The sequence below is a fragment of the Aulonocara sp. 'chitande type north' Nkhata Bay genome, linkage group LG23, assembly GCF_057382095.1.
Source record: "Aulonocara sp. 'chitande type north' Nkhata Bay isolate Kocher_YH1m ecotype deep benthic linkage group LG23, A_spYH_male_GT1.1, whole genome shotgun sequence".
Classification (NCBI taxonomy): domain Eukaryota; kingdom Metazoa; phylum Chordata; class Actinopteri; order Cichliformes; family Cichlidae; genus Aulonocara; species Aulonocara sp. 'chitande type north' Nkhata Bay.
This window is the reverse complement of record NC_141365.1, coordinates 33,848,918-33,990,898: the sequence shown is the minus strand read 5'-3', so window position 1 is coordinate 33,990,898 and position 141,981 is coordinate 33,848,918. Positions and strand designations below refer to the sequence as shown.

Genomic DNA, 141,981 nt, shown 5'->3' with positions numbered 1-141,981 from the left:
TTCAGGTGCTCGAGGCAAGGGCAACGAGCGATGAGTGTACAACAGCCATGAGGCTTGAGAAGCTGTGATTCATGTTTCCCCCTGGGTGTTGTCGAAGTACACTGTGGTTAGAGAGGCAGTCTTCCTTACAGCTAATGCCTATCGATTCACTTCCTCACAAACACGCACACGGCATGCTTGGCTTGACTTAGAGAGCGAGCAGACAAGAATCAGATGCTCTGTACTCGGCTCAGCATGGGTCAGCGGGTCAGTGGTTGTAGGTTTTCTCATTCAGACACTGGAACATTTCAAAATTAAAGCTGCCCTCACTTATCTTCTGTGCTGCTGTACATCTGTCTTAATCTGAGCAGCAGCAGTTTAACATTGGCTGTAATAGTAGACTAAGCAGGGGAAGTTCATATAGCACATTTTTCCATACTTTAGGGGAAAAACTGATGACGTGTGATGTAAAGCCCCTGTCCAGGTACACCGGTTGTCAGTCTCTGCTGATATCTGCCAGTGCAAAGACAAAATAATGACTTTAGCTAACTTTAGATCTCAGCTGCGGATAATTGCTTCATGTGAATTAAAGACCTGTTGCATAAGTCTCCACGGAGAAGCTGAGGGCTCTCCAGTCTGTCTCTTTCATTATTAATGAAGTGGCTGCAACTGTTCCACAAACAATCTGCACTCCTGTTGAGTGGACTAAAGCCTGTTTTATTAACGGTTGTGCATTTGCTTTGTGCTTTGCTATAGTCTGTTAATCTCCTTTAACTCTTAGGTTTAATCAGCTAAATCGATGTACAGAGTTCATCTGTGTCTGCTATAGTAAACAGTCGTTCCAGTAGTAGTATTCTGCAGTTTCTGGGGAATAACTGAAATTCAGTGGAGAAAAAGGACTTTTTCCACTTTGTTAGATATAAAAATACATCCACTGTCAGGCTACACATGTTCGTAAGTCTTACATTTAGTTGCTTATCATATTCAGTTCAATTTATTTATACTGCGCCAAATCACAACAACAGTCGCCTCAAGATACTTTATATTGTAAGGTAGACCCTACAATAATACATACAGAGAAAAACCCAACAATCGTGTAACCCCCTATGAGTGAGCACTTTGGTGACAGTGGGAAGGAAAAACTCCCTTTTAACAGGAAGAAACCTCCAGCAGAACCAGGCTCAGGGAGGGGCGGGGCCATCTGCTGCAACCGGTTGGGGTGAGAGAAGGAAGACATGATAAAAGACATGCTGTGGAAGAGAGACAGAGATTAATAACAAGTATGATTCAGTGCAGAGAGGTCTGTTAACACATAGTGAGTGAGAAAGGTGACTGAAGAAGAAATACTCAATGCATCATGGGAATGCATCATATGAGTCCGTTTTTATGACTGTAGCGGGTCAAACGTCAGACCATCTTGAGACTGCTTTCAGTGTTGAACCTCTTCAGAGAGAGACCAGTAAAAACAGGTGCCTGGGTGGTCCCCTGTGAGTGTTGGCGCTACTAAAAATATACCTCATGCATCATTTTTAAAGCTTTGTTGATGCTGTGGGGTTGTTTTTCAGGAGTTGGGCTTGCCCCTTTAATTCCAATGAAAGGACCTCTTAATGCATCAGCATACCAAGACATTTTGGACAATTTCATGCTTTCATGCTCCCAACTCTGTTCCAACATGCACAAAACAAGGTCCATTAAGATGTGGATTAGGAATGGGATGTCGCTCATGTTACTATGCGTGTGAAGGCAAATGTGCAAATACCTTTTGCTAGAATAAAAATCAGGCTTGTTTGGTGATATTAAGGTAGTTCTAGACCAGCCTGATCCTATGATAAGGCTGCCCTTGTTGTTTAAAGCGCTATATAAGAACCAGTCCATTTTCCCATTCATCTGAAAGGTCCTGATAAAACCTTTTTACCTTTTTCTCTCATCATCTTGGCTTGTATGTGGGTGCAGACGTGGTCTTGTAGTGGAATTCTCTTATTAAAACTTGAGTATGCAGATTAACTGCAAAGTTTTCACCCTGAGGCCAGTGGGATACTTTCTGTTCCCGTGCAGCATCATCATCCTTTCAACCTCCTCAGTGGAATTGTTCATAATGTGTCTCTCCCATCTCTACAAGTCTCAGGCACATGTTATGGATATGAACCCTAAATATGCATTATAATCCACATTAGGTGCAGCATTTCTGGCCGATTGGTGGGTAAATCTGTTACTGAATTTACTTATAGCTGATGGCAGTTCATCATCTACCCTTTTTTTGCTTTTAGAGGCGGAACTCAGCGGCTCGCATGGTCATGTTAGAGGCCTGTTATGACTACAGCGTAAAGAGTTCTTATCTTTGTTATTCTAGCAGCTCTGCTCTGACACCGCTAACCATCATTATCTGCGGATGCAGTCCAGCCCAGACGTCAGCGTGTAGCCCAGTTGGCAGCTTGTGCTGTTAGCTTTTTCCACTTCCCATTTTTAGTCCCTTCTTTCTCACGTGCTTGGAAAGAGTCTCTCTTTCCTTTCAGCTGATGCTTCAGTCAAAGGTGAAAAACCACTTTAGAATGCAGTAACAGGTGATATCCATCTACAAGTGTATGTTAAGCTAAAGAGAAGTGGCTCAAACAGAGGGGAAAACCATCCATCTGTCAATCCATCCTTTTTTTCCTTGACTAAATGATGTGAATAGGGATGGCTTCAGAAGGCAAGTACCATCCAATGTTTACTAGAAATGGAATGCATCTTATTGACCGCTCACTGCAAGACACCCTTTAACCATTTTCCAACATCCACGGCCAGCTTACAATCAGTCTTTGGACTGTGGGAAGAATCTGGAGGGCAAGGTTGTGTTTTTTTAATGACCTTTGACCTTTGTATTTTCACAGGATGACAACTGGGGTGAGACCACCACAGCCATCACGGGCACCTCGGAGCACAGCCTCTCTCAGGAGGACATCGTTCGCATCACAAAGGATCTGGAGGACAGTGTGGGGCTCGACTGCCGCCGTTACTTCACCCGGACCCTGGCAATAATCTTAGGCCTGCTGGTGTTTCTCACGCCACTGGCCTTTCTGGTGCTACCCCATATCCTCTGGCCAGACAAGCTGCAGAGCTGTGGGACGGCCTGCGAGGGCCTCTTCATCTCTGTGGCCTTCAAACTGCTCATACTGCTGCTGGCTGTCTGGGCGCTCTTCTTCAGGCCAGCGCGGGCAGGACTCCCAAGGGTCTATGTATTCCGGGCACTACTTGCTGTACTGGTTCTGCTCTTTGTGATCTCCTATTGGCTCTTCTATGGAGTCAGGATACTCGACTCACAGGTGAGCTAAGAGAGGGGAAAACTGTACGTATGAATGAAAATTCATTGAGTACTACACACACATACGCACAGAAACAAAGGTTTCAGTAGCACGAGTACTGCAGTCACATTCATTTTTAATGCCATCAGAAGCTCAACAAAGCCACAAACAGCTAAAACACAGATATTTGATTTCCCAGTGCTGTGTGTTTACTCTGTGAGCCATAATTTAAAATCCTTGTAAGTCCCTGATTGAGAATCCCTGTAGGAATACACACTTTCAAAGGACGGTGTTTCAGCCGTCCTTTGAAACGCTGCTAAATATTTATATGCTCTACATCTAGTCTCACATGTGTTTATGCCTGGAAGACTATTTTAGGCATAATCTGTGCTTGGAACTGTGTTGGGACATATTTACTATGCAGTTATTTTATTAGATTTGTGTTTACTTTACATATAAAGTAAATCGGTCACAAACGATTCCCAAAAATCCTAACTGTTGATAGGACGAGAACTACCAGGGTATCGTGCAGTACGCCGTGTCGCTTGTGGACGCTCTCCTCTTCATCCACTACCTGGCCATCGTCCTGCTGGAACTGCGGCAGCTTCAGCCGTGCTACTCCGTGTGCGTCACACGCTCCACAGATGGCGAGACAAGGCACTACAACCTGGGACAGCTCAGGTAAGGAGCACAGAGTGACTCAATTAAATGTAGACATTCTCTTCTTTTAGCATCGTCTTTGAATAAATTTGTGTTTTTCATGACGTTAGTTCGAGGGTAAAGCATTAACAGTGTGAGCAAGAGGGAGTGTTTGAGGTAGGTTTTTGAGGGAGTTCTTTCCAATAAAATGCACACATTGACATATTTGGCAGCCAGGCTTGCCTCTAGTGGCCATCAGGGGAACTGCAGTTTTGCAGTTCCATTTGCCTTTTGGTTTCATTTTTCTGGCCTACTTGTTCTCAGAGGGTTAAAATGAGATGTGACACTCTTTGCTATCGTAGCTTCCATGTCAATCGGACTGGAAAGAAAAGCATATTTACATCCAAATGTGGCTCAGCGAGCTTTCAAATGCTTTGCTGTTGCTGATGAGAACTAAAAAGTCAACAACTTTATAAGACTTAGTGACACTGTGTTAGCAACCAGGAGAGAGAGGAAGAGATCAAGGGGAGATGAATTTAGGGAAAACAAAAGACGTCCATGTGGGCGAGATGAAGGCAGAGGAAAGGACAGAAACTGGGGCACCTCAAGTTAGAGAGGTGGGAAAATAAGAGGCTAATAGCTGCTTACTAGCACAGAGATGGGAGTAAGAAATTCATGTAGGAAAGTCAAGAAAGAGAAGAAGATGAATATTAAGGAGTCATTAACACATAGATAGTAGAAATGATTATTATAAGGTAGAGCTGAAGAAAATGTAGAATGTATGAAAAAGGCACAAAGACAAAGTGCCTGATGTGGAGAGAAAACCATGCCAGAAGGAAAGAAAGGAGAGGGTGGGGAAGACTTCAGAGAGGAAACTCCTCAGAAAAGAGCTGCAGACACAGGGCGGAGTACATAGGAAAGCCCGGGAGACTGGAACAAGGAAAAATCTAAAGGAGGGACCAAAAAGGAGAATAGAGAACAAGGAACTAATAGTTAATGGAAAGGTTGTGCTGACGAATTGTAAAATGTTGTAAAGAAAGAAAGAAGGTGTGTGTGTGTGTGTGTGTGTGTGTGTGTGTGTGTGTGTGTGTGTGGGTGTGTGTGTGTGTGTGTGTAGGAAGGAACCGTCAAGACCAACCTTTTTATGACTTTATCGTCTCTGAGTAAAAACAGGAAGAGACCATTTTCAGCCAGACCCAGCAGCTCCCCCGTTGCTCTCTGCTATCAATACACAGCCCTTAGTCTGACATACCTTTTGCTTTTGGGTATCTAATAAAACCTGACGGATTTATGGATGGAGCTTTTTTTATGACCGGATAGGTGAAACACTATCTGTATACCGTATCTGCACTTATATTTTAAGGTTTATGTCTTCCTGCATTTTTGCCCATGGACTTCTATTTGCATATCCAGCCTCAAAATATTTAAAGATGTTTTTATTCATCAGCCAAAATGCACACTGAGACAGAAATAACAAGCAAGTCCATACATGAACGTGCAGTCAGTCTTGCATTAGCATTTTCAATTATGTTTATCTGGCTAACTCGCCGATTGCCACTAAATAACATCTGATCATATTCATGCAGGCGTCCAGTGCACCCGTTATAATTGTTACTCTGCTGTTTTATTTTACCTATTTACGCCTCTTGTCAACTCCACCACCAAAACTACTTCATGTCTTTTATTTTGGAATTACTGGTTTTGCTCAGATTTAATATTATTATATAGGGCTGTTCGATATAACGATATATACAGTGGGGCAAAAAAGTATTTAGTCAGCCACCGATTGTGCAAGTTCCCCCACTTAAAATGATGACAGAGGTCAGTAATTTGCACCAGAGGTACACTTCAACTGTGAGAGACAGAATGTGAAAAAAAAAATCCATGAATCCACATGGTAGGATTTGTAAAGAATTTATTCATAAATTAGGGTGGGAAATAAGTATTTGGTCACCTCAAACAAGGAAAATCTCTGGCTCTCACAGACCTGTAACGTCTTCTGTAAGAAGCTTTTCTGTCCCCCACTCGTTACCTGTATGAATGGCACCTGTTTGAACTCATCATCTGTATAAAAGACACCTGTCCACAGCCTCAAACAGTCAGACTCCAAACTCCGCCATGGCCAAGACCAAAGAGCTTTCGAAGGACACCAGGAAAAGTATTGTAGACCTGCACCAGACTGGGAAGAGTGAATCTACAATAGGCAAGCAGCTTGGTGTGAAAAAATCAACTGTGGGAGCAATCATCAGAAAATGGAAGACATACAAGACCACTGATAATCTCCCTCGATCTGGGGCTCCACGCAAGATCTCATCCCGTGGGGTCAAAATGATCATGAGAACGGTGAGCAAAGATCCCAGAACCACACGGGGGGACCTGGTGAATGACCTGCAGAGAGCTGGGACCAAAGTAACAAAGGTCACCATCAGTAACACACTACAACGGCAGGGAATCAAATCCCGCAGTGCCAGACGTGTTCCGCTGCTGAAGCCAGTGCATGTCCAGGCCCGTCTGAAGTTTGCCAGAGAGCACATGGATGATACAGCAGAGGATTGGGAGAATGTCATGTGGTCAGATGAAACCAAAGTAGAACTTTTTGGTATAAACTCAACTCGTCGTGTTTGGAGGAAGAAGAATACTGAGTTGCATCCCAAGAGCACCATACCTACTGTGAAGCATGGGGGTGGAAACATCATGCTATGGGGCTGTTTTTCTGCCAAGGGGACAGGACGACTGATCCGTGTTAAGGACAGAATGAATGGGGCCATGTATCGTGAGATTTTGAGCCAAAACCTCCTTCCATCAGTGAGAACTTTGAAGATGAAACGAGGCTGGGTCTTCCAACATGACAATGATCCAAAACACACCGCCCGGGCAACAAAGGAGTGGCTCCGTAAGAAGCATTTGAAAGTCCTGGAGTGGCCTAGCCAGTCTCCAGACCTCAACCCCATAGAAAATCTGTGGCGGGAGTTGAAAGTCCGTGTTGCTCGGCAACAGCCCCAAAACATCACTGCTCTCGAGAAGATCTGCATGGAGGAATGGGCCAAAATACCAGCTACTGTGTGTGCAAACCTGGTAAAGACCTATAGTAAACGTTTGACCTCTGTTATTGCCAACAAAGGTTATGTTACAAAGTATTGAGTTGTATTTTTGTTATTGACCAAATACTTATTTTCCACCCTAATTTACGAATAAATTCTTTACAAATCCTACCATGTGGATTCATGGATTTTTTTTTCACATTCTGTCTCTCACAGTTGAAGTGTACCTCTGGTGCAAATTACTGACCTCTGTCATCATTTTAGGTGGGGGAACTTGCACAATCGGTGGCTGACTAAATACTTTTTTGCCCCACTGTATCGGATGACGATATAAAAATGTCTATCGTTTGTTTCATGATGTCGCAAAATAAACTGTTTACGGCAATATTTTTTCATCGTTTTGATGGTCACTGTAGTGGCTATATAAATTTCTTAATGTTCTCTCTTTCTCTTATATTTTATATAACCACACGACTGATGGACAAGCGCCTGTTTTTATGCGTTGTGGTTGGCAACAACGACGGTAACAGCATCGCGTGTCCGCTTGTTTATGTTCCACATAAACCTTTCACAATAAAGCTCAAGATCCTGTTGAGACTTTTCAAAATAAACTGAATCACGTGAAAGAGCAGATTATTTACGGATGAGAATTAAAAAAGAGCCACTAGGTGCTAAAAAAATAAACCTTAGACTCAAACGTTAGAACAGGCTTTTCACCGCAGCACGCTGTGTAATAAATGCTCACAAAGAAAACGGCGGCCGTTACAACTTATGTCTAAAAATGTATAGTTTCATACATCGGTTAAAACACTCGACTCCAGCTACATGACGCGCAGCTGGAAACACTTCCCGCAAGTCGAGCTGCCGGAGATTCACAGAATTTACAGAACGTGTTACATTTTTGTGATTTATATCGTTATCGGGACGATACAATTCTTATATCGGGATATGAGATTTTGGTCATATCGCACAGCCCTATTGCTCTAAGTGTTTAAGGGGTTATTTGTCCCAGGCGTTCATTGGCACCATTTTGGAGCATTGGTGCCATTGTTGACTAACAAATTGAAGAACTTTGCACTGAAACACTCCATCCACACATCTTCTACCATTTATCCAGATGTGGGTCGTAGGCACAGCAGTCTAAGTAGAAATGCCTAGGACCCCTTTCCCCAACCACCTCTTCCAGCCCTTCTGGGGGGACACCAAGGCATTTCCAGGCCAGCCGAAAGACACAATCTCCAGCATGCCCTGAGTCTGCCCTGAGGCCTCCATCCAGTTGGACATATCCAAATCGCCTCACTCAGGAGGCATCCTAATCAGATGCCCACACTACCTTAACTGGCTCATGTTGATGTGGAGGAGTAGCAGCTCTACTCTGAGCTGCACCCAAGTGACCTATCTCCTCACCCTATTTCTAAGGGAGCGCCGCCGCCACCACCTTTCAGAGGAAGCTCATTTCTGTCACTCATATCCACGATCTCATTCACTACCCACAGCTCGTGGACATACAGTAGATGAGGCTACACTAAAACTGAAAACTTTGGTACGGCATCCACATCACTGTCTGTCAAACATGGAGTAGCAAAGGGTGGCTACTTTCAGGAATCTACAATATAAGACATATTTAGAGTTATTTATTAATTTTGCTACATAATTCCATATATCTTGCTTCATATATTTGATGTCTTCAGTATGTATCTACATTGTAGAAAGTAGTAAAAAATAAAGAAAAACCATTAAATGAGAAGCTGTGTCCAAACTTTTGACTGGTAGTGTATGTTCCTCCACACTACGTTTCTAACGTTAACCGTGTACCGTGTACATTAACCTCATGTTTTACCTGAATTGAGAAAGGATGTATAATGTAAATAGAATTGGTCCTAGCACAAAACCATTTTTTTGTTTGGAAAAGCAGGATGGAAATGTTTTAACTGTTTTTTGAACATTTCTGGCTCTTTTCAGACTTTTTAAAAAAAGTAATCAGTAAGCTAAAATGTGGGGAAAAAAGAAATAAAATTGCTAAGCATCAGCAGGAACAGGTCAGACAAGTTAAAGCGTTTATTGGTCTGAGCGGTGTGTTCGCCGGTTGCCTTGGGGGTGTCGTCCTTTTGTAAGCCTTGCCATTCATCCCTGCACGGCCGGCAGCAGGCCCAGCCTCGCTCTGTTGTCCGTCTGTGACTGTAAACACACAGCTAATTAGTGCTCCCTACAGACTGCAGCGCGGCATCTGGTCAGCCTGACGCGCACAGCCATACACAAACGGAGGCACGCCTGTGTGTGTGTGCATGGATAATTGCACCATATACATGCAAATGACAGATTTGTGCACACATTGCCTCAAACACGAGCAGCGTATCATACAGAGAATCCCAGACACACTAGTGGGTGTTATGTTTTCCCAGCCAACCTCTCGTGTATGTTCTCTATTAACAGGCGGTGGCTGGTGCTGCTCACATTCCTGCTTTTCTGGCATCCATCCTCAGCCTTATCATAATGAGGACCCTATCCTGGGCCCTCAGGCCCCGGTGGCTTGTTTCTGTCTGCCTTTGATGCCAATCTGAGGGCCAGAGGAGGTTTTTCTTTTTTTTTTTGCTTCGTTGTTTGACCAGATGAGTCGAATACAGAGTGCATTCCTTACCAAGTTGTTAAGAGAGGAGTGGTTTAAACACATTCACAGTTGGGGGGACTTCCCTCTTACCGAGCATTCCTGTGCATCAGAACAGTGATCAATCACCTCGCTCTCAGAGGATCTGGTTTATGATTGAACTGCAAAGTTTTAAGAGAAGGTTCTTTATTTCCTTCTCTGAGTTTGCATTCTCCTTGCTCTGTGGGCCCAGTTGAGCTCCTCGGTTTGAATTGCTTTGTGTCATGTTTGCTCTGCTTAATAATTGAATGAACTTGGGAAGAAGCAGGGACTGACTCACTATTTACGTAAGTTACAGCTAAACAATGGTGCTGCCTAGTGTGAGTGCTTAATGCAGCACAGGGCTGTCTGGGTGTTATCACACTTTCTGCTGCCTCTTTGGCGAAAATGAGCGCCGACTCCACTCGTGCTAAAATAATCAATACCCTGTGATTTATTTGTTTTTCTGCAGCTGGAGATCCCATTAGAGATTATCTCCTAAAATCTTCAGAGTTTCTCTAAATGCGTATGTACACTTTCTTTTTGAAATATCAGTAAACAGTGTGTGAGCCTAACACCTGATTGTATAACTAGATAAAGAATTTTGTGTTAATTTGCTGTGTTTCTGGTCTTGAGGGCTTTTAGGCAACTCTCTGCTTCTTAGGGTCAGAAACATTCAAACAGAAATCAAGAACAAAGTGCTGTCTCACTTCCAAGTTATTGAAGTGGATGCAACAGGGTGCTAATCTCTGAGAATGATCACAGAGTCAATATTGATGCCATTATTTCTCGGTGATCTGGCAAATAAGTCCACCCATCTCATTCCCTAACTACCCTGCTGCGATCCGACAGTGCCGATCACTGCAACGCCGTGCCGCCGGGCAAAGAAATCATCAGACTGAAACTGCATGAATCCTATGCTAAATTTAGAGAATTAAGCTTGTTTGATTAGGAAATTGGCAAGACCACGCTTGTTTATTTTAAAGATCCTCCTGTTCAAGCATGTTGTACAACCTTTAGCTGTCATCTTAGCTCACTTAAACTTGTTTTGTTTTTCAAAGTCTCAATGAGATTAATGGCAATGAAGGCAGCCCAAATAAAAAAGTCCAGCAAAAACACTGTCTCGAGATCTGTATCTTCACCGTGTTAGAGGACATAGTGCGAATGTGGTGTTTAGAGTCTTCTTCACTTTTCTCCAGTGTGTAACAAATCCTATGGATCGACATGAGGAGACATCCTCTGTCATTGAGAAGTATTTCTTAGAACTCTGCTTGCCTCTGGTGATGTTAGTGTGAGCTCACATACATGTGACTGTCATCAGATGGCAGAGCGGTAACAACGAATGACTTTTTAATGCTGCCTGGGTGATTTCCAGCTCTCTGTAATACGTCACATGACGCATTATTTAATGTAAGGTTTGCTTTAGAAGCAGGAATGTTAAAGGTCAGAAAAAGGATATAAGAGCTTTCATCAGTGAGTCTGTATTCATTTTGCCTCCTTTGGGATAATAGGAAGCGCATGCTGCAGACTAGCACGTGTTGTTGTTTGGGTTTATTAAGTTAGAAGAATGACACAGGACGGCTCACACAATGAATGAAAAGAGTCCAGTGTTGAGCTGTAAAGTCTTGTTATGTGCTAGTTAACAGCAGCATCTGCTGTCCTCCTTTCAGCCAAATGCAGGGTGTGAAACTGAGCCCATGATGTTGCTACAGAGTTGGTACAGTTGTTGAGACTAACTGTGAGTTAAAAGATATCATACGTAACATTTAGACTAATTAACATCTATGACAGAGTTATACTCATGATCATTCACACTCTTGTTGATACCTACACCAAAATCACTCGTTAACCTAGTGAGCATGTCTTTGGACCGAAAAGCCCCACAGGTACAGAGAGACATGCTAACTGTAAAACTATTGATGTGAAGCTATAATGTTTTGATATAAAACTGCAAACCTTTTCCAATCAGCGATCACATTTTTGAACCGTGACACGAGAGTCGGTATTTATAGTCAGCTGATATTAGCATGACTGCTGTAAAGTATTGGTAAACGCAAGTAAGGCTGTAGTGTCGCTGCTTGAGTAAGTGTGTCGTTTTGGCGTGATTTACCTTTTTATTTGAAAGAGGAACCACAGAGGAACTATATTATTATCAAGCCAGTGATTTATGACCTTTATCGTGTGAAAGTACTTTACCTGTGTGCAGGACCTGGCATGCTTAGTGATCCATGGTATAAAGTATCAGGGTCTGGGTTATACACTTCGAGCTCACTTTGAGTCTCTGGCTTCTCTTTCATGCTCGTGACTCCTTCTGTCATCTTTGCGCCTCTTGTAACCTCAAACCTCACTTCCTTTTCTTGGTTGGCTCTTAAACACCTGTAAGGCAACCTTCACCCTGCAGCTCGTAGTGGCCCCCCGTCTGATGTTTGTGAACATGCAGTTATCACCTGCTGCTGCTCACCATGTACATGAACAATTATATAAAGGTATAAATGTGAATAGCACTCCACGTCTCTTCTAGCTCTAGCTCTCCTTTTTTCCACCTCATGATTTGTCTTTTCCTCCAGGCTATAAATCACCCTGCCTTTTCAAATCTTACGTTTGCCAGGACGAGCAGTGAAAATAAATTGCATTAATGAGACATCGAGGAGAAGCAGAAATCCGATTTTCTGTCGCAGTCTTCAGCTCTGACTAATGCATTAATGTAGTTCCAGAGGATTGCGGGTCATCCGGTGATGAAGATCTGTAAATGTTTTTGTCACTGGTTCTGTTCTCTGTGTTTATATCTTCACTTAAATCTCGTCAAGCACAGCAGATCCACCTCTACACTGTGCATTATTTTCTAGACGTGCTGATATTCTGTTCTCCAAGGTGGTTTTTTTGTGTGTCTTTAAGAATCATTTCCACTTAGTCATTAAGTATTACTGTCAGATCTTTTCATTTCAGTTGCTGCACTGTTCCACCTTTGTTCCATATCACTTCCGTCCCCTCGCTCTGTCTCTCTCTCCCTGTTTTATGTTGATGGTACTGTTAGTCTGAAGAAATGCTAGAAGGGTTTTTCTTCACTCGCAGAAAGTTTTCAAAGAAAGCCAGAAATGTCTGTTGGCTAGTGCTTCCTCCTGCTTTTTGCCTTCTGCCTTTTCGCTGTGCGTTTGTATTCAGCAGGAAGGCTTGTAGAATTACTACGGCTATTTTCTAGTCTTTGGTGTTAAACATCCCGTGGCTAATGTTCCTCACGTCCTGCTCTCAGACCTGAAGCTCTCATGCTGGCCCAAAGCTACCTGAATTCCAAACTCAAACATTTCCTGTGGCTTAAACTTCCCTTTGATTTTCCCATTTCTTCCTCTGCAGTATTCAGCGGGCAGCTCTGGCCATCATAGAGCACTACTACTGTGACTTTCCGGTTCATAACCCAGCGCTGCTTTCCGCCTCCAAGTCCCGCGCTGCCAAGCATCTGGCTGGCCTCAAGGTGTACAATGTGGATGGTGAGTTCCCAGCAGCCCCTGCTGAGGGTGAGTGGGATGCTTCATGTCTTCAGTGATTTTGGTTGTTCTTTGTGCTCTGGGGTGGTGGAGTCTCAGAGGTCTGCTTTTCCTTCCTTATACTGATCTGTTTGGGCAAACTGTGTGTTTTACTTATTACAACTATCTGTTCAACAAACTGATTATTGTTCAGTCTTTAAAATGCTCACAGACACTGAATATTTCCCTGTTTTCAGACTGACCCACAGCTCAGATCTTTTATCCTGTCTTCCTTCTCTCACCCCAACTAGTCGCAACAGATGGCCCCGCCCCTCCCTGAGCCTGGTTCTGCTGGAGATTTCTTCCTGTTAAAAGGGAGTTTTTCCTTCCCACTGTCGCCAAAGTGCTTGCTCATAGGGGGTCATATGATTGTTGGGTTTTTCTCTGTATGTATTATTGTAGGGTCTACCTTACAATATAAAGCGCCTTGAGGCAACTGATGTTGTGATTTGGCGCTGTATAAATAAAACTGACTATAAAAATTGAATTGAATTGAAATCTATAGATTTAAATAGGATTTTGACATTTAAGAATCAGTGACATTCGGTAAATGAGTGATTAGACACCAAAACTGTTTCTCAATTCTTGTTAGTTTAAATGATGTGGATTAGTTATCTCATATTCAGATTTGTAGTTTGACCACTGACCCTTTTTAAACAACATGTATTTGATATTTGAATTGCCATAATGCCTTTAAACTCCAAGGATTCATATTCGCGCGTTGCCTATTTTTGGGTCCAACATTTAAACGTAACATTTTTAGCTAAAAAAGACCCAAAAAAAGTCTCCAAATCTTCTCATTTGAAAACTTTAACAGCAAGTTTGTCTAATGTTTTGCTTAAAAAGAATCAGCCTCAACTGTGATCCAGTCTTCAGGGTCATGTTGATTGTCTGGTCACAATTTCCCACACTACATAATGAGATATGACTTGTTTTGTTTAATGACAGAGCAGCAAGAGTCAGACTGAGAAAACCAGCAAATGTCCAACGATTGGCAACATTGTTCCAGTTAATTAGGCTTATTCGCTTAAATGGTTCTGGTCTGTTTATGACAATTAAACTAAATATGGCTGTCTCTAATTATATTTAATATAATATCTGCCAATATTTTGCCCTCATTTCAATGTAATGTGACCACTTAACTGGCAGAATAAATACATCTTTAACACCATTAAACAGAGACCACATTGTTTTTGAGTTAACTGTTAGAAACTGCGTTTTTGTGTAGCAGTCGTTCGCTCCAAATGACATTTCAAGTCTCTGCAGGTCGAATCTCCTTAGCTGTGCTGGAATGTGCTAAAACATATAACTGCCTGGAAGGAAGAAAATTGATCTGCAGTCTTTGCATAATTAGAAAATTGACCAGTGTAGTATAAAGCACAGGTGATTTGTAGCTGATGTGTTACAACATGCAAAAAAAGTGTGGCTATCTATATCGCCCCGGGCGCACCTTCTGGAGCAGGTGGAGTGTTTTAAACTTGCTCTTCTCTCTGTGTTTTTCCTCACACTGACACTAACCCGTTAAGACATCTTTAAAGCTAAACTGAAAGCCTACCTGTTGGACAGTAAGTAAATGCAACACTGCCACCAATAAAAGTACCCTCACAGCCTGCTGGTGCTCGCTTTAAACAAAGATATTCCTTCAATGTACTTGAAATGAAAAGCCCCCACCTCCCCCACCCCACTTCCACCCACTCCTATTCTCTCTTTGCATGCCACAGGTTGATGAAAAAGTTCAGCGTTGTCCTTACAACAGCTGGCAGAATGCAACACAAACCCTCGATTAAATTATTGCAGTCCCTTAAGTGTACTCAAGCTTCACTTAAGTGCACTAACTCGACTCCCACCTCTCGGTTTGGTGTTTTATTTTCCTGCCATTTATTTCCCTCCTTTCTTCCTCCTCCTCTCAAATGTTCGTGGGAGGCGTTGACGGAGATGGCTGATAAATCAATAGCTATTACAACACCAGTATTCTCATTTCTCTCTCGAGCCTCATCCTCCTTCATTTTCCTCCCGCAGCAGCTGCTCGGGGACCCCTCCGTCGCTCTCATCGCTCTCTTGTCTTGAGCTTTTACTTCCTACTTCTTGCTTTCTGCGGCCACACTGCTACTGTAATAAATAATTCTGACTCAGGGACAGACGATAATCATTTCTTAATGAAAAACCGGTGAAGCTCTGAGCACAAAACAGCCGTAATACTCGATTAGACTGCGTCCAAATGGCTTCGGGTGAGCTTTGTGATTCCTGGAACAACATTTTAACTGTGTTGTTTAGTCAGCTCAAGTTTCTGTGACTGAACTACCAAATCAAAGAAGCGGAGTGAAATACAGTCACCGCTGTTACAGGTATTTCCTGTTGCAGTCATGAGTAATGGTGCCACTCTTTCAGGCAGCATTAAAAGTCTGATCTGCGTTTTGGATCGTCGTCCCACTTTCTTGTCTGATTGTATGACACATTCCTGAATCTGTGGAATATTCTCATTTCTGTACATGCAATGCTTCCTAATATCCATCGCCCCAGCGCTGGATATTATCTCCCCATTTCTTAACAGTTGGCGACAGTTCTGCTTCATCTACATGCAGCCTAACATTGCTCAGACTTTAAAGAAAAGCTCTTTTTAAGCACGGCTGTTAACAAGATTAGTATCATTTTCACTTGAAAAGTCCACACAGCATTTCATGTGTCCACAGGTACCTAAGCAGTTACACACAATGACACTGTGTGAATAGTACAGGTGGGACTCACCACACATGAGATTCATGATTTTCAACATTTTGTGATACGTACATCTGTTAATATTATTTCACTGATGTAGCTTTAAACTGTGAACTGGTTGTAAACAGGATGTACGATCATGTGGTGTGGCCTTATGACTTCACAGTGTCGGAGAATTCCCAAGTTTATTTGTAAATTTGTGGCTTTAATCTCACAAATCCTTCTCCTAAACTATGAACCCCACTGCTCGGCTCGGTTTGTATTTGTTTTTGTTTTTTTCCAGTATCAGTGCCCCTGAGAAACCATCATACTCCAGATTATTATTGTTCACACCAATGAATTTTCACATTTGAGAGATACAGTCTTGAACTATTGAAGACCCTCTAGACTACTTTTACTTCCACTCGACTTCTAACCGACACGTGTTTCTGTTGTAAGTGTGTCTCGTAGAGTTATTTGAAATCTTCCGTACAGAAAGCGCCACATGGCAAATTCCAAGTGCACCTTCCTTCCCCTGACATTTAGTGTAACGTTTCCCGCCCGTAAACCTCATGTCAGTGCAGTGATGCCAGGAGCAGAGTTGGGAGGGGGGGTCCATGAATTATTCTGTTCATGCTCGATCCCTGCCCCGCATTAATAATTCGCCAGCGCTGCCATCTTTTAACCTGCATTAACATCAGGCGGGGTTCATCAGCCGCCTCCAATTTCTAATTCTAAAAATGTAAACTTTTGAAGTTGCCCGAGACCCTCATTTAATTGCACTCCCCGTACCTCCTGAAGGCAGAGTAATGGAAGTGTTTGCATATCAATGGCCCGTACATGGGGGAAGGAATGTGTTTTGGATTTTCCACTGATGACATCGCTCGGAACAATAAAAAATTCAGACTTTGTGCGGCTCTTCTTGTCAGCTTCTGGGGTTTTAAGTGTTGCAGGTGATAAAAGGAAATGGACTGAGGTTTATGTGCATTAATAATCTCCCCCCTTCACTCTAACAGCAGCTTGTTCTCTCACATTGCACTCTGTGTCATCACCAAAGATTTCTTTCTTCCTTCACCGGCTGCTACCACCTGTGAACACTCTCATACATGCGTTTAACCCTTCCCGTCAATCTGATTTTGCCGCGGCAGGTCCCGGAAACAACGCAGCAGCGGGAATCGCCCATTCTCAGTCCAGAGCGATGATCGCAGCTGCCGCCCGCCGCAGAGACACCAGCCACAACGAGCTGTACTACGAAGAGGCCGAGCACGAGAGGCGCGTCCGCAAACGCAGAGCACGGTGAGTCGGTCAGATCAAAACGCGTTTCAAGCAGTAAAACACAAAAGCCTGCTGTTATTGAAACTGCTGTTGTTTGCTGTTTCCCCTCCCAGGCTGGTGGTGGCAGTAGAGGAAGCGTTTACACACATTAAGCGCATGCAGGAGGAAGAGCAGAAAAAAGCACCTGGGGATGTTATGGACCCTCGAGAAGCAGCACAAGCCATCTTCCCATCCATGGCTCGGGCTCTGCAGAAGTACCTGAGGACCACCAAGCAACAGCACTGCCACAGCATGGAGAGCATCCAGCAACACCTGGCCTTCTGCATCACCAACAACATGACGCCCAAGGTCAGTCCTGTGACCTCTACACACGGCATTCGGCCTTTCTTTGGGGGTCATTTCAGTGAATTATATTTATATAGTGTCAAATAAGGTAACGAACCTACAAGGAAAACAGAGAGAAAAACCCCAACAATCATATGACACACTATGACCAAGCAAAAGTGGGAAGGAAAAGCTCAATTTTAACAGGAAGAAACCTCCAGCAAAACCAAGCTCAGGGAGGGGCCATCTGATAAAGACAGGACATAACATGCTGTGGAAGAAGGCCAGAGATTAATAATAACTAATATTTAAATGCATTTTTATAATATAATGGTTTCATACTTCCTTCTTTTCCAGGCGTTCCTTGAGAGCTACCTGACTCCAGGTCCAACCGTTCAGTACAGCCGGGACTTCTGGCGAGCCCGTCAGTGGACGCTGATCAGCGAGGCGTCAGTCACCAGCGGCCTGAAAGACGGCACCATCTTCCTGCTCAAATGTGTGGACTTTAGCCTGGTGGTGACATCCAAGAAGATCCCCTACATCCAGATGTCCGAGGAGTACATCGATCCCAAATCACACAAGTTTGTCCTGCGGCTACAGTCGGAAACATCTGTGTAGGACGCCAGATGTTTTATTTTTATTTCACACCCTGTTGCTCTCCAATATTTTCATTTTGGGTTTTGCAGTTTTCAATTTTTACTTTTTTAAAAATATATTATATATGAATCTAGCTATTGCACACGTTTAAATATATTGATCTTTTATTGTTGATAAAATCGAAAAAAGAAGAGTTGCAGCAGGATTTTTGCTCACTGGATTCTGGACGCGGTTGAGTGCACATGCTCTGTGTGTGTGTGTGTGTGTGTGTGTGTGTGTGTGTGTGTGTGTGTGTGTGTGTGTGTGTGATGTAATTTTGTGTCAAAACAATCACCCCTTCAAACAAGATGGGAACAAGTAGCATTTAAAGGTTGACATCTCCACAGAGAGCAGTTTTTGTGTTGGATTTCCATGAGACGGACAGAGTAACAGGAGGAAAGTGTGTTGTTTTGTTGTTTTGTGTACACTTGGAAGTATTTGAATATTTTTGGACACCAAAAAAAATAAATGGACTTATATATACAAGAATGAAACAACTTCAGTTTCAGCATTAAATGCACATTCACATGACAGTGGGAATGATCTCAGTCTGCACATAAAGGAAGAGGGACGCCTCCTCAACACTTTTTCCTGACAGCTGAGACGTCACACTCCACCGTGTCCATCCTGTGGCGTGCGGCCCACGCCCTTGAGCGCTAATTTTAGCAGCCAAAGTTGGGACTCTTTGAGTTGTTTTCAGTTCCTCTCCAGGTGCAACGGAGCACAAATCTGAAACATTTCCACTCCAGTCAGGAGCGACGCAAGCGTGCCGTGTTTGAACACCAGGGTGAACTTGGCATGAACCGGATAATAGGAGACGCACTGAGATGGACACGTGCCCAAAAACATTTGCCCTGCCTCAGCGGTTCGGTAACCTTCTCAGGGCTTTCATGTCGCCCACATCTGCCTGACGTGATGGAAGGGGAAGGCAGCGGGAAAGAGAGACCCAGCCATCATGTTGGAATTAAAAAGTACTACTGATTTCTCCAGACTTTGGGTTACAAAGCAGATGTATTCATTGTGTGTACATTCTCCTTTAGACCTCAGTCTTCAAATAATGGTTGAAGTTACAGGTAACACCTCTCCCACCTGGCGTGAGGTGGGCGTTAAGTTACCATTGTGTCCATTTTCACAGCACTGACCCTCCTTTTTCTAAACTACTGTCTGCAAACACTCCACATATGTATGCACACGTGGTGCAAGTATGCACCTTTTACCTTTAACTTACCCCTGCTGCAATGCTTTTAATTTGAAAATTCAAGAGAAAATGTTAAATTTTCTTCCTCTGTAGTGAAGTGAAAACAGACATTAATGCTTAATTTGCAAGATGAGCAACTAAACAACTGGCTTAAACAAACAGCAACATGTAAAGTCTGATTCCATCTTTCAGGGCTCACAGGGTTTCATTATGTATGATGATAAATCACCAGAGTCTTTATCAGCAGTGAGAGCTGCGGCAGCAGGGCGGAACCTCCTTCCCAACTGGACTGTCTGGTTTTCCTTTACTGCCTCGTCTCACCCCTGTTGTCTGACAATTCCCTCGAGGTCAGTCCTTTCATGGAAGGCTCAGAAGGGATTCTCTCGCCTGCTGAATGGGTTTACACCGGCAGGCCAGAAAAATACAGTTAAATGAAGTTAAAATGACACGTGTCTGTTCCTCTGTTACTGTCGAAACTGATAATACTGATCTGGTAAAATCACCAAAGAGAGGGGGAGAAAAAGAAGAGTCGCACTGAGCACGCTCAAGAAGACATGCAAGCAGTATAGCTTTGCCTGAGAGCAAGGTTGTCCCCTACTGCCCCCTGGTGATGCAACACAGCATTGTCACTGCATCTTTTCAGACAAAAAGAAAAAAACTACTGGTAATTTTATACTATAATTATTTCACTGTAAACAAAATGTTAAAACACCTGCAAAAAAGTCAGATACGTGCTGTTTTCTGTGTGACACGTCCACAGCAAATCTTTTTTCTTTTCTTTTTTTAAATTTTAAACACGTGTCATTGGTCAGATTTTGTACCAACTAACTAAACTTTGTATGATCCTGATGTGATGGTGCCTCCTGTTTTTAAACTGTATCTATTTATGTAAGCGTGTGTGTGTTTGTGTGTGTGCCATTCCAGTTCACACAACCAGCCCCAACCCGACCCCCTCCTCCACCATCTGTCACACTGCTGCCAAGTTACAGTCCTCTGTCATGGATTGGTTTCTGATGGGCGGTTTTCTGATAATGAGCGTGACGTTGCAATGTAAGATGTGTTTCGATCTCACAGCGTTAGCGCTTGTAGAAAAAAATAAATCATTTTTATGAACATTTGTAAAGCTGCTGAGTACTGGGCTGCTCTTTTTACTTCCAGGATTACCTTAAGTGTTTGTGACGTGTCGAGGTAACCCAGGATTACGCCATCACAGTTCACACTCACTCTAACTTTTTTTTTTGTTAGATTTTTCCAGCAAACACATCACAGCCTGCTGTCCAACTCTACACCATGGCGATCCATTTTTAAATGTTCCCAGTTGTAGTCTTTTTTCCTTTCTTATCTCCATTTCTCACAAACTAACAAGTCTTCTGTTCACATCATCGCTATCTCCATATGCACTCGTTCGATGCCCTGGCTGTATGCTCGCTAACACTCTATTCTGTCGTTGCAAATTAAGCGGCCGGTCGTGCTTAGTGACACGCCTGAGCAAAATATCATCTTTTTTGGCCATATTTTGGTGGCTTTTTGTTGTTATGGAGCTCAGCGGTAATTGGCTTGCCGTCAGCCTGTCAGAGCGGCGCAGCCGGCCCTTGTGGGTAAATGAATGTCAATGTCGCTGTCCAGTGCTGAAAACGAACAACCTCATCCCTCCGTGAGCCCCGGGTGCAAGGCCGCCTGTCGGAACTCATCTGTCCTTGGCTTAATCCCCCTCCCGTACCCACCTGCTCCATTGCAGAACCTGGGTGAGAAGGAAGAGACATTGGTAGAGAGGAAAATGAGGAGCATTTGCATCTAAATGGAATGTTTTCTTCCCTTCATTTCTCTCGCTCTCACTTTTGTGTAATGGCTTGGTTATGTGTAGATGGAGACATGAGAGTAAATCCCCTCTTACGTCTTGTAGCTTTGATTTTGAACAGAAATCTGCACCTTAATTCATCTTACTCCTGTCTTTTCTTTGTTCTTTGCTGTTTTTATTGAACCTTAGTCAGTGTGATTTTGTAATTCCTCCTCTCCTGGGAAAAAGGAGAGAAATCCATCTTGTCCTTCATTTGGTCAGTCTTCACGTAAAACCCCATCACATCTGATATTCACAGCGACTTTGTCACCATAAAGCACTCGCACAGCATCCAACACTTACACCAGTACCATGACTAGCTGTTTCTCATCACGAGAGAGTATGACATGTCTAGTTGCCCCAGGGTCATGTTTTAAATGCGCACACACTTGAATGTTTCTCATCACCTGGCATAGATTAACTGCAAATCCCCCATCATGATACAAACATCCTGTTGACACACTACATCACATCCTCCTCCAGGGGAATAACGAGTCTTGCACGGCCTTGTATTATTAATTCATGCCTAGACTTACAGTTTCATCAGGACTCTGTCCAATCCTCATGCAGCTCGTCGGACCCCAGAGTGCCGCGTTTGAGCCTGTCTCACCCTGATTCTTTCACCTCCGACCTCCCCCAGTTTCCAGCGTCCAGGTCCCTACTCACATTAGGAGGCATAACAATACTTAATTATTTACCAGTGTTTGAATAATTCAAGGTGAAACACCCATTTACTGGCTGAGAAAATGTGCCAATCTGATCTGTCCTGGGAATAAGTAAGGACTTCCTTAATGAGGGTGAGAAGGGAATGAAGATACTCACAGGGTTCACTTTTTTTTTTTTGATGCACAGTGTATATCACTATATGTCATGTGTGTGTGTGTATGTGTATATGTATGTATGTATGTATGTATATATATATATATATATATATATATATATGCATATGCCTTCAGAGAGTAAGTGAAGTCAGCTGAATGGGAAGAACAAGATCCAGGCAATTAACACTTATGCCCTGCTGGGATAATAACTAGCCCAAAGGAGGAAATAGAAGCCACTGACATCAGGACAGGACACGCATGAAGGGTTTCATCCCAAGTCCAACATTCTAAGACTGTAGGCTAAGCAGAAGGAAGAAGTGTCAGAACCACACAAAGATCCATGAGTACATCAGGAAGATGGTCACAGCTGGTCATGGGCTTAGTGAATACATCAGGCAACAGAAAGCCAAAAAAGAAGAGAAGCAAGGAGAAGAAGCGTCATGGAAGGATGGGCCCTTGCAGGACATAAACCACCAGCAGAGAGAAGAAATGGCTGATATCAAAAAGTGTACCAATGTCTGGACAAAGTGGGACTGAAAAACAGCACAGAGGCAATAATCATGTCAGCACAGGAACAAGTTCTAAGCACAAGATCGATAGAGGCTGGGGTTTACTACACCAAGACCCAGGTGCACACTGTGTGAAGATCCAGCTCAGACAGGATACAGAAGGGTGGAAGATGCTAACAGGCAACCAAGTGGTTAGCATAGTATACAGAAACATCTGTAAAAATGGGAGACGCCCCCTAGAGTGGTTAAGAATGACTGCGTCCTGTGAGACTTCCAGATACAGACAAACTAATGATGGCTAACCAGCTGGACCAAACCAGGACCCTCAAGCTCCCAGGCCTCTGGTAGAGGACACAACTTTGAAGGATATGCATGTGTTTGCATGTTTGAGGCAAATCTTATATTTATAAAATAATATTAACACATTGAGTCACAAGAAACAGTTTGAGCTTTAATGGTTGACATTTATTTTCACAGACATGCATACACTCAGAAGTTGCCATTGCTATCTTGGTCACGTAAACCTTAAAGTTGCTAAAAATAATTTTTTGTTGTTGTTGTATTTTAAAAATGCGGGTCAAATCACTACGTGTCATGAGTCAGAAACACACAAAAATGTACTGAATAATTCCTGTCAGCTTCATGGGATGTCTTAGCATCTCTTAATTTGTTACTTTGGTTTTACAACCATAGTCAAAAACATCTAACATCTACACCATCTATGTTTTAGAATTTGTTTAATTTAGCATTTTTAAAGTCATTAGGAAAAAAGAGAGACATCTGAATTCGTCTACAATCTCATATTCTGATGTTCCAAGCTAGTTCAGGTCTGATCTGCACGGATATAAAGCTTTGAGGGTCAGTTGTAGTTATCGTCATTATCTCCTTCATCTAGGTCATGAATTTCATCGCTGTCTTCCGTGATGTAGCTGTCAGGGTTTTCGGGCTCATCAGCAGACTCATCGTCGTCCTCCGTGTTCACCCTCCCTGACAGGACATCCTCTATCCAGTCCTCCAGCTCCTCTGCAGTGGGCAGGTCCTCATCATTGGACATGTCCAGCCAGACACTATCTGCCTGGAAAACAGAGAACCACAACATTTAATGTCTTTAAAGTCTTTATTTTGGTGTTTTCTTAGAGTTTGATATTTTACTTACATCTGTCACATTGACCACACCAATCTGAGGTCTAAACAGGTCCAACTTAAAGGTTTTTTCCCAATAAGTGGTCAACTGTCAGGACAAGATAAACCAAGCTAACTTCAGACATTTTCTGCATTTAAACAATGGTAGAATTTTCCTGTGTAGAAATTGTTTATAAGGGATCATTTTAAAAACTATTTGGTTAAACAGGAAGACTGAACCAGAGGGAAGTCATCAGGGTCGATCCAGACAATACTCAGCTCTGGGTTGTTGGTATTGTCTCTGGCCACATCTTTCAGGATTTCTAGGAACTCATAGCCATCTAAGGAAGAGACAACAAAGTTATCTGAACTCAACTCCAGTTTCTAATCAAGAAAAATAAGTGTAATGTTAAACAATAAAAAGCTCTGAATTACAGCTGCACACCTGGATCTTCTTCCTCAGCAAAGGCAACAATATGTATTCCATCCATATCATCTTCCTACAGATGGGAAGAATTTAAAGATTTAGAGTAATTAGTAGCTTGAATTCAACGTTGGCTTCAATACATTTAAAGAAAGTGCTTGTATACTATGTAATTTCTGCTTTCATCTGCTCTAATAAGACCAAACAATCACCCATGTCTCAAACATATTCTCAGCCCGGAGCTTCCTCAAAGTAGCTCTGTAAGAAGCACATTTGTATTAAATCTCACACAAAGAAATGCTTGAAATTTTAAGTTTTTTTAATAAAACTTGAAAAAAAAATAACATTAACCTTCTGTGCTGGGTTACATATTCAACAATGTCTATCTCGGATAGAGGTCTTCCAGGCACGATGGCCGGCTCCTCCATGAATGGCTCATAGAAATTAACTTCATTCATCTTTAGGGAAAGATGTTTGGCTACCTTAAAAAAAAAGTTAAATGCCAAGATGTCACTTCAATGTTTTAGGGGTGGTTTTCATGTTTTTTTTTTAATGTTTGAAGTGAAGCTCATTAATCAAGAGTTTCAACTAAATTAGCTATCTCCAGTCTTTTTCGGAAACGTATATTTGAGGAGCGATGTGAAGATAAAGATTGGAAACAGCTAGCCTAAGAGATCAGATTTAACAAAAAACAAACACTAACATTAATTTACATACTTTAAACAACAGGTGACATGCTATGTAGCGCGCTAAATAGTGAATTTCAGAGCTGCTAGCAGCTAGACTTTGATGCATTTGAATATAGCCATGCTAGCTTTTTGCAAAAGTAAGCTAACAAGCTACTTGTTATTTACACACAGAAATTAAGTTGCATTTAATTAAGTCAATATTCTAATTTATTATGGTTAGTGTGTTTTAAGTAATTATGGTGCATGTTACTGTAAAACAAAGTACAGTGTAGTATATTTTCTGTTAAGACTTACAGATTTATCAAATGTAGCAAAAAACTTGATGTAAGGCTGAAACCGCTCTGAGGCTTCCTGGAAAGCCTTGAAATCTAAAAAACAAAAACAAAAATGAGAGCTGGAAATAAATTTGAGAGAGATTGACAAGAACAAAAGCTGAAGTTCAGCAGTGACATTCTATAGTGATGGTGTGATGAGAAAGGCAAGAAGTGAAAGGCTTCTTCATTCAATTTCTCATCAGATTCTGGTATCTTCATCCCAGTAACCAACTTTCCCTTAATACAGTTTTATAAACTTGTAACACGATCCTAGTTCTCTTCCCAACAAGGTCACCGCCAGGGACCGACCTATATCTGGACAGAAATAGGCTTCATAATGAAAATTTGTGCCACCGTCGTATTGGCCAGATAGTATCTTCCCTGCCTCACTTTTTCTCCTTTTTTTGTGAGAAGAATTATAATTGCAGTTTGACCTATTAGACGAGGAGCCAGAAGCTATTTAAAGGCTGTCATGAGACTGAGTGAGACTAGCAAAGTCTAGAATCAGGTTTTCATTTAGCAGCCAGTAAGGCTATACGAAATATATCTCCATCAACCTCTATAGTCCATTAACATGTCTGAAGCACAATAAAACAACTTTATGGTACACTGAAAGAGAGAGTGAATGAATAGTAGAATTGTAAAGCGCTTCCAGGGTCTCGAAAAGTGCTATATAAATACAATCCATTATTATTATTGTTGTTATTATTATATTGACATATGAGTTTGATGCTAAACTAACATGAATCTTCTCCTTTGAAATAACCAATGAGGCGGATGTCTTCCTCCATCCTCTCAAAGGCTCGCACCTCCATGGCATTATTGATCATCTCTACTGGGTCCTCCAACACCTAAGGAGCAGTATAACACAGAAGGAAAACATGTTAGTCATTACTTAGGTAACTTAATCAGTTTGGTATAGTTGGATCAGTTCCAGTCTCATGCACTTTTGTTTAATGTGGACTCATAATTACATGCCGCTTTGATTAGCTTAGCATTAGCACTGAAGATAGCAAACAGCTAGCTTGGCTCATGCCATGGTAATATAATCCACCTAACAGAGTTGAAATACAGGGTACTGTTACCTAAAAGTAACTGTTGCGCTAAACCTACCTTGGAAGGTATATACATGTCAGTCAATAATCAATGCAAAGCAATAATGCTGAACTTGTGCATGATGCAGTCCTAAAAACTTTAAAGTGTGTAGTTTAGATAAAAATGAAGTAAATGTATCAGGAAGCAGGGGCCCAATTAAGGCCCTATTCACTGTTCTTTTAAAATACATATCTTGTGCAATATGCCGTGTAAACCGAAATGCTCAAATTAATTAAAAATAGTTTTCATATTTTTAAATTGGAGTTCTTGTTTTTTAACAAATTGCACTATTTTGAGGTAGTAATCACCTCTTAAAGGTAACATTTCTCTGTCGTCAGTTGCATTGTTTAAATGTGAATGTGTGCATGTGCTGATAGTCAATAGGACTGAATTAATGTAGAGAATATTGCACATGCAGTAATAAAGAGAGTAAAAAAAAACCTGCAGGAAGAGCAGTAAAAGCAAAAACCAAAGGAAATCTATTAGTCAGCTCTAGCTCGCACTTGTCTTTTAATAATACAGCTTACTGAGTGGATGCTATGATATTAGAAGAAAAAGCTCTAGGATTCCAGAGCTTATAGATTTGACTAAGATGCTATTATTTGGCAAAATTATTAGTGCGTCGACCTAATTGTGCGTAATAGATATTTGATCCATATTAGATAGATAGAAGCTGTGATGCCATGAGTGAAGGGGCTTGTTAAGCTATTGCTTAGCCTGAGTAGATGGCACAGGCTTCTTAGTGAGTTCTGCAAACTTTAATCTGTCTCCACTAAACTTTTGCACAACAAAAGTAAGGCAGAACCTTCTTATATTTACAAAAAGAACTCCAACAATGTTGAGTAAAAGGGAGTTTTATATTAACTCATTACTTTTAATATTATGGTAATTTATCTTAGCCTGTGGGAAATGTGAATGAAAAATCAGTTAGATCATCAAAAGTATATGAGATTTAACTCTAATCAAAAGGGACCTGTAGCAGTTGTGTCGCTGCCTTAACTTTTCTGATAACTTAGTTTACAGTGCATTTTTTTATATGAGGTACAGATGACGGTTACTAAAATGTGTGTGTTGTTGAAGAGCTTATTGATGTTGCAGTTGTGATATGTTAGGGATTCAACTAATTAACGAGGCTAAGATTGATTGTTTTTGTGGGTAATGTAACTGCCGTCTGAAAAGCATCAGATTTTACTACTCACATCCAACAGGAACTCCACCAGAGTGTCTGCTGAGAGCTCCCCGTCAAACTCAATCACACGGTCGTCCTTGAACACGTACAAGCTGCCCACCTCCTCCAGTCCTATTTAGACAACAGATCCAACACTTTCAAAACAATACATTACTAGTAAAATGGTATAAGAAACCCATAGGAGTGGATAAGCCAAGAGCAACACAGATGCAGTACATACCCAGTTTCTTGGCCACTTTGACATCCTTCTGGGAGTCCACCATTCCAAAACCGATGTCTTTGTTCTCCAGGACTTGAGCTGTAAGCTGTGTTCAAGAACAACAACTCATTCAGTATTGTGACTCTATTAAAATACTCTATAAAACACACTTTAAAAAAAACCTAGATCAGGAACATCACCTAATCAGGATGATTTTCTGAATGGCATCTAGGATGAAACGTTAAAAATGAGATTTAATGTTCACTCTTTGTGTCGGGCCTTGTTGCAACAAGTTGGCAGTCATACAGGATGGACCATTGTTTTGAAGCTGATTGTCTCATCCTCATCTTCAAACTCACCTGCCACATTCTGACTTGAGAGTGCTGCTATAGCTCACCTGGTTGAGCAGCTCGTCAAACCCCGGCCTACTCGTCTGTCCCAGACGGTTTCCTGTATGTCATCCCCCTCACTTTCTCTCCAGCTTCCTGTCTACTTTCTGCACTGTCCTATCCAGTAATGGCAAAATACCTCATGTTCTGAAATCTCTTCATCGTGTTCTAAATCTTGTCTCTTTTCTAAAATCACAGAGGTCACCATCGTGATTGGTAAGGAGTTATGCATATACAAACAAACACATGTGACACCCTCAGCCATACTAACAGCAGCAGATTGAGATTTAAACCTTGTTATTTAGGTTAGGAAAAGATTATGGTTTAGGTCAATATTAAGTACAAATCTGGGTCAAGTTTCATAGTGACCTTCAGGATATTGTTGTAGCCAGAGAGTACTTCCTCTCGGCTCTTGGTGGGAGGCTTTTGGCCAGTTTAGGGGCTTCGACACTGAAATAGGTGCAGTAAAACACCAGTGTTGGCAACTGGGAGCAAGACGCAAGAGCATAGCTGGTAAATTAAATAATAGTTGGTGACTTTTTATTTGACTTTTAAATAAAACTGTACAGTGTGGACATGTGTGGACTAAAACCACCTGGTAAGTAAACCTTGAGATAAGAAACACTGGTGTGAACACCCTCATTGCTTTGATTTAGCTCTGACTTCTATGCTGTGTACTTGAGCCGACATCCACAGCTGCAGCCGTCTTCGTCAATACATCTTTTCATTACCAAGATGTCTGTGTACTGAGAGCCCCCTGTGGAGTTTTCTTGTTAGGAGGAAGCTGTGAGTCAGGACTGCTTGCCTTTCAGCTTGCAGTTGTTGAGGAAGGATAACAGATTTAGAAAACCACTGAGGAGGGGGTTTACTTTGTGTATTTCTGCTTTCCAAGAGTGCACGAAACATGACAGAAATGTGAAACTGAAAATGTTGCCAAAGGTGAATACTAACAAATAAAAAATGCCTCCAAGATGAGAAGGAAAGGAGTGTGAGAGCAATTCTTCTGATTTCTAGTTCAAAGGAAGGTAGTAAAGAGAATTGGGAACAAGCTATAATTAACAAAATGACCTAGAAACAATCCCTGGATATATGTAAACCACAGCGGAGAGCACAAAATGGGATTAAAAGGACTGCTTGCCAGTTAAGAGTGTGCACAGGTAAAACATAGATCCAGTCTAAGGAGAGAGTCTATACTTCAAGAAGACAGAGGAAACATGGGGCAGTCGCTGTCTGATTTCTCCTAGAACGGAAAGTATCAGTGATTACTTTGCATGGCAGAATGTAATCTGCAGGGATTTGAGCTATAGCTCAGCATCCGGTATGCCACAACAGATCCATCTCTCATTTCCTCATGTCTTCTTTGATCAGTGGTGATACATTTCCCATAGCTTCCAGGTATTTGCAAACCTGAAAAACTCAGGAGCAATGAATTTTGCAAAGAGTTTTCAAAACCAGTTCATTGTTTATGAAGCTTCATGATAGTAACATCCAGCAGATCGCTAGTGACCCCCTTAGAGTCAGGAATAGGGTTAACAGGGATTAACATTCACCTTGGGATATATTTTTTTGCCTATCCAATGTGGTCTAAAGCTACAGAGCTAATGTGTGAGGCTCTATATTGGTCTTTGGCCTAAATACGAATACCATCATCCTCATAGGCAATATGTTTAGTATGTTAGAATGCTAAGTACTGCTAAGGCTTCTGGAAATGTGATTTTTTACCACAAAGCAACTGTTGATCAACTGGTCAATAAACACAAAACGAATCAGCAATCCTAATAACTGCTTCTCCCAAATCTAATTTTTCAAGCAGAGAAGGCACTTTATGTTATAATTCATCATCAGAAAGAATTCTTTATGGAGCATTAACGCCTGAACCACATGAGTTAGCCTTTCTGTTTAATGCTTATCAAAATGTGAAAAAAAAACTCTATAAAAAAGTAGATTACATCATTATACTTCCACATTTCTCACTTTCCTTTCACAGTTAACTCCATTTTATAACACACAATGAATATCATCACCGAGCCACTTGCCCTGCAGTCTGTGACACATACCCAACCTCAACCAGTTTCTCACCTCCAGCACCAGCTCTGTCATCTGGAACCTCTTCTGAAGACCCTTGTTGGCCGGCAGAGGTTCGTGGTAGAACAGGCACAGCAGGTCATATCTCTTCAGAGCCTTTTTGTAGTTGCGCTCATTGATGTCCATCACCCTGTCTTTCCCGTCAAAATTGGGGAACTCTAGACCTTCCTCGGCACTGCAAAGGAAAACCAGGTTAAGGCAGAGGCCAGATAGAAGAGAGAGCCACATGTGTTGCATTTTTGTTCAGGTGTGGATGTGTTTGCAAAAAAATAAAAAATAAAAATCCAAGATCCTCTCAAGACCAAACTTGAAGAAATTGGCTATGAATGAGATCTGCAATTCATCCACAGATTTGATCTCTATTATATCTCCAGCAAATCTGAAATACTCTGTCTAATATTTCACTGGACCCCCTGCTTCTTTTTATTGCCCTCTTTTGATAGCTCTCCCTCTCCACCTGTCTTCTGTCTCTTCCTCTCTCTGTCACTTACTGCCCAAATCTCAGGAGGGTCTCTTTCCTCCTCCTTTTCTCTCTGTGATGGAGAAACTCATTATATTGAGCACATTTGACGGATAATAATTCATGAGGATGCTGTTCATGCCCTTGAAATAAACTCGTGATTTTATCAACCACTAAATCAGTAACGTCATTACCTATGTGGCAGTGTTTGTACGTTTGAAAATCATGCCTTATGTTGTAAATAACTTTCTAATATCTATCTATCTATCTATCTATCTATCTATCTATCTATCTATCTATCTATCTATCTATCTATCTATCTATTAAACTGAAGATTTGAGACCAACAATCCCTCAGTGTTTTAAGCTTTACGGTAACGAACAAATGAATTTCACTGCGAGCATTACCGTAATGACTGTAACCCAGCCAGAAGTAGCGGACCGCAGATAACAACGGCGCAGATTCTCCTCGTCAGACAAAGCTGGAGGATAGAGGGGAAATGGAGTGGTTTTGGTTGTGGAGGATTTTAATAGTAGTGCAAGTTTTTCACGCGTGTTTGGCCGGTGCTTCAGGTAATCTATTTTTAAACACCTACGCCTTTTGAATTTGTTATAAAAAAAGAACTAGTGAGCTTTTATTTGTCCGTCGCTCTTTAAGATGACTTCTGGTGCTATAGGCAACCATCAATTCACCGGTGTTAGCTAACTAGCCCAGCAGCTAACTTTTAGGTTGGTATGAATGATGGGTAAGAGTTTGCTCTTTCTCTCACACTCACATTCAGTACGATAATTTATAGTCGAGCCATTACATGACAGAGTGTTTTCGTGCAGGAGTTACTTGAAGTGCTGTTAACCTGTATGGTCTGCTTGCTCTAAAAAACCTAACCTACACAAATACATTGATTCTATGTAAATTAGAGACTTGCAAACTGCGAAACAGCCGCGCGTGTAGGTTTTCCCTTGTTCTTTAGACTCCATCGACGTGTGTTGACTCTTAACGGATTGCGCAAATGCTCTGGCTTAAGCAAAGGGAAGCTCAAAAGTAAGCTCTCAGCCCCTTATAAAGCCCTTGTAAAGCCCTTATAAAGCCTAAGATTGTAATATGCTACAAACTTTAACAGCACAATCGAGGTGTCCACTCATATTTCAAAGTTTCTTCAAATTTAATATCACACACATCTGTGTTGTAGATTTTTTTAAAATTAATAATGAACATCTGAACTGTTATTAGTAAAAGGGACTGAAAACAAAAAGGGCATACAGGCAGCTGCGAATCTGGTTAGATACAATACATTAAAAATAACACGTCTGTTCTTCCCTAAATATTTCCTTTGTTGGCAGACTGGCAAACAACACTTCCTGCTTCCTGGTGTGTACTGGATCATTGTCCTGCTGCATAGGTGTGCTTCAGCCAGACATTGTCACTCAGGATCTTTTGGTAGAGAGCAGAATTTATGGTTCCATCAATTACAGCAATGAGCCATTTCTGCCCACTCGCTTTCTTCCCGTTGAATCAAGAACACTGACTTTAACTGAGTCAAGTGAGGCCTGCAGTTCTTTTTAGATGCTGGGCTCTTTTGTGACCTACTGAATGATTTTGACTCTATTAAATGTGATACAAAATAGCAAAATCTCCATTTATATGTGATGTTTCAGGCAACCAGTGGAAGAAAGTTAAAGAAAGGATATCGGATACTGTTAAAGGGTACACTCCATGTGAACCTGTCAACTGTAGCTGCCACCTAAGGTTGGTGCACTTTATCTTTCTTGCATATGAACTGAATCCAGGCAAAAGATCATTCTGTTAGAAACCTCTTTATTATGAAATAAGTGTCAGATCTACGTATAGTATCTGACATACTGATCACATGCATGTTTACTGCTTCATTCCCATTGTGTAAGTTAAAGCATAATATGAACTTTGCCGTCTGTCTCAGTGTCCTACAGCATGACTTGCAGACCTTTAAAGGGGGGATTTCACAGGATGTCATGGCTGCTACGGTTCAGAGAGGAGTGGGAACCCACTACCAGATCATTGGACACAAGCTGTACAGGGAGCAAAACTGCATGTTCCCTGCTAGGTAAAGCAGGACCTGGTGTGATTTTTAGAAATTGATCAGATACAAGTCATTGTTACTTGTCTGAACATCAGGTAGTTGTATCGATGACATGATGTGGGCCACTTCCCTGTTTTCAGGTGCAGTGGGGTGGAGCACTTCATACTGGAGGTGATTGACAAGCTGCCTGACTTAGAGATGGTTGTAAATGTGAGAGACTACCCTCAAGTCCCCCACTGGGTGCAGCCAACCCTGCCAGTCTTCTCTTTCAGTAAGGTCAGAATGTGGGCAGTGTTTTTGAGGTACACATGGATGTGTTATTACTATTATTAAGTGCAGTAAGTGTTCTTGAAATGTGGATGTTTGTTTTTTAAGTAGACCTCAGACTACAACGACATCATGTACCCAGCATGGACATTTTGGGAAGGCGGACCTGCTGTGTGGCCCATTTACCCCACCGGACTGGGAAGATGGGATCTGATGAGGGATGACCTTAAAAAGTAAGGTTTGCACTTTAGTGAGGGGAGGAGCTGACTAGTGAACATACAGTTTGGACCATTGTCCAATTATGTGCACTGAAGAAATTAGAAATGTAATTTAGAAATTGCGGTCACTTTTATACACAGTCCTGCATTTTTTGAAGCTCAAAGTGAATTGGACAAACTACCATAATCTTAAATATAATAATATTCCAGCATTTGGAGGAATCCTGCTGCTTCTGTCAGCAGTCCCATCAATGAACACTGGTGTTCCACTGGTAGCCATACTGATGACATCACAATGTTCCCACCGTGTTTGACAATGATGTGGTATGGCTCGGATCATGAGCTGTTCCTGTTGTTCTCCATACTTTGAATTCATTTAGGTGGTCCCTTTTCATATCCTTATTAAAAGAATATCTTCACTCTTTTCTATATTAAATAAAAAATGTTGATTTTAACGTACAACATTTCTAATAGTACTACTGCTAATAATGTGTTGTGTTTTAGCTCTGCAGCACAGTGGCCATGGAAGAAGAAAGAGTCTAAAGGATTTTTCAGAGGTTCCAGGTCAGTGTTGTGAAGATGTTCACTTTGTGTAACTCTCTATGGAAATTCTTTTTATTCTTTTTCTTTTCATATACATTTACATCATATGTGTAGCTAGCTGTAGGACCCTAAATCATGTCTTCTGGACTGTGCTCTTTCTTTGGTAGAACCAGCCCTGAGCGCGACCCTCTCATCCTTCTGTCCAGAGAAGCTCCAGAGCTGGTAGATGCAGAATATACAAAGAACCAAGCCTGGAAGTCTGAGAAGGTCAATCACACTGACACCACACCACACTGAGCTCACAGACTTTTGCAATAATCTGAAATCAGTAAGATTCTTTTTAAATTGATCCTGCTTATATACGATCATTTCATTGTTATAGGACATATTAGTCACTTTTACAGTGGAATCCATCAGACTGACTTTAAATGACTTTTTTTGTATTTGCTGCGTTTTAGGATACTCTTGGGAGACCCCCTGCCAAGGAAATTCCCCTGGTAGATCACTGCAAATACAAGTGAGCTCATTCTCTTGACTTTGCCTGTATTTCATTCATATTTAAAGAGGAACCATTATACTCTTTCCCAGCTCTGTGTGATCTACAAATCAGAATGATCCTCCTGAAATCCTGGGCCTTAGAGGATAAAATGAAAGGCAGACCTGTCTGAAACAAGGCTTTTTAGCTCCAATTCTTTAAACCACCTTCCTTCTGATTGGCTGCTTATTGCAAACAGAAGGATTGAGCTGCAGGTGCTGTGGCGACACCCTCGTGGCATGAGAACAGCCAAAAGTAGCATTTATAAAGACATGTCTTATAGCTGAGTTTACAGCAGCTTTGTTGTGCCATGCAGTCTAACGGATGACTTCTTTCCAATCTCCTGCAGGTATTTGTTCAACTTCCGTGGTGTAGCAGCAAGTTTTCGCTTCAAACATCTCTTCCTGTGCGGCTCCTTGGTGTTTCACGTGGGAGACGAATGGCAGGAATTCTTTTACCCTCAGCTCAAGCCCTGGGTCCACTACATCCCAGTCAGGCAGGATCTGTCGGATCTCAGGTAGGTCAGCTTGTGTCCTCAGTAGAGATGGACTGATCCGATATTACTATCGGTATCGGTCTGATACTGACCTAAATTACTGGATCGGATATCGGAGAGAAATAAAAAATGTAATCCGATCCATTAAATATCACGAAAGCACCTCACAAAACTTGCAACACGGCGTAACTCAGCTCATAACCTTAGCACGTCGAGCAGTATGCGTCACGTGATAGAGCGGCTGTGGCTGTGGTATAGCTTTAGTGTTTTTTTGTTTTTTTTTAAACTTCAGTATGAACTTATACAAAATGCAGCAAGATATTAAAAAAACAGTTTTATTGATTAAAAATACACTATATCGGATTCATATCGGCAGATATCCAAATTTATGATATCGGTATCGGACATAAAAAAGTGGTATCGTGACATCTCTAGTCCTCAGACGTGTGGATGAAGTCTGTGTGTGCATCGTTAGTTTTGTTGTTTAAATGTATTTGTTAAGACGTCCCTTTGGTTTAGAAAAGAAGATGGCAGCTTGTGTTCGTGGATGGAGGAAAAAAAGAGTCTTTATACAGTGTGTGTGTAGCCTTCTGTCTGTTGTCCAATTTAAAAATGTGAGGCCTTTTATATTCCTTTTATAGAACAAAGGAACGTATTTACAACCAGCTTTGACAATTTAAACCTGATGACACACAATAATAATTTGTTATATAGGTAAATGTGCAAATTTACACATTTTAATTGCATCCGTGAACATATAGCGATACGCTGACTGTATATTTCAAGCCAAAGCGTTTGGATAAATGCCAACAAGCTGGTGAAACAATTAATAGCTTGTAGCAAACCAGAGAGCTTGACAAGAAGGCTGGATGGGGATTTTAAAGTGAGCTCTCAAACTCTATTTGTTATTTTATTTCATGTTTTATTTTGAAATATCTCTATTCTATGCACGCCCAGGAGTACTATTTGCCAAGTAAGGAAGAATTTGCAAATATAAATGTGTCTGCACTCTGTGTCCTCAGGGAGCTGCTCCAGTTTGTTAAAGAGAACGATGCCATCGCGCAGGAAATGGCTACAAGGTGAGAGATCAGAACTTCATGATTGAGCAGGAGTAGCTGCGATAACCTTCTCCCAGCATCACGTGACTTTTCTGCTTCCCAACCTCTCTACAGGGGGAAGGAATTCATCCTCAACCACCTGCAAATGGAAGATGTTTCCTGCTACTGGGAAAGACTTCTGACCATGTTCAGCCAGCTTCTCACCTACAAACCCCAAAGAAAGAACAGCTACAACCAGATAGTCCACCGAGCCAGCAAAACAGAGCTGTAAGACAGACTGTGTGGGACCAGACTGTGAAGATTCTGACTGTAACTGAACCAGGGCGTACGGTTTCTTTTCAAGCAGCACTGTGTCATGTTGTTAGTATTCTGGTTTTATTTACTGATCTGAAGTCTGACGCTTTAACGCTGTCTTCATATATTTGTGTTTATTACAGTGTTTGAGACCAGTGTGGACCACACAATGACCCACATGTCCACCAGTTAGTGGGCTTAGATTACACAGCTGTACAAGCAGCTGACTGTAGATGCTGCCAGTAATTAATCTGTGCCCACAAGATTCTATTAGTATCTTTTGAAAGAGGGGGAAAGTGTGCACACTGTTTCTCTGTGGTGTATATTCCTCCATCAGATCACGTGACTGACACGTCTCTCTAAAAGAGCCAGCATTTGCAAGATTACACTAAGGATCCCTCAATCAATGCATTCTTGTGAAAGAATCTTTCACAAGAATGCAATGCAAGAATCTTCAGGTGCCACTAGGGGGCTTATGTGCCAAAGTCCTTACTGATCACTCTGGTTTGATGAGTTCAGTACTTCCAGATGTGACGACTGTTTTTGCGCCTGTTATCCATCTAACCAGCACAAGTGCGTAACTATAACGCATGTTTTAAGCCACTAAAGAGGCAATCCATTATTTTATACATCAGTTTATTTTTATTTGTCAAAAAGTTAGAGCTGTGATTGTTATTTTGATTATATTATAGTGACATTATCAAGGTTAGTGGAAATCATAATGTAAAGGGTATATGTAAAGGAAAATCCAAGGGATTGTTGGTGGATATCAGTTTGGGAGTAACTTTTATAACTAGATTACATGTGAATATTTAGACTCTGTAGGCGAGAGGCAAGAATTTTGGTACTAGAAGCTTTCTGGTTTGTGTTTTGTTGTCCAGTTGTAGATCTGGGTTTTTGAGCAAACTTTGGTTGCATGCAGGTAACTTGTCCATGTAGAGAGCAAAAGAGCAATTACTCCTACTGATGGGCTCCTAGATTGGTCTGACAGTTGTTTTTATTGAAACTAAAACTTTAATTCTCCAGGAAAGGATCATAATGGAAATATAATGCATTCCTGTCTTTAAGTCATTGAAAGCTGTAATGGAAATGGACGACAGGTGTTCAGATATTTACAAAAGATGTGTAATTATCAAGTGGTAGTTAAGGATACCAGGTTTACCATGTTGGAACAATTTAATGAACAACAAATAGTTTGATATTAAATGAATCTATGTTTAGTACAGTTTAGTACAGAAAATAATGTGTAGTCCACCTACCAGACATTAAAGTAGTGGCTAAAACTGGTAAGATGAACGTCTGAGGATCATGTGGTAGTAGAGTTTCTTCTTTACCACCAGTGAAGTTGATTGCAAAGCTTTGCTAAAGATAAGTTTTGTTACACTGCCCTCTACTGGGCAACTGGAAAAACTCTAGACTTTTACTAAGTTTCATGATAATGCAAATCATTAGCTATATCAGTCTACATTTCACCGCCATCGATTTTAGAACATAGATAGAAGGACACTTTCTTTTACACAAAGTGCCAGCAGTGAGCAATAATATTCAGAGTAACCACTTTGTTTACCATTTCTGATAAAGCTGCCTTGAAATCAAGACATTATAGATGATGTAACTGATACATGATCATGTTGAATATGTTGTAGTATTCGGTTATTTGAGGAAAAAAAGAAGCTGAGATGATGTGTCTGGTCATAGTGTTTGTTTTTATCTCAATAAACTGGTTAAAACTTTTTAACACTGTCTTTGTCACGCTTTTGTCTTTGTTTTTGTCTCTTGCTGTACATGTATGTATGTATATATAATATTCACGTGTGCCCGCTGTATTTAGTTAAGGTTTTACCCCTTAACTAAATAACTATATAATAATAACCCATCATAAACTTAAACCACCCGGTTGTGTCAGCAACGGTAACAGCAACTGTGTTAGTCCTCCAGCGATAGGCGGCGCTATTTTCAAGTCTTTCAGCTGTAAGTCTTGGCCGGGGTGAAAGGTTTGGACGCCGGTGGACTATGTGGGAACTATAGTAAAGCGCTCTTCTGAAGGGCATTATGAAAAACAAATATCTGTATTTTCGTACATTAATCGGAACGGCACGTCTTTGTAAAAACAAGCGGTTCATTTCAGAGGGATTCAAGTAAGTTGTTTTGCACCTGCTGTGATGTGTCAGAGGCTAACAGCATGCTAACCATACGAGGGGTTGTTGCACACCAGTGTTTGAACAAACGAGGAGCATAAAACCGACCGCAATGAAAACCGGTGTCGCGTTTTGGGAGCTGTTACGTAAAACTGTGCTGTTTGTCATAAATAACGTGCTGCTGCGGTGTTAGCTTGAGCAACAGCACATGCACAGTTTGACCTGACAGGAGCACTGTATGAAGAGACAGCGTTATGTGGCATCACTTATCCACCAGCACACTGGCTTTAAAAAAAATATATTAATTGTTATTAATAAAATCTCGCCAGAAATAATCCAAATAGTCCTCAGTATAAGGTTCTGCATAAACAAACACCCATTTCAGATGAACACAGCCTAAATGCTATTAAAAATATTCTGCCTTGTTGGGTTAAAACAACACAATCAAATCAATCACCAAAGCCATTTTTCTCCCTACTGAGGGGATACAACAGCTAGAACTGTGTTGGACCCACTTTGCCTTTAAAACTACCTCAATTCTTTGTGACATTGACTCACAAAGGTGCTGGAAACAACTTTGGTCCATATTGACACAACAGAGGAATCTACCTTTCTAATCCCAGTAGATCAGCAGTTTCTAAAACACTCACACCACCCTTTCCTCCCCATTATGATGCTGAGTTCGAACTTCAGCAGGTCAGGATCCACATGCCTGAATGCACTGAGTTGCTGCCATCAGAGTTTGTGTCATTGAGTGGCCACTCCATAGTCTTACAGCAGGAGTGAAAATACAGGGTTAGGTTCATTCAAATTGTTTAGATAAACAAAATTGTAAAATAGTATTGTTTCCTCTCAAATACAGCTTGATTGTTTCGCGCCTTGGTGCAAACAGACTCAGACTCATAATCTTATTTCTTCTACTGTGGATGGTTCAATAAATGTGAATATTTCCTTATATATTTACTGTTTGTGCTCTGGTTAAAAAAATCTCAGGCAGAATAAGGTCACTGTGACCTTTTATTTTTACCTTTGACCCCGGAGCAGTTGACACATCCTGATTAGCAGATCTGAGGTTTTGTGCTCTGAGAGATCAATAGTGTGTTTTACAGTTGGGGGAGGAAAAAAGTCCTATTTTCCCAGTTTCTGTTGATAGGACTGTAGAATTCAACAGCTGCTTAGTAAAACAGCCTGTGCAGCACTGCCAGGCCTTCATTCGCCTCGAGGCTCTTGGTTTTGAGGATGGAGCTTGAGCTGAGGCGGCGAGTGTGGCGTCTCAGCCCGTGACCATGTGTTTCTCCCTGTTGCAGCACATCAGCAGCTGAAGCGTGATGCATCCAGAGCCACGCAGGACAAGCGTTGCCCTGCAGAGACGACTGGCAGATTCAGCCCCTCAGGGCACGCTGAGCACCGGCCAACTGCAGGGCTTCATCCAGCGTGCCAGGCCTCCTTTCTTCTGCTTTCTGCTCCCCAGGGTTCACGCAGCTGATGTGGCTGCTGCCCAGCCTGCACAGATGCCCTCTTCCTCCTCCTCATCATCCTCTTCCTTCACCAGTACTGCTCCTGTAGCTATCCCTTCGTCCAGCAGCCTCCCGAAAAACATCGGGAAGCCAGAATTCCCGAGCACGGGATGGGAGCGCATCAAAGATCTCTTTGACAGAGAGTTAGTTTTATTGTTACATTGTTTCACTTGTTTGTGTCTTGGTGTTTTTGAAAAGGTCTTTGTGTATATGTAGACACTGTGGTGTCGAATTCATCGTGAATCATGTAGTTGATGAGTTAAGATTATTTAACTAAACTTGCAGCATCCTTTAGTTTTCAATGGCTTTTTGCTCTAATGGCTTCTAATGTAACAAGTTCACTCATTACTGGCTTTAAACTTACAAGGAAAATTCTCGTCCCTGTTTAGTGTGACTCAGAAATACCCAGAGGAGATCACCAATGTTGTAAACAGCAGTGCTCTCGGTGCACTTGCAGGCTTTGTCTATGGGGGCTTGCCAGCAGCTCGCCACGCCAGGGAGAGATATATCCAAGTCAGCCAGGCAGAATTATACACTAATCGTGTGGACGCAGTGGTAAGTGAAATCTGTGCCTTTAAAACCATATCTGCTGTGGTTTTGGGTGCAAATGTTCCATGAATGATGTCTGTGTTCAGCTTTAATATTGTGATGTCATAGTTTCTTATTTAATTGAATTATTATTTATGGGGTCTGAAGTGGAGCATTGAGAATAATGCTGCAAATAAAAGTAAAAGTCTGTCTGTGCCTGTTCTGTCTGTCAGCGCTCAGCACACAATGCAGCTATCCGGGGGTTTATAAGATATGGATGGAGATGGAGCTGGAGAGTGGCTGTGATAGTTACCTTGTTCAGGTAAACAAAAACAAAAAACAGGTGGAGCATGTGAGGAAAGTGTGTGTAGTGTTACTTTTACAAGGGGTCAAATCAGCTTGTGGATCTGGAGTATTAATAACAGGAGAATGCACAGAATGCTGAATGTCACATAAACAATGTGCAGATGTTTATTGGATGCGAGTGCTTTAACATTGCTAGCATACCTCGGTCAGTTTGTTTTGGCCTCACTGACTCAACATCGTGTGTGTTTCCTCTCCCTGTGTAGTTCTGTGAGCACGGGACTCTCCGTGTACCAAGACAAAGACGCAGTCAGCCAGTATGTTGCAGCTGGAGGTGAGTCACGTGATCTGATCAGGGCGCCTGCAGGTTGTAGTTCCAACTGTGATTGTTTTCAGTTATTTCTATAATAAATGCCCACTAAAATAGGACCGTATGTGATGATATTAAAATGTGACACGTCTGTTCAGTTACACCCAGAATCTATGTTTAATTATTGCTTGACAATAAAAGTGTTCTTTCAACATGTCCAGTACAAATTCCTGCACATTGAAATGATGAAACTCTGTATGTGAGCAGCTGTGACTGTAGGCCTTTTCAGACTGAACCTGGGCCTGAGAGGGCTGGTAGCGGGCTCGGTGATCGGAGCAGTGCTGGGGTAAGGCTGGCTTCTGCTTCTACAAGAATTCTTTGACTTCCAGTCCCAACAGTGCATGTTAAACTTTTTTTCCATCTGATGTAATAGAACATGCTCAGTCCTCAGTACTGAGCTGACTTCTATTATCAGATGCTGTGTATTTACTTTTTGACATGCATGCATGCCTTCTCGTGTATGTGTGTGTGTATTTACATTCATGCCTGTGTGCTCGAAGTCAGTGAGCACTCTGGCAGCCAGCTGCGCCCCTCCCAGCAACCCTCTGTCACCCAGCTGAACCTCCCCCCTCCTCCTCCCCACTCCCTTCCAAATCTGCTCGTGGTGCCAGAGGGACTCGTGTACCACAGAGGACAGTGTTTTGGGTACTGAACCAAGGAGACGGGCCAAGGCAGCAGCTGCCCTTCTCCTTTTATACCATCGGTGTTATTCCAGCCTCTTGTGTCCTTCTACCGTGGTCTGATGTAGACTTGGAGGTGCTTCATCCTCTGTCTCATCTTCACAGCCTGGCCCACTTTAGCCTCGCTCGTCCTTTCAGCTGAGCGCACACAGCTAAATGCAGATTGTATAACTGCAAATTGAGTGTGTTGCCTTTGATGGTGTAACAGAGGAGGGTCTAGTTTGGATCATCCCTGTGGTCAACTCCATAATGGCTTAGCCATACTTCCAGTTGGCCCTCCACTAGCACTGCTCCCTCCTCCTCTTCCTCTCACTGTCTGCTTCAGTGGCCAGCCACCTGGAGCATTTGATGTGGGCAAATGGCTCCAGCCACGGCTACGCCAGGTGTAGCTGGGGCAGAAGGGGCGGCATGAAAGCAGGCAGCTAATTGCAAAGCACATCACGCTCCAGATCTTTAACCATTATGGTTTCCTTATTCATGTCGTAGAGGTGTGAGTGGGAAGTGCGGAGGGTTTGGAGAAGCTGGGCCGCAGCAGCTGTAGAAACTGTTTAAGGAAGTTATTACAGGGTCGATGCTTCCATTGAACTGGCATCTGATATGTTTTATGTTATACAACATAGACTATCTGATGAACTGATCTGTGTAAAAGTGTAAAGGTGTGCATCACAGTTAGTTATACACACTGACTTCTACACAGGATTCCGGTTGGTGCTCTGGTCATTGCCTTGCAGTCCCTGACTGGAGAGACGATCCGAGAGAGGCGCAGGAGAGAGCGCAGGGAACTGTATGAGCACAAGCTTGCAGAATGGTAAGATCTATCACAAATAAATACAAAGTGTCATTTTATCCTGATGCTTCTTGGTTAATCAGAGCTGGTGTTTTCAATAAAAGGACAGCCCGTTTGCAGTTGACGGATGAGCTGATTTCCAACTTGAATGTGAGCTCTCAGGTGGAGGAAACCAATAAGGACATGCAGAGGATCCAGGAACTGCTCAGTCTACCACAGAATGAGGATGTAGTCAAAGACTCAAGTGGACAGTGAGCATGGCTGCCTTCACTGTCTGCTATCTGTTGGAATCTGGAAAATACAAACGTTCTCTTACTGAATGGAAACCGATTCAGATGAATTCATGATGCTGTTGTACAAGAAAAGTAGGTCCAACGAAGAGCTCACCTAAATGTGACATGGGATACAGGAAAAGGATTTTAAGACTTTCAAATATTCAGTATCTGATTTGTGCCACTTAGTCCACATTGGTGTTGTAAAGGTTAAGGTGGACTTGATGTGATGCTTCTGTGTACTTTTAATACTGAAGTTGACTGACACAGTATGTCCCGTGGTTGAAATCACAAAGTCAGCATTGTTGGTCGTACAACTTATTAAAACCACATGAAAGAAAGAAAGAAACGGACTCCTCTCCAAACCAATAAATATCAATTCATGCTACAAAACACTTCATTCTCTCTGTGTGTAATCTGTAGTTTGCTTTTGACCATGCCTTATGGGCTTTTCAGCAACTAGGTCAACCAAAGCCTCGGCCCCTGGTGTAAAAAAGATGTGACACAGCAACAGCTGGGGCTCAGGATGCAGCAGTGACTGCTGACGTGCACATGGACAGCCAATAGAAGCAGTCTGTGATGTGGAGAGCTCAGAGAGCTTCAGGTAAACGCTTCAAACGAGAAACTAGTTAATAGATTTCTCTTCTTTTTTTTTTTAACCATTTAGGTTGGAGTAACAATGCAAGTCTGACTTTTCCAGACTTAATTTACTGCTGGAATGAAAGTGTTAGCATCATATTTGTTCAAATTAAAAACCTTATTGGATTCAAATATAAAATTATCCCAAATAACCACAATGAAGCTGCAGCTCCTTTACATTTATACTGCATCTGAGGGATGGATCGACAAGTGAATACATGCTGTATTCACCCACTTCCTCCCATGGATCCTCCCATCAGCTTCTTAATTCTTCTGAGAGAGTAACATGACTTCTGAAAATGAAAATATGAATGATTGCTGAGTAATTTGTTGATAGAATGACAGCAAGTGAAGTATGTTTCATAAATGGGCTCTGAGCGCCCTCTGCTGATGGCTTTGCATGAGTGAGTACAGAATACAACAGAGATGTGTCTTCAGTAACTGCGGTATTTCAAAGTTAAAAAACTGCTCCACAGCTGAAACATTGCAACAAACGCATGCATACTGCAACGCAGGGGACTTTCTTCTGGCCTGTGAAATGCTCGGACACCAAAGCGTTGTCAGTATTTGTTAATGGGTTGTGTCCACCGTGTGTCCACATGGAAAAGAACTGAGCTGAACTATCTAAGATGTGCAGGAATGACACTAAAGACTGTTTCTTAGTTAGCACAAGGGCCAAAAGTGGATTTGCAAATTTCTGTGAGAGTTGGTGACACGATCACTCATGTTGTGTGCGATGGGAATCCAAAAAACAAAATAAATAAAACATGAAAAGACACTTGATGAATATTTGGAGAATATTAGATGTGGGGGTAGGAGTTTATCTTATGAGGCTGCATGAAGGAGGTGTCTTTGGTAGGTGGCACCATGAATGCCTCAACGTATACCAGAAGCTAACGAGATGACCGAGTCGCCAGAATCCTCCAGAAAAGAGATGACAAAGCAAAACATGTTGGCAAAACTCACGAGTGTTTCTAATACAGGCAAAAGAAAAACTATCACCTGGAGAGGTGTGTTGCCTGACTTGAAACAAGTGAAACACCTTTGGGGCATCTTTTAGAGACAAAAGTAAAGAAGGCAAAGCATCCCTTTGGAAACCAAGAAGGACCAGGCCATTAAAAACAACAGCAGACAAAGGAAGCTTTTAAAAAATACAAATGTATATTTCGTCTTCTGTACCTCTGCAGCTGTTAGATATGATATGAATCAGTTTAAAGAACATTATCTGACACTGCAGTGTAAACCTGATGATCTTTGCATAGAGAGAAAGTGTTTTGAATGCCTACAAGCCCAAAACAAGCTTTTTAAATGTGCACAGTGATTTGTGTGTAACCTTTGAGGGCTCACAGTTGCATGTATCTTGACCACACGTAGAACCATTTATCAAATCCGTGCATCCAAACCTGAAGAAATACTGCTCGTTTCTGCACAACGCCTTAAGTTCGGCTTCACAAATCGGATCATTTTCTCTTTGAAGAAGCTTCCTGTGCACACGCATGTCTAAACCGACGTGTAACCGCCCCCTCGCTCTCTTACAAACCATAAATGCGCACGAATGGCCTGGCACGCACAAATCACGTCGCATGCCGACGTGGGGTTTTGGCACAACTTTGACCCAGCCAGCCTCACACAAAACCACAAAACTAAGCTGCATTCAAGTCACAGTAAAAAAAGGAACATCTGGCTTCCGCTGTTTCGTCTCCAGGGTTTATCTAACCGGGCAGAGCAGAAACGAACTGAGCATTGACTGACTTTTCCCAGCAGATGAACATCCAGCATGTAGCGGCAGCTTATTTAAAGAATAAAATAATATCTGTGTTTTCTAGTGGAGAGATGAACCCATCTGTTTATTAGAAAAAAATACAATAGAAATCCAGATGTCTCCGTTTTCCACTGGGCCTTGAACGTAGCTTAGATTTTTGGATTTGTGAGAAGCAGCCGTCGTCTCAGAACCTCTCCCGGGCATGTGGCGCAATCTGTAGGTATCAACGATTCTTGTGCATACGTTTAAGGTTTTGTAAGCGACCAGCAGGGACGTTACGTGCGCTCACAGGAACCTTTGTCAAAGAGAAAATGATGAACTTAAAAAGTTGTGCGCAAATGATCGCAATGTGTTCAGGTGCATGTCTGTGTGTGGACTGGAGCGCTCATTTGTTAACCCTCAAAAGTTACACACAAATCACGGTGTACACTTAGTTCAGGTTTGTGGATCATATCACATACATTTGTAACACTTTTGGCAAAGTTGTCTCCGTGTCTTTGAGCTAAAATTGGATATTGTTATAAGGTATTTAATTCTTGGCTCTGATTTAAAGAGAAACTAAATCCTGACTCTCATTTTTACTAAATGAGATCTGACAGTGCTGTGTCATCACAACAGAGGTTATGGCTTCAGTTTAGCTGTCTAAGTGAGAGATGGGTCTTTACTTGGTTAGAGCAGCTGTCTCTGTGCATTGCTGGTGTCTCATCAAGATGCAAAACTTAAGTAACATAGTGCTTTGGTATAGGGACAGAATCTCTGTAGTCTGCTAAACTCAGCAGCCCTGATGTGACGTCCTATTGTATAATGCCACTATGCATCCCGGTGAGACTCTCTGCACTATTTGCATGGACATTTTGGCATAAAATGGACAGATGGAGTGAAAACAGTGAAGTTTGATGTCATTTGGACGAAGTTGTCTTTTGAACTTTGAAGACGGCCCAGACTCCAGGTGCTCGCGCTGTCCTCACACACCAGCTACTGCACGTGGGGATCAGGAAACACACGTGAAAACCGGGGCCCTCGATATTGCACTTTCATAACTGTATCTGACTATAGGCGTTGCTTAAATGGTGCGTTAAAGTGCAACTCGTTCAGATTTGTTTTGTAACGTGAAATTGTCACTGAAAATGCCGACTTAAACACTTGTCCGTGACATTAAATGACAGTTATTTTATTTCAAACATGTACGCGGTTATTTCCATAGATTTTTTTTTTTTCCATTGGAGGTTCAGAAAGCTCACTAGGCTCATTTCTACTTTATAGTTAAACACTCCGCCTCTTGTTGTGCATTTACACCTGGGAACAGGTGGAGACAGTTTAGTGAAACACAGAACAGCTTCAGCAGTCTTGGCTTTACATGATGCAAGCCAACTATACATTTAGTGATTGAAGTCGTCCCTGAGTGAACACGGTGTACAGATGGGTACAGACAGCAGCCTCAGAGCACCCATCTAATATGGAGACTACAAAGGCAGACAGCAGGCGCAATCCTTTGGCCACTGCCAGCTTTTTTTCAAGGGTCTTTTTGTGGTAAGTGCATTAATGAAGATATTGGATTCCTCAGCATGTTGTTAGTATATCAGTCAAAAGAAAGAAGAAAGTTTCTGCAAATTATTCCGCACTGAGTGACAGCACTTAAAGCGTTCCGTCTGAAATGGGAATAAAGTATATCATAGAGATGAATCGGAGCGAAGAGGGAATTTTTATTTTTATTTTTGTGTACTCAGTAACGACTAGAAGACTCGGGTAACAAGTAACTGAGAAATCAAATAGGTTAGAACTTAAAGGGCTTGCGGATCTTTTGATCTTTTTAAAGTGGGCTTTTAAAAAAGGCCCGTTATATCTACAGGGAGAGTGTAAGTCAATCGTTCTATAAATGTCAAATGTAAACTGTCCATATTCCATAGGTGACTGAATATAGGCTTCCCCTTCGCATAGGGGCTTGTACATATTGTACATAACAAATATGTGTCAGTTACTTAAAGAACATCACGTGATATATCCCCTACGGGCATTCCGATGTACGTCTTGGTCCAGTCCCAATGTGCAAACTGATGCTCTCACAAAGTCTGAGGCTCTCAAGTATTTTTGAAAAGCTTTCATGCAAATAGAAGTTAAAACACGTTCTTTATTGCACATCTAGTTTAATCAGCCGTTTCTTTTTATTGGAGAAAACTGATGAGACTATTGCAATGAGCTCACTAAGTGACTTCAGTGAACTCTGTAAGGCTTTACAGAGAAACAAACCAGGGCCCTCTCTCGTTTCACAGACGACATTTAACATGTTTAGCAGTCACAGCAAGTATTCCTATTTGCTCGGAAGATGAAGGCGAGGCCAGAGCAGCTGTTTGCTATCTGCAACTTCACCACTAGCTGCCCTAAGTCGTACACACTGCTTTTTTAAAGGTTTATATATAGACTATATAGAAGTGGGTGTAGTCATTCGTTTCTCTGGACTGCAGTGTGAAGTCAGCGTATGCAGATTGATTCATTCCCACAGCCAGCCTCAAAGAGCTGTCTTTTTCTTTCAGCACCAGTTGCTTTCCTGTGCTTATTAGTTATTCATACACTGATCATCATCACTTGCTTGTTAATTCAAGAAGCTGGATACCTGTGAATTTACATTGTAATTTTAAATGTTCTTCCGGGACTGTGGCCGATATTTGATGTGTGAACAGCATTAGCTTTAAGAGATCCTCCAAGTCCATCACTAGAAACACTGTTTCTCCAAATAACTCATTAAGCACAAATAGTTCAGACATTCACAGTCAGCTTAGATATGTCTTTTCTAAACCACAGTGATTTGTATTTTTCTCTGCCAGATGGAAATGGTTTGTTTTTTTCTGTTTCAGTTGGTTAAACCCCCTGTTACAGCTTGGCCAAAAACACAGGCTCGAGAAAGGTGACATGTACAGTGTCCTTCCGGAGGATCGGTCTGAAACCCTGGGAGAGGAGCTGCAGAGGTACTTCAGCAAAAGGCTAATGTGACAAAACCAGAAGTGGTGCTGGTTAAGAAACATGTCTGTTTGTTTCAAGTTAATGTTTTATTTTTTTATAGTGTGGATTGCCATTCTGTCAACCTGCCACTGCTTGTAATATCAAGTGCTTTCGAGGGTCTGATAATTGTGTTACTGACCTGCTGCTAATTAACCTAATTAGCCTCAAAGTCCTCCAGTTGTTTCTTTTTAGTGCCACTTACCTTTGCAGCCTTCTCTTGCCCTGTCCCAACTTTGTGAGATATGTTGCTGCCATCAAATTTCAATGCAAATAATTTTCATAAAATAGTAAAGCACCTCTGTTGGAAATGTGTTTATAAATCCTGGGCTCAACTAATAAATTCATTTGATTTGCAGATGTTGGAACGAGGAAGTAAAAAAGGCTTCAAAGGAACTATGGAAGCCGCAGCTCTCCAGGGTTCTTATAAAGTGCTATGGAAAGTCCTATGCATTAGCCGGCCTATTTGAATTTTTTCTGGTATGTTGTGAATATTTACAATTGGCACCAGTGTTAAAACAATCATTCATGCACAGGTCGTATTTGAGATTTTGTGCGGTTTTCTGGCCATATTATTTCAGATGAGCTCAAATAAAAAGGAATACTGTAGTTTTACTGTATTATTGTATTACTAGCAGATATTTGAACCAATTTACCACATCCAGTACTAGTAATGGATAGAGTGAAGCTTGTTTGCATATTCCATTATGTATTTATTGTCTTTGTCGTAAAGGAGGCAATCAAAGTGATCCAGCCACTTCTTCTGGGAAAAATAATCCTTTTCTTTGAGAATTATCACCCAGATGATCAGAGGAGTCTTTGCATGGCGTATGTTTACGCTGCTGCGATGTCCATCTCCACGTTTGGACTGACTATCCTCCAACATCTCTACTACTATCATGTCCAAAGAACAGGCATGAGGATTAGAGTGGCTATGTGTCACATGATCTACAGGAAGGTCAGTGAAGATTCAGAAAATTTGCACAAGAGATGCAAATTTTTGAGCTCACAACTCTCAGAATAATTTTGTAAATTTTTCAAGCTGTTAAGTAAAAATGTTCTCATCAGGCTCTTGGTCTCAGCACTGAATCCATCGGACGAACAACCACCGGTCAAATAGTGAACCTACTTTCAAATGATGTTAATCATTTTGATGAGGTAAGGCAACAGATGACCTAAATTTGTAAGGGTCAAGAACCAACTCGAAACTACATTTGGAGAATTGTAACCGAGACAACAGAAGGACAGAGGGTTAACCTGGATGTACCCTTTGAAACCTTTTTTCATTAGGTATTTGAGTAGATGGGTATTTGTGGTAAATACAGGGTTTTTTTTAGATATTATTTAAAAGTTACTACACTAACTTGCCACAGGAGAATGATAAAGATGAAAAATCTGAACTCTTGACCCTCTGCTTGATGTTATACACTCAACAAAAATATAAACGCAACACCTTTGTTACTGCTCCCATTCCCCATGGGATGGACGTAGAGACCTAAAATTCATTCCAGATACACAATATACACAATGTGTACACAATACACAAAGTTGTCCAGAGAGATCACATTTATTGTATGACGAAACATTTCTGTCCACTTCCAGGATTACAGCACACCATCTATAGAGCATAAGGTCTGGCGAGTCCCTGTTCAGACGGTGGCATCACAAGATGACTGATTTTGAGCTAATACAAGACCTCACAATAACTTCTAATCAATGAGATTGACTGAGAGCAAACCTTCAACTGATAGCTAGCTATGTCATAAGGATGTATATAGGCAATTTTTGTATGGGTAGGACAATTAAGTTTACTTTTGTCTAATTCACAGGAAGTTGTTTTCAAAAATATTAGGCAGGCATCTGAATAAAACATCTGTACTTCCACAAATGAAACATGCTCATCCACCCTGGTTAACTGCAGTCAGGCATTAAAAGCAAGTCTCTGCGGCTATTTTATTAATGCCACAAAGGAATCATTTTTGGGATAGCTTAAAGCCTGACACGACTGATTAACATGTGAGGGTGATTGCAGTCACACGAGAATCACAAGCATCTTAAAGCTGTTCTATCGGCATGTAGTTACCCAACACTTTATTGAGTATTCCTAAAATTTGTTGACCATTAGCACATTTCTCCAAATCTTGGGCATCTATGTTTGCTTACATTACAGGCTCCTTATGGTGACTGACAGTTTTATCCAAGTTGTGACCGCCACTTCCAAATGTCACACACTTTTCAAAATGTCATTTATAATGACCTCTACAGATTACACTCAGACTGCACTACTTGTGGGCGGGACCTCTGCAAGCAATGGTGATCATCGTTTTCCTTTGGTATGAGATCGGCCCCTCGTGCCTGGCAGGTGTGGCAACAATTGCAGTTATGATGCCGATACAGACCTGGTTTGGAAAACTCTTCGGCATCTTCAGGTAAAGGATAACTGGAGAAGTACATGGATCTTTCAATCTATAGACCTCTCAACGTCCAGCAAGAAACAAGACCCGACTGCAGGACTCATAGGCAAATTGGGCAAATGTAAAACACACCTTTTTATTAAAGTAGAAGCCCGATGTTCACAAGCTCCAAAATATCCACACACAAAAAAGACTAATCCAGGAAATTCCAAAACCCGAACTGAGACATACAAAGGTGGTTAAACAGGCAGACTGCCAGACTTCTTCTTGGATTTTAGACACAAAGGTGCATTGCTGCCCTCCTCTGGTACTTCGTAAACCAAGGAGGTCAAACTCATTTTACCTTGAGGGCCACATACAACTTACTTTGATCTTAAGCAGGCTGGACGAGTGGCGCTGTGATTTTTCTTTTCTAAAGAAATGTTGCTGTAGTAAATGAAAGACATGTTCGCACAAATTCAATTGTAAGAAATGTTTGAAATTACACAAAATGTTCTGGTAGCTCATTGCCCAGACTCTCCTGTAATTATAAAGCAGGAAGTGTTTGTTAATACACAGAAAACCTTCTGTTTCTCTTGTTTTCTTACTGTGGGCACATTATTTTACCGAACTTCTGCAGAGTTCTTCCCAACTCGGTTTCAATTATAGAAAGATTGGCACAGTCAAAAAAAGTCCTCCACTGACATCTCAACTCTCAACAAATTTCCCAAAATACTCTCTGTGTAACTTTTTTTTTTTTTTTTTTGGCTTTTAGCCTTTTGTGCTGTATCCATTTTGAGTTTTTAACCTCAGCATGCTAAGTGCACAGCTGATCATCACACCACTGTGACAAAAACTACTTTTTTTTGAGTTGTTGCATTTCATGAAGAATGTAGATTTATATGATCTCTCTAAAGAGTATGAGCTCTATTACCTGATCGAAGTGTGTTTAAGGTTCTGTATAATCAGTCTGTATCAGTAATGACCTTCATCGTAGCCTTAAGGATTGTCCTATGTTAATTTTTTTCTTTGGGTCAGATGAGTAAGTGATGGATGGAGGGAATTTTACTGCAGTCATAGAAATCCTAAACCTTGTTGCTTTGGCATTAGACACATTTGATGCATACAAACCCACACATAAACTCCTCTGTAGGACTCCCATTTTTAACTTTAGTGTATTTTATGTCCACCTAGATAACTAGGGAATGTTAAAGCTGATACTGAAGCCATGCAAATATTTTGCAAGACCGGAGCTAATGTAGAAATCAGACAGGAAACACCAGGGAAACAAGACACAGCTGAAACTAATCAGATGATTACAAAAGAAAGTAAAACTAAATACAAGACCCAAGAAACAAATGACAACCAAAATAAAACAGGGAATGAATAACCGAAACACTCAATATGACAAACTAAAAACAAGGAGAGGAAATAAGGGAACAAGAGCCAACAAGAATGAATCAAAGAAAATCAAACGATGAAGAACAACCCAACCAACAGAAATAGAAACTTGAACTAAAAAGATTCGAACTAAGAACTAAATGTTCCCTATGAATCTAAAAACATTTTAAAACAAGTTCCAAACTCTGAAACCCGAGTCCAAACCCAGGACCATGACAGGGCCTGTTTAACAATGTTCAATGACTGTGTCTATTTTCTCATGCACTAATATGTTATTTATAATGTATCATTAGGAAAACTAGCGGCCTCAATGACATGTTGTGGAGTTTTTTGTTGTTGTTTTTTGGCAGGAGCAAAACAGCAGTCCTTACTGACAGCAGAATCCGTATCATGAATGAAGTGGTGTCTGGCATAAGGATAATCAAGATGTATGTCTGGGAGAAACGGTTCTCAGCCCTGGTGACTGAAGTTAGAAAGTAAGGATGAGAATCACAGACAAACTGGTAATGTTTTGACACGAATCATTTTCTGAACCAGCAGAATACTACTGCATATATTATCCTTTTTTGGTACCCCTCTCCATCATCAACTGATTTAGCCCTCAGCTCTGACAGGCTCACGGGGTATTGTCGTCAAAACACAGGGAGGACGACAATACCAAGTTTGTGAATGAACTCCAGAATGAGGCGACATAGGATTTTCAAATTCAGACCAATGATGCACCTACTAGAAATCTCAGATAAGTTCAAATCCCGCTGACCTTAACCCCAAGGTCAGAGGTTAACTTTTCTGAAAATCACTTAGGATTTCCACGTTTTTCACATAGGTGCAAATGCTACAACTCTTACATAAATCCTCCTTTTGCAACATGTTTACATTTTATGTTTGCTTGTCTTTTCTTCAATTTGTGAAAAAGTTTATATTACTACTTTTTTTTCTGGGGTGTTCTTAATTGGTACTGTTGTCCTCCTGCTGAAACTCATATCAAGAGTGATCCCTAAACTCAGTGGGAGGTTTGGATCCTGCTGTATTGGATAACCAAGAGTACTTAGACAGAACTTATGCAGGCACAGGGAGAACATGGGAATTCACAAAAAGCTACACTCTGACTTTTCTTTCCTTTTTCCTTCATAACTTAAAAATTAAATATATAATTACTGTCATAGACATATCAAAGTGAAACCGATGTTGCTCAACATCCTGCCAAATTTAAACTTAAAACTTTGCTTCAACTATGTAATCCATCTACATATGTTCTCTTATGTTTGTAGGAAAGAAATCAGTCGGATATTAAAGAGCTCCTACCTACGAGGACTCAACATGGCTTCCTTCTTTGCCAGCAGCAAGCTCATAATCTTTGTTACCTTCACGGTCTACACTCTTTTGGGGAACACCATGACTGCCAGCCAGGTGTTTGTCACCATGTCCCTGTATGGTACAATTAAGGTCACCCTGACCCTGTTCTTTCCTCTGGCCATTGAGAAGTTGTCAGAGACTGTAGTGAGCATTCGCAGGATTAAGGTAATTAATTTCTGTCATAAACTGTAGGAAAAGTTGGCAATCCAGTAGTCATGTCCAAGATAGTCAAACAATTTCCAAAGCTGGTGTAAAACCATGTTTATCATTTTCCCAGAATTTTCTCCTACTGGAAGAGATTGAGAGAAAAAACATTATGTTGCCTTTGGCGGAAAAGGGGGGAAACTCTATTGAGATCGAGAAACTGACCTGCTACTGGGATAAGGTAAATAGTGTAATATATTTCGTAGCGGTGTAACATATTGTTGTAGAACAATGACTGTTCCTGCAAACTTTATAGTTTGATGTAGTACTTACTGCCATTTTTGTCTTTGTTTAGAGTTTGGATGCACCATCTCTTCAGAATGTTTCCATCACAGCAAAGTCACATCAACTTCTGACTGTAATCGGACCAGTGGGGGCCGGAAAGGTCAGTAAACTTGTGTAATCTATTTTAGCATCCACCCTAAGATTATAGGAGTCTTTAACCTAACGGTTTATTACCGGATTCTTATACGCTGCTCAAAAAATAACCACTTTAATAACATATCAGATCTCAATGGGGAAAAAAATCATCATTACTGATGTGCACTGAGTAATATGTTAGGTGGTGCAACCTGGCAACATTGGATGAACTGAAACATAATGTCCCACAGGTGTTCTATTGATTTAGGTCAGGTGAGTGTGGGGGCCAGTCAGTGGTATTAGTTCCTTCATCCTTCAAGAACTGCCTGCATACTCTCACCACATGAGGTTGGACATTGCTGTGCACCAGGAAGAATCCAGGACCCACAAGCATATGGTCTGATAAAGTTCAAGGACTTTATTACAATATCTATTGAAAGTCAGGGTGCCGTTGCCTAGCCTGTAGAGGTTTGTGCATCCCTCTATCAATATGCCAGTGACTCACCACCAACCCAGTCATGCTGAATGATGTTACACAACATACGTTTTTCCACGACTTCTCCAGACCCTTTCAGTTCTGTCACATGTGCATGGGTTAAGCTTGCTTTCATCTTTGAAAAGCACAGGGCGCAAGTGGAGGACCTACCAATTCTGGTATTCTATGGCAAAGGTTAGTTGGGTTCCATGGTGCTGGGTGGTGAGCACAGGGCTTACCAGAGGGCACTGGGCTCTCTGGCGCCATTATTGTCATTTTTATAGGGTTTTGGCAGTGATCATCCAGTTTCCTTTTGTAAAACGGAGCAGATCCCAGTCCTGATGATGGGTTAAGGGCCTTCAACAGCCTTGTCCAGGTCTCCTAGAACATTTTCTTGTCTCCTGGAATTTCATTTACCGTTTTACCATGTGGGAGATGGACTACCTGTGCAATCTCTGTAGGGTCCAGGTATCGACTAACAACCCCCTCTGCTATTTGACTGATCACATCAATATCCCAAAAGTTTAACTGACTAGTTGACAGACTAGTTACACAATATGGGATCAACAAGAAACGAATTTTGGAATATCAACAAATTAAATCCATAGTAAAAAAGAAATTTAATCCCAGTGAAGCTGAATTACAAACACCACCAACTGTGGTACAATTTTTTAGTCTAAAACCCCCCAAATCATTGTCTAAAATATACAGAACACTTTCTAAAATAGATGAATCAATATCCCTTCCTACTGCAAAATGGGAACCAGATTTATCAATCAACTTAGACCCAAACCTTTGGTCTCAGATATCCTTAAAAACCTTTCAATGGATCAGAAATCCCAGTTTGCAATTAATACAATACAAAATATTACACAGAGTGCACTATACTGGTCATAGGATGTTCAAGATGGGCTATACGCCTTCCAACAACTGCTCACACTGCACAGCAAATACAACGGACAATTACATCCACGCTCTTTGGTTCTGTCCACCAGTTCAGAAATTTTGGCGTGAGATATGTGTAGACTTATCAAAGTGTCTGAAATGTAACATTCCAGCCTCCCCTTTAATATGCTTGCTGGGCAACTTGGATGAGGTCACTGCAGAAATAAACACAGCCCACGTTGTTTTTACGGCCCTATGCATTGCCAAGAAAATGGTCCTCATTAACTGGAAAAATAAAAATAATCTTAATTCTAACCAATATAAAAACCATCTAATAGATCACATTAGTCTTGATACAACCTCTGCCATCACGTTTGATCAATCCCTTTGGGCTCCTTTGATCGGCTTCATCACCTAGTGGGGGTGGGGGGTCATGGTTTGGTCCTGCCTTCGCTATTGATATGGGGGTAGGGACGGCCTTAGGGTGTCTGGGGAGTCCCTAGGGATGTTTCCCTGGAGGGCCTAACCTGGGGGATGTGACCATGACCTGGTTAGGAGCTCTGGGGCTCTTGGATGGTGTTTTCCTTGTGGCTGCGTACAGCGGAGATGGGAGAGGGTCTGTGCTGGCGGACGTTGGTTACTGGCCTGGTAGCCTGGCTGCCCCTGGGAGGGTCCGGGACGGGCGTGGAGGCTTGGGGGTCTGGGGGTGCTCCGCCCCCCGGTCTGGGGTGCTGGCCGGGCCTTGGGGGCTTGGGTCCTGGCTGTTGTGTCGCCGGAGCAGTGGGCGGGTGGGTGCAGGGGGGCTCGGCCCCAGTGCAGGGGACCTCTGGTGCATCGGCCCAACTAGGGGGCTCTTTAACTGGTGGGGAGGTTGTTATATCTTTGCAGGTGGTCTCCTCACTACAGGAGCTCACTCTGCAGGTGGGGGGGGGGGGAGAGATTTAGGAGAGGTGGAGAATGAACTCAACCTGGGTATCTATTGTCTTGTGTAGTTTGGGAGATGATTGGATGATGGGGTGGGTGCAGTTTTCTCTGGGGTGGAGTCAGGAGGGCTGCCCCAGACTCTGTGGGGCTGGGCGGTGCTGCTGCTGCGGGCCCCGGTCCGGATGGGCCTGGGCCCCCTTGCCCTGGTGGGTTCCAGAGTGTGGGGGTGCCTACTGGGGTCAGCGGGGGAGCTGGCCCCAGGGAGGGGCCACTTGCCCCTCCCTTTCTTCCCTCCCCATCCTCAGCTGCCTCCCTATTCCCGCTCTACCACACCCACCCACACACGCAGGGCTTGGGGTGCAGGTATGTCACCAGGGTGCAGGGGAGGCACTCCCTCTCTGTCCCCTTCTGGCCGCCTGTGCCTCAATTTTATTCTGCAACCTAGACATCCACATTACTCACACTCTCACATAACACATACATATAGGGCCTTGGGGGTGGGCACGTTTTACAGCATCCAGAGGATGGTTGGTGTATTCCAACCCACCTCGGGCGCTGATGCCCTACCCTCAATTTTAAATGTATTTAGACACTAAGGGTTTTCGGGAGGAGCCGTGCTGCTCTCTGAGAGGAAGCTAGTACCATGCTCTCCTGAGTTTTAAATGCACTTTAGAACAGCACACAGCAACACTACATATGAGCGGGCGTAGGGAGGTTTGAGGTCTTCACTCACCCCGGTTCTGTTGGCCGTCAGGGCTGGGGGGCTGGGGGGCTGGGAGGAGGTGCTGGCCGTCAGACTTGGGTCTGGGATGCGGGGCCTCCCTGCTACTGCAGATAAGGAGGTGGTCCGCTTGCCTCCACCCCAGAGAGAAGGGTTACATCTCTTGGGTCTAGGTGCGGCTTGCCCCTCTGAGGGCGGGGGTACCTGGACCTGGGATATGGAGTATGTTTGGGGAGTGCGACTGTCTGTGTAGTGTCTATTTGTGTCTGTCTGCACGTTAGGTAAGTGCCGAGTATTTGGTTGTGCATATGGGGTGGGAATGCACGTTTGTGTCCGCGTGCGCCTGTTCGTCTGTGTCTATATGTCAGGTTGGGTCTTAGACTCAACCTCTCTGGGTAGATCTCAGGCCCTCTAAAGTACGGAGGCCTATCTCCCCTCACCACACTCCCTGCCGGTGGCTGATGCCCTCAGACCTTGGTGTGTTGGTGGTCCTTGTCGTCTGGGGCTGGGCACTCATGTATGTACCGGCTCACTCCTGGTGGCCGATTGGTGGGACCTGGCGCCTGTGGCCCGGCTGGGCCCCTTCCGGGGGGTGGGATGCCCTCAGGCCTCTGGGCCTGAAGCTCGGTCCTCTCTGGCACAGCTGGCTGCCGGCAGAGCCCGCGGGCATGCCACTGCAACCCCCTCTGGCCTCTGCTCCGTAGCTGCTGGATGACCTCTCGTTTGGGGCTCTACTCAGCTCTTCCCAGGAGGGTGGCACGGTTCCCCCCCTTTTGGTGGTTCTCCTCGGGTCCTTGTACTCTGGGGCCTCTGGATATCTGGGGCCTGGATCTCCTCCATACCTGCTTCATACCCTGGTGGACGGGGCTATGGCTCCCCACACTCCCTAGCAGATCGTTACATGGAGAAACCTTTGGAATACAAGCATGCTGATCCACACAGGTATGCACACAGGTGTACACACGGGTATTCACAGACACGGACTACACCTTTCTTGGCTGCTGCCTCAAAGCACATTGTGTGCTGTCTGTCGTGCGTGCTGCACAATATCATTTAATATTTAGTATCTACTGTTATCTACAGCTAGCTAGTTTATTGTGATGGTGCTGTTTTTATTATGTTGCACTTTTTTTGTTTCCTTTCTCTTCTGTTTTTTTTTTTCTTCATACAGGTGATCCAGGTGTTTTGTTTGTTTTTCTTTCTTTCTTCCCCCCTTTCTCACCGTCTCTTCTCCCCTTTGGTTTTCTTTCTCTCCCTCTCTTTCTTTCATTCTTTCTCCCTGTCCTATCCCCCAGTCATGTCTGTCCCGTTTATAGCAACCGAAAATAAAATAAATTCATATTTATAATAAAGGTCAATCAAATGGACCAATATGGCAAGGCCATGATGATCCACTTGGTAAAATAAATCCGCTTGGCATCTTTCTTGGCCTTAAAACAACAATTCTGATGGCTAAAGATCCAAACGGGACACGAAAAAAAAAAGTTTAACTGACTCGACTTTATTTAAAAAACATCCTTTAATTCTTTCTTTTAACAGTGTGCTTGATTTCATTTGTAAAAGAGTGGAGGTTTTTTCCTTTTTTTTCTGTTTTGTTTTTTTCTGTTACTGCATAGAGTCCTATGAAATATGTGGCCCATGATTCAGTACCTTGTACATTCACATTTAGCAAAAGTAGCTAAAGATCAGCTAAATCTGATCTGTATGACTTTATCAGTCATTATTCAGTTTATTCAGGTTTAGAGGCATATGTTTATACACAGCTCTTTTATGGTTCTGCCAAGGTGTTTGAGTTGTGTTGAGGTCCAGAATTTGTCTGGGCCATTGCACCATAGCAACTTGGAAACAAAGTGCTAAACCATTGCAGTATTTGTCACTGACAAAAAAAAAAAAAAAATGCAATTTACCCAGCTTACATGCATGACATCCATGTTTTCCTCAGTCATCCCTGCTAAGTGCAATCCTGGGAGAGCTTCCTCGTGATACAGGCACACTGAAGGTCAAAGGTCAGCTAACCTACGCATCCCAGCAACCGTGGGTGTTCCCTGGAACCATTCGCAGCAACATCCTTTTTGGGAGAGAACTTAACCCAAAGAAATATGAGCAGGTCCTTAGAGCCTGTGCTCTGAAGAAGGTGAGCTAATGTGTTCTATCAAAACGGAATATTGTGTTCATGACAATGTAGAAATACTACTTGAAAAACTATGACTGAAAAGCTTCTAAAGCCTGAACTACTACTGTGGATTTCATGGACCCGGACTTTACAGAGAAGCAGATGCATGTCCACAACTCAGGCTTCTTCTAGTCATGATTCTGGGTTTTGTACCCAGCGTTTTTCAGCTTTGGAATCTCAGTCTTCAGTTTGATATTTTCTGTATGACCTTGTTGTAACCTATGTTGTAATTTTCTGTTGAATATTATGTTTGCTTGGGTTGTGTTTTCATTCTGATTTTATGTTTTGTATTCATAGTTTCTTTGTTAGTTATTCTCAGGTTTTTCCTTTCCTCTTATGTTTTTAATGCCTAGTCTGCGTTTCGATCATTAATACTTGTCCTGGAATCTCTATCTGTGCTTATAGTACAGGATAGCCTATTTTGCTAATATTCTGAAGAACAAAACCAAACTGCCAATATTTATCAAATGACTAAAATGTTCCCCTATTTTTGGCATTCACATTTATTTTTGTTACACGTACATTTTGTGCAGGACCTGGAGATGTTTCCAGATGGAGACCTAACACTGATTGGAGACAGAGGAGCCACACTCAGTGGTGGACAGAAAGCTCGTGTAAACCTGGCGAGGTACGACAACAGTCACAGCAGTTATGTCATTGTTATGCACAGGAGAGAAATCCATTTTTAGTATAATCCTCAACAGATTTGAATTCCTTCTCTGAGTTATTAGGCAGCCTAAAATAGAGGCAGCAATAACCTATATGTTCGGGCAATTTTTTTAAACCTCCAGGTATGCACACTACTGTTGCTATAGTTGTTCTACTTCACATGCCATAATCAAAGCCCTTTTTTTTTACAGGGCTGTGTATGAGGATGCAGACATCTACCTCCTGGATGACCCTTTAAGTGCTGTGGATGCAGAAGTTGGAAAACATCTTTTCGACAAGTAATGACTGCTCACAATTATCTGTGTCCCAAAGAGATACCCATATGTATTCATACACATGAAGTATAGTATATTCTACATGCTACATATCTCTGTTTTATAGAAACGAAGGGAATTATTAATTGTAAGGTTAGATTTGAGTTTTCAATTCAACACCGGTCATTTCATGGCACTTTATACTGTAAAGTAAAGACCTAACAATACTATCACTGATAAACTTAGAAGTGGGATTATTATGCTCACATCGAGCCATGATTTTTATTTTAGTTGCACTGCATGATTGGCAGTTCCAAATAAGCATTATTTAACCGTTACCAGTCCTTTTAAAGCCTCTCAGTTGACACAGAGATAAGGAGAAAAAGCCATAAAGATTTCTTTAAGTACATACTGCTGAGGTAATGCACACAGATCCTTTTCTGCTCTATCACAGCCACAGACTTTTTGCTTTTTTCCCCCTGTAGAAATATATTTTCTGCCACACATCCTGTTTGACCTTTTAAATGTTCTCTTACTCAAATTTTACACAAGTCAGCTATAAATGTGTCATAGTTCCAATATTGTAATCACTTTAAACAAACGCAAACAATGAATCTGGATCTTGAGGACTGAGCTCGCATTACACAGCTGCGTTGTGTCGTGCAGTATGGACCTATATGAGATTTTTAAAAGGAGAAAAGTTCCACTTCTTATTTATGAAATGTGTACACCTGTCTGTGCTTATGATCAGGTGTATCTGTGGCTTGCTGAAGAACAAGTGTCGTATCCTGGTCACACATCAGCTGCGACATCTGAGGGAAGTTGACCAGATCCTGGTCCTGAAGGAGGTTTGTACTCCTGCAAAAGAAAATTGCTTGAAGGAAGCCTGCCTCCTGCTTCTTAACCATGCCATTGCAATAAATAAAGCATTCCCACAGCAGAATCCTGCCTAGTCGGTCAGACTTGGCCTGACATGGTGACAATAACCTGATCAGCTGCGACATTAAAACCACAAAAAAGGTTCTCACCCATTCAGTAATGAACCTGGGCTGTTTATGTCACAGTATGGCTGCCGACGGACAGCCGACTGTGAGGAGTGAGGACGTGGAAGTGCAGACATGCAAAGAGACAAAACTTGAGCATAACAAAAATGAGCTGTTTATTAAGGCTGGCAAAATGGTACAAAACAAAAGGCAAAGACGAAAGTAAACAATAACCTAAACTGGGTGAACTAAGATTAAAACATGACCTCACAAACCTTGAACATTTAGACCTGGCATGGATTCCTAGAAAAACCTGGAAACATGACATGAACATAGCAGACGACCACCCACTGGAGGTGATCAGGGGAAGTGGAAACACATAGGGACACAGCTGACACAAATTAATCAGAATCAGAATCAGAATACTTTATTGATCCCTGGGGGAAATTATTTTTTGTTACAGTGCTCCATTTTAAACCAACATTAAGACAAGACAGACAATACGCTAACTAAGAATAGTACAATATATACATATATATACATACATACATACATAAGTCACTTATAAATAAATAGTTGGAAAAGAAACATGTGTAGCTGTAGCAGCAAACAGTGTGTTAAGTGGATGCGTTGTACAGGGAGATGGCCACAGGCAGGAAAGATTTCCTGTGTCGTTCAGTGGTGCTTTTCGGTAATCTCAGTCTCTCACTGAACGAGCTCCTGTGACTGACCAACATGTCATGGAGTGGGTGGGAGGTGTTATCCAACATTGTCTTTATCTTGGACAGCATCCGCCTCTCCGACACCACCTTGAGGGAGTCCAGCTCCATCCCCACAACATTACTGGCCTTACGGATCAGTTTATTAAGTCTGTTGGCATCTGCGACCCTCAGCCTGCTCCCCCAGCATGCAACAGCATAGAGGATCGCACTGGCCACAACAGACTCATAGAAAATCCTCAGCATTTTCTGGCAGATGTTGAAGGACCTCAGTCGCCTCAAAAAATGGAGACGACTCTGGCCCTTCCTGTAAAGTGCTGTGGTGTTTTTAGTCCAGTCCAGTTTATTGTCAATGTGTACTCCAAGGTATTTATAGTCCTCCACAATGTCAACACTGACCCCCTGGATTGAAACAGGGGTCAAGTGTTTCCTGGTCTTCCTGAAGTCCACGATCAGTTCCTTGGTCTTTGCCACGTTGAGCTGCAGATGATTCTGCTCACACCACGTGACAAAGGAGTCGACCACAGCCCGGTACTCTGTCTCATCATCCCTGCTGATGCATCCAACCACCGCAGAGTCATCAGAAAACTTCTGAAGATGGCAGGTCTCTGTGCAGTGGCTGAAGTCTGTGGTGTAGAGGGTGAAGAGGAAGGGGGAGAGGACAGTCCCCTGTGGTGCCCCTGTGTTGCTAATCACCTTGTCAGACACACACTGTGGGAGACGTACATATTGTGGTCTTCCTGTCAGGTAATCAACAATCCAGGACACCAGAGAAGCATCCACCTGCATCGCTGCTAACTTATCACCCAGGAGGGTCGGCCTGATGGTGTTGAAAGCACTGGAGCCCATTGATGTCCTCGGCGTGAGGCTCACAGGGGACAACATGTCACAGGGGAAGAGCAAAACTAAACACGACGAACATGGGACACCAGACCTCTTCAAAATAAAATGGGAAACATAACGAGACACAGACGTGACAACACAAGCTTGACAACATAAGAAACGCAGATATGAAACACATGAGGGGTGAGGGAGACTTAAAAACAGGGGTGAAGACGCAAGGGGAATCTAATAAACAGTGAACTGTAACGGCAACCTATGCACAATAGAATTGAACTTAGAGAACCTAATAAACTTAAACATAAACATACTCAAAACATTGGGCCAGAAGACCCAGAATCATGACAGTTTAGTGGTTTCATGCACCTGGACATTATCGGTCCTGTGGGTTGCCTGCTGGGGCTTTGGCTTTTTAAAAGAATGTTTGGGGCTGGTTTAGCTGTAAACTGGGGAGCTCTTGTCCATTAGATGTATTTGCACTTGTTGAGAACCTGTTGTTTAGATGGTGATATGTGTATATAGGACCACGAATGTCAGGATCCAAGGTTTCTCAGAAGAGCTGTCTTACACTGTAAGGACATAACTGCTACTCATCTGTCTGTGGTTTTATTAATGCTGTCGCTTGTGTCAGTGTTAGTCATAATCCTATATATGTATATATGTATAAATGGTGACATTTCAACCATTTCTAAAATCGAAACAAATACGAAGCATTTTGACCACAGGTAAAAGTATTTTACAAATCTGTGCATCCACACCTAAATGCATTGTGATCACTTATGCACAACTTTTTAAGTTCAATTTAAGAAATCTGATCATCTTCTCTTTCAAAAATCTTTCTGTGCATACACATAACATCACTTTAATTTTCACTCACAACACCATGGTTGTACAGGACTGTGGACCATCCTCTGAAGTGGGTATATGCTAATCCATTTAATGTGAAATAAAACTTTGATGTTAATCTTACTATTCTCTGAAAACAGCAACATTATTGTTAGCTTAATTGCTAATCCTGGACATTTCTGCTCTCAGCTGACATCAAGTCAGACAAACCTTGGCAATGGAACAGTGGACAGTGGAAGCACAGATGTCCCAGTTTTCTGCTGGGACTTGAACACAGCTTAGATTTGTGGATCTGTGTGAAACTACCTGGGTCTCAAAACCCTATGTGGACATGCGATGTGACCTGTATGTAATGAATGATTCGTGCATGTGCACTTAAGGTTTTGTAAGTGAGGCAAAGGGTTATGTGTATTTTTAGATATTTGTGTGCACAGGAAGATTTTTTGAAAGAACATAATCAAATTTCTGAACTTGAAGTTGTGCGTAAACAAGCAGCATTTATTTAGGTTTGGATGTACAGATTTATAAAATGGTTTTCCGTGTGGTTAAGATGTTTTGTATTTGTGTTTGGAGCACACATTTGGAGTTCCAAAGTTTCATTGACCATACAGACCCACCCTTAAGATTGACCTCAGTACTCATTCTTCTCGGGTTTTATGAGTTTGATTTCTTTGTTTGGAGAAGTTTCAGTAAACACTTTCCTACATTGAAGCCTTTGACGCCTTTGACTTCTACCTGTTCCCGTGTTTCAAAGGGAGATGAGGATTGTATGCACTGGGTTTTAGGGGGTTATAGAGTCCCAGATTCCAGATTCACTTGGTTAAGTGCAAAGGTTTGTCTTGGGGTACCCCTGTAGGGTAGAGCCTACAGGGGTTACAAACAGTGAACAACCCCCTTTCCCCCCATTGGACTATCCATATACCAAAAGAACAGCAGCCTAGATGTCCAGTAACTGATTTCCTTTGTTGCATCTTTAGGGTCAAATCATGGTCCAGGGAAGCTACAGTGAGCTGCAGTCCTCTGACCTCGATATGGTGTCCCTGCTGAGACGTGATGAGGAGCAGGAGCAATTGTCTCCATTTGCTGACCCAGAAAAACTGTCTTTACAAAGTCGGTGGACAAATGATTCTCACAGTTCACACTGTTTCCTCAACTGCCCCCTTCCACCAGAAAGCACCTACACTGAGCATCTTCCTGTATGTATATTTACTAAAGAGATTGAACATTGCTATTTTTACAAAATAGTGTTGTTTTACCTTCAGTTTTTTAAAAATGTAATTAATTTTCATAGACCCCCATGCATTGTCCTTTCTCTTTTTCTTTAAAGTTTCTATATGGTACCATGGTATATAAACAAGTCCATTTATTACTTCTTCTAATATGTGACATTTGTAGATATTATCTGATAGCCATTTGGCTAGAAAAGATATGCTAACTTCAGGTAGCTATTGGAGAAGTTCACTTACTCTAAGTCAGGGGTGCCAAATCCCAGTCCTCGAGAGTTACTGTCCTGCAGCTTTTAGATGCATCCCTACTCTAACACAGCTGAATCAAACGGTTTGATTACCTCTTCAGCATGCCATCAAGTTTGGCAAAGGCCTGATAACAAGCCATTCATTTGATTCATTTGATTTGAACAAGGATGCATCTAAAAGCTACAGGACGGTAGCTCTCGAGGACTGGGATTGGGCACCCCTGCTCTAAGTAATTAGTTAATGTGTTAATAAATGGTAAATGGCCTGTATTTGCATAGTGCTTTACTTAGTCCCTAAGGACCCAAAAAGTGCTTTACACGACATTCAGTCATTCACCATTCACACACACATTCATACACAGATTCACACACTGCTGATGGCAAGCTACATTGTAGCCACAGCTGCCATGGAGCGCACTGACAGAGGCGAGGCTGCCGGACACTGACGCCACCGGGCCCTCTGACCACCACCAGTAGGCAACGGGTGAAGTGAAGGGGTGAAGTAATAAAATCATGAAAATGTATGAAAATTAAAACAACACAGAAAATTTAACCCCAAATCAACTATCTCAAATCCTCAACCTCTTAAAAAGTAAAAAAAGATGAGTGAAGAAGAAACACTTAGCGCATCATGGCACCCTAGACCTATTGCAGTGTAACTAAAAGAGGCTTGAGGGTCACCTGATCCAGCTCTTACTAATGCTTTATAAAAAGTCTAATCTTAAAAGTAGTGATGGTGTCTGTCTCCTGAATCCATACTAGAAGCTGGCTGTACAGAGAGGGGCCTGAAAGCTGAAGGCTCTGCCTTCCAAATATTGTAGCAACAACAAGTAAGCCTGCAGTCCGAGAGTGAACTGCTTTATTGAGCTGATATGGTGCTGTGTGGTGTTCATTCATGGTACATGATATGGTAATGGATGGTACATATACACTGCACTTATACACTTAACACTGAATTACTGCATCCATGTAATGTGGTGTGTAGGTAATCAGCATGCAGGCACTGTAAAGTTGTTACTGAAGCTAAGATTGCTTTGATGGCAGCTTTCAGCTCATCTTTATGTGTCCATTTCCGCTCCATGTGAGGTCTCCCAATTTCTTAAATCAGCTATTCTTGACAATCCTTTCAACAGCTTTGAAAGAATTCTCACCTTTTCCTACTCTACGGTTCCTTTCAGTCAAATTTCACGTTACATGTAATAAATATATAAGAAAAAACTATACTGTCAAAAGTATTTGCTCATTTGACCATTCATCCAGAAACACATTTATCAGGTCAGACAAGAAGGACTAGCTCACGGTCCTTGCTCTAATTCATCCTAAAGGTGTTCTGTTGAGTTGAGGTCAGGTTTTCATGATATATATATTTCTCACTAATATTATTTTAGATGCACTATCATGAAGTGTCAGCTTTGTTCTGAGATTACAAACAGTAAAACTATGTTCAAGTATAAAGATGTGCTTGGATCATTTCTTGTTTTGCAGGTTGAAGCTATTCAAACTATTGCAGAGGAGACACGAGCTGAAGGAAATGTCAGCAGTCACATTTATTTTACATACTTCACGGCAGGCTGTAGCCTTCTGGTTTTAATGGTTATAGTATTTCTCAGTATTCTAGCTGAGGTAAGTCACAGACCTCTTATGGTACCATTAGCAAGTGAATGGAGATTTTTAATGCAATGTTTTTATTCATTGTGAACATAAGAAACAAAACCAAGTTGAACCTTTTTTTTTATTGTTTGTTTCTTTTCAATAGGTGGCATATATCCTTCAGGACTGGTGGTTGGTATACTGGTGAGAACTCAACACACTTTTAGTACTGTGTAACACTGTGCAAGTCTTGAGATACACCTCATTTCTTTATAATTTGCTTCTAAGGAGCTAAAACGTTTTTAGATATATTGTAATGTAAAGGCCCTACAAAGAGATTTGATAAAACAGCAAGCGCTTTGGGGACAGTGGGAAGGCAAAAAAATAATAAATCTATTTTTTCCTTCTGTTCTGCATTTCTATGTATGTTTTCAATAACTCACTACACGTGTGTCCCATTTTGCAAGCAAAGTATAAAGAAATTAGTGGTAGATCAGGACTTTAGTCCAGTTCTGTAGAGCCAGTAGCTTACTTTTCTATTCATTTAATTACAGAACATTTTATTAGACTGTTTAAGTGATGTTCTTATGTTTCACACTTTGTTTAATTGTCTTCTCACCTGACAGGGCAAGAGATGATTTTACAAACGGCACAAACAGCAGAGTCACTGCTGTTAGCCTTAAAAGTGGAATGAATGTTACTAGTTCATACCAAGAGTTTAATCTCTCTTTTTACCTCAGCATTTATTCAGGTAAGCCTTTCAGTCCTGTAGTTCTTACTGAAATCTTCACATACTATTGTTGACTACCATGTGTTTAGTGTCCATTATGTTATATTACTTGGTAGAATATCCTGCTGTAAATCAAATACCAAACTATTTTTTTAATATAGTCCTGCTGTGTTTACTTTTAGGTTTGACAGCAGCAGCTGTGGTCTTTGGTTTTGCCAGGAGTTTGGTGATATTTCATGGGCTGGTGAGATCAGCTCAGACTCTTCACAACAGCATGTTTAGTGCTGTGCTCCACACTCCTGTTAGCTTCTTTGATGTCAACCCCATAGGTGAGGCCTACACAGGATTTATTTTTATTTTTAAGAGGAAACAGTCACATATTTATCTGCCTAGTGTTTGTTAATAATGGATTGCATTTATATAGCGCTTTTCTAGAGCCTCCGAGCGCTTACAATTCTACTATTCATTCACTCTCACATTCACACACTGGTGGAGGCAAGCTACAGTTGTAGCCACAGCTGCCCTGGGGCAGACTGACAGAAGCGAGGCTGCCATATCGCGCCATCAGCCCCTCTGGCCATCACCAGGTGAAGTGTCTTACCCAAGGACACAACGACCAAGACAAACAGAGCTTCGGATCGAACCGGCAACCTTCCGGTTACAAGATGAGCTTCCCAACCCCCTGAACCATGGTCCATTGTTTAAAGGTGTAAAATGTAAGACTCTTGTAGGAGCCAGGAGTTTTAATCCGCCTGGAGCATCACATCATGGTGGAACTTGGGAACGGATAATTCGTATGATCAGAAGAATTCTGAAATCCGTTCTTCAGCAACAACAGTTGGACGACGATGGATTAAATACGGTTCTATGTGAAATTGAAGCAATTTTAAATGACAGACCCATCACAAAGCTTTCTGATGATCCAAAAGACCTAGAGCCACTTACACCAAATCACATCCTCCTGATGAAAGGAAAACCATCTTTACCACCCGGACTATTTGACCCTCAGGATATGTATCTGAAGAGAAGATGGAAACAGGCTCAGTACATCTCAGATCTTTTTTGGAAACGATGGATACGCGAATACCTGCCTTTGTTACAGGAGAGACAAAAATGGAACCAAAAGAAGAAGAATCTAAAACCTGGAGATATAGTCATTATAATGGATTCTTCTGCACCGCGTGGTTCCTGGCCACTTGGAAGAGTTCTGGAAGCCATTCGTGACAAAAAAGGACTTGTGCGATCTGCACGTTTAAAAACAAAGACTAATATTCTGGAAAGACCTGTAACTAAACTTTGCTTGTTACATGAGACTGTAATCTAAAAGTGTGTTACTTATGTTTATTTATGTGAATGTATAGGTCTAAAGTAGACTGTATTAGTGGCTCCTTATTTTCTTTGTGATTAGAATTGCCATGTCTGATAGCCATTTCAATTAGGGGCCGGGGTGTAGGAGCCATTCTTGGGTTAATACCTTATGTGGTCACTAGAGGTCACCTTTTTCTGTTTTGATTATGTAATGTAAAGGTATTTAAGGTAGACGCACGTAATCGGCGTCAGGTGTGTCATTGAGAAGGCAAACAGTTTGTGATCGTTGCGCTGTTATGCTAAGGCGATACAGAATAAAGACCAAAAAGGACAAGATACATACTGCTGGATTTATTGGACTGTGAACTTAATTCATGCATACCAGTGACATCGCGTCACCCCCGTTAACGACCACCTCAGTGGCTTCAAGCGTAGGCTTAGCCTCTACAACTCTAATTCAAAAATAAATCAAAACTGTCACCAATTGGGGCAGTGTTTCACTGGAAAATTCGTAGGTATCAATCCCCAATGTTTAAAAGACAAACCGCAGAATTAAATCTTGCTAACTATCCAATAACACCGGAGACACTGAAAGCTTTTAAGGCTGGTATTAACATGTTAGCCTGCTTACTTTAGTTGAGATCTCTGTATAGATTGCATAAACATCTAGGACATAACTTTAAAGCTGTTATTTTCTCACATTCTGCTCACAGATTTGGTTTAATTTCATTTTTAATTTCATTTTTAAACCATTTTCAATAAGCAATCACACACATTAGCCAGAAACTCCTAAAGTCTGAACTGCAGGCCTCACATCCACTTATAACACAGAATATTTTCAAGTTGACATTCTGCCCTTTAACAACATAGTCCTGTTAATTAAAACTGTGTCTGCATTGTAGGAAGAATACTCAACAGGTTTTCCAAAGATGTCAGCCAAATGGACTCCGTGCTACCTATCACCTTTGTGGACTTCTATCAAGTAAAGACTACCATAAATTATATACATATGTAGACAAAAATACTGTGCCACCTACACCATGTTACATTTACAGGAGCTGCTTGTCCACAGAAACCCATGCTATGAACCTTCAAGCATACATGCTCAATCATCCATGTAAGGAAATCCCAAAAAATTGATTCTGTTCATCTTGACATAGCATTTTGTGGGAGAAACGTTTCATCACTCATCCAAGTGACTTCTTCAGTCTGGACTGACTGCAGGTTTCCCCAAGTTTATGAGGATTACACATCCTGGATAGGGAGGAACGCTGGTTTGAGCGTGGAGTCAAGGAGGCCATTTACGTGAAAAGGGAAAGACCATCTCTGAATCGAGGAGGGGGCCTAAGGGTACATCTTTCACCAACTTACAATGCTGTGATTGCAGCCATACCCCAACTCTCTGTGAATTTTACCCATGCCCTTGATCAATGGGCTTTGATCAGTAATTGTTGATCAATGGTCATGGCAATTTGCATATTAACAATCAAGGAACTGACCCCACAGCCCATTGTTCATTCATTGGGCTGGTTTCAGTCATTGTACAAATGTGCTGTTTATAAGGTTGGGGAGGTATCTCTGGCTCTCTTCCACAGCATGTCTTTTATCCTGTTTTCCTTCTCCCACCCCAACCGGTCACGGGAGATGGCCCCGCCCCTCCCTGAGCCTGGTTCTGCCGGAGGTTTCTCCCACTGAAAACACTACGTCCAGATGAACATAATCACGTTTTTGGGACTTCCAGCATAGAGTTTTTGTATGCTTTTTGAGCACTGGTAGTTTTTTAAACGCGCTATGTGCCTCAGCAGAGTGACCCCACTCTGTAACTCTGCAACTTCATGCTGTGGTTGCTAAATGGCTCCACTTAAAGCTGAATGTGGAATATCTAGGAGGGAAGAAATTTCATGAACTGACAGTTGCCACTATTACTTAAATGATTAGAAGGTGTAGCACTCATTACCTTGGTCCATGTTTTCTTTATTTTGACTTAACAAGATCTTTCAGTGTTTTCATTATTTTTCATTATATGATGTTTTTTTTAAGTTATTTTTACAGAATGTTGGCGTTATCGCGGTGGCAGCCTCAGTTATTCCTCTCATCCTCATCCCTGTTGTGCCTCTCCTGTTAATCTTTCTGTATTTGAGGAGCTTGTACCTTCGTACCTCACGTGATATCAAACGCCTTGAGTCAACAAGTATGTTGATTTATTATTTATATAATTTGTTTTGGGGGAAAAAATAATCTGAAAGGGCCAGCAAAAGTAGTTCTTGTCTTTTCATTTTGCCCTTTCTACAGCTCGGAGTCCAGTTCTCTCACACCTGTCCTCTTCCCTTAATGGTCTTTCTACAATCAGAGCTTCCAGATCAGAAGAGAAGTTAAAGAAAGACTTTGATGCCCATCAGGACCTTCACTCAGGTTTACTCTTTGAGAATAAACATTTACACTTTCCAGGCTGACTGGAATTTGTAAAGTGACTGATTAATTTTCAGTGTTAAGTCCAAAAATTCTGTGAGACAACTTTACTATGGTGCATTTTTGAAAGACATGCAGCAAAATGGTGAAGACTTGAACCCAGGCCACTGCAGTCAGGGTTTCAATGTATGATGTATCTGCTTAACGAAGCAAAAAGAAGACAAATAAGAAATTGAACGACAAACCAAGTCTATTACTTGCCCTGTAGTAATCCAGATACAAAAAATAAGTCTGCCTTTGCAGTTTTGTACCCCTGAGCTGTAAAATGCTGATGGAGTATTGTTGACTCAAGTTCAAATTTGAGTAATTCAGTCTCAGGTTTTTTTCTGCTCTTTTGTTTCAGAGGCCTGGTTTTTGTTCCTGATGACCTCCCGCTGGTTTGCACTACGCCTCGACAGCATTTGCTCCATATTTATTACCCTCACAGCATTTGGCTTGATATTACTCAGAGATGGTAAAGAATTAACAACGTCCATCCATCCATCCATCTTCATCCGCTTTGTCCGGGGCCGGGTCGCGGGGGCAGCAGCCTAAGCAAAGAGGCCCAGACCTCCCTCTCCCCAGCCACCTCCTCCAGCTTATCCGGGGGAATACCAAGGCGTTCCCAGGCCAGCCGAGAGATATAATCTCTCCAGCGTGTCCTGGGTCTGCCCCGGGGCCTCCTCCCGGTGGGACATGCCTGGAACACCTCACCCAGGAGGCGCCCAGGGGGCATCCTTGTCAGATGCCCGAACCACCTCAGCTGGCTCCTTTCGATGTGGAGCAGCAGCTGCTCTACTCTGAGGGAGAGGCCAGCCACCCTTCGGAGGAAGCTCATTTCTGCTGCTTGTATCCGCGATCTCGTTCTTTCGGTCACTACCCACAGCTCGTGGCCATAGGTGAGGGTAGGGACGTAGATCGACCGGTAAATTGAGAGCTTCGCTTTTACACTCAGCTCCCTCTTCACCACGACGGACCGGTGCAGCGTCCGCATTACTGCAGCTGCAGCCCCAATCCGTCTGTCGATCTCCGGCTCCCTTCTCCCATCACTCGCGAACAAGACCCCGAGATACTTGAACTCCTCCACTTGGGGCAGGAACTCATCCCCGACCCGGAGTGGACACTCCACCCTTTTCCGGCTGAGAACCATGGCCTCAGATTTGGAGGTGCTGATCCTCATTCCCACTGCTTCACACTCGGCTGCGAACCGTTCCAGTGCGAGCTGGAGGCCCCCACCCGATGAAGCCAACAGAACCACATCATCTGCAAAAATCATCTGCAACAGTCCATTCATTTAACTCTCCTTCAATAATCTCAAATACTGATTAATTCTGTTCCTATCTTGATTCAGAGCAATTGTGTGGCATCGCATGATTTTTACCAAGGTCTCAGTCCTGTCTTATTTACGGTGTTACGTTACTGGCTTTGCTTTTTTTTTTTTTTTAATTAATTAGTTAATTAAAGCTCCTGATTAGGGTCGGGCTAGGCTTAACAGTGGGTTCACACAAAACCTTGGTTGATTGTGACCCACACCTGTTTTCACACCTTGGCTCGTGTGATTAGGTAGAGGATCAATAGGGGGTCCATGTCCCTCTTGGGGGAACACTCAGATAGGGCTTAAAATCTGGGACTCTCCACCAATTACTCTTAGAACTGAAGAAGCTTCTTGGATGAGAGGTGAAACATCTTCAAGGAAATTTAAAGAAGTCCAGACGCTTTTCTTTCCAAGCTCCTTAGACTCCTGATGATTGGAGACCTTGCAAATGATGCATGTAATTTGAGATCTGTTATCTGCATGCAGTTTTAGTTTCTCTTTTGTGGTTTAAATAAAACAGAGAAAAATGATCCACTGGGTAAAAGGGTTTTTCTTTACTCGTCTTGCTATAAAGCTCAAGTAACATTCAGGATCACTCCCAATATTATGAAGGTAGAACCATCTCAGTGAATATATGTCTCTTACTAGTGTCACTTTCTTTGCACAATGATCTTGTACTTTTGCAGTTACAAAACGATTTGACTAAAAATTATGTAAAGATGGCAATGTGTTACTGACTGCAATACCAGAGTCCAAGCTAAAGCTACAAAAGCTAAACTGGCAGCACACTGGCCAATTCAACACTTTGTTAAATAGGTTTAGAAGAACAAACTCACGTGGTCTGTTTTTTTCCTTCTTAAATTTATTAGGGCTGGTGGCTGGAGAGGTAGGCCTGGTTCTTACCTATGCTGTGACACTGATGGGAAACTTCCAGTGGACAGTGAGACAAAGTGCCGAGGTGGAGAACATGGTAAAAACAGAGTGACATTTAAATTTAAGGCTTTTTTCTTCTGTTATCAGATATTCACATGACATGCTGTTATGACCTGCTGAAGGTAGCTCGTGATTTTTTCAGATGACATCAGTGGAGAGGGTGGTGGAGTACACTGAGCTAAAGAGTGAAGCACCCTTAGAAACTCAGAAGCGTCCTCCCCCTGATTGGCCGAGCCAAGGAATGATAACCTTTGATCGAGTGAACTTCTTTTATAGCAAGGATGGACCACCGGTCCTCAAAGACATCAACGCCACGTTTCAACCCAAAGAGAAGGTGACACATCGGTTTGTGGAGAACAGCTGGTTGGGGTCTGAGTGATGATCAGCTGTTGATGTTTTGTGTCCTGTGGGTCAGGTTGGTATTGTGGGTAGAACAGGAGCGGGGAAAAGCTCTCTGGTCTCGGCTCTGTTTCGCCTGGCAGAGCCCCAGGGAAAGATCTACATCGACGGTATTGTGACCTCTGAGATTGGCCTACATGACCTGCGCCAGAAGATGTCCATCATTCCTCAGGTACAACATCAGATGACACTTCAACTGCCTGAAGAAATACGTAGTTACAATCTCACTGTTACAATAATGCTATCCATTTCTGTTATTCTTCTATTAATTGAAACTGCTATATCATTTATTTTCAGTAAATTAAACTCAAAACACAGATTTTCAAAGTCATACGATACTGCGTGTCGTTTCCAAATCCATATCCGGTACATAGAATTAATGACGTAGCAGAGTCTACTGATTTTTCTCCCTGACTTCTCTCCCCTCTGCTCCCCAGGACCCAGTTCTCTTTACTGACAGTGTGAGGAAGAACTTGGACCCTTTCAACCAGCACACTGATGAAGACCTGTGGAAAGCTCTGGAAGAGGCTAGTATTTAATTAGCACACCCAGATTTGTCGTTACTGCCCACAGACCAGCTACAGGTTTCTCCTCTCCATGTTCACTGCAGGTACAGATGAAGTCTGTGGTGGAGGAGCTGCCTGGGAAGCTGGAGACTGTCCTGGCTGAGTCAGGCTCCAACTTCAGCATGGGCCAGAGGCAGCTGCTGTGCCTGGCCAGAGCAGTCCTGAGGAAGAACCGCATCCTCATCATCGATGAAGCCACAGCTAACGTGGACCCGAGGTCCTCCAAACACATTGCCAGCACATATAAAGCATACACAGAAATGTCATTACACATCCACTAGTTTTCTCAGCACACCTCTCCCATATGTGTTTTGGTTGTTGCTGTGATTACAGGACAGACGAGCTGATCCAGAAAACCATACGAGACAAGTTCAAAGAATGCACAGTGATCACTATCGCGCATCGCCTCAACACCATTATAGACAGTGACCGCATACTTGTGAGTCATCTCTTCTGTCTCAGTGCAGTTTAATTTAATTTCAATCAACCATGTTTTATAATCATATTATCTCTCAGGAACACCTTGAGGATCTTTAAATTTTAACTTTAGCTGTCCATTTTCAGTCTGACAGTGTGTTAATCAGTTTTCATAGGGGTGGGAAATGCATTTTGTCAATCAGTACCCATGCCTAATGATCGTGAAAGCGATCATGCACTGGCCAGGTTCCTGTTTGGCTCATCCTTAGCAGGTTGTCAGTTTAAAAAAGGACTGCAGAGGACTGTTACATGTCTGGATAACAGACGAATCAGTCACAGTGAATGGATTTAAAGTTCTGGGCCCATGAAATAACTGATATTGGTAAAGATTACAATCAGGATCGTCCCAATTTATAGATATATTTTCCAAAGTAGTTTTTGAGATGTAGCACCATTTTCAAACTAATTTGAGTTCATTATTATTGCTGTGTAGCGTGTCAGTCTTTATATATTTTTCACATGCTAGCTTTTAAAGGACTGTAAGTTTACCGTTATTGGTGAAGAGGACATTTGTCTATTTTTAAGGTTCTGGAGAGTGGGACCATCCAGGAATTCGACCACCCCTTTACCCTGCTGCAAAACAAAGAAGGTGCTCTCTACAGGATGGTGCAACAGATTGGCCAAGCTGAGTCAGCATCTCTACTGGAGTCAGCTAGACAGGTGAGCTGAAAAAAGTGGATAGGGTGGAGAGAGAACTTTGGACTCTGTTTTTAAGTTAATTCGAATTAAAATAACGTTTTTCCCCTCCAGGCAGCACAGAGGTCCTGAAAGTCTGTGGCCAGTGAAGCGTGACTGTTGTGCCTAAGAACTGGAAGCCTTCTACCACTTTGCTAACTTGTACACTTGGATCCTAGAACAGTAGAACCACCGTGGGTTTAAATTGGACGCCCTTGGTATTTTTAAATAAATGTCTAACTACTAAAAGAAATCACTGCCGTCTCTGATCCATGGCTTACACCTAAATGAAAAAACACAACAATGATCATTACAAATGATAAGGATCATTTATACCACGAACCTTCCAGGGGTTATATTTACCCCTTTTTTTGAAATGCTGAGCTCTACAATTGTGCTACACTTGGTTGCCTTGCAGTGCTTATTGGTTACATATTTTAATAACCACTCTCCTATCCGATGACCCATAGCTAAGAGGATTAGCTGACAACACAAACAGATAGGAAGCTAGAGTTATATAGAAAGATTAATATTTATTGCAGAATTTAAAGGGGTTGGGATATTGAGGGAACAGGGAGCAGGTCAGAAAGGTTGACTGGGCAGGTTGCTGCCTATGCAAACCAGATAAAGCTGAATCTTAAATGTCCAGGAGTCCAGGGCTGAAAACTGGGGCTGGAGCAGACTGTGTGGTGGATCATCCAGAGCTTATGTCTTTTTAGTAGTCTTGACTATAGGATGGGATGATGGTGGGGCTCTACTCCAACTGACTCTTTATTGTGCTTAGTTGACAGTGTTGTCTTCTGCTACTCTATAGTTCAAGGTTCACTATCTTGGTGTCAGGTTTCCATTTAGCAGCAGTAATAATGTAGTAGCCACAATGGCCCTGCTGTGGTGAAAGAGTTTAGGTATACTTACAACAGTCTATGTAAATTCTGGAAGTAAATGCCTAAATTTATATCTAGCTACTGGCTCTAACACGAATTCTCTCCTTTGAAGTAACCAGTGAATTTTCCTCCATTAATGCTGTTCATAATTCTAACAGCAAACCTCTTGTGACTCTTCATTAACTAAGGAGCTGAAGCTAGATGGTAGTTTGTGTAGCATAAAGACTGGAGATGGGTAAATGGACTGGTTCTCATATAGTGCTTTTTTACTTGATTACTCAAAGTACTTTAAACACCATTCACACACACATTCATACAAGCACTTTTTCAAGGATTGAACCGCCTGTCTAGTGATGACATGCTCTAACTCCTGAGCCACCTGCCTGAGTAGGTGTTGTTTCATAATAAACCAAATCCATGAACAAATGATGTGTGAAAATGATCAGTGGTTGCCAATTTGTTTGCCAGGAACATTGATGATTTTTGCAATTTCAGTGTTTCTTTTTCAGCTTTGGAGTCTTCAGTTAGTATAGAGAAGGTACAAAGCAGTTTTAAACCACACAAGTTCAGTTTAACTGGACTCCGTTGTTCTGTTAGATGTATTCCTAATAGAGAGAGCTTCCGTTCTATAGTGTGCTGAGCTTTCCTAAAGTAACTAGCTACATTATCATTGGAATAAAATACATTCCTGTTAACAATTATACATGAAATGAACCCAAATAAGTCATACATGAAAACTCCTATCCATTATTCAGTGAGAAAAACAGATGTAACATATCCATACACAGTGTTTGGTTACCTTGGCACTAGGGATGGGTACCGGTGTCCGGTGCCATGATGGCACCGGTTCTGACATAAACGGTAGTAACCAGACCGAAAAGCAGCGCACATTTCGGTGCTTTATTTCGGTGCTTTTTTTTCCTGAGCTGTGATACACTTCTAGCCAATCATTTTACGTTTCCGAGGATAGTAGGCGGGGCCAGGTACGTACGTTCAGTTAGAGCAGAGCTACAGATTAAAAATGTCCAAGGCGAAGCGGTCAAAAGTCTGGCTGTACTTCACAGCAAAATATGCAAACTCAGCAGCCTGCAACAAGTGCTTTAAGCTGATACTGTGATACTGTCAAAGGAGGTAACACCAAGAATCCGATGAAACAGCTGGCGACGCATAGCGTTTTTTTTAAAAGCCGAGAAATGCGCCGTATTTGATAGCTTGCTGCGAGACCTCACACCGTGCACGTCGGGTGGGTTGCCAGTTATCGGACCCGGAGCAACATCCCCCAAAAACCTGAAGAATAGAGTCCTGGCCCCTAGCCCTGCCAGTGTAGCAGAAATGATGAGGATGATGATGCAGCAGCAGCCGTTCTTCTCTGCATGAGTAGCTTCATGTTGTTCGTGTGTAATTTACGTTGAGTAGGCTAACCACGTTATTACATTAATGCATGTAAGGTGAACTAGCAAACATCATCATAGCTACATGCGGCTGTCTTCTTGTTTGATGGCAGATACTCGCTTCACCCTGGCCAAAAAGGCTAAAATGACCAAAGAAAAAGTGGGAAACAGTTAAACATGAGAGGTTTTTGGACAAAGTTTGTGTTTTTTCCATTGTTTAAGCACTGCTTCCAGCCAAGAGTGATACCATATATGCCCCATAGCTGCAGAAAAGGCACACATTGTTATCTTTTTACAAAAAAACCCAGCTGAACATGAGAGGTTTTTGGACAAAGTTTGTGTTCTCCATTCTTTAAGCACCGGTTCGAGCACCGTTTAAGCACCGGCACCGTTTCAAAAGTACCGATTTGGCACCGGTATCGGATAAAACCTAAACGATACCCATCCCTACTTGGCACATACCTGCAGTTTCCCAAACCTGATGGTTATTTTTTTCTTTAAAAAAATGTTTTTGAACCCTGACTTTGTTTTGGACATTATCTTATGTTTAAGCCTAGATTTGATGTGATTAGATTTATTGCTGTTCATTGGTTGGATGCCCATGCATCCATAGCTATAATGAACGTTGTGCAATTTGGTTATGAACAATGTGATGGTGTAAGAAACAGTTTGCTTGAGTTCTGCAAATACTTGTAATCGTGGCTGTTCATTATTGTTTTTCTAGCAAAGCTTCTGGTGCACAAGTCACTGACTGTGCTGGGGTGAAAAATTCTCTGCATTTCTGTGTATCAACTACAGAACATTTAATTCTTGTTATGTACGCCTGCTAGCTATTTCTGTGGCCAAATATGTGTCTGGTTGCATCTCTGACCACAGCCAGCAGAGATGTCATAATGTAGTATTGATTTAGCTACAACTGTATACATCACTGTTATAAAAGTCTCCTCTGCTAAACCTTTATTGATTTTTTTTTTTTCGGGGGGGGGGGGGGGATATTATTCTTTTGCTTTGCTTGCCTTGTTTTACACTCTTTGTAAATTACTTTAACAGTGTGAGACTTGTGTCTCATTGATTCCTTATGTGACACCGGAGCGGAAAGGCTGATTATGTTTCCAAGATGGTTTGTGTTTTTTAAAAGGAAGGAAACCTTCCTCAAAGCGGGCAGAGCAGTGGAGCCGCCGAGGGAAAAGCACACGATACAAAAACTGTAGAATTAAAAATATAATTTATTATATTTAAATAGTTAAAAAGGTAAAATGAATTAAAACAACCTTGGCCAAGGGAAGACACAATAAAAATCAATAACACACAACATTAAAAGTCCAGTGGAATCCACCACGGCCTAAAAGTCACAGAAAAACTAAGAAATCCAGCGTAGTAATAAAAGAGGGAAACCCAGCAGAGTCCTCGCCTTCCTCCTCGCATTCCACGTCCTGGTGCACTGAAGAAAGGGAGGGAGCGGCAGTCACTATTCCTTTGGCAGTTTACTTTATAAAAAAGGATAAGTCAAAGACTTACCTGGGAGGGCAGAGCTCTCAACTCCGCCCGCCGCTTCCTTAAACTGCAATCGGCACCGCGGTCTCACTGCTTCTGTTCTCCCGCAGTGCACGAGCTGGCTCTTGTCGTTATTGCCACCAGACTGCCGCTACGCGTCCCTAGTCGCTGGTCATCTGCCTTTTTTTCCTCTGATCGTTTCCCCTTTCCAGTCGCTGGTAATCTCTCTTCCCAGTCGCTGGTCGTCTGCTCCATCTGATCATCTCTACTCTCTGATCGTCTCTCGCTCTCCCCTCGGATCGTCTGTGTCTTTCCTCTGTCTGTCTCGCATTCTCCGTGTTACATCTTTTGTTGAACACCGGCTCCAACCCTTTTATGTGTCATTGAGCACTCTGTAAATTACCTTTCCTTTCCTCTTCAGGTGTGTCCAATTAGTCAAAACGGGGGAAAAGGCGGAGTCTCTCCAGGACAATTTGCCGGCAACTGAAACATGCAAACTAAATAAAACACTGCACAAAAATATAACCAATGCATGCAATATAAAAAATAAACATGTACACTTCACATTAAAATACAGCACAGCAAAACAACGTCCGTCCTTCCCTGGATGACACTTACCTTAAATATTAAAAGACTGCTGTCTGGAAATGTGTGGCTCCAAATACTCCTGTATAGTGTTTTGAAAATTGAAATTTATGGGGTGGTTTTATATTGCTTCTATCAGTTTGTTTTTGGGTATGTTTTTCTTAACCAGTGCTTTTGTAAACTGTGAACCTAATGTTAGGTTTGAATGACAAAAGTTTGCTGAAGTCATTGTGTCAACCATTTTTTTCACAAAATTCAACTGACCCATTTTATTTATTTATTTTGTTACTGTTAAAAAAATGTGAGGTGTAGAACATAGACTGTCTTTGGCTTTTGAATTAAAGTCAACACTTTTCTGGGCATAACAAAATATCTATTAAAATAATCTGAAAATCATTAATTAAAGGTCACATGCACAGAATGACAAATGGTTTTCAGTAGACATTTGGTAGACAGTACTAAAGGGTCATAAGATTAAAAATCTTGGAACCACAGCTGTTGGAAGATAACATTGACCTCGGTATTCTGTAAATTCCTGACCACTGCTGTAAATCACTATGACTCTTAACTGTAAAGGGCTTGAACTGAGAGCAACACAAACGAACTCGTTTTGCACTGCAGTTTGCATTTAGCTTGGCACTGCTACACTGTCTACTTGAGCTGGCATGCACAGCTGCTGCTGTCTTGTAAATACATATTTTCATTAGCGAGATGCTTGTGTGCCAAGAGCCCCCTGTGCTGTGGAAGCTGTGATTCAGGAATGCTTACCTTTCAGCTTGCAGTTGTTGAGGAAAGATAGCAGAATTGGAAAACTACTGAAGGCTGGGGGTGGGGCTGGGTGACTTTGTGTTTTTGCTTTCCAAGAGTGCATTAAATGTGACAAAAAAATGAAAATGTTACTAAATGTGAATAAAAAAAGGGAATAGTAACAAATACGAGGTATGAAAAGGTGAAGTCCAAATTGTTGATCAGTCAGTCAACACAAAAATTATTCCGCTATATAGACTGAACCCCCAAATCTGAAGCTCTCCAAAGGAAGGACAAATCTGTTTTGGGGTTTTTTTTGGGTCTTCAGTTCATGTGGCACCATGTTTGACTCTGTGGTGCCATTCATATTTTGTTGTGGTTTGCCAAGAGGCTACCATGAGGCATCAGATGCCTGAAACCATGTCAACTGGCTCCTGTTGATGTGGAGGAGCAGCAGCTCTACTCAAACTCCCTCTGAGAGAAAGTCTAGCCACTCTTCAAAGGAAACTAATTTCCACTGCTTGTATCCGCAGCATCATTTTTTTCAGTCACTACCCACACCTTTCACCATAGGTGAGGGCAGGACCTGACCAGCTCCCTTTTTACCACAACAGATCAGTACAGCTTCCACCTCAGTCCGTCTGTCAGTCTCGCACTCCACTCTCCCATCACTCGTGAACAAGAGATGCTTAAACCTCTCCACTTAAGGTAGTAACTTGTCTCAAACTTGAAGCAGGTGCTCCCCCACGATGTGAGTGGGCGTTAAGGCGTCTCGGGAGGGAACTCAAACGCCCACTCACATCCTGGGCCATCTGACCTCAGGAAATCGCATGATAAGGTGGGGCCAGGCTTCATAATGAGCTCACCCGAAACCCTGGTTGATTGGGACCCACACCCATTTTCACACCTTGGCTCAGGTGATTAGAGGATCATCAGGGGGTCCTTTTGTCCCTCTTTGGGGGGATACTCCCACTGGGTTTAAATCTGGGACTCACCACCATTTGACCTTAGAACTGAAGAAGCTTCTCGGATGAGAGGTGAAACGTCTTCAAGCAACTTAAAGAAGTCCAGACGCTTTTCTTTGCAAGCTCCTTGGACTACGATGACCTGGATGACTGAGAACCTTCACAGACATACTGTCCTATAGAAAATAGGAAAACAGCTTACTGTCTTGACATCTGTAAATGTCTACCTGCTGATTTTTTTTGTTTGGTTTTTTTCCTTTCATTTATTTAGGGTTAAATTCAATGAAAATAATGAAGTCTGCTAGTCGTACTATCTGGAGTATGAAACTGCACTCTCATTACCCAATGTGTTTTCTGTCAACTCGTTAGTCACTATAAGATAAGCGGAGCGGTAGAAGTTAATTAGCAGTCTTTAGGGTATTTGGGCTTCCTAAGAAAGTACATCCTTGGTTGTTCTTTTTCTACCTGGTGGGAAATGTTTGTGGACCAGGTAAGGTTGGCCAAGATGTGGACCCTGAGGAACTTAAAGCTTTCTACTCTTTCTACCTCCTTTCCATCAATGTAGAGGGTGGAGTACTCAGATCACTTTGTTCTCCTGAAGTCGATTACCATCTCCTTGGTCTTGGTTGTGTTCAGATGTAGGTTGTTGTTGTCACACAATCTCTTCAGATCCTGAACCTCCTCTCTGTAGGCCCAGTATGCACAGTCAGACCCATCCATTTTTTGTGTTTTGCAGCTAAGATAGTGACAGCAGAAACACTTGAGCCTGGAAATGTCGAAATCAATGTACATTAAATCAACACCTTATAAAACAGATGATGACATTATGAGAAACTGCCCAGCAAATGTTTTGATGGTGAATAACCATCAGGTGTCTGCGTTTTGTTGATATATAGTCACAGTGAAAAATTGTTCTAAAATAAAAGTTGAAACAATGTTGCAGATGTTACACTGTTAAAGGTACTTCTCCAAAATTTCTTAGATGTCCTTGTTAGACTTGATAGCAAGAGCAAATTTGTGTTCAAGGATTCTTTTAAATTATTACTCAATTATAATAAAAAACTAAAAACAAAAGAACACGCTGTACCTCAAACTCACAAGCGCAGCCTTCTGAATCCATTTTTATCCTGAGCTAATTGAATTATTGCTTAACCAGTCCCATGCCTGGTTTACTATGTTGATGCTGAGAACGGGGAACAGATATTTGTAAAAGGCTGACGTGTTAGATTCACTATTCACTATCTGTTTTTCTCACATTATAAAAGCGTCTGGAACATCCGTATGGAAACAACATCCCCGTAGATCAGATCAGTTTTTGACCAGGAAGGTGATGGCGGGATTTGAACCCTTCAGCTTAAAACTTTCCTTTTTGCTAAAGCATATAGTTAGGGCTGATCAGGTGACCCTGAACCCACCCTTAGTTATGCTGCAATAGGCCTAGGCTGCTGGAGGCTTCCCATGATCCACTGAGTGTATCTTCTTCATCACATCGGTATACCACTTTGCCTTTAATTATTAGTTATTAATCTCTTGCTCTCCTTCACAGTGTGCCTTCTGTTATGTCTCTACTATTGTAGGATCGTTGCCTTAGAATATAAAGTGGCTTGAGGTGACTGTTATACATAAAACTGAACTGAATTCATCAGGATCTGTGCAGCAATGTGACTGAAAATGTCTTTGGATCTTTACTCTACCACTTTCCCTTGTTTGAAGGCTGAGGTATGGTTTAATGCTGACAAAGAGACAAACCGCTGTGCATGCAACAATTCCAGAGAGCAACAACCAGTCATTGAGTTTTGCCAGGAAACTTTCTGTAGTTGTGTTTGGGTAAAGCAAGATGTGTGTTTCCGCTGTCTCCATCTGGGTTACATAAACATGTCTGTATTTTCATTTCCTTTTCATCCTGAAGATATTTTAACCCAAATTAAATATCCAGCCTTTCATGGATATTGAGTCTTCTTTTTCTGGTGTCCAGTCCTGACAGATATTGGAACGCTTGCTCCTGAGAACGTGGACGCAGCAGCCTGAAGCCTGTTTTTCATTCTTCCAATACTTGTGTAGAATAAATACTGTAATGTTACCTCAGTGGAGATAATGCTGATATTCCTGTAGATTCATGCACTGTGGGACTGAATTCCTTACAAACGGCTCACCTGGCGTTCCTTTTCTTTGTTTCTACAGCTTATGTGTGCTGTTTATCTGCTGCTATAGTTTTGTAACAGTTTTGAGCCATACAACTTTAGGCTTTACAAATCTAATATTAAAATAATTTAATATAATTTAAGGGAAATGCATCTTTCTTAAACCATAGGTTCCAGTGACAAAAACATTAGCGTCCGCTGTTCACTCACTGCGTGGGAACAAAACTTCTTTTTACAGCGAAAAAAACCCCTAAACACAAGCACCGAGTACGCTGCCACGGAATGGGAAATTCACAGAGAAACTTGCGGATTCTTCCACTGACCGCTGCGGCACACCTGCACCTGCATCAGTAATTAGTTACTGATTACTTTTTTCACTTAACTTGACCAACACTGCATGTGGAACATTTATTCTCCCTAACATTGATCAGGAGGAAGCTGGCATCATCTTTCCAGATTACTGGGTTTTCCACTCATTAGTGTCTCACAGGTGAGCTGCAGCTTAGCCAGTCTGACTGCCTTGCACGTCAGTCCCAATTTCCTTGTTGCTTGTCATTTTTATAAAGGTATGAAATTACACTCAACCCTCATTCATAAGTCAGCATATCTGAGATGTTGGAACACATCCAGGACAAATTTTAGTACACTGAACTGTGATTGGTGAAAGCCTGTGGATTGACTGAATGCCACTGGAGGTCTTTTAAAAAATGATTGTTTTCCCTTTTTTGTGAGCTCATGTAGTCACACAGAAATACGCACACAGGTATCGAGATACACACAAATCTTTTTGCTACAATAACAGCCCCGTACCTTCTGAGCAGCTCCTGCATCCGCAGGAAGACACTGATGTTTGCAGAGAGGTAGCTGTTTGAGATGAAGGTGACATTTGCCCTGGAGGTAGTCAGTAATGACTACTTTTTGAAACTATGCTGATTATGCTTGTATACTTATAGTTAAGGAGGGTGAATGCTAGACTCTTACTTGTAATAGAGTATTATCTTGGTGCATTAAAAATAATTTTACTTTTTAAGAAAGGAATTACGAACACAGAAAATCAGAAAAATCACAAAATTAGAAAAAGTCAGATTTTGATCCACCATGCAACACCAACAGTAAAGCATCTGAATGGCAGCAGTTTCACTATCATTAAGCATTAAATGAATATGAAGTCGTTTATTTGTGCTTGTGTAAAATATTCAAGTAGCAGGTTGCTCTTTATTTAAACTTTACTGTCCTGTGTCCTATGTAACTGTAGGTACTTGAGTGAGTGAGTAATTTCAAACTGAATTTCTGCTATTACTGCAGCTCACACACAGAGACTTCGACACCCTGGCCTTCACTTTGGGGTAGAAAAGTAATTTTCAAAGAAAAATTAGATGTAGGAGAGAAATAGATCTGTTGCCTTTTTTGAATTAAACTGTGAGAAATAAATGTAAATATAAATGAATAAAATCCAGATTATCCTATAATTATAAAACTGAAAGCTTTTTGGTAATTGAAGGATATTTTATTTATCAATTTAATTTTTGGTTTTACTATGGACCCACAATATTTTTTTTTTTGGTTTTTTTGTTTTGTTTTGTTTGTTTGTTTGTTTGTTTGTTTGTTTGTTTTGGGTGGTGTAAAATAAATTCAGAGTATTGGAAAAACAGGAACTTTTCTGTCCTTCAGTTGTTTATCTATCACTAAAATACTTTGGTGCAGGATGAATGGCCAGGGGAGAGATCCTTGTTAGTAGAAAAAGATGCAAAACGTATTAATATACAGTTAAAAGTCCATCATTTATGTCCTCCTTTACATTGTCCAAAGCAGTTCAGCAGTCCGGATTGGAGTCGTTGTCGGCCGATTTTGGATCCCGGACCTTACTTTGACAGCTCTGATTCGTTCATGTTGACAACGTAATCCCGCTCTGACTCGGCTTACTTCAAGTTTGACCTTAACGTCTTCCCGTAGTCACGTATACTTTGCACTCTGGGATGCAGAATTTAACTAGCCGTAAATTGAGCAGAAATTCTACACGCAGTCCAGAGCACAGCGCTCCCGCCCCTGACACCCAACCGGCCAATAAGCGGAGTGGACGTTCTCACTTGTTTTGTAGTGACGCACGGTTCGCGGACTTCGTTCGGAAGTTTCTGTGTGTGAAAGCAAAACATCCATGCGTCCGTCTGTTTTCTTCCGGGTCTCGGTTGTGCTGGATCCTGTACCAGTGGTCAGAAGTCGAGAGGCTGTGTAAACCCTGAGGTGTTAGGAAAGCAGACATATTTTAATAATGCTGCACAGGTAGAGCTAGACTGAAAAGATCACATGACTCCCTTACTTTTCAAGTTCCAAACACGACATCCTCTAGTCCTGTAGTAATAATAATATTAATAATAATAATAATAAAGTTTCACTTTCCTTTTCAATTTGCACTGATGGTCATGTAGGTGGAGTTACGTGAAGTGATCTTAAATAACTTAAACGGCTAAATTCCAGCCTGAACAGTTATTGGTTGAGCTTTACATAACTTCCACTTACTACACGGACCGAATGAAGTGGAGCGTACAGCGTGCAGAGATGCGCCCGGCTGAGCTATCCCCAGTATGACCATGGAGGTGACAAGCACGGGCGGCAGGCACAACCCGCTGGCAACTGCCAGCTTTTTTTCAAGAGTTTTTTTGTGGTAAGTGTGATTTCACGGCGTGATCTAACTCTGACCGAGCGGTGAGGTAATCAGTTAAGAACAACAAACTGCTGATTTCATGCATACATGTTTGTATATCGTTTTAATTGTGGTTTTTCTGAGTTAACTAGAACTATGAACCCGTTTACAAGGGGATTTAATCTGTGCCAGGATGCATTTTTAATTGAAAAAAATAGTTTCTCATAACTTGATCACGCATTGAAAAATCAATACGATTAGCCCATCCCAGCAATGCTTTGCCCCACGGACCACATGAGGCAAGCAAGAAATACTTCAGAATTTATTCAAAAGCCGGTGTTTACATGCTTCAGACCATAATAGTGGAAACTGAGACTGATTACTTTAATTCAAAGTGGGTAGAATCACTTCCATACACTGAAAAAACAAAACAAAACAAAAAACTCCTGGGTTATTTTATTAGGTCATAAAAAATACTAAATCCACAGAAAGTATGTGCAGCTTTTCGCTGTGTGTATTATTTCTGTGCATTTATTTGTGGAATAGATTTTGAACAGCAGAGTTGAGTCAGGTAGCTCTGGACTTGTTTGAGTTTTTCAACCATAACTCATGAATGGGAAAAGCAATTGTAGGCTTTAATGTAGCCCTCATGGTTTAAACTGGCTTAATACATAGTATGAGTACCACACAAACAAATACTACATAGATATGTGGTTGGTCTTTTGATGTCTATATTGAAAGCATTGAGTAACTGAGTAATAACTCACCTTCAGAATGTTCAAAGTGCACTTCTTTCTAGATACCAAGGGAGGCTTCACTACACATGACCAGAGAATTATTAAACTGGGAGAAGCAGAAAACTTTGCTATGTTGTTTCTGATACGTCTGCTTTTCCCCTCTGCTAACCTGACATACACTGAATGTCATACACTGAGACACCAGGCTATGCAAACAGGTGCTTATTAACAGGTGCTTTTACTGCCAGAAAAACACAGAGTTAAATTAAGATGAACTGTCCCATTATACTGTTTTTTTATTCTCTTAAAGTTAAAGTTGGGTGTTTTTTTATTGTTAGTATTTTTTTGAAAAACGTGGTGGATATGGGATGGTGTGTGTGTGAGTGTGTGTGTCCAGGGAAGGCGGACTTTGACGGGCATGCTAATGTGTGTGATTTAAGCCAAGTTGATCTGTAAAGCTAATTTTTTAAAACCCAGACATCAGTAAAATATCATAAGTACAAAAAGCCGAGCAAACTTTTTTTGCTTTTTATCGTGGGGTATCGTGTGTAGAATTCTGAGGTGGAAAATGAATCGAATCCTTCTTTTGGAATAAGGCCGAAATATGGAAAAATGAAGGACAGGTGAAGCGCCATGAATACTTTCTGTCTTTCTATTTCAGCTGGTTAACCCCTTTGCTGCAGCTTGGCCAAAAGCGAAGACTTGAGGAAAATGATATGTATAGCATCCTTAAAGAGGATCAGTCTGAAGCCCTGGGAGAGGAGCTACAGAGGTACTACACTGCTGTGTTGCATTATTGGATCACTAACAAAAGTCAAATCTGAGAGACTGAGAAGATGATGGCTCAGACATAGGTCCTTACAATTTTCTATGACCAGTTTGAGAAGAGATTTATTTTTGAGTCAATGAGTAATGTGGTTATGCATACTACCCAAATAACCCATTTCACAACATGTGATTTAGTCAAATATTGCCTTGAATAACATTAAAAAATTCTTCTACCCAGGAAAGTTATGGGTTAAGACCCTATGGTTTTGTTGTCACTTCCTTTACATGTAGCTGGATGGTTGGCCTAGCACCAGAGGTTTTTGAGCTCTTGATCACTTTTAGTACTATTTATGAACTGGTCTTTTAAGCAGTCCAGAAGAAGAAGAAGCGTTGTTATCTATTTATGATGCAAAAAAAGTCATTTCTGGCCAGTCTACCACAGTAGAATAATACCCCAAAATATTTTTCTGGAGTCTGCCATCTATTGATGATATTTCTGTTTGTATTCACCTCTTCAGGGGTTCATTTCCCCTGGTGAATTGTACAAATATGATCTGTAGACAAGCAGGTAGCTGTTGGTGCTTTGCCAGGAGAGACTGCATGCTTGTTCAGTAGCTGTGTGTTTCTTTGAATTGCCAGGGAGTGCTGCCGTAGTGTGAGTCACACCTGATGTGTTATTCTGACAGGTCAATCTACTTATTCCGGTTTGATGTATTAACTCCTTTCACAACAGGCCAAACCCAACCTTAGGCCTCCCTGAAACATGCCGATGCTCCCAACAGGCATCCTGTCACTAAAAATAACACTAAAAGTTCAACAGAAAGAGCTGTAATAAAGCTCATTACTTTTAAATAATTCAGTTCCATTTTATCACAACAACAGCCAACTTAAAGCACCTTGTATTGTAAGGTAAGACCCCATAATACTACAGAGAAAACCTTAACAAGTCAGTGACCCCCTTTGAGCAAGCAGTTGGTGATGGTAGGAAGTCCACACTTAAATTTTGCTTTTATTTTTAACTTAGTTTTAATAGTTTTTAATAGTAATTGTTATAAAATTGTTAAAGAAGTAGCTTCTTTTTTGCCACACGTGTAAATGTTCCCAGCTCTCTCAGTCAGAAATGCTAACCAGCTCTCTGTGCCATTCATTTGATGAAGATGTAAGTGGCAGTGTCACTGGTGGATCATTGAATTGCTGTTTGCCATTCCATTAACCTGATACTTCTTGTAACAAATGAGTATGTTGCCACTGTGCGGCCGTATGGTTCTCATTTGGAAGGTTTATTTGCTAATGATTTTTTTAAAATGTTGGTGTGACTATATCCTAAATAGTTACATTGCCATTTGTTGTTCTAGATTGGTCTAAAGATCAATGTTGTGTCTAGATTGACATAAAATGTTGTTTGCTTAACTTCAACTTATAGTGTGTACTTCTGTTTGTACCAGAGAAGTTGTACCTTTCACAGTTACCTCATAGGTTAGCCTAATCTAATAATCTCCATGTTTATCTTGCAGATTTTGGGACCGTGAAGTTAGACATGCTACAAAGGAACTCCTGAAGCCAAAACTCACCAGAGTCCTTATAAAGTGCTATGGAAGGTCCTATGCAATGGCTGGGATATTTGTTTTTTTCCTGGTATGTCGACTGGTCATGTGGAGGTGTCAGATGAGTTATTTGTAATGAAATAATAAGCATGCTAATGTACTCAGAGACCTTTCTTGTAACAAAAATTGGCTCAAATATCTAGCAGCCATTTGAACCCATTTCCTAAAGTCTGGGAAAAGATGAATGTAAGCTTGCATTCATTGTCTTTGTCATAAAGGAGACAATCAAAGTGATCCAGCCACTTCTTCTGGGGAAGATAATCCTTTTCTTTGAGAATGGTGACCCCGATGATCAGAGAAGTCTTGGCATGGCGTATGTTTACGCTGCTGCGATGTCCATCTCCACGCTTGGACTGACTATCCTCCAACATCTCTACTACTATCATGTCCTAAGAACAGGCATGAGGATTAGAGTGGCTATGTGTCACATGATCTACAGGAAGGTCAGTGAAAAATCTGTACAAATGAAGAGTTGTCAGCTTATCTCTGTCAGAAATATGTTCCGATGGATCCATCTATACTTGTCGGTGTTGTGAAAATTGTTTTTTGAGCAGTTAAGTAAAATTCCTCTCATCAGGCTCTCAGACTCAGTGCTAAATCCATGGGACAAACAACCACTGGGCAAATAGTGAACCTCCTTTCAAATGATGTTAATCGTTTCGATGAGGTAAGAGAATCATGTACTCAAACACATGATGAGATTATTTAATTGTATTTGATGACATTTTTAAACCAAGTTGTGCCCTTAACATCAAGATCTTCACACAGATTTGTAAAAAATTGTAAGGTTTGGACAAGTTGTCCAGCATGTTTTCTGCACGTCAACAATCATGCTCTCTATAGATTACACTTAATCTGCACTACCTGTGGGTGGGACCTCTCCAAGCAGTGGTGATCATTGTTTTCCTTTGGTATGAGATCGGTGCCTCGTGCCTGGCAGGTGTAGCAGCCATCGCACTCATGATGCCGATACAAACCTGGTTTGGAAAACTCTTTGGCATCTTCAGGTATGGACGAAGAATACAGAAGCTGGACATTATTGTTTCTGACGATAACGTTCTTTTATTATGCGCATTGTCTGCCTGTTTTTATACAATTTTGATTAGATGTTTTTTTTAGCCTCTAATGGACACAGTGTAAATGGTGCTTATATTTGCAGGAGCAAAACAGCAGTCCTTACTGACAACAGAATCCGTATCATGAACGAAGTGGTGTCTGGTATCAGGATAATCAAGATGTATGCCTGGGAGAAACTGTTCTCAGCTCTGGTGACTGAAGTCAGAAGGTAAGAACTACAGGTTTTATGAAGAATCAGCTAATTTTTTAGAGGAATTTCTTCTTCTTATAATGTGCTCCCATAATAATTATGAGTATAAACAGTGAATCAAAAACTGTCAAAATAAATATTTTAATAAACTGACTCGTCATCCTGCAGTTTTATGATTTGGAACGACCAATATGATTAATGCTTCGACACATGTGGAAATGAAATGAACTGAAAATATCAGACATGTCTTTAGCTGTCTTTTAAAATAGTGAACAGGACCGATAAACTTCAGGGGCATAAAGAAAGATCATACCACAGATCAGGCTTGCTCCATCAGCCCAGGAACTTTTCTCATTTGCCAAACGAATGAGAAATGTAGGGTTCACATAATGTGTGGTTTGTCTGGAGGCGGAGATCCATGTTGAACCACTGTGCTCTTCTGGAACAGCGGAGAACTGGTCCTATACATGTAAAAATCAAAGGAACACTTTTTGATGAGATTATAGCATCAAGTCAGTTAAACTTATGGGAATAATACAAACTGCTAAGTACCATTTTGAGCTGCTGCAGTGATATTTCAACAAAATATATATTTTTCAGCTCTATAGGTTGATAATTTTCATTTCGATGAAACAATCTGACATCCTTTCATTCCTTACACAATACACAGTCCATAGTGTAGTCAGCATTGATATCCAGCATGATTTTTCCTATATTTTTTTAGTTAGAGTATACAGTTGAAAACATCCTTTGGTGTGCCTAATGTTTTATGTGTGCTTATGAGTCTCCTCATCAACAAGAACAAAGAGCTTGAGCATATAAAGTTAGGCATGTCTGGGAAAATGTAAAGAGATTTCATTAATAGCATGATCTGTATTGGATTTTCTTATCTCTGCAGAGCTCATCAATTTCTTTAAATCACTGCAATCACAGTTTTTTCTGGTAACCTCTTAGGGCCCATGGGAGTTCATATGGATTAGCTACAAGAAGAATTAATCAGAATTAACAACAAGGAGAATTCCTTATTGCTTTGATGTACTGCTCTTAAAGAACAGCTTAGATTTGTATTAATTCATTAATCCTCAACTTTCTCAGCATTGATGTCTGGTTAATGATAATCCTTTATGTTTGCTCTGCACTTTATATGTTAACTGTCACTTATTGTTCCCATCAACACCTTCTGAGATTCTTTGAAAGAAACCCACTCAAAATCAGTCCTTGTGACATCAAGCAGTAATCCATTGTAGCCTTCAAAACTTTCCATCCATCTTCAGCTTAAATGTACTTAGAATAACCACAGAGGAAATTTGTCACTACTAGTGACCAGCATTGAATGGGAGGCTCTGCCTTCTTCATTCTGATTTTAAATACTTACCACGTGTAAGTCAGAAGTCTCTATTGGGGTGATATGGTATAAAGAGGTTTGCTTTACAGAAGCCAGTATTTTAATATTGGCCATGTACAGACAGAGAGTGAGGAAGTCGGTGAAGCTTGAACTTTTGGTGTGGATTATACAACAGCTCAACATTATTTTTCTGTGTGAAAACTTGGGTTGCATTGTAGTCATGATTAATTCAGGGTTACAGTTTCAGGAAGAAAAATGTTTTACAGTCAACCTTCAAGTCTCAATGAGTCTTTGATAATAAAGACTTCTTAAGATATCCACAGTTACAAAACTACTAAATATGTAGTAAATATGAAGTAATGTGTACATTTGGATTCTAACACAGGGTTGATTTATGGTGAAATGGTTTGTCTATTTTTATATTTTAAATGGATTTTAAGTTGTTTTTTTTTTTTAATGATTTGTAGAGAAGAGACAAAACCCTTCATCTTGATCAAAACACAAAACAAAGAACGTTACGTTCTTTCCGTCAAGCGCAAGGCCTCAGGCTTCGGGGCCTCTGCAGATGCTGAATCATTACATTCTTGTGAGAGGCCCCGCACTGAATGTCCTTAGAGGCCGTACCAAAGCTTTCAACAAACAATTTTTTTTAAAGCTGTTTTGCTAATGTTCTAAAGTAAGGTCAAATCTATAATTAACTGTCATTTTCTGCTGAGTCAAGCTAAATGTATTCCCAGTATTAGCATTCCATCATTACCAAACGATATGTTGACGCTATGCTGGACTGAGCCTTTGGTCAAGCAAACTAACACATGATCTTGGTGTTGCATGAGATACATGCAACACCAAGATATATTGCCAAAAGTTCTTGCTCGTTTGCCTTCACACGCATATGAAATTGAGTGACATCCCATTGTTAATCCATAAGGTTTATTATGATTTAGGAGTATATTTATGGGAATTTTTAACCATTTTTCCAGAAGTGAGGTCAGACACTGATATTGGATGAGAAAGTCTGGCTCACAGCCTCCGCTCTAATTATTCCCAAAGATGTTCTGTCAGGTTTAAGTCAGGACTCTGTGCAAGCCAGTCAAGTTATTTCACATTAGACTCATTGATACATGTTTATTTGGATGTTGTTTTCTGCACTGTTGCACAATGATGTTGGAACAGGAAGAGGCCGTCCTCAAACTGTTCCCACAAGGTTGGGAGCATGAAATTGTCCAAAATGTCTTGTTATGCATCAAGAGTTAGTTTCACTGGAACTAAGATGAGCCCAACTCCTGAAAAACAACTCCAGATCTCACCGCTCCACCAAATTTTACACTTGGCACAATGTAGTCAGGCAAGTACTGACAGACTCGATACACGTACACTACCGGTCAAAGGTTTTAGAACACCCCAATTTTTCCATTTTATAATTGAAAGTTATGCAGTTTAATGTTGCATTGCACTCTGAAGTGAAAGCATAGTACAAATAAGCAATTCAAGTAAAACAATTATCATGGAATCAATTTATAGACCAAAATGTATTCTATAATTCCACCTTTGGCAGCTGAACACACCCGTGGCATTCTTTCTACAACAGAGATCAAATATTCTTCAGAAAGTTCTTCCCATATCGGTTGCAGAGGTTCCCATAAATGTGTGGCACTTTTAGGTTGCTCTGCTTTCACTCTTCTGTCCAGTTCATCCCAAACCAGCTCGATGGGGTTTAAGTCTGGAGACTGGAGACCACTCCATGTTTTCCAGCTTACCATCTTGTTCTTTGTTCCTGAGGTAGTTCTGGCATAGCTCGGACTTTTGTTTTGGGTCATTATGTTGCAATAGGATGAAACCCTGACCAACTAGAGGGTATTGCATGGCGCTGCAGAATGCTGTGTTAGCCATTTTGGTTCAGGGTGCCTCTCACTCTGTACAAGTCACCGAGCTGGAATCCAGCAAAACAGCCCCAGACCATCACACTTCCTCCTCCATGTTTGACAGTTGATGCCACACACTGTAGAGCCATCCTTTCGCGTACGAAGATCCTGCGTGATGAACCGGTGATTTCAAATTTTGATTCATTGCTCTATAATACCTTCTTCCAGTCTTCAGTAGTGCAGTGGCGATGTTTCATGACCCAGGCAAGCCTCTTTGTCTTATTCTGACGTCTTAGCGATGGCTTTCTTCCTGCAGCTTGTCCTGTCAAACCTGCAGCTCGAAGTCTTCTCTTCACAGTTGAAACTGAGACTTACTATGACCATTATTAAGCTGTGTTTAAAGCTGTTGCCCTGTTAGCCACCGATCACGGAAGCTGTTAACTCTCAGAAACCTTTTTCTCACCACAAACTACTTTTTGCAGTACAGTGCTGTTCAGCTGATGCTCACGAGGGCATGGTACCACAGTGTGTTCCAACACTGCTTTCATGCAGGCAGAGGGGGTTGTAAGTAATCCAGAAAAGCTGGAACACCTGTAAGAATTAGTAGCACCAGCTTTCAAGACCTGATCAACCTCCATTGCTGCACAACAGCTTTAAATTGTTAACCCATTTTGTGTTCCCTGAAAAATACCTTTTTGTATAATTTGAAATGTACATTATTTTTCATTTTTTTCGAGAGTAAAAAAGGGTTATATAAGAATCAGTCCATTTACCATCCAGTGACCCTGTTCGGTGATTTTACGTTGCCTACTGTACCACTTCCTGGCAAAAAAGCAGAAAACTCAGAACCACTGTACTGCCAGATTAAAAAAAAGTTTAATGCAATTTGTAGAAGCACAGCGAGGATAAACTTGACCTACGTGTATCGACTAGAGAAACTTCACGAGGGTCTAACATTCAAACTGGGAAGCTTAAATACAAACTTAAAAAGACAATAACAACCACCTGTGTGAGAGGAAATAAAAAAAACAAAACAAGAAGCATCACTGTAAATATATCAAGAATCACATATTATACGTGATAAACCTTGTTAACTCAATCTTTGTAGGCTAATAAATATAAGACCACAAAATAGAAAAAATGCACAGAAAATATGTGATAAAGACATGAAAACTGTGGGAAGGAAAAACACAGGAAGGAAGCTCTGGGAGAACCAGGTTCAGGGAGGGGCAGCCATCTGGTGCAATTGGTTGGGGGTTAGGGGAGGAAGACAGGATAAAGACATGGTGTGGAAGAGAACCAGAGATTAATAATAACTAATGATTAACTCTAGAGTGGTGTATAAACAGAGGGTGAAAAGAGGTTAGTGAAGAAGAAACACAAGCATAAATTAGGTAGGTTTCAGGGCCAGGGTCACCTGATCCAGCCATAACTATGAACTTTATCAAAAAGCAAAACTTTAATGCTAATCTTGAAATCCAAACTGGGGGCTGGTTCAACAGAAAAGGGCCCTGAAAGCTGAAGTCGCTCTATCTACTACAATAACCAAGGAACCACAAGTAAGCCTGCAGTCTGAGAGCAAAGTGCTCTATTGGGGTGATATTTAAGATAAGATGAGGCCTGATAGTTCAAGGTCTTGTATGTTAGTATGTCTTTGCACTCTTCATGGTCTGATGAAGAAAATAATTATTTAGACGTAAGTATTTCAGTTGTAGTCATTTGAGCATTCTTTTTTTTGACAGTGGTGTGACACTCTAAATAAAGTCTTCTGATTTTACATATTAAGCCTCCCTATGTTCTTCTTTACTCCTAGGAAAGAAATTCATCAGATATTAAAAAGCTCCTACCTGCGAGGACTCAACATGGCTTCATTCTTTGCCAGCAGCAAGATCACAGTGTTTGTCACCTTCACTGTCTACGCCCTCCTGGGCAACACCATCACTGCCAGCAGTGTGTTTGTCACTGCATCCCTGTATGGTACAATTAAGCTCACAGTGACCCTGTTCTTTCCTCTGGCCATTGAGAAATTGTCAGAGACTGTTGTGAGCATTCGCAGGATTAAGGTAATTCTGTTCTTTCATAAATTGGAATACAAGTAACAAAACCGTAGCTGATATCTGTCATTAGTACCATAATGACCGATTTACTACTTTTCTATTGTCTAAAAAGTTCAGAGAACTTTACATAACAAAAATCGTGTTGACTTAATGTTACGGTCTTCCCTGAGCCTGGTTCTGATGGAGGTTTCTTCCTGTTAAAATGGATTTTTTCCTTCCCACTCTCACCATGTGCTTGCTCATCTGAGTAATCTGATTGTTGGGACTTTCTCTGCATTGTTGTATTGTCTCTTTAGGTTACAATATAAAGCATGTTGAGGCAACTGTTGTTGTGATGCTTGTTTGGTGCTGTTGAACTAAAATAGAATTGAAATTCATGATGTTTTCCATCATGGAGAATCCATCTGTCAAATAGATCCTAAAGTGATGTCCAGATTGATTGCAGATATTGTAACTGTCCTGCAAAAAAATGGATAAAAGATTGGTGGTGACATCAGAACTCTTTTTAATCTTAAATGTAGTTGTTTCTAAATTTGTGGATAGGTAAAGCAAGAGAACTGTGCTAATTTAGTTTATGTTTCAAAGCACGTGTGTCCATTAAATATCTTTCAAGAATTTTCTCGTCCTGGAAGAGCTTGAAAGAAAAAATCTCGCACTGCCTTTGGAGGGAAAAATGGAGAACGCTATTGAAATTGAGGCACTGACCTGCTACTGGGATAAGGTAAATGTTAAAGTTTAAAACTCATATTGATAATGAGTCATCTTGCATAATTTTAAATTCAAAATTTGTGCATTAATTAATACATTCTTCTTCTTTTTTTTAGAGTTTGGATGCACCATCTCTGCACAATGTTTCCATCACAGCAGAGTCACACCAGCTTTTCACTGTGATCGGACCAGTGGGGGCCGGAAAGGTCCGCAACTGACTTACCATTTAGCCTTTAAGTCAGAACATTGAGTATCAAAATTGTGTTTTCAGGGTCACATGTTCATAACATCTGTGTTTTCTTCAGTCATCTCTGCTCAGTGCCATCCTGGGAGAGCTGCCTTATGACACAGGCACATTAAAGGTCATAGGTCAAATAAGCTATGCAGCCCAGCAACCCTGGGTGTTCCCTGGAACCATCCGCAGCAACATCCTGTTCGGGAAACAACTGAATCCTAAAAAGTATGAGAGGGTCCTCAGAGCCTGTGCTCTGAAGAAGGTGAGATATAATGCTGCAAGTTAACCAGTTCATGTTAGGCCAGCAGCTCAAGGCGAACCGCTCTTTACCCTCTGGTGTAAAATCTTACAAGGTGGGTTCCTACCTATAGAAAATGCTGATTAGCTCCAACAATATGATCAGATGACCTTGATAAAAGCCAGCAGCCTTCAAAAGTCAATTATAATCATATTGATTAATTGCATTGTTTGCTATAGTTTAGGAGCAAATTCTGAAATTTGACTTTGGGACGTCACATCTTTTCTTGAAAGTAAAGCAGTATTAGTTGTGCTTTTCTTTTATGTCTCATTTGAAGTACAGCTGTGGTCAGAAGTTTGCATGCACTCATCCCAGGCATGAATGTCATGGTTATTTAACTGTTCTTTTTCTATAGTGGAATGATTGTACAGCACACATCTTCAATAACTTTAAAACAAGTTTAAGCTTTTATTTGGGATTTTTTCTAATCTATGGATCAAAAATATACAAACAACCTCAAATATATACTCACCAATTTATTGGTGTTCATTTAGCTGTATTTAGTTCAATATCACTTTGCAAGTTGCTCTTCAAACAGACACTTTTGGAGGCCATCAATGATCTTCTGGTGGATTCTGTCTAGATATTTTGACCACTCTTCTTGGCAGTTTGTTTAAATTGGTTAGTTTCCTGGTATGGAGCTGGCCATCCTGGGAGAGCTGCCTTTGAAAGCCTCACCTTTGTTCCTCTAAATATATTGTGGTCTAACAGCTCAGTCTTTCTCTTGTCTGACCATAAAACATTTTATCAGAAGCTATTTGTTTGTCCATGTGGGGGAACAGCAAATTTCACTCAAGCTTGAAGGTGTTGACTTTGGAGCAGGGCCTTTTTTCTGTACAATCGTTTCATTCTGGAAAAAGAACAGTTCAAATAAATCATTAAAAACTCAAAATTATCATGACATTCATGCCCTTGATGATTGTAGGCAAGTTACGCCTCCATTGTTTCAAATTCAGGACCTGCAGCTGTTCCCAGATGGAGATCTGACACTGATTGGGGACAGAGGGGCCACACTCAGTGGGGGACAGAAAGCTCGTGTCAACCTGGCAAGGTACATGGACATCATGTAGTAAGAACGCTACCTAGAAGAAAACTTACACGTATTGTATCACCGTGACGCATTCAAATGTTAGTCTGAGTTTCTAAGGAACCTAAACTAGAGGCAACAAGTAGCTAGATGTTGGGGTGCATGTATTTTTACCCTGCATGCACACACTTGTGCTGTTACATTTGCTATAGTTTATGTGAAAGTTCAGTCTTTTTCCTGACAAATAAGATTCCCCCACTGTGTGTCCTTGTTTTCAGGGCTGTATATCAGGATGCAGACATCTACCTCCTGGATGACCCTTTAAGTGCTGTGGATGCAGAAGTTGGAAAACATCTTTTTGAGCAGTGAGTAATAAAGAGTTCGGTGCTAATTATCTGTATACCCTGATTAATAATGGTGTCGAGAATCGTGCTCATGCTCGACAGTACACACTGCATGATTGAAGTTCATGTGAACTGTTTTAATTCCATTCAGTTCAGTTTTATTTATATGGAACTATTTCAAAGCAACAGTCACAAACGTGCAGAAACCCCCTCTTATTTATCAAAATCAGGTGTATCTGTGGCCTGCTGAAGAACAAGTGTCGTATCCTCATCACACACCAGCTCCAGCATCTGAGGACGGCTGACCAGATCCTGGTCCTCAAGGAGGTTTGTCCCCCTTTATGCTGGTTTAAGTAGGCAGGGGATAAACATGTTTGCATTCACCAGTTATAGTTTGTTACTCTGAGGTGTGTAATCTCTGAGAGTGAGCTCCAGCACACGTTGATCTCCAGTCGTCAGGTGAGATTTCCGTTTCCAAATTGTTATTAATTTTTTAACTTACAACACAAAGTCTCTGGACCAGATGTGTTAATACAAAACTACTCAGTTACAGAAGTTAAGGAAACATATTCATTCAGATGAAAAATCTAATTCAGTTTGTCAAAAAACGCTTCAGCTGGAGGAAAGAGATCCAGCATTATGTAGAGTGATGTTGGGAGGTTTAGGTTTAGGTTAGCTTAGGTGACGAGCTGAAAAGTGTCAGGGATAAACAGGCAACGCGGCTTTGTGTACAGTTCCAATTAAATCTCCTTGATCCCCTTTTTAATGTGTTCCCCTTTACTCACAGGTTCTGCATTTTGTAGAAGGAGCTTCACAACTGATTTTTAATGGTGGTTTTCCAATTTTCCAAATTCATAGAAATGATTTTCTCCGAAGGAAGGCGTTCCTTCAGATGAGCCTTTTTGACTTTTTTGTTATTAAGTACTGAAAAACACATTGTTGCTCATTTTCATTATTTGTTTCTCCAGGGTCATGTCATGGTCCAGGGAACCTACAGTGAGCTGCAGACCTCTGGCCTGGATATTGTGTCCCTGCTGAGAAGTGATGTGGAGGCACATTCAGTTGGGTCATGTTCGGTTGACCCAGACAAATTGTCTTTACGCAGCCAGTGGACGATTTGCTCACATGGGTCACACTGTTCTTCCAGCAGCCTCCTGCTACCAGACAGCAGCTGCACTGATCAGCTTCATGTAGGTATATTTCCAAAAGATTAGATTAAGAGTCCCCACATAAATGGCAGCATTTTGTAGTCACCTAATTACAAGGATGGACAGAGGTAGAAATGAATAGTTTGGGTTAAAATAGACCTGCAAGTCTATTATCACTAAACTTGTTTTATTGTTTTGCAGGTTGAAGTTGCTCAAACTATTACAGAAGAAACTCGAGCTGAAGGAAATGTTAGCGGCCATGTTTACCTTAAGTACTTCACAGCAGGCTGTAACACTTTGGTGTTAATGGTCATAATACTGCTCAGCATAATAGCTGAGGTAAGCCCCGACCCTTCAACACCCTTCCTGCACTCTTTCTGTCTCCAGGTGTTACCTGTCTGTATTAACTGTTATCAGTATTAAATCCCTCACTGTACAATCATGTGGAAATGTCACAGTGACTCTAACCCAGGGGTGGGCAATCTCAGTCCACGAGGGTCGGTGTCCCTGCAGGTTTTAGATCTCACCTTGGGTAATCACCTGAATCACATGATTATTTCGTTACCAGGCCTCTGGAGAACTTCAGGACATGTTGAGAAGCTAATTTAGCCATTTAAATCAGCTGTGTTGGTTTGAGGACACATCTCAAACCTGCAGGGACACCGGCCCTCGTGGACTGAGATTGCCTACCCCTGCTCTAACCTGACTTAACCTTCCCACCCTCCCACACATTTCCTGCAACTTGGTTTCCTCATGCTGTGTTTCAAAAATTGATCTAAAGAGAGGTCCGTTTCAACAGGTTGCATATATCCTGCAGGACTGGTGGCTGGTATATTGGTAAGAACTTTACCAATGTGGATATTTTTAATGGCAAATACAGTATGCAATAGCTTAACTTTATACTGTTCATTTGACAGTTTTTTAAATGAAATTAGATCAGTTATCATTTCGTGTGTACCTGATTGAATTGTCTTGTCATCTGACAGGGCAGGGGAGGAGTTTTCTAACAGCACAGCCACTGCTGTTAGCGTGGACAGTGGAATGGATGTTACTAGCTCATTTCGAAAGTTTGATCTCACTTTTTACCTCGGTATTTATTCAGGTAAGCCTATAGTTATAGTAATACCTATAGTTCTTGTTAGAGTCTTCAGGTCTAATATCTAATATAGTCCTGCTGTGTTTACTTTTAGGTTTGACAGCAGCAGCTGTGGTCTTTGGTTTTGCCAGGAGTTTGGTGATATTTCACGGGCTGGTGAGATCAGCTCAGACTCTGCACAACAGCATGTTTAGTGCTGTTCTCCACACCCCGGTTACCTTCTTTGATGTCAACCCCATAGGTGAGGCCTACACAGAATTTATTTTAAATTTAAGAAAAAGCGTTGAATTACATCAGGGTATATCCTGCCTTATGCCTTTGACCGATTGGGAGTTTTGCCTATAGTTTTACAAATAACCCAGTCTATTTCTACCAGGAAGAGAACTGGAGTCAAAACACATCCCTGACATATTCCAGTGTTGTCTGAGTTCTCCAAGATGACATTGGCCTTAAACCTCTAAAAAAAGGTCTATTAAGTTCAGTTCAATCCAGTTTTATTCATACTTGGCACTCCAAGTTAGAACAGCCACATAAAGGTGCTTTGGGAGGGAAAAACTCTTTTAACAGGAAGAGATTCCTGGTAAAACCAGGCTCAGGGAGGAATGGGGATTTTCCTCCCCACTTTCACCGAGGTGCTTGTCATGAGGCAACGTTTCAATGAATGGTGAAAGCATTGATTTGTATGGTGTAAAGCTTCATGTTCAGAACATAGACAGCATAAAGATGGACGTAGTGATATCACCCACTGATTTTGGATTGTCCAGGTAGCTTCAATGTTAGCGTCTTGCTAGCATTAGCCCACTAGAGCATACAGTACACACTAAGAAAAAGGACAAAAATTACACTTGCCTACATCCTTAACATGATAATGGTGCTGGGTGCAGGGCTGACATATCTTTGCTTTTACTGACTGAATGATTTATAGTCTTCTCTTTATATAATGTTTCTGTTCCTTTTCCCTTGTTTCAGGTCGAATACTCAACAGATTTTCCAAAGATGTCAGCCAAATGGACTCCATGCTACCTATCACTTTTGTGGACTTCTATCAAGTGAAGACTACTATATGTGCTATATACACACAAGACTCACTTAAAAGGATCCTTCAGTAATTTGAGTATTTCTGATTATGCGATGTTGTTTTAGTTGTTTTTACAGAATGCTGGCATTATCGCGGTGGCAGCCTCAGTCATCCCTCTCATCCTCATCCCTGTTGTTCCTCTCCTAATAATCTTTCTGTACTTGAGAAGCTTTTACCTCCGTACCTCACGTGATGTCAAACGTCTCGAGTCAACAAGTGCGCTTATTTTTATTACGATCCTATCATAAACTCATCATTTTAAACTGTAGGTTCAATGACGCTGGCTGTTTAACAGTTTCTCACAGCTAATCTTTTCCTACAGCGCGGAGTCCAGTCTTCTCCCACCTGTCCTTGTCTCTTCAGGGTCTTTCCACCATCAGAGCCCTCAAGGCTGAGGAGAGGTTAAAGAAGGCATTTGATGCCCATCAGGACCTGCATTCAGGTTTACTCTTTATGAACTCTTTATGGATGGTTAAAACTGAGATTTTCTAGCTGATTTTAAAGGAATTTCAAGCGATAAAGAAAACTACTCATACTTCCAAGTAGAACTGGAATTCTAGATAATTTGCTCTCAGTCTGTCAATGAATACCTTCTGGGAGCATATTTGTAAAGGCATTTTCCCTCTTAAGAAAGGTTATCACAGGTCAATTCAAAGTTGATCATTTGCTCAACTATCTCTCCTAAGAGGCCTTGGGAAGATAAGCTATGCGTCTCCAGCTGAAAAATAGTTAAAAATGTTGTAAATCAGTAATGATAGTGGAATAATGATAGCGAAGAAGCCTGGAAGACTTTAATTCTGTTTTATTTATATGACAACAGTCACCTCAAGGTGCTTTATATTGTACAAATCGCTTTATAATAAATTACATGTGTGAGATATTTGGGTCTCATGAAATGTCTTGTAAAGTGAACCTGCTCAAAAGATTAACCTGGTCATCTTCTTTATAATGAAATGCATTTTTTCGTCTCGTTGCAGAGGCGTGGTTTTTGTTCCTGATGACCTCCCGCTGGTTTGCACTACGCCTTGACAGCATTTGCTCCATATTCATCACTCTCACAGCATTTGGCTGCGTCTTACTCAGACATGGTGAGGAACTAAAGCACCATGCAGACAAACTGTCTCACAACAGGTGCCTTATATTGTAAGGTAAAGAGTCTGTAACGATACAAAGAAAACTCCAACCATCAGAGGACCCTCTTAGAGCAAGCACTTGGCGACAGTGGGAAGGAAAAAATCCTTGATTTATTTTATTACAGCGATTATGTATGCTGTAGGTATTAAAGGTACTGTACAATGTTTTGAATATCAATCTATCAGATTCTAATTTGTACATGTAAATGGAGAGTCCTCTTCACACACTAAGGTTAGTTATGGAGTTCCACAGGGTTCGGTGCTAGGACCAATTCTGTTTATATTATACATGCTTCCCTTAGGCAGTATCATCAGAAGACATAGCATACATTTTCACTTCTATGCAGATGACACCCAGCTTTATATATCTATTAAGCCAGATAACACACACCAATTTGTTAAAATACAGGAATGTCTTAAAGACAAAGACTTGGATAACGTCTACTTTTCTGCTTCTAAATTCAGATAAAACTGAGGTTATTGTACTCACCTATAAAAATCTAACCCTCCAGTAACACTGAGGAATTTTGGAGTCATTTTTGACCAGGATATATCATTCAGTGCATATATGGTAAACAAACGTGTTGGACTTCCATTTGCGGAATCTGGTTCAAATTAAAAACATTCCGTTTAAGTGATGCTGAAAAACTTACTTCTAGGCTGGACTACAATTCCTTATTATCAGGATCTCCTAAAAACGTCCTAAAAAGCCTTGAGATGGTCCGCAATGCTGCAGCAAAGATACTGACAGGGACCAGACCAAGAGAGCACATTTCACCGACACTGGTTTTTCCTCATTGCATCCCTGTTAAATCCGGAATCGAATTTAACATACAAGGTCTGGAATAATCAGGCCCCATCTCATCTTAAAGACCTAATAGTACCCTATCAACCCATTAGAGCACTTCGCTCTCAGACTGCAAGCTTGTTTGTGGTTCCTAGAGTATTTAAAAGTAGAATGGGGGGCCGAGCCTTCAGTATTCAGGCCCCTCTTTTGTGGAGTTTGTATTCAGGACAGGGCTCTAGACTAACTTTTTGCCATGGGCGTACTCCTAACTTTAAAAAGTTAGGCGTACCGGCACAAAAGTTGGGCGCACACAAATTTTATAATTTATATAATATAATATAATGTGTTTTTCTGGATACACTGTGCTTTTTCAGCATTCAAAGATTGATGACACCGTGTCAGAGCACTGGCTATGAATTTCAGAAGGATCAGGCCTTAACTTAACAGGAAAAGTTAGCAATAGTTCTTTTCCTATTACAGCTACATCCACGTCTGTCGTGCCTAGGCTGCTCACTAGGGCTGGGTATCATCACTGATTTCTATAATCCATTCGATTCCGGTTTTCAAAGTCCCGATTCGATTCAACTTTTAGCCTCAGACAGTCAGAAATATTATAATTCTGATCATTTATCAGTACTGACTTCATCAGAATTGTGAACATCACAGCAGAGGCCTTTGTGTGAAAGTAACTGAGAATAAAACACAGATTTTCCTGGTCTGGCTTTTTATAGCAGATAACCTTAAAAATATTCTACAATGTTCTGCATATAAAGTTTAAATTTCTTCAGTATTGAACAACAGAAAAAATAGGCTTTCTTGTCTGAGGTCATTTAAGTGAAAAAAAGAAAAGAAAAAGACAGCAGCCACAGCGCTGTAAACAACGGTAGACTGGTGGGTAATAAGTGAATGAATAATACAGAAAACAGAGATTGGAGACGGGAAACTGTTCTTGAAGTACAGAGAGAGATAGAGAGAGAGAGCTAGCTGTGCATGAAGTGTGATTTTTTTTTTTTTTTTTTTTTTTTTTTTTTAATAGTCGTGGAAGCAAAACAGCAAAATTCATGACGACATTGATCAAATGTGAAGCGCAGTTTGCTGCTTCTTTTGCTGCTTGCTCGGTGAATTTTGGTTGGAGAGACAAAACCTGCAGCTCAGAATCAGCGCAAAAGGACGTAAACACAGTGCGGACCGGACGCATCAGAACCGCTAAGCTCCGACAGTGTCCGTCTACGGGCCGTCGGGTGAGAAAGCCGAGAAAGACAAAGTTGATTCTGATGCGTCGGTCCTCTGTGTTTACGTCTTTGTGTGGAATCCCTGTACCTGCTCTCATTTGCTGTTTGGTTGTTGTTGAAATGGTTTTGTGAGCTTTAATCTGAGAATCTGGCGTTTCTGGCAAAACACAGTTATATTTAAAAGTCGATTCAGGATTTAATGAATTGATATCGCTTTATTCAAGCTACTCACCTCCCACTTCCACCTGCACTTTCAACTGGACCACGGCCAATCAGAGAGGTCCCGCCCCTTACTATCTCTGATTGGTTTAGTCCACGATAGGGCAAAATGTGTGTCTGTTGTTGACCACAGGGAAGGTTGCAGATTTTTTTTTTTTTTTTTTTTTTTTTTTTTTTTGCTACCCGAACAGTTGGTCGCACAGGTGCAACCAATTTTTTATTTTTTTTTTTAGTGGCACCACTGAAAATTTTGGTCGCATTTGCGACCAAATTGGTCGCACTCTAGAGCCCTGATTCAGGAGACAGACAAACTCTACTTTTAAGACTTTTTTTTTTTTTTATAAAGCATATATTTAGGGATGGATGAGTTGACCCTGAATTTTCCCTTAGTCATGTTGCAATAGCTCTAGGCTGCTGGGGGCTTCCCATGATGAGTCTTTTTCTTCACTCTTTATGTGCGTATACACCACTCAGCATTTATTCATTAGTTATTGTTCATCTCTGGCTCTGTTCCAGGGTGTGTCTTTGTCCCGTCTTATTCCCTGCACCCACAGTCAGTCATGGCAGATGGCTGCCTCTTCCTGACCTGGTTTTGCCAGAGGTTTCTTCCTATAAAAACGGAGTTTTTCCTTCTCACTGTCGCCAAAGGATTTGCTCGTGGGGGGTCACATGATTGTTGGGGTTTTCCTCTGTATTATTGTAGGGTCTTTACCTTACAATATAAAGTGCTTTGAGGCAATTGTTGCTGTGATTTGGTGCTATATAAATCAAATTGATGTGAATTGAATTGAATCTGTGCAACAGGTCAAGAATATATAATGTAGATTAATAAGATTTGCCATAAATGGACGTTTATTAAAACCTTTACTTAAACTATTAAAAATAAAGGAAAGAAAAACCAAACAGTTCCACAACTTTTAAACCAACCAGCCCCTTAGTGGGCTTGGGGTATTTAGCAAACTAAACACAATTAAATGTTTAATTTAACTGCATTTAGTTTGCTAAATACCCTAACCACACACAGTGAGTTAATGCAGAAGAAAGTCCTGAACTAGCCTCTGATTTCTGATGTTCTCATGTTTTGGATCCATTAGGCCTGGAGGCTGGAGAGGTGGGCCTTGTGCTGACCTATGCTGTAACACTGATAGGAAACTTCCAGTGGACAGTGAGACAAAGTGCAGAGGTGGAGAACATGGTAAGAACTGAGTGATGACATTTTGTATTTCCAGTTTTTTTTGAATGAATGATGTTGATGAAAATGATGTTGGTGGGTGAAGATAAATGTACTTAATGGACAGTTACATGGAGCAAAGTTTCCATTTCCCTTAATCCTCTCAAATTTTGATCATACCTCATTTGTACAAAAACTTTGGACACTTGACTTCTGCACTTACAGTAAAGTATGCTGTACAAATTATAAAGCCCTTTGTAGGAAAGTTGGAATTTTCGGTTTTGGGGTTTAAAAAATATAAAAACATCCTGATGCCTATGAATGAACGTTAACATAGGCTACAAAAAGCATAATTGAAAAAGACCTCTTGGCTTTTCAGATGACATCAGTGGAGAGGGTGGTGGAGTACACTGAGCTAAAGAGTGAAGCACCCTTAGAAACTCAGAAGCGTCCTCCCCCTGATTGGCCGAGCCAAGGAATGATAACCTTTGATCGAGTGAACTTCTTTTATAGCAAGGATGGACCACCGGTCCTCAAAGACATCAACGCCACGTTTCAACCCAAAGAGAAGGTGACACATCGGTTTGTGGAGAACAGCTGGTTGGGGTCTGAGTGAGGATCAGCTGTTGATGTTTTGTGTCCTGTGGGTCAGGTTGGTATTGTGGGTAGAACAGGAGCGGGGAAAAGCTCTCTGGTCTCGGCTCTGTTTCGCCTGGCAGAGCCCCAGGGAAAGATCTACATCGACGGTATTGTGACCTCTGAGATTGGCCTACATGACCTGCGCCAGAAGATGTCCATCATTCCTCAGGTACAACATCAGATGACACTTCAACTGCCTGAAGAAATACGTAGTTACAATCTCACTGTTACAATAATGCTATCCATTTCTGTTATTCTTCTATTAATTGAAACTGCTATATCATTTATTTTCAGTAAATTAAACTCAAAACACAGATTTTCAAAGTCATACGATACTGCGTGTCGTTTCCAAATCCATATCCGGTACATAGAATTAATGACGTAGCAGAGTCTACTGATTTTTCTCCCTGACTTCTCTCCCCTCTGCTCCCCAGGACCCAGTTCTCTTTACTGACAGTGTGAGGAAGAACTTGGACCCTTTCAACCAGCACACTGATGAAGACCTGTGGAAAGCTCTGGAAGAGGCTAGTATTTAATTAGCACACCCAGATTTGTCGTTACTGCCCACAGACCAGCTACAGGTTTCTCCTCTCCATGTTCACTGCAGGTACAGATGAAGTCTGTGGTGGAGGAGCTGCCTGGGAAGCTGGAGACTGTCCTGGCTGAGTCAGGCTCCAACTTCAGCATGGGCCAGAGGCAGCTGCTGTGCCTGGCCAGAGCAGTCCTGAGGAAGAATCGCATTCTCATCATCGACGAAGCCACAGCTAACGTGGACCCGAGGTCCTCCAGATACATTGCCAGCACAGAGAGCTCCTAGACATCCAGGAGCTTTCTCAACACACTTTTCCCACATGATTCTCAAAGTGTTTTTCTTGTTGTTACTGCAGGACAGATGAGCTGATCCAGAAAACCATTCGGGAAAAGTTCAGAGACTGCACTGTGCTCACCATCGCTCATCGCCTCAACACCATCATAGACAGCGACCGTATACTGGTGACTCAGCTATTCCGACTGTAGCTTTTTAATAAATTCATACTGTTAGAGTACACAGATATGCAAAAAATGTTCCTGTGTTAACTGTTACACCACCGTATGTTTTCTCTTGGCCTAAGGTGCTGGACAGTGGCACCATCCAGGAGCTGGACTGTCCTTTCACTCTACTGCAAAACAAGGAGGGTGCTCTCTACAAGATGGTGCAAGAGATGGGCCAGGCTGAGGCAGCGGCTCTGCTGGAGTCAGCAGGAAGGTGAGGTGAAAAAGAGTCCCCTTAAACATGGCTGAAAAATCTGCATCCACACAGTTTCCATGCTTTCCAGCTTATGACAGCAGCCTGAGCAAAATAATTTAGACTTTTCTGTGGCTGCTACAACCAGGTGAGGTCTACTTCCAACAAGTCTCTCTCACACCCAAACAGAGAAGTTAAACTGTGACGTGGAGTGAAACACTGGAATCAGCTGAACTCTTGCAGCAACCTCTGAGCACCGCGAGCTCCTCCTGCCTCCAACTGTGTGCAACGACTGGGGCGTTTGATGTTTTTTATCCTTTGATCTTATTTGATCTGTGTCTGTTTAAGTTATGTTGAAATCATAAATTATGGTTACATTGTCACATGTGAACAAGCTACTCTGTAAGATCTGTAAGCTTCAGAATTTGACCTTGAATTCCCCACCGTTATACTTTTTGTACATGAATTTTCATAAAGTTCATGTAATTTGTAACAGTCCTTGTCTTCTTGACTTGACCAAAGATTTGATTTCAGTATTATATCTTAGTAGCAATATTTGCCAAAAAGCAAAAACTACACAATACACCAAGACAAATGTTACCATGTGAGATGTGTGGGCCTTTTATGTAATATTTGACAAAACAAGCGTACAAAGTTGAAATAACTTAAACATTCAGCAGACAGCTCACACTGCTATTTCACTTTCCTCCCTGGAAATGCTTCAGTCAGCATTTAAACAACACAAGGAACAAAATATTTAACACTGAAATCTTGTGACGCTTTTTTTCCAAGTCTTTAAAACATGTAGTTAAAGAGATAAATGTGAAAAAAATACAGAGAGATCTCTGCAGAGTAAGAATTTGGTCGTTACTAATCCTGAACAATAATATCACTTTGATCTACAAGTGATTTACTTCCATCAGTAAATTAAAGCACTTGGGATTTTAAGGATTATGTAGCCATTTAAAAGCTATTTGTGCAAGGCACCAGAATGCTGAGCAGCAATTTAACACGTGAGAGATAAATAGGTAGTGCTCTACATCAACAGTTCTCATAGCCCTGATTTCTGGGCAGTCAGTCTGAGGAAACAGCTGCACTGTGTGGCCACATCAGGCCCAGCAAATCAATGCTGTGCAGGTCACGTCCACCCCGTCTTACGCCACCAGCAGCGGATCAGCGCTTTCACCAGAGACTGGAGGGGCTTTACAGCCCAGGGATCTTCTGGAGGAGCAGCAGCAATTCAGTGCCTCCCTGAGCTTACAGAGCGGTCTCAAAGATAACCAAGTTCCCGTCTGCTGTTACTGCGTGTCCGTTTGACAGGCTGGGGCGGCTCCTGCTGTCGTAAGCCTGGAACGCATAGTTTACAAATGTCAGTTTACAAAAAGAGATTGACTCAAGTTCTTCACACTTAACGAAAACAAACTGACCTTTTTAGCTGCCTCTAGAAGAGCTGCTGCCTCCTGTTTGCCCGTCTGCTGCACCATTTTATAAAAAAAGTTAGTGGGATCCTGCAGCAGGGTGTACGGCTCATCATACGCATGGATCTTCCCCGCATCTAGAACCTGGAAACAAATAGTTCTGATTATTGCACAAAAGTAAGAGCAAAGTATGAGTTTCAAAGTAAAACTAATAGCCTCTTGACTTGAATCTGGCATTTTTCAGGCTATGAAAGAAAAGCTGCTAAACCCAGAAAGCCCGACACTCCATCCACATACAGGGAAAGCAGAAGCTGCTCCAAAGGTGACAGTCACACTTGTGTTACAGTTTGTATGTTTGGACACCACCAATCTTGTCAAATACAGAATGCATTAAGCATTAATGCATTTCTAAGGCCTGGCATTGACAGATTATTTGGATCCAGCTCTCAGCAAAAAGCCATTCTACTTTTTACCTTTGCATTAGTTGTTTAACTACTACCTAATTAGAGGTTTTACCTAATTAAGTGGCATCAGTGTCAACGATTCAGGACTCACCAGTATACGGTCGCTGTCTACGATGGTGTTGAGGCGATGAGCGATGGTGAGCACAGTGCATTCCCTGAATTTATCTCGTATGGTTTTCTGGATCAGCTCATCGGTCCTGCAGCCGCAGAAATAAACGCTTCTGTTAGTGTGACCTTTAGATAAAATTTACTATCAGCAAACAACCACCGATGTGTCAAAGTAAGTGTTATCAGCTGAGTAGTTTCTGTATCCCATCATGCTGCAGTACACAAGATATTCTTCTGTCTAACAAGATGTTGTTCATACACAGTAGGCAAACGTCATCTTGCAGTACCTCGGGTCCACATTGGCTGTGGCCTCATCAATGATGAGGATGCGGTTCTTCCTCAGGACAGCTCGTGCCAGACACACCAGTTGCCTCTGGCCCACACTGAAGTTGGAGCCCGACTCAGCCAGGGCAGTCTCCAACTTTCCAGGGAGCTCTTCCACCACAGACTTTAGCTGCACCTGCAGGAATAAAAAAAAATAAAGCAGCTTTAACTACACTGTGTGTGTCCTCTATAAATAATTCCTGCTCTGTCGTCTTTTTACAGTTAGTTCCACAGGGTTCTGTACTGGGACCAATCATACATGCTTCCCTTAGACATTATTAGAAGCACTGCTATGATATGATACGCAGATGACACCCAGCTTTATTTATCAATCAAGACAAATGATTCAAAAACAAATAGTGTGTCTAACCTGACACTGACTCAACCTCCAATAACACAAGGACTCATGTTTGATCAGGGTATGTTCCTTAGCATCTACATTAAGGACTGCCTTTCTTTTCTTTCTATTAATTTGTGCAGTACCTGTAAAATTAGAAGCAACCTGTCTCAAAGTAAAGCTGGAAAGCTAGTTGGTGTATTTATTTATTCTAGGCTGCATTGCTGTAAAAGCCTAAAAGCCTTCAGTTGATCCAGAATGCTGCAATCAGTATAAAAGAGAGACTCCATTCTTCACATATTAGCTTCTCTGCATTAAATTTGAAGTTCTTCTTCTTACATATAAAAATCATGAATAAGACCTGTTAGTATCTAAATATCCTAACAAAGATTAATATAAACTATAACATAATATAATTACTGCATAGTCATCTGTTTTGACTACAATGTTACCCACAGAGATGTCCCGTGATGCTAAGAGCACAGCTTTAGCACATTTGTGCCATTCACTGCCTTCCCATCATAGGCCATAAGGGCTACTCTGGGTAACATCACCCTCAGAGGTATTTGTGCAATAAGAGCTGCTGGGTTCCTCTGCAGGTGGAGAACTGTGATAGACAGTGCGGTGTTATTGTTACACTGTGACAGCAGCAGATGTAGAGATTAGGGGTGCAACGATATTCGTATCGATATTGAACCGTTCGATACAGTGCTTTCGGTTCGGTACGCATATGTATCGAACAATACAACATTTGTAATTTATTTTATCAACTTTCCTTCTGACGATGCTGTCTGTGTGGAGCGCTCAGTGAATCTGCGTTCGACTACTCCGCCTAGGCTGCACTGTCGACCCTAGGCGGAGCAGTCGAACGCAGATTCACTGAGCGCTCAACACAGACAGCATAGTCAGAAGGAAGAGCGCAGGGCAAGCTAGCGAGACAGAAGTTAAGCTCTCCTTGCAACATGGACGTTCCCCACTTTCATTCAGATCTGGCGTTTGGAATTATTTTGGTTTTCATGTGACGTATGACCCTGAAGGTAAGCGAGTCATGGACTAAAGTAAAACAGTATGTTGGATGTGCCATGCAATGCTCAATTACATGGGTGGGAGCTAGTGTGTTAGCGCAGTTAGCTCGTTAACGTGTTGGCCGTCTAGCCCCATGCACGGGGCGATCGGCGGTAGCTCGTTAACGGAGATTTGCCGTGTTGTGGCGTTAAGGTCATTTCAACGAGATTAACCTGAAAGCACTAGTGGGAACACAACGAATATGACTGCACATTTACATCATCTTAGTGCAAAGACAAAAACAACAAGCATGCTACTAACTTTAGCCGAGTCATTTAGACAGCTGTTAGCACATGATTCTCCTTATGCTGCTGAGAATATAGCCCAGAAGAAGCGGATAGTATAGCTTTTATTTTGGAAAGAGGCATTTCTCTGTAATAAACTCTCTTTTCCAAAGATGAGTGATTCCTCAATCAGATACAGGGCTTGCAATATCGCTAGCCCGACGTCCTGGGGCTAGCGATTTTTTTCAGACGGGCTACCCTGCCCGTCGGGCTATTGTAGGAAGGAAAAATATATGTCAATGCTTTTGCATTCTTTCAGAAATGTAGCTGGGTAATTATGTCATTGGCATCGGTGAGCCACTGTCAATATGTGATATATTGAAATCGCGTTTGAATTTGCGCTTGTTTTTTTGCTTTCACTTTGCAATCGTGCGAACTGTGTATAGAGAGCGACAGCACTGATCTGTGAGTGATGATAATTTGTGCACCAATTCCTCTGACATCGTCTTATTAATCGTTAGCTTACTATGCAAACATGACAAGTGAAATCTCCCACAGCAAGCTTAAACATGTGAGAGGTTGATCGCGCAGAGAATCGCTGAGCTTATGTGAGTGCGTGTGTAAAAGCAGCAGGATATATATTTTAGTTCTGCTGAGCCAAATAAGACAGGTCAGGGTGAAGAAGTGACAGCCAAAGAAAAGCTTACCACAAAACGGAGAAGTTATGACAAATCAGACTATAAGGCAAAAAGAAAGTGCAGCTTTATGGTTTCATGGACAAAATAATTTCTGTGGCTGCGATATGACGAGCTAAATAACCAGGGGTGCACATAAGTGGTCCGCAGGTGCGCATTCGCTGTCAAAATAAAAAACGCGCACAAGGGTTAGAGTTAAATTTAAAAACTGTACTTTTGAGTTAAAATATATATTTATAATTTTAATAAATGACAAATTAAAAAGGCATGAACAGTTTTTTTGTATTGAAAAAATATCGAACCGTGACACCAAAGTATCGAACCGAACCGAACCGTGAATTTTGTGTATCGTTGCACCCCTAGTAGAGATGTGACCCAAAGCTGACAATCCCTCATTATAAGCGGTTGTAAATGCACCACAGGAATTAAAGAGTGCAAGGATGCAGAGAGTTGGAACTGCACAGTTTTTCTCAGCTGAAAGAGGGAGAGACAATGTGTGAAGGATGCTGATGATCCTCTGCTCTGAAAGTGACACAATTAGGAATAGGATCTATATAGAGCCCCAGACAGTCCATACATGGTGCAGGTTCCTGGCAGCTCTTTTCAAGGCTGATTTTGAGGTCAAAATCCTTGAGGTCATTCACCACCACACTGGGATCTCTGATTGTCCGCTCCTGGCTCCAGGACATAATTACATAATTGCCTATGTAAGAGAATATCCTCATGCAATAGAGACAGCAGCTCCTCCACCCTCAGTCATCCTGAATGGGACAGTTTGATGCTAGTACGCTACGCTCTGATGAGCCAACCTGACATATTTCACAATATTTCTGTTGTATGGTAAGATAATAAAATAGTTTGGCAAGTATTCTGCTTCATCATACAAGAATTAAAACTCACACACTACTGATTCTGCCGATTGTGAGAGTTACTGACCTCTTCCAGAGCACTCCACAGTTCTTCATCTGTGTGTTGGTTAAATGGATCCAGGTTCTTTCTCATGGAACCCGTAAACAGTACCGGGTCCTAAAGGGGTGGGGGAGAGTTGGAGAACCCAGAGGACACCAAAATGATTAGATTTTGTGGACTATTTGTAAACAGAACAGCACAGTGACTTATTTCGACATATCTGAGTGAATGTCCTGCTGTGGCAGGTAAAAGTTTAAAAAACCTAAATGGCACACATGGCAAACTGTAACCAGCTGCCCTCTTTTGGTTTTGAATGCATCCTACAGTTTGCAAAAGTTCTGACTGATCACAGCAAAGAGCTTTGTGGGAATTGAAATGCTGAGAGCGTTGAGGAGAAAATGTTTGCTGGACAGCTGATTTTAACTCATTACTGGTAAGCTGGTGAAAACAAACAAACAAACAACAAAAAAACCAAAAGATGCAGTGTTAAAACTACACTCGTATAATTGTTTGAGCAAATAATTCAATTTTATTTATAAGCACCAAATCAAAGCAGTTGCAACAAAGTGCTTGTGCACTTTGTTGCAACACTTGTGCTTTTCTCACAGAGCAAACAGAAGTGACTCTAGAGTGTCAGAGCAGACTGGGGCTGCTGATCCTTTCTTAGCTTTAAGGATGTGCCCAACTAGTAATAATTAATGTCACTTATTAGCCAAATATTTCTCATGTCAAAGTAACAAAGTCATAGTAGACGAGCTACGAAACAAGGCAACAAGAGTAGCCAGATGCTAGTGTTGTGTTCTGCTAAGAGGTCAGCTATGATGTTGTACCTGAGGAATGATGGACATCTTCTGCCGCAGGTCATGGAGGCCGATCTCAGAGGTCACAATACCGTCGATGTAGATCTTCCCCTGGGGCTCTGCCAGGCGGAACAGAGCCGAGACCAGAGAGCTTTTCCCGGCTCCTGTTCTACCCACAATACCAACCTGACCCACAGGACACAGAACATAAGCTTTGGTTTGACAGCGTATCACACAAATGGCTTCAGGTTCTTAGAAACAAAACAAATAAACCTTGATGTCTGACCTTCTCTTGGGGTCTAAACATGGCTTTCAGGTTGTGCAGCACCTGAGGTCCGTCAGCACTGTAGGAGAAGTTGACCTGGTCAAAAGTCACCAGGCCTTTACTTGGCCAATCAGGAGGAGGACGTTTCTGGGTTTCCCAGGGTGCTTCACTCTCCAGTTTAGTGTACTCTACTACTCTTTCCACTGATGTCATCTGAGGACAGAAACGCAGGAATGCACATTAAATCAGGATCAGTCTGTGTGGTGTAGTCAAGAACACAACATGTAATAAAACTATTTGCATACAAGTTCAATTTAAGAAATAAACAATCAGGTAAATCTGAAAGAATGGATTAATATCTAGAATTACACCAAAAATTTAAGAAGATACTGCCCACCACATCCTCCACATCCAATCAGCAAGTCTGCAACTCACAACTCAGTGTTCAGGATGCTTCAGTCTGCCACTGTTTCTGCAGGATTATTTTCCTAAGCTACTTTTTCTCCATGAGCTGCTTTTCTCAATGAAGGAGAACTGCCACGTGAATCAGACGGATGTTATAGAATCATTTAGTGTGTCTACTTGGTATCAAGGAGAATGCAGGTATTATTTATTATGGACAGATGCCAGAGAAACACCAGTACAACTAGTGGTCTATTCATGCTATTCGTGTGAAAGAGCAGAATCCCAAAGCTTAACCCTTTGGACTCTTGCAAAATAATAATGTCCATTTGTCCTCTTCTGCTTATCAAATTCAGGGTCACGGGGGGACTGGAGCCTATCCCAGCTACCACAGGTCGGGAGGCAGGGTACACCCCGGACAGGTCGCCAGGTCGACAGATAACCATTCGCACTCACATTCACACCTACGGGCATTTTAAATTCACAACTAACTTCATGTCTGTGGACTTTCGGAGGAAACTGGAGTACCCGGAGAGAAACCACACAAACATGGGGAGAACATACAAACTCCTCACAGAAAGACCCCGGCCTGATGGTGGAGTTAAACTCAGGACCTTCTTCTTGCTGGGAGACAACAGTTCTAACCACTGCATCACCCAAATAAATAATTTACTTCAGACTCCTAAAAATTTTTGATCATTTAAGTCTGCTGACAACACAAGTTTAAGATGCGTAGCACACCAGGCAGAAATCATACAACATCAGGAAAGTGGTCTCAGATTCACCTCCATGTCAACAAGCCCAACAACCATAAATATAAAACAAAATGGCAAAGAAGACTTTTGATGTTCAAATGACAGAATAAATACAATCTTTGGACTATTTCTGGAAATTAGTGAGATTTATATGGGAATAGCAAAAGCTCAGTATGGAAAGAAATGATACAAGCTCTGGAAATAAAAGAGACAGTGAGTATCTTACCATGTTCTCCACCTCTGCACTCTGTCTGACACCCCACTGGAACATGCCCATTAGTGTGACAGAGTAGCTCAGAGCCAAACCAACAGCACCCGCATCAAGCTCTGACAGGAGCAGGAAAACAACCATTTTACTAACACTTTTAAAAGTTAAACGGCAGCAATCACTCAGCATCTGCTGGACTGCATATACACTGTATTGCCAAAAGTATTCACTTAACTGCCTTCGCAAGCATATGAACTTGAGTGACATCCCATCCATTTAATTTAGAGGGTTTAAAATTATGCAGCTTCAACTCTTCCACAAGGTTTAGCAGTGCGTTTTTGGGATTTTTGATCATTCTTCCAGAAGTGCATTTGTGAGGTCAGACACTTATGTTGGATGAGAAGGCCTAGCTCGTCATCTCCACTCGAATTCATCCCAAACTCACTCACACATGTCTTCATGGACTTCATGGACGTTGCTTTGTGTACTGTACACAGTCATGCTAGAACAGGGGGCCATCGCCTTGATGGCCCCTTCCTGAATGAAATTGTCCAAAATGTCTTGGTATGCTGCACTAAGAGTTTCTTTCCCTGGAAACAGTCAGATAAGTACCGTTCTCAGACTGGACCATCGGCTTGCCAGATGGAGAAGCTTGATCGTTCATCAATTTGGATGGGTAAGCCTATACTTTTGGCAATATAGTGGATAACCGGCACACTGCTGCCCCCTGCTGGTAAGCGATCGCAAACAGCAAGACTAAATCAACAGTAAAATTAGTTCTCTCACTGTCTCTGAGCAGCAGACAGCCAAAAGTAGTGATGGTAACAAAGATGGAGCAGATGCCATCAAGGCGGACAGCAAACCAGCGAGAGGTGGTCAGGAACAGGAACCAGGCCTCTGCACAGGGAAACAATCCATCACAGACAGTTCAAAAACATACAATTTTTAAGTTCTCTGATCATAATATGAGCTTCTATGTGCCAAGCATGAAGAGCACCTGAGTGCAGGTCCTGATGGGCATCAAAGACTTTCTGGAAGCGCTTCTCTTCCCCAAATGCTCGGATTGTCCAAAGGCCCTGAAGAGATGAGGACAAGTGGGAGAAGACTGGACTCCGAGCTGAGGACACAGATGAGTCAGAAGTTACCAATAGGTTAAAGAGCTTCAAGTTTTAAAGATATTACATATGCAGGTTTTAAAATGAAAAAGAAACAACAGTAGCAGCACGTGTATCTCCTTCTTCACACACTGTTGTACTGTAGGACACTCACTGGTGGACTCCAGCCGTTTAACATTTCTGGAGGTCCGCAGAAAGTAGCGACGCAAATAAAGAAAGATGAGAAGGAGGGGGACAACGGGGATAAGGATCCAGGGAATCACTGACGCTGCAACAGCAATGACCCCAAGTATCTGGAGGAAGATCTGCTCACAACAGAAAAACACATCAACATTAAAGTGGTTTGTTCTTGTGCCTTTTTCTTTTTGAGTGTCTTTAGAAAAGAAAAATGAATGTTTTACAGAATGAGAAAGTATTTTCATTAACTTGTGCATTGTACTTCAGCCTTTCACTTTAGTAACAGCACTGTCAGTTTTACTCATTTTATTCTTCAAAGAGATCTTTGACCCTCTGTTACAAATAAGAGCGTTATCTCAGATGGGCATCAGTAGGTAAATGTTACCAACCTCAGCAAAGGGCAGTGCCACAGCGCTTACACTTTTGCTTTACTCACCAGTGGCAGCACTGAGTACTGAGTGACTGAGGCAAGCTCAAGGAACATGTGACAACAAAGAAATTCGTAATATTTTGTCCAGCAGCGTGTAATCAGTGTAATGATTAGCTTCAAAGTTAAGAGCTAAGGGCTAATGAGTTATAAAGCCTGGACCTGAGTGAAGTATTTCAGGTACTGCATTGATTTCATAGTGATGGGACAGCTGCTGTGAGTCTGCAGCAAAGTTTAAATTGCCTAGTTATGGCATTTTCTTCATAGAATTTAGCTTTCACTTTGGAAAACTACCCAGCAACAGATGAGCACATGGTAAGATCGCTTTTCTTCTTAGGTTGTTGAACTGTTGATTTGATTCTATTAAGACTTGTTACCGTTTTTTTTTATTGGACTTTAAATGACTTTTATTGGCTTGAAAGTTTTATTATCATTACAGTAGTGAGTGCTGCTGTTACTTCAGGGAAATACTTCCCTACCTTTGCTCTGGACCTGCTGTGTTTATCGAAAAGAGCGTGGAGGCTACAGCTCCACCATAAACTGTCACTTGTTATGATCTTCATTGCAGCTTTGTCAGTGGTTTAGAAAAGAAAAATGCTGCTGTGTCTTTGCTGAGAAATCTACCCTCACCTGAACGAAATCTGCAAACGTCACTGGCATGTTGGAGTCCAGCAGCCCAATGTCCTTTGAAAATCTGTTCAATACTCTTCCTGAGGTCAGACAAGAGATAATTATCACCACACTTTGAAACCAGCTAGAGTAAGATTAATGTTTAGTTTAACTTTCCTTGCCTGTATATAGGGGGTCATATGATTGTTGGGTTTTTCTCTGTATCTATGAAGCGCCTTGAGGCGACTTTTGTTGTGATTTGGCGCTATATAAATAAAATTGAATTGAATTGTATACTGTGCCCCCACAAAGATGGCAAATGGAGTAAAAGTAACCACAAAATTCATCCATCCATCTTTACCCCCTTTATCTGGGTTATTTGGGTCACACCAAGGTATGACTGAGTTCCTGACCCTATGTGTAAGGAAGAGGAACCTCACCAAACCTCATCTAACCCTGGGGCCTGGCCAGCTTTTTTGTTTGTTTGTTTTTTTACTTCAGTGGCCTCAGCCACAGTGATGGATGGGTTAGCTCCAGACTCTGCTTCCACTACAAAAAGTGTATCAGCAGGATTGAGGACATCATTTAAGCAGATCAAGCATCCTACCCAGGGACTTGAAGAGGGTTGGGTATTGTGCTGACGTGTCAAATGTGATTTTACACATAAGCATAAAATGACAGTCAGGACCTGTTTCTTGACTCAAATGCACAGGGAAACAACCAGACTCATCCATCCCAAAGCACAGTTGCCAAATTGGGGATACCTGTATACCCAACCTGCCTGTCACCTCTCACTGAGGGCAACCCAGGACTGGTACAATGTCCAGCCCTCTCTAGACACCAGAGCAAAAGCTATGAGTTCATGTGACCGTGACTACACCTAGTTCATATTTCTCAACCTTAAGCATTAGCTCAGGCTCCTTCCCCAACAGAAAGGTGCCATTCCAAGTTCCTAAAGCCAGATTTCTCAGCCTGCCCCTGACCATCTCCCCTCCGGTGAGTGGTTGGCCCACACGAGCACTACAGAATTCCATTTAGAAGTTTTTGAACTACAAAATTCTACAATTTACCGACTCTGGCTTTAGAACGTACAACACTAAAAATTTGCAAAGTTTTGCTTACCAATCGGATTGATGTCAAAGAAGCGCACGGGTGTTTGGAGTATAGCGCTAAACATGCGGTTGTGCAGAGACTGTGAACACCTCACTAGCACATTGAACAGCACCAAATTCCTGCCAAAGCCAAAGATTATGGTGACTGCAGTCAAACCTGGAAAAATAACACACCATAAAACACCAGTGGAGTAAAATCAGAAGAAATGCAGCGCAGTGTAAATAAGAGAACGCCTTTACCTCCATAAATTCCCAGGTAAAAATCCGTGTCCAGCTCTTTGGTGACATTTAGTCCATTTGTTGTGATGTTAGTCATGTTACTGCTGGCCATTAGTTTTTCTTGCTCATCAGCCCTAAACAGTCAGACATGAGTATAAACAGACATGTAAAAGCTGCAGTCTATGAGGAAAACGGCAGATTGAAGATACTTACCAGTAAGCTAGCCACCAGTCTTGCATGATGTATGCTACCTAGAAGATATAAAAGCCAAAAAAATAATTTTTACTGCTTTATATTACACATGTGAAATGCATTCAACACTTATTCTCACTGAGCTAACATGTGGAAGGCGAATTACAAGTGCAGGTGAGTCTTTGTGTACCTGAGCCATGATGTTAAGCAGCACGACAGCCAGCAGAACCACAATGTTGGCCCCAGCTGCCAGATACTTGGCATAGATGCGTATTCCAATAGTTCCCTGAGCTCGAGTCTCCTCTGCAAATGTCTGAACTTTCTCCGCCTGCGAGGAAGTCATCAGCATGCAGACAAGTATCATGATCACTGGCCGTCAAGTTCCCTGTGTTTAACTTGTCAAAATGAAAACGGACTAAAGCAAACTAAGCTCAAGTTGTGTCAGTTCAGCACGCTCTGTATGTTAAAGACCATTGGGGAAGGGGAAAAGAAAGAAAAGCAAACATGATATTAAACTAGGGATGGGCAGAAACGACCCATTTCCTATAAACAACCCTGATTTTTTAAAAACTAGGCTGTTTTTACTGATAATTATCCACTAACCGGTAACTGGTCTTCATCTTTGATGGACTGGACAGAGGAAGTCTGGGACAGCACTGAATTTTGAGACAGAGTTCGAGTTCTGGTGGGGGTGTCATGATGAGGCTGCTGTTGCTCCTCTTCCTCCTTCTTGAGAAGGGAGGTGAAGTCCAATCCAGACTGCTGAAGCTCCGTGTAAGTTCCCTTTGCCACCATGTGACCCTGACAAACACACACACATATCACCAAGTGTTAGGAAATTGTACAGCTGTGTTTTACAGACCTATGGCAGCACCACCTCCTCATGTGAAACACACACTTTGTAGTGTTTGGAAATGTACTGCGGTTTACATCTTCAAAGTCCTGCGAGTCACCCAGATAGTCTGTTGACAGTCAGCTTGCTTTGGCAGCACTCAGTCTTGTTTGTGCTTTTCTACAAATGGTAGTAGTGTGGCTGAATTTCAGAAAACATCTCCTGAAGAGACAAAGATAAATCCCTGCAGCCCCTTCAGTCTATGATCTAATACAGGGGTGTCAAACGTATGGCCCGCGGGCCGGATCAGGCCCGCAAACGGGTTTAATCCAGCCCGCGAGATGATTTTGTAAAGTATAAAAATGAGCAGCAATTTTTCAATAAAGAAACTGTTGTTCCAATTGTGTCCATTGGATGGCGCAATAGCAATTGTGAGCTACTTTGTTTTGCCCGCGAAATTTAAACCTGATCTGTTTTGGCACCCTCATTGCCCCAATATGTCTCTGTCAAAAAAGAGAAAAGTGGATGCAGAGTGTTCCAAGATAAATGGTCATCCTCCTCACGGAAGTGAATGGGAAAGCTGTATGTTTGGTGTGTTCCCAGCATGTTGCAGTGCTGAAAAGAATATAACCTCCGTCGCCACTATGTGAGTCTTCATGCCGACAAATATGACAACTTTCAAGGACAGCGGAGAAGAGAGAAGGTGAATGAACTGTTGGCGGGTCTGAAGAAACAGCAGTCTGTGTTTACTCACAGCCGAGACATCAGTGATGCTGCAGTGAAAGCTAGCTACCTCATTGCTAATGAAATTCCACTAGCTTCAAAACCATTTAGTGACGGTGAATTTGTAAAAACATGTATGATGAACAAAGCGCCAGGCCTTTGCAAATATCAGCCTGACAACAAACACAGTTGCTGACAGGATTTCTGATCTTTCAGCGGATTTGGACAGCCAGTTGAAGCAAAAAGTAAAGTCATTTATTGTGTTTTCAGTTGCAATTGATGAAGGCACGGACATTACAGATGTTGCACAACTGGCAATTTTCATCCGCGGAGTTGATGACACATTGACCGTCACCGAGGAGTTCGTGGAGTTGGTACCGATGACAGATACAACGACCACAGCTAGGGTTGCCAACTCGCTGAAAAATAAATAAGGGACACCTCGTGGCCAGGGCCGGGCAACCCAGTTGTCTTCACCCTTCCCAGTGTGGTAGCTATTTTTTTGTGTGTGAAATTATTTTTTAACCATTTGACTTGAATTTGATTTAAGCAGATGCATATTCTTTGTGATATGACCATATGGGAAACAAATGATCATTTAGCCATTTATTTTTAGCTCAAAATGACAACATTAACACAGTAAAACAGGTCTCTTTCTTAAACAGAAGCCTGTCATGCTTAACTTTTGAGAATATAAGTAAATCTTTCTTTAAAAGAACTCTGTCCTGCTTAACTTAAAATTATATAAATTAATAGAAAGCAATAGAACAAAAAATATTCCTGTAACTGTGCACATATAGTGCATATAGTACAATTGGCTTCAGTTGAGGTATTATTTCAGCTTTTCTAATGCTAATCAGCTGCTCCTGTTTGTAAACCCACTTGTTCCCATGATTACGCATCTTAACTCATCATCATTATTCATCTATGTATTACTTTTATGTATTAGTCATCTATTTGTTGTAATCATCTATCCTTGCAGTTGTTTATTACACAAAATAAATTATATTATCACACTTCTGGCCACATAGCGCTGATATTCACTGCACATGCCCATAATAACCTTAACCAGAGGGTTTAAAAAAACAAACCAATGTTTACATACCATATCTGCTTCTGCCGTGGCCTGGTGGACAAAAAAATGGTTAAGGGTTCCCTGAGCTTTCACACCCCACTATGGAACTCCAAAGTGTTCAAAATTAAATAAATAAATAGGTCAAGATGAAATAAATAACTATGTGAATAAATAAGACACAGATATGTAATGTGAGAATGATATTGTGAAATAATGGAACACATTTTGAAAAAAATGCTCATTATTGTGAAATATATTGCATTCTGCTATATAAATTTACTTATTATTGTGAAATATTATTTCATGGTCATTATTTTTCACAATAACAGAGATTATTCCTGAGGCATTTTATTTATTTCCAGCCGTTTTTAGTCCAAAATGACCTTTTTTCAAAGTCAGTCTTTATTTCAAAATCCCGTTTTCCCCGATGGTCTATTTATTTCATAATGCGACTTTTCAGCAGAATGACTTTGTCTGTCAATCAATGTAAGTGGGCTGGACCTTTGCACCTATTGGCTTATCGTTTACCATCGACTAGTTTTCCTGGATACCGGCTCCGCGGACGGCTGCTACAGCTAGCAACAGCGTGCTAGGTCAAAAGTCACGGAGGATGGCGGACTGGTGTGAACTTCAGCCAGTTCTGCTCATTTAAGCAAATCAGATAGAGAGGGATCATTTACCTGTAGATACTGTTTTGAGTCGTTTAGATGTTTCTGAAATGCTTGGGATGATAATTGCTCTTCAAGATGTTCGCATCGATGACAGCATTGTCAAAGGTTTAAGATCAATTCTTTTTTTTTTTTTTTTTTTTTTTTTTTTTTTTTTTTGAATGAGGAGGAACAATTTTATTTTGATACAGACATTTGTAGATTAGGAGGAATGTTGCTCACATTAAAAGTGAAACCAGTGTTATATTCTTTTTTTTTTTTTTTTTTTTTTTTTTTTTTTTTTTAAATGACATCAGAAACAGCAGTATGCGACATTACGTGATGGCAGAGCTTCAGTTCATCCTTTGTCATTTTTTTTTTTTTTTTTTTTTTTTTTTTTTTTAATAAATAGGACAGGGGGAATGAATGAGAGAGAGAGGGGGAGAGAAAGAAAGAAAACCCAAGGGGAGAAGAGACGGTGAGAAGGGGGGGGAAGAGAGACAAAAAAAAAAAAAAAAACTCCTGGGTCACCTGTATGGAGAAAAAACAAACAAACAAACAAACAGAGGAGACAGCAAACAACAAAGAGCAACATAATAATAGAGAAAACAAAGCACCATCACAATAAACTAGCTAGTCATAGATATCAGTATTTACTAAGTAATAAACGATATTGTGCAGCACGCAAGATAGACAGCGCACAGTGTGCTTTGAGGCAGCAGCCAAGAAGGCTTTAGTCCGCGTCTGTGAATACCCATGTGTGCATACCTGTGTGGATCAGCATGCTTGCATTCCAAAGGTTTCTCCATGTAATGATCTGCTAGGGAGTGTGGGGGGGCCACAGCCCCATCCTCCAGGGTGTGAAGCGGGTATGGAGGAGATCAAAACTCCAGACATCCAGAGGCCCCCAGAACACAAGAGACCATGGAAGACCAACAGAGGGGCAGCCGCGCCACTGTTCCAGTAAGAGCTGAGGAGAGTCCCAGATGAGGGCTCACTCAGCAGCCGCGGAGCAGAAGCCAGGGGGGGTTGCAGTGACGCGCCCGTGAGCTCCGCCGGCCCCCAGCTGCGCCTGAGTGACCGAGCCCTAGGCCGAGAGGCCGGGGGCACCCCACCTCCAAAGGGGCCCGAGCGAGCCCCAGGCCCCAGGCCCCGACAAGCGGCCGCCAAGGAGTGAGCCGGTGTGTACCCGGACGCCCACCCCCAGACACAAAGAACCACCAACACACCGACACCTGAGGGAGTCCGCCACCGGCAGGGGAAGTGGTGGTGGGTGGAGATAGGCCTCCAAACCTTGGAGGGCCTGAGGTGTCCCCAGAGAGGTGGCGTCTGATACCCAACCTGACATATAGACACAGACATACAGGCACACACAGACACAAACATCCATTCCCACCCTCATGCTCTCATATGCACTCACTCCACACTCAACCAACGTGGAGACAGACATAAAGAGACGCTGTACACACAATCACACTCCCCAAGCGTACTCTACAAACCGGGTCTAGGTACCCTTGCCCCTGGAGGGGGGAATTGCACCCAGACCCAGGTGGTGTTACCCTTTTCCCTGCGGTGGGGAGAGGCAGACCACCCCGACTCCGCAGCAGCAGGGAGGCCCCACACCCCAGACCGCAGTCGGACGGCCAACTCCTCCTACTAGCCCCCCCGCTCCAGCAGGCCGCAGAGAATGGGGGTGGGAGAAGACTCCAAACCTCCCTCCACCCGCTCATTGTAGTGTTGATGCATATGTGTTCTAAGGTGCAATTAAAACCCAGGAGGGCATGGAGCTACCTGCCAAGGAGCAGCAGGTAAGCGCATGGTCCCTCCTGCTAGCCCTCAATGACTAAGTGTATTTAAAATTGAGAGGTGGGCAACGACGTCAGGGGTGAGGTATACACCCTGATGGTGATTTGGACTCCGTGATTGTGCCCACCCCCAAGATCCTATATGTATGTGTAATGAGAGTGTGAATAATGTGAATGTCTAAGTTGTGGGATAAAATTGAGGCAGAGGCAGCCAGAAGGGGACAGGGGGGGGGGTAGCCTCCTCTGCACCCTGGTGACATACCCCCACTCCAAGGCCCTGCATGTGTGGGTGGTTGTGGAGGAGCGGGAAGAGGGAGGCAGCTGGAGATGGGGAGGGAAGGAAGGGAGGGGCAGGTAACCCCTCCCTGGGGCCAGCTCCCCCGCTGACCCCAGTAGGCACTCCCACCCTCCGCGACCCGCCAGGGAAGGGGGGCCCAGGCCCATCAGACCGGGGCCCAGTGCAGTAGCGCCCCCCGGCTCCACAGAGCCCTGGACAGTCCACCCAACCCCACCACAGAGAAAACTGCACCCACCCCACCAACCACACATCTTCCAGACTACATAAGACGGTAAACGCCCAGGCTGAGATCTTCCTCCACCTCTCCTGTATCTCCCCCTCCTGCAGAGAGTTCCTGAGAGAAGAAAGCTCCTGCCAGATGTGACCATCCCCCCCACCAGTTGAAGAGCCCCCCAGGCGGCTCGATGCACCGGCGGCACCCTGCTCCAGGGCCGGGCCCCCATGCACCCACCCGCCCACAACCCCGGCAACACACCAACCAGGACCCGAGCCCCCGAGGCCCGGCCCGGGCCCCCGCCCAGAGACGGAGCACCCCCAGAACCTCACGCCCATCCCGGACCCACCCAGGGGCAGCCAGGTTGCCAGGTCAGTAACCCACGTCCGTCAGCACAGACCCTCCCCTAGCCCCGCTGCACGCAGCCGCGAGGAAACAGTCACCTGAGAGCCAACAGAGCCCTCAACCGGACGTGACCGCTACCCCGGGTTGAGCCCCCCAAGGAAGATGCCTCCGGGGAACCCCCCGACGCCCTAAGCCTGTCCCTACCCCCTCACCAATCACAACAGTGAAGGCGGGACCAAACTATGACCCCCCACCCCCACTAGGTGATGGAGCTGATAAAAGGGGCCCAGAGCAATTGATCTGATGTGGTGGCAGAGGCTGTGTCAAGACTAATGTAATCTAATAGATAATTTCTATATTGGTTAGAATTAAGATTATTTTTATTTTTCCAGTTCATGAGGACTGTTTTCTTGGCTATGCATAGGGCAGTGAAGATCATATGGGCTATATTCTTTTCTGAAGTGACATTATCTAAGCTGCCCAACAAACACACTAAGGGGGAAGTTGGAATGTTACATTTCAGACATTTTGATAAGTCTTCACATATCTCACGCCAAAACTTTTGCACTGGTGGACAGAACCAAAGAGCGTGGATGTAATTGTCTGGTGTATTGCCTTGACAGTGTGAGCAGTTGTTGGAAGATGTAAAGCCCATCTTAAACATCCGATGACCTGTATAGTGCACTCTATGAAGTATTTTGTATTGTATTAATTGCAGACTGGGATTTTTAATTAATTTAAAAGTTTTTAAGCAAATCTGAGACCAGAAGTTTTGGTCTAGGTTGACTGATAAATCTGCTTCCCACTTTGCAGTAGGAAGGGATATTGATTCATCTAATTTAGAAAGTGTTCTGTATATTTTAGATAATAATTTGGGGGATTTAAGAGTAAGAAAATGTGCCGCACTTAGTGGTGTTTGTAATTCAACTTGACTGAGGTTAAATTTCTTTTTTACTATGGATTTAATTTGTTGATATTCTAAAAACCTTGTCTTGTTGATCCCATATTGTTCAACTAGTCTGTCAAATGGAATAAATTCTGTTCCCTCTAATATATGTTCTAAGTATTTAATTCCTTTACAACTCCATTCTGGGAAATTAATCATATTATTGTTTTGTAATATGTCAGGGTTATTCCAGATAGGTGTACGTTTGCATGGGATTAATGAAGACTCCGTTATTTTTAGAAACTCCCACCATGCTGTTAGAGAAAAGCTGATGTTGATACTTTTAAAGCATTCATGTCTTTTGATGTTTGAGCTAATAAATGGTAGGTCTGAAATCTCTAGATCCTTGCATAGTGCCTGTTCAACATCTAGCCAGGGCTCAACTAAGAAGGTATGTTTTAACCATTCTGAGATGAACTGAAGCCTGTTGGCTAAGAAGTATTGGTGAAAATTAGGCAGATCTAATCCTCCTCTATCCTTGGTTCTTTGTAGCGTTTTTAAGCTAATACGCGGGGGTTTATCTTTCCAAAGGAATTTGGAAATATATGAATCCAGAGATCTGAACCAATCTTGTGATGGTTTGTTAGGGATCATCAAAAATAAGTAATTTATTTTTGGCAAGATCATCATTTTTATAGTGGCGACCCTTCCCATGAGTGATATGGGTAAAGATTTCCATCTAGTCAGATCGCCTTCTACTTTCTTTAGAAGTGGGATGTGGTTTAATTTAGTTAAGTCTGAAAGCTTAGGAGAGACATTAATACCTAAATATTTAATATTTCCGGATTGCAGTGGGGCAGAGGAAGAATTATGGAAGGAGCAGTTAATGGGGAGAACTGTAGATTTTGGCCAGTTAATTGAATAATCTGAAACTCTTGAAAACCAGTTTATTAAAGTAATTACCTCAGAGAGGTTGGTTTGTGTGTTTTGCAGAAAAAGCAACACATCATCCGCATAGAGACTGATTTTATGTTCTATGTTCTTACATTTTATGCCCTTAATTGTTGTAGCCTGTCTAAATGCTGCTGCTAGAGGTTCGATAAAAATTGCAAAAAGTGAGGGGGAGAGTGGGCATCCCTGTCTGGTGCCCCTCAGGAGATAGAAGCTGGAGGATGTCTGGTCATTTGTTCTGATACGAGCCGTTGGGGAATTGTATAATATTCTTATCCAGTTTATGAAAGAGTTTCCAAAACCAAATTTGTGTAAAGTTGCGAATAAAAATTTCCAATTAACTCTGTCAAATGCTTTTTCTGCATCTAGAGATAATATTATGGCTTCGATGTTTTTATCGTATGAGTAGTCTATTAAATTAAGTAATCTACGAGTGTTTGTTGAGGAGTGCCGACCCTTTATGAAACCAGTTTGGTCAGGATGAATTAAGAGGGGGGTCATTTTCTCTAATCTCTTTGAGAGAGCTTTGCAGATTATTTTAAGGTCTACATTTAAAAGAGAAATTGGACGATAGCTTGAGGGAAATAAAGGGTCTTTGCCTGGTTTTAGCAGGAGACTAATGTTGGCAGAATTCATATTTGGTGGTAGTCTGCCATTTTCCTCGATTTCCTGCAACATGCTGTGGAATACTGGTGCCAAAATTGTCCAGAATTCTTTGTAGAATTCTGCAGGGAAGCCGTCTGGACCTGGAGCCTTATTATTGGGCATACTTATCAGGGCTTCCTGGAGTTCACTTGGCGTCAGTGGCGAATCCAATTCCATTGCTTTTTTTTTTTTTTTGAAAATATTTTTATTGAAAAAAGAAAACAGTACTTGCAGTTACCGAAATACAATCAACCTTTCTTAATTTTCCTAATTAACACATATATATATGAAAAGAAAAACAAAAAAAAACAAAAAAAACAAAACACAACGCCCCCCCCCCCCAGTCCCACACAGATCAACACAACCATCAAACATATTAGAGGAATATAACAGTAACAAAAGTAGATTTAAACAGGCAATACCTCTAGACTAGCAAAATAAGAGATAAAGGGTTGCCACTTGTGAAAAAATTTGGCTGTGCAACCTCTCAACGTATATTTAATTTTTTCAAGTTTTAAAAAAAACATGACATCTTTAAGCCACCGGGAAATAGTAGGACACTTAACAGACTTCCAATGCAACAATATTAGACGTCTCGCTAATAGGGATGTGAAGGCTATAATATCCCTTTGTGTGGAATCAAGTGTAAGTGAGCGAGCAGGAATCCCAAATACAGCAATCAAAGGACAAGGATGAAGAGTTACCCCAAGAACAGTTGACATAATAGCAAAATACCTTGTCCAGAAACCTTGTAGCTCAGGGCACAGAAAAAACATGTGGCTAAGGTGACAAGGAGAACCATGGCATTTATCACATTTATTTTCCACTTCTGGATACAATTCAGAAAGTCTAGACTTAGAGAAATGCACCCTGTGTATGACCTTAAATTGAATAAGTCCAAGACGAGCACAGGAGGTGGAAGATCGTACTCTCGCTATAGCCTGTTCCCAAGACTCCTCATGTATTCGAAATCCCAGTTCTTCTTCCCATGTACGCTTAAGCTTAACATTAGAGTGGTTACTAAAAGACAGAATAGCATCATAGAGTTTCGAAATGGTTCCTCTGTGATGAGGAATAAATGATAACGTAGTTTCCCACTGCTGTTCTGGAGGCAAAGAGGGGAAATTTGGGAAACACTTGGCAACAAAATTTCGAATTTGAAAATAGCGAAACAAATGGGTAACAGGGAGATTGTAACGAGAAGACAAGTTGGGAAAACTATCGAAAACACCATCCACATATAAATGTTTGAACTGTTTTATACCCTTGTCACACCACACTGAAAATGTCGAGTCCAAAAGTGAAGGGGGAAACAAATGGTTGTCGCTTAGAGGACCCGAGGAAGACGGCATTACAAAATTAAAGTGACGTCTAAACTGAAACCAGATTTTGAGTGTGTTAAGAACCACCTGATTATCAGTGTACAGAGAGGGTCTCACGGGTAAAGAGGAATAGAGCAAAGCCGGTAAAGAAGAGCCCTTACATGATGATAGCTCCAATTTACACCACGAGGAACCAGAAGATTTTAGCCAGTAGCAAAGTTTATGGATGTGAGCGGCCCAGTAATAGACTAAAAAATTAGGTAATGCAAGTCCTCCACTAAATCTGCATCGCTGCAGCAAAGTTTTAGAGACCCTAGGTGGCTTCCCTCCCCAAATGAAAGAACCAATAATCTTGTCCAGTGAAACAAAAAAATGTTTCGGCAAAAATAAGGGAATTGACTGAAATAAAAATAAAAATTTTGGTAAGATGTTCATTTTAACAACGTTAATCTTACCGATTAAAGAAAGGGGGAGATTACCCCATCTTTGAATATCAGATGTGACCCTAGATATAAGAGGAGACAAATTTGCTGATTTAAGGCCAGCTAGAGAGCGAGTCACGTTAATCCCTAAGTACTTAAACCCAGACGGACTGAGACGAAAGGGTAGATCGGACTGTTGAAGTTGACGTGCTGCCGTATTAACAGGAAAACACTCACTTTTCCCCAAATTCAATTTATAACCTGAAAACGAACTGAAGTTCTCCAGAATACTTAAAACAGCAGGGATGGAGCATGCCGGGTCAGTCATATATAATAACAAGTCATCCGCATACAACGATACTTTATGTGTAATTCCATTACGGATGATTCCCCTGAATACAGAAGAAGATCGCAATGTAATAGACAGAGGCTCGATGGCAATGGCAAAGAGTAAGGGAGACAAAGGGCAACCTTGACGACAACCACGACCCAGCGCAAAATAATCAGAGTAAACATCATTAGTATGAACACTGGCTTTAGGGGATGAATAAAGAAGCCGAATCCAGGAAATAAATTTATCACCAAAACCAAATTTCTCTAAAACTGCAAACAAGTACTCCCACTCCACCCTATCGAACGCCTTTTCAGCATCTAAAGAAATCACAAGTTCAGGAAGTTCAGGTAGACGCTTTGAGTAAATAACATTAAAGAGTGTACGGGTATTAAAAAACAATTGCCGTCCCTTTATAAAGCCATTCTGCTCTTCAGATATAATTCGAGGAAGCACATCCTCAAGGCGAGATGAAATTACTTTAGCCAATACCTTTGCATCGGCATTAAGCAGAGATAATGGCCTGTAGGAACCACAGGAGGTTGGGTCCTTGTCATTCCAATTCCATTGCTTGACTGTCTAGTAATTTTGGAAGAGTTACGTTGTCAAGAAACAGATCAATTTCATTTTTAGATGGGTTTATTTGTGGTGAGTATAAAGTTTCATAGAAATCCCTAAAAATGTTGTTTATTCTTCCAGGATCATATATTGTGTTCCCCGATAAATCTTTAGCAGCACATATAGTTGTTTTTTCTTTATTTATTTTTAGCTGGTTAGCTAGAAATCGACCTGATTTGTTACTGTGTTCAAAATTCTGCAAGCGAAGTCTTTGTATAAGGAATTGTGTTTTTTTATTAATAATTTCATTTAATTCTAGTTTTGTTTTGCATATTTTGTTCAATGTTTCCTGATCTTGGTCGCACGCGTAGGCTTCTTCTAGTGATTTGATGTTTTTTTCTAATTCCTGAATATTTTTGTTTTCTTCTTTCTTTTTGTGTGATGAGAAAGAAATTATTTTACCTCTCATCACAGCTTTCCCTGCTTCCCATAGAACAGAAGCAGATATTCCGGGAGTGTCATTAAAGTCTAAATATGAAGTCCATTCCTTTTTAAAGTATTTAATAAAGTCTTCATCTTTAAGTAGTGATATATTAAATCTCCAGTTTTTACTTGGCGTAGTATTATTCTTGTGCATTAGTGTTAAAGATACAGGAGCATGATCGCTGACAGCTATAGGATGAATCTCAGTGTCTGAAATGTCACACAGCAGTGAGCTGCTGACCAAAAAATAATCCAGACGAGAGTAAGAGTGATGAACATGCGAGAAAAAAGTATATTCCTTACTGGTGGGGTGAAGAGAGCGCCATGCATCGCAAAGACCAAAGTCGTTCATATACTGTTTGATTATATTTGTGGACTGCCAATTACGCTGAGTTCCTGTTGTGTTGAGCCTATCCATTTCTTCATTTAGTCCAAGGTTGAGGTCACCGCCAAGAATGAGTGTGCAATCAAGGTGTTCAGAGAGTGCACTAAAAAAACCGTGGAAGAATGAGGGTTCATCAACATTTGGACCATATATACTAACAATACATAGTTTTTTGTTCAATATTGATAGTTTAATAATTAGAAATCTACCCTCTGGATCTATAACTGTATCGAGTACTGTAAAATTAACATTTTTATGTATTAAAATTGCTACTCCCCGTTGTCTAGAATTATAACCGGCTGCAAACGCGTTAGGAAACTCAGGTGTTTTAAGTTCGTTTAAACCTGTGACAGGTTTGTGAGTTTCTTGTAATAAAACAACATCTGCCTGTAGTTTTTTAAGCTGGTTAAATATTTTTAACCTCTTTCCTCTGGTGCCAGCTCCATTTACATTCCATGTGACAAACCTCAGCATGCCCTTAATTGTGCGTGTATGTTTAATGATGTATGCTGGGTGTTTCGTTTAGACAGGTGGAGAGAATATGGAAACATCCCTTGTTTGTAAATAGAAAGAGAAAAAGAAGTGTGGTGAGAGACTCCATAAGTCTGACTATGTGTGTGAATATTCACTAATATGAACAAGCGTGGCTTGCTTATGTGTCCTGCAAGTCTGTGCGTGCTGTGAGGCTGTTGTGAATGTGCTGCCGTTGAGCTGATGTGTTTGCGTGATCGTGTTGTGAAAATATGGAGAAATAGAGGGTGTTGTTTGTAGGTGAGTGGGGAAGTAGGTGATCACAGCAGTGAAAGACAAGAGAAAGAAAGAAACCACATGAACTGTGAGCGATAACAAAAAAAAGGAAACGAAACGGAAACATTCCAATTAAAGCAATGACGGAGGGTGACGGTATTATATCTGCTATGACATCCTACTGATATTACTAGGTTAAACACATTTTAAAGGAGAAAGTGTGAATGAATAAGAAAAGAGTGTAGCGGGTTCTTATCTGGAGTGCAGTCAGTATAACCACGGTGTGGTGCCGGGGTCGCGGTACAGCTGTCCGTCCACGTAGAGCCGGTCCACAGCGATGACAGCACGGGAGCCTTTCTGGATAAAGCTACGTCGAACTGGGAACAGGACCTTGCGTCGTTCCAGGATCTCTTTGGGGAACTGGTCGTTCACGCTGAAGTCCGTTCCTTTCAGCTCTCTGCCGCGACTCTTCACCTGTTCCTTTTGTTTGAATTGGCTGAATTTGGCCACAATAGGCCGTGGTCTCCCGGTCCGCGACCTCACGCCCCCCAAGCGATGTACTCTATCGAAGTCGATGTTCTTTACGGTGTCCTCCGGCAGCTTCAGGTGGATTTTAATGAAGCTTTTCACCGTTGCCTCTGCGTCCTCTCCGGCAGTTTCTGGAATACCAGAAAACACAAGATTATCTCTCATGCTACGGGCTTGTAAATCGATAACGGACTCTTTTATTTTTTTATTTTCAATGTTTAGCTGGGTCACGTTATCGGTGAGAGATTTAACCGACTCCCGTAGCGTGGCATTTTCAGCGGCAAGCGTTTCCACCTGCCGCTGGCTGAATTCCAGGGATTCTCTCAGAGATTTAAATTCCCGGTGTAAGATCTCCACCAGGGACAGCCTCGCATCGAAACTGGACAATCGCTTGTCGATGGACTCCAGGATTTCTGCGATGTCTTTGCCGGCAGGCGATGTTGTACCGGGGGAGTCTGCCTGGCGACTTCTCTTCGATGACGGCGTCTCGATTTTGGCCGGGGAAGATGCACTCTGGGCCTTATGCATTACTAAATCTTGAAAACAGCGGTCGATGTAATCTTGGAGAGCGTCTAAACTCTCCCCGTTGTCCTCCAGGGTGTTAGAGATGATAAAACAGATGTTGTTAGTTATATGACAATTGATTAGTATATTTGGAAAATATTTGGAAATACTGAAGCTTGGAAAACCTTTGTTAAACTCTATGCTACCATTTGCTTTTTCTCCGCCAAAATCTCCGGCGTCTGACGTCACCTACAACATCACTTCCGTCACTTACCTCTCCTCTATATAAATAAAATTGAATTGAATTGTATACTGTGCCCCCACAAAGATGGCAAATGGAGTAAAAGTAACCACAAAATTCATCCATCCATCTTTACCCCCTTTATCTGGGTTATTTGGGTCACACCAAGGTATGACTGAGTTCCTGACCCTATGTGTAAGGAAGAGGAACCTCACCAAACCTCATCTAACCCTGGGGCCTGGCCAGCTTTTTTGTTTGTTTGTTTTTTTACTTCAGTGGCCTCAGCCACAGTGATGGATGGGTTAGCTCCAGACTCTGCTTCCACTACAAAAAGTGTATCAGCAGGATTGAGGACATCATTTAAGCAGATCAAGCATCCTACCCAGGGACTTGAAGAGGGTTGGGTATTGTGCTGACGTGTCAAATGTGATTTTACACATAAGCATAAAATGACAGTCAGGACCTGTTTCTTGACTCAAATGCACAGGGAAACAACCAGACTCATCCATCCCAAAGCACAGTTGCCAAATTGGGGATACCTGTATACCCAACCTGCCTGTCACCTCTCACTGAGGGCAACCCAGGACTGGTACAATGTCCAGCCCTCTCTAGACACCAGAGCAAAAGCTATGAGTTCATGTGACCGTGACTACACCTAGTTCATATTTCTCAACCTTAAGCATTAGCTCAGGCTCCTTCCCCAACAGAAAGGTGCCATTCCAAGTTCCTAAAGCCAGATTTCTCAGCCTGCCCCTGACCATCTCCCCTCCGGTGAGTGGTTGGCCCACACGAGCACTACAGAATTCCATTTAGAAGTTTTTGAACTACAAAATTCTACAATTTACCGACTCTGGCTTTAGAACGTACAACACTAAAAATTTGCAAAGTTTTGCTTACCAATCGGATTGATGTCAAAGAAGCGCACGGGTGTTTGGAGTATAGCGCTAAACATGCGGTTGTGCAGAGACTGTGAACACCTCACTAGCACATTGAACAGCACCAAATTCCTGCCAAAGCCAAAGATTATGGTGACTGCAGTCAAACCTGGAAAAATAACACACCATAAAACACCAGTGGAGTAAAATCAGAAGAAATGCAGCGCAGTGTAAATAAGAGAACGCCTTTACCTCCATAAATTCCCAGGTAAAAATCCGTGTCCAGCTCTTTGGTGACATTTAGTCCATTTGTTGTGATGTTAGTCATGTTACTGCTGGCCATTAGTTTTTCTTGCTCATCAGCCCTAAACAGTCAGACATGAGTATAAACAGACATGTAAAAGCTGCAGTCTATGAGGAAAACGGCAGATTGAAGATACTTACCAGTAAGCTAGCCACCAGTCTTGCATGATGTATGCTACCTAGAAGATATAAAAGCCAAAAAAATAATTTTTACTGCTTTATATTACACATGTGAAATGCATTCAACACTTATTCTCACTGAGCTAACATGTGGAAGGCGAATTACAAGTGCAGGTGAGTCTTTGTGTACCTGAGCCATGATGTTAAGCAGCACGACAGCCAGCAGAACCACAATGTTGGCCCCAGCTGCCAGATACTTGGCATAGATGCGTATTCCAATAGTTCCCTGAGCTCGAGTCTCCTCTGCAAATGTCTGAACTTTCTCCGCCTGCGAGGAAGTCATCAGCATGCAGACAAGTATCATGATCACTGGCCGTCAAGTTCCCTGTGTTTAACTTGTCAAAATGAAAACGGACTAAAGCAAACTAAGCTCAAGTTGTGTCAGTTCAGCACGCTCTGTATGTTAAAGACCATTGGGGAAGGGGAAAAGAAAGAAAAGCAAACATGATATTAAACTAGGGATGGGCAGAAACGACCCATTTCCTATAAACAACCCTGATTTTTTAAAAACTAGGCTGTTTTTACTGATAATTATCCACTAACCGGTAACTGGTCTTCATCTTTGATGGACTGGACAGAGGAAGTCTGGGACAGCACTGAATTTTGAGACAGAGTTCGAGTTCTGGTGGGGGTGTCATGATGAGGCTGCTGTTGCTCCTCTTCCTCCTTCTTGAGAAGGGAGGTGAAGTCCAATCCAGACTGCTGAAGCTCCGTGTAAGTTCCCTTTGCCACCATGTGACCCTGACAAACACACACACATATCACCAAGTGTTAGGAAATTGTACAGCTGTGTTTTACAGACCTATGGCAGCACCACCTCCTCATGTGAAACACACACTTTGTAGTGTTTGGAAATGTACTGCGGTTTACATCTTCAAAGTCCTGCGAGTCACCCAGATAGTCTGTTGACAGTCAGCTTGCTTTGGCAGCACTCAGTCTTGTTTGTGCTTTTCTACAAATGGTAGTAGTGTGGCTGAATTTCAGAAAACATCTCCTGAAGAGACAAAGATAAATCCCTGCAGCCCCTTTCAGTCTATGATCTAATACAGGGGTGTCAAACGTATGGCCCGCGGGCCGGATCAGGCCCGCAAACGGGTTTAATCCAGCCCGCGAGATGATTTTGTAAAGTATAAAAATGAGCAGCAATTTTTCAATAAAGAAACTGTTGTTCCAATTGTGTCCATTGGATGGCGCAATAGCAATTGTGAGCTACTTTGTTTTGCCCGCGAAATTTAAACCTGATCTGTTTTGGCACCCTCATTGCCCCAATATGTCTCTGTCAAAAAAGAGAAAAGTGGATGCAGAGTGTTCCAAGATAAATGGTCATCCTCCTCACGGAAGTGAATGGGAAAGCTGTATGTTTGGTGTGTTCCCAGCATGTTGCAGTGCTGAAAAGAATATAACCTCCGTCGCCACTATGTGAGTCTTCATGCCGACAAATATGACAACTTTCAAGGACAGCGGAGAAGAGAGAAGGTGAATGAACTGTTGGCGGGTCTGAAGAAACAGCAGTCTGTGTTTACTCACAGCCGAGACATCAGTGATGCTGCAGTGAAAGCTAGCTACCTCATTGCTAATGAAATTCCACTAGCTTCAAAACCATTTAGTGACGGTGAATTTGTAAAAACATGTATGATGAACAAAGCGCCAGGCCTTTGCAAATATCAGCCTGACAACAAACACAGTTGCTGACAGGATTTCTGATCTTTCAGCGGATTTGGACAGCCAGTTGAAGCAAAAAGTAAAGTCATTTATTGTGTTTTCAGTTGCAATTGATGAAGGCACGGACATTACAGATGTTGCACAACTGGCAATTTTCATCCGCGGAGTTGATGACACATTGACCGTCACCGAGGAGTTCGTGGAGTTGGTACCGATGACAGATACAACGACCACAGCTAGGGTTGCCAACTCGCTGAAAAATAAATAAGGGACACCTCGTGGCCAGGGCCGGGCAACCCAGTTGTCTTCACCCTTCCCAGTGTGGTAGCTATTTTTTTGTGTGTGAAATTATTTTTTAACCATTTGACTTGAATTTGATTTAAGCAGATGCATATTCTTTGTGATATGACCATATGGGAAACAAATGATCATTTAGCCATTTATTTTTAGCTCAAAATGACAACATTAACACAGTAAAACAGGTCTCTTTCTTAAACAGAAGCCTGTCATGCTTAACTTTTGAGAATATAAGTAAATCTTTCTTTAAAAGAACTCTGTCCTGCTTAACTTAAAATTATATAAATTAATAGAAAGCAATAGAACAAAAAATATTCCTGTAACTGTGCACATATAGTGCATATAGTACAATTGGCTTCAGTTGAGGTATTATTTCAGCTTTTCTAATGCTAATCAGCTGCTCCTGTTTGTAAACCCACTTGTTCCCATGATTACGCATCTTAACTCATCATCATTATTCATCTATGTATTACTTTTATGTATTAGTCATCTATTTGTTGTAATCATCTATCCTTGCAGTTGTTTATTACACAAAATAAATTATATTATCACACTTCTGGCCACATAGCGCTGATATTCACTGCACATGCCCATAATAACCTTAACCAGAGGGTTTAAAAAAACAAACCAATGTTTACATACCATATCTGCTTCTGCCGTGGCCTGGTGGACAAAAAAATGGTTAAGGGTTCCCTGAGCTTTCACACCCCACTATGGAACTCCAAAGTGTTCAAAATTAAATAAATAAATAGGTCAAGATGAAATAAATAACTATGTGAATAAATAAGACACAGATATGTAATGTGAGAATGATATTGTGAAATAATGGAACACATTTTGAAAAAAATGCTCATTATTGTGAAATATATTGCATTCTGCTATATAAATTTACTTATTATTGTGAAATATTATTTCATGGTCATTATTTTTCACAATAACAGAGATTATTCCTGAGGCATTTTATTTATTTCCAGCCGTTTTTAGTCCAAAATGACCTTTTTTCAAAGTCAGTCTTTATTTCAAAATCCCGTTTTCCCCGATGGTCTATTTATTTCATAATGCGACTTTTCAGCAGAATGACTTTGTCTGTCAATCAATGTAAGTGGGCTGGACCTTTGCACCTATTGGCTTATCGTTTACCATCGACTAGTTTTCCTGGATACCGGCTCCGCGGACGGCTGCTACAGCTAGCAACAGCGTGCTAGGTCAAAAGTCACGGAGGATGGCGGACTGGTGTGAACTTCAGCCAGTTCTGCTCATTTAAGCAAATCAGATAGAGAGGGATCATTTACCTGTAGATACTGTTTTGAGTCGTTTAGATGTTTCTGAAATGCTTGGGATGATAATTGCTCTTCAAGATGTTCGCATCGATGACAGCATTGTCAAAGGTTTAAGATCAATTCAGCACCGTGTTCGTTTGGAATACGCCGAGGAAGAACAGTCTTCAAATGTTGGCCGTCTACGTCTAGAAATCCCGGTGCAGCACTCAGGACTTTAGTGCTGTCCGGGATAACCGTCGGGGTAATTGCCGATACATTTTCTGTGTCTCCGAGCACAATTAGGAGGAAAATGACGGAGGATGGTCTAAGGTAAGTTTATGCTGTAATTGAGCACCTGTGTGATTCTGTACACAGCACTGTTTAGGTGTTGACCTTAATTATGACGTTTGACAATGAATTATTATCGCTTACTTTTTTTTGTTACTGTCTAAACTAAGTGGGGCAGCTACGGCTAAAGCTATCGGCGCCATCTCGGCGTTGAGACACGTTTAGCAGTGTTAGCTGTTAGTGTGTTAACTCGGAGACTGGGGTCAGTGGAGCCTGTAGGAACCTTTTACACAGAGTAGACCCACCAGCTTTCCACAGTCTACTTACTTATCACATCTTGTTAGACAACAGGGTCATTAGTGCTTTAAATAGTACATAGTTGAATGTTTCATTGCTGTTTGCAGTTGATTGTTCTCTGATAACGCATAACAAGGTTGATGTTAAATAGCGAGTTTATTGAAATGGTTTTGTCTATTTCAGCAGCATTATAGATATACTTTCTCTCGTGTCTTCGGTAAAGCTAAAACAAGAATACATTTACATCCTTGGTTCTTTCAGCATTAATTGGAAAACTTTGAGATTTGCTGTGCGCCTCCCAAGCCATTCTCTTTTATCCCACCTGTCAGGTATAGATGGCAATACTTTAAACAAAGTTAAATTTGTTATACCTGAAGAGAACCAATCCTGACCTAGAATGGGTGAATGAATAATTAGTTGGTAGCCAATGCCTAAGCAACTCACATAGGCCCTGGCAGACTCAATAAGTCCATCTAGGAACAGCTGCAGGAAACACCTCTTCAGTTTAGATTTAAAACATGTGCATGCTCTTTCAGGTTGATGAGGATTATGGTGTGGACTGGACAGGACAACATAATCGCTGCCCATCAAATGAGATCACCATTCCTGAGATTCAGCTCCCAGATGCACTGAATGAACAAGACCCTGCTGTGCTACCAATACTTCAAAATCACTTGTAGAAAGACATTATTACATTTAATCAGTTTCTATGTCAGGAGGATTTTTTTTTTTTTTTAATTTCTACAGCTTTGTAGCTAATACTGACTCAAAACAGCATAACCAATTTCATTTTCAACAAAACAGTGAGTGGCTATAAAACAGGATTTGTTTTATACAGCTGTCACTTTAATGATATTCATTTCTTGGTTGGATATACAGTACATGTCAACTCTGAGCAGATTTAATACAATGAACACAGTACAGTAGTGTAACATCTTAATTCAAATAATTTTTTCTAGAAATTTTTTTTGTATCAGTAGCGAGTATAAACAAAACATATTGTGTAATTTATAATGTACAGTGAACAACTGATTTTGATATCTGAACTCTTCATCAGTTTATATTAAAAAAGCCATAAATGCACACCTGTACTCTGTATTTTTCACTGTCAAGTGTATTAAAAAGAACTAGAACTCACTAGATTGTCCGTTTCTTTGAACACCGAGTACAGTAATGTGATGCAAGAAAGAAGAAATGGTCTAATTTTACCATGTGGTTATGGAATCAATCGTAAACCAGACCAAAACCTGAGTCAGAGTTGAGACACACCTGAATGTCCATTAGAAATGACTCATAGGTACAGTAGTGTGCAGGAAGACGTAGTACTTCAAAACCGGTGGAAGACTTTGGAAGATTGCTGTTGACCACTTCCACAGTCATTTCTCGGCAAGACTTCCCATCCTGTCCAAAACTTGATGAGGGCTTTTTGTTGTGCACAAGATGCTGCAACAGAAGATTGTTTTAAACTATAATGACATCCTATATTCATTATTTTGAATCTTTTATGGAGAAATACCATAAAAGATGACCACTTACATACAGGGCACCAGACATTTTTGCCCCACTCAAATTGCTGTTGTAGCTTTTATAGATATTTTTATGTTAACAAAGCTAAAAGTAGTCTACATACAATTCTAGTGCAACTGATAATGCCACCACTCTTATGTATTGCATGGAGCAAATAACAAAACAAAATTATACTATAGCGTAGAGCTGGGCGATAGAACGATAACGATATGTATTGCGAAATAACCTTTTCTCAATAGAAAAATTAAACTATTGCGATAGACCTCACCGCTCTTGTCCTTTTTATAAAAAAATAAATAAAAATAAATATCGTGATATGAAAAAATCTCATATCGCCCAGCTCTACTATAGTGTACTTTGTTAATGACCCAAGATCACTGGACTGTATGTAATTTACCAAAGTATAATCAGAGAAAACCAATGGCAAAATACCTATCGCAGCAGACTTACCATTTTCAATGAAGGACCGAAGGTAACCTGCCACTCTGCATTTATCCTCAAGAGCATTCCTCTTCTTCCTCATCTTCATCTTCTGTGGCAGGCCACAGTCATTTTATAGCTTTACTTATCTTGTAGTCTTAAGAGCATCAGCAACATTAGGTGTATTTTTATTAAATGTAACCCAGCTGTTCAACTAACCCACGCATACAAAACAGTATATTGGTGTTTTGTGTCAACAATTAATGTTCATCCTTCATAAATTAACCAAATAGCTTTACTATTCAGATGTTAAAAGATGTGACCTGACCTTACCTCACAACAGGGAGCAGTCTCTGATTCCCTTGGTAAGAAAGGAGGAATGATGTCTGATCTTTCTGTCAGAAGCGGCCATACCATGGTTTCCTTAAGCCCTTTCCTCAGCTGCTTGACTTGACGACTTGTTTGTGTTATGACCTACAACGGTGAGACCAAACCAAAACTGAAGTTGGAGTCTGTAAAGTGACACACACTTTAAATGTTAAATATTTAAAGAACATCCACTGTACTAGTAAAAGCATTTTCAAATTATACCCACTTACAAAATCACTACGTTGAACTAAAATTGCTTTCTTTTCTTTCACATAGATTACTTGTCTTCCATATTAGCACAGAAGATAAGCCACTTTAAAACAGTCATGAATAACTATTACCTACAACAATGTAAATAGTAATACAGACATTAACCCAGAAGACAATTATTTTCTCTCACCTAATTTATAGAATTCTTTGCTATGATAAAAAACAGTATTAAAAAAAATCTGTGACTAAACTGATTAAAAAGCTCATTTTTGCCAGACAGACAGACTAACCAAGCAATAATAACATATCGTTACTTACCCTGAACAGCGTTTCGTGGAGTGGAGCTAGCTGTGATAGCGTTAGCATTTGCTAACGTTAACACTGTGCGGTTGTGATGAGAACTTGGACCAGGGACCACTTCATCTCCAGTACACTGCTGCAATACGCAGACTGAGGTGAAGACGTTCAATCTAAGCGGTTAGCAAGTTCTCTGAGTAACTCAGAAACGGACTTGTTTCCTGCAGCCATGCCCTTCACAAGAATTGATACACCTGTAACGTTATTCGCGCCCAGTGTTTTGCATTTGTCGGTGCCTTAAGTTTATTTTGAGCTGCATAGGAGATGCATTGCACCATTAAACCTAAATCGACAATTCATGTGCTATTACTTATGTCTGAGTAAAGGAGCAACCAATCACACAACTGGCTCCGCCCTGTCTTTCTTGATTGACAGACAAAGTCATTCTGCTGAAAAGTCGCATTATGAAATAAATAGACCATC

The 141,981-nt window shown here is 41.6% G+C and overlaps 8 protein-coding genes and 1 long non-coding RNA gene across 15 annotated transcripts in view; 6 read left to right on the top strand and 3 right to left on the bottom strand.

The window, feature by feature from the left end:
- Positions 1–19,187, top strand: part of LOC147302278 (vang-like protein 1) — a 64,976-nt gene extending 45,789 nt beyond the window's left edge. For 4 of the 5 annotated variants that reach the window (XM_086282336.1, XM_086282337.1, XM_086282340.1 and 1 more), the window contains 6 exons: positions 2,850–3,281; positions 3,766–3,941; positions 12,915–13,075; positions 16,927–17,074; positions 17,167–17,401; positions 17,735–19,187. In XM_086282336.1, the coding sequence (XP_086138462.1) occupies positions 2,850–3,281; positions 3,766–3,941; positions 12,915–13,075; positions 16,927–17,074; positions 17,167–17,401; positions 17,735–17,995 (1,413 nt within the window). In that variant the 3' untranslated portion in view covers positions 17,996–19,187. The remainder of the gene's footprint in view (positions 1–2,849; positions 3,282–3,765; positions 3,942–12,914; positions 13,076–16,926; positions 17,075–17,166; positions 17,402–17,734) is intronic. The other variant, XM_086282338.1, reaches the window with a different exon arrangement.
- A 3,634-nt stretch (positions 19,188–22,821) lies between these two features.
- On the bottom strand, positions 22,822–31,238 carry LOC147302277 (calsequestrin-2-like). 3 transcript variants are annotated; one of them, XM_086282964.1, is made up of 12 exons: positions 31,120–31,238; positions 29,879–30,059; positions 27,432–27,516; positions 27,222–27,322; positions 25,670–25,778; positions 24,908–24,981; positions 24,276–24,406; positions 24,137–24,182; positions 23,946–24,000; positions 23,741–23,841; positions 23,535–23,609; positions 22,822–23,453 (listed from the first exon to the last, which is right to left on the bottom strand). In XM_086282964.1, the coding sequence occupies exons 2-12, from the start codon at positions 30,008–30,010 to the stop codon at positions 23,238–23,240; spliced, it is 1,125 nt and encodes a 374-aa protein (XP_086139090.1). In that variant the 5' UTR covers positions 30,011–30,059; positions 31,120–31,238; the 3' UTR covers positions 22,822–23,237. The 3 variants fall into 3 exon arrangements, with proteins under 3 accessions (XP_086139090.1, XP_086139089.1, XP_086139088.1); XM_086282963.1 differs by lacking the exon at positions 31,120–31,238 and adding an exon at positions 30,752–30,960; XM_086282962.1 differs by lacking the exon at positions 31,120–31,238 and having other exon boundaries at positions 29,879–30,359.
- Positions 30,785–37,538, top strand: poglut1 (protein O-glucosyltransferase 1). Its single transcript, XM_086282965.1, has 11 exons — positions 30,785–30,916; positions 32,000–32,090; positions 32,281–32,424; positions 32,541–32,676; positions 32,779–32,900; positions 33,390–33,449; positions 33,596–33,695; positions 33,887–33,945; positions 34,313–34,480; positions 35,482–35,538; positions 35,632–37,538. Exons 1-11 carry the CDS (start codon positions 30,844–30,846, stop codon positions 35,786–35,788), a joined length of 1,167 nt encoding a protein of 388 aa, XP_086139091.1. The 5' UTR covers positions 30,785–30,843; the 3' UTR covers positions 35,789–37,538.
- A 247-nt stretch (positions 37,539–37,785) lies between these two features.
- On the top strand, positions 37,786–42,814 carry timmdc1 (translocase of inner mitochondrial membrane domain containing 1). Its single transcript, XM_086283930.1, has 8 exons — positions 37,786–37,949; positions 39,257–39,609; positions 39,856–40,021; positions 40,228–40,316; positions 40,564–40,631; positions 40,875–40,953; positions 42,045–42,155; positions 42,239–42,814. The coding sequence occupies exons 2-8, from the start codon at positions 39,278–39,280 to the stop codon at positions 42,387–42,389; spliced, it is 996 nt and encodes a 331-aa protein (XP_086140056.1). The 5' UTR covers positions 37,786–37,949; positions 39,257–39,277; the 3' UTR covers positions 42,390–42,814.
- A 3,216-nt stretch (positions 42,815–46,030) lies between these two features.
- LOC147302274 (ATP-binding cassette sub-family C member 4-like) lies at positions 46,031–78,169 on the top strand. The gene is made up of 31 exons (XM_086283082.1): positions 46,031–46,337; positions 47,660–47,770; positions 48,161–48,281; positions 48,535–48,759; positions 48,870–48,959; positions 50,067–50,230; positions 51,946–52,071; positions 52,867–53,116; positions 53,229–53,336; positions 53,451–53,540; positions 58,463–58,654; positions 59,227–59,321; positions 59,554–59,640; positions 60,368–60,464; positions 63,982–64,200; positions 65,964–66,101; positions 66,235–66,272; positions 66,695–66,819; positions 66,981–67,127; positions 69,009–69,088; positions 70,147–70,297; positions 70,399–70,518; positions 70,919–71,029; positions 72,739–72,839; positions 72,945–73,136; positions 73,218–73,373; positions 73,639–73,728; positions 73,812–73,984; positions 74,101–74,206; positions 74,770–74,904; positions 74,995–78,169. The coding sequence occupies exons 1-31, from the start codon at positions 46,264–46,266 to the stop codon at positions 75,010–75,012; spliced, it is 3,930 nt and encodes a 1,309-aa protein (XP_086139208.1). The 5' UTR covers positions 46,031–46,263; the 3' UTR covers positions 75,013–78,169.
- A 6,931-nt stretch (positions 78,170–85,100) lies between these two features.
- On the top strand, positions 85,101–108,049 carry LOC147302273 (ATP-binding cassette sub-family C member 4-like). Its single transcript, XM_086283084.1, has 31 exons — positions 85,101–85,788; positions 87,166–87,276; positions 88,787–88,907; positions 89,095–89,319; positions 89,454–89,543; positions 89,720–89,883; positions 90,036–90,161; positions 95,164–95,413; positions 96,021–96,128; positions 96,232–96,321; positions 96,421–96,612; positions 97,605–97,699; positions 97,954–98,040; positions 98,250–98,346; positions 98,988–99,209; positions 99,369–99,506; positions 99,967–100,004; positions 100,154–100,269; positions 100,358–100,504; positions 101,233–101,312; positions 101,407–101,557; positions 101,664–101,783; positions 102,319–102,429; positions 105,807–105,907; positions 106,263–106,454; positions 106,536–106,691; positions 106,957–107,046; positions 107,130–107,302; positions 107,410–107,515; positions 107,635–107,773; positions 107,901–108,049. Exons 1-30 carry the CDS (start codon positions 85,709–85,711, stop codon positions 107,770–107,772), a joined length of 3,915 nt encoding a protein of 1,304 aa, XP_086139210.1. The 5' UTR covers positions 85,101–85,708; the 3' UTR covers position 107,773; positions 107,901–108,049.
- A 184-nt stretch (positions 108,050–108,233) lies between these two features.
- Positions 108,234–120,654, bottom strand: LOC147302272 (ATP-binding cassette sub-family C member 4-like). Its single transcript, XM_086283083.1, has 17 exons — positions 120,176–120,654; positions 119,763–119,900; positions 119,594–119,631; positions 119,402–119,514; positions 119,172–119,318; positions 118,071–118,150; positions 116,991–117,141; positions 116,719–116,838; positions 116,508–116,618; positions 115,740–115,840; positions 114,378–114,569; positions 114,122–114,277; positions 113,319–113,408; positions 110,025–110,197; positions 109,721–109,826; positions 109,175–109,309; positions 108,234–109,094 (listed from the first exon to the last, which is right to left on the bottom strand). Exons 1-17 carry the CDS (start codon positions 120,365–120,367, stop codon positions 109,005–109,007), a joined length of 2,133 nt encoding a protein of 710 aa, XP_086139209.1. The 5' UTR covers positions 120,368–120,654; the 3' UTR covers positions 108,234–109,004.
- A 13,107-nt stretch (positions 120,655–133,761) lies between these two features.
- On the bottom strand, positions 133,762–135,885 carry LOC147302271 (ATP-binding cassette sub-family C member 4-like). The gene is made up of 5 exons (XM_086283364.1): positions 135,416–135,885; positions 135,003–135,140; positions 134,834–134,871; positions 134,642–134,754; positions 133,762–134,558 (listed from the first exon to the last, which is right to left on the bottom strand). The coding sequence occupies exons 1-5, from the start codon at positions 135,605–135,607 to the stop codon at positions 134,386–134,388; spliced, it is 654 nt and encodes a 217-aa protein (XP_086139490.1). The 5' UTR covers positions 135,608–135,885; the 3' UTR covers positions 133,762–134,385.
- A 2,011-nt stretch (positions 135,886–137,896) lies between these two features.
- On the top strand, positions 137,897–139,812 carry LOC147302270 (uncharacterized). The gene is made up of 2 exons (XR_015127277.1): positions 137,897–138,420; positions 139,212–139,812. It is a non-coding gene; the product is annotated as an uncharacterized LOC147302270 (long non-coding RNA).
- The last annotated feature ends 2,169 nt before the right edge of the window (positions 139,813–141,981 follow it).

Bases quoted from the DNA above. Each gene is read 5' to 3' on its own strand.
- LOC147302273 (XM_086283084.1), top strand. From the start codon at position 85,709: ATGACCATGGAGGTGACAAGCACGGGCGGCAGGCACAACCCGCTGGCA. The intron at 96,322-96,420 runs GTCCGCAACTGA...TGTTTTCTTCAG, and splicing joins GACCAGTGGGGGCCGGAAAG to TCATCTCTGCTCAGTGCCAT. The intron at 100,005-100,153 runs GTAAGAACTTTA...GTCATCTGACAG, and splicing joins GACTGGTGGCTGGTATATTG to GGCAGGGGAGGAGTTTTCTA.
- LOC147302274 (XM_086283082.1), top strand. From the start codon at position 46,264: ATGGAGACTACAAAGGCAGACAGCAGGCGCAATCCTTTGGCCACTGCC. The intron at 48,282-48,534 runs GTATGTTGTGAA...TTTGTCGTAAAG, and splicing joins GCCTATTTGAATTTTTTCTG to GAGGCAATCAAAGTGATCCA. The intron at 66,273-66,694 runs GTGAGAACTCAA...CTCACCTGACAG, and splicing joins GACTGGTGGTTGGTATACTG to GGCAAGAGATGATTTTACAA.
- timmdc1 (XM_086283930.1), top strand. From the start codon at position 39,278: ATGCATCCAGAGCCACGCAGGACAAGCGTTGCCCTGCAGAGACGACTG. The intron at 40,317-40,563 runs GTAAACAAAAAC...CTCCCTGTGTAG, and splicing joins GTGATAGTTACCTTGTTCAG to TTCTGTGAGCACGGGACTCT. The intron at 40,632-40,874 runs GTGAGTCACGTG...GTATGTGAGCAG, and splicing joins CCAGTATGTTGCAGCTGGAG to CTGTGACTGTAGGCCTTTTC.
- LOC147302277 (XM_086282962.1), bottom strand. From the start codon at position 30,121: ATGCAACACATGTGGCTCTCTCTTCTATCTGGCCTCTGCCTTAACCTG. The intron at 27,323-27,431 runs GTATGTACTGCA...TTGTCTAAATAG, and splicing joins CAAAGTGGCCAAGAAACTGG to GACTGGAGGAGGTGGGCAGC. The intron at 24,001-24,136 runs GTGATTGTTTGG...TCCCATCTGTAG, and splicing joins AGAATATGTTTGAGACATGG to GAAGATGATATGGATGGAAT.
- LOC147302272 (XM_086283083.1), bottom strand. From the start codon at position 120,367: ATGGTGGCAAAGGGAACTTACACGGAGCTTCAGCAGTCTGGATTGGAC. The intron at 117,142-118,070 runs GTGAGGGTAGAT...TGTTGTGAGCAG, and splicing joins CGTTTGCAGATTTCGTTCAG to ATCTTCCTCCAGATACTTGG. The intron at 109,095-109,174 runs GTCAGTTTGTTT...TATGCGTTCCAG, and splicing joins TTCTAGAGGCAGCTAAAAAG to GCTTACGACAGCAGGAGCCG.
- poglut1 (XM_086282965.1), top strand. From the start codon at position 30,844: ATGGAGTGGTTTTGGTTGTGGAGGATTTTAATAGTAGTGCAAGTTTTT. The intron at 33,450-33,595 runs GTCAGTGTTGTG...TTTCTTTGGTAG, and splicing joins GGATTTTTCAGAGGTTCCAG to AACCAGCCCTGAGCGCGACC. The intron at 34,481-35,481 runs GTAGGTCAGCTT...CTGTGTCCTCAG, and splicing joins CAGGATCTGTCGGATCTCAG to GGAGCTGCTCCAGTTTGTTA.
- LOC147302271 (XM_086283364.1), bottom strand. From the start codon at position 135,607: ATGGTGGCAAAGGGAACTTACACGGAGCTTCAGCAGTCTGGATTGGAC. The intron at 135,141-135,415 runs GTTAGTGGATAA...ACTTCCTCGCAG, and splicing joins AAGATGAAGACCAGTTACCG to GCGGAGAAAGTTCAGACATT. The intron at 134,872-135,002 runs GTACACAAAGAC...TATATCTTCTAG, and splicing joins TGCTTAACATCATGGCTCAG to GTAGCATACATCATGCAAGA.